This window comes from Vipera ursinii, assembly GCF_947247035.1.
Source record: "Vipera ursinii genome assembly, chromosome: 4".
NCBI lineage: Eukaryota > Metazoa > Chordata > Lepidosauria > Squamata > Viperidae > Vipera > Vipera ursinii.
This window is the reverse complement of record NC_139514.1, coordinates 88,651,909-88,760,791: the sequence shown is the minus strand read 5'-3', so window position 1 is coordinate 88,760,791 and position 108,883 is coordinate 88,651,909. Positions and strand designations below refer to the sequence as shown.

The following is a 108,883-nucleotide window of genomic DNA, read 5'->3' as shown; positions in this document are numbered from 1 at the left end:
GTTAATTATTTCTAATTATCAACTCAATTAAACATTAACCATAATTAGCCATTAATCATTGATGCCTGACTTGATTGCCTCCTGCCTAACACAGTGAATAAGGATAATATTTTAAAATAGAACATTCAGCAACAATCCCTAGTGTCAAAATAAAATTTCCCTGATGTGTGCATTGCAATTTAATTTTCCTGCAATTAATGGTCCTCATAATTCCTTAGGAAGCTTTGCTCTATGTTTAATACACCCAGAATGCCAATTTCAGCAAAGTGTTTGTCAAAGAAAAATTTCCAACCCACAGAAAGCGGTAGTTCTCCTATATTTGGCATTGGCTAAATCTAATCTCTGAAATTTTGTCCAATTCTGAGCATTACACTTTTTTACAAATATGCTGAAATACAGGAACAAGTTGCATATAAGACCAACATTAAGTAGTGCTTAAACTGATCTAATTATCCCTTTCCCACATATTGAATAATATCATCATACACGAACTTGTTTTACCCCATGTCAGCCTTCTAAGGTAAGCCAAACTTGAAAAAAGCCTCAAAGTAAAACTAGTTTTATTATAAAACTTTTGTCACAAGTCTGAATGTGCTTGCTTCTTCCCTCCCTTCTTCCCTCCCTTTATCTTCAAAAGAACTAGGGATGGTCAAGTCTGACGTGCTTTCTTAAATTGCATTTCTGGCCTGGACTCGGATTTCTTTTATCTGACCATTTTCTCACTTGTATCTCTTCATCCTGTTCCTCAAAGTTATTTCTTCTGCCTATTACACACAAGCATCTCAGTAGGGGCTGTCCCAAACTGGATCTTTGACCTACAAACAAACAATTACAAATTTGTGCATAACTTCCAGGTATATCCTTTAAGTTTAAGAACCATTGTATTAGGGGACAAAAACTAAATATTACAAGGCTTAGAGAAGGAGAATCTTCAGAAAATCCAATGGGTAAATAATAACAGCTTCAAGAAATAACTTCTAGAAAGTCAAGGATTGTTTTCTTCAGACCCACAGTGCAGGACACAACACTAGGTTCTTGAGTTACAGGAAAAGAGATTCTACTTGAATGTTAGAAAAAAGATAACTGTATTGAAACTCTCAGGAGGGAGGGGCTGCTTTTCAGAGGGCAAAGAGACAGTGGATCTAAAAAGTTCAATTGGCAGGAAGGGAGTTACAGCTCCTCCCTAGCTTTTTCCAGAGTGTATCTGTGGTTATGCAAAAAGTTGCTTCAATCTGACAAGATTTCATCTATAGGTGAATAAAGGATACTACTTAAGTAATTCTACATGTCGTTCCTGGTTCTTGGGGCCTGATAATAACATAACAGTAGTTCAGAAGTGGAATAAATTATCTGGTAAGTACTTCACATGATAGTTCAAGCACCATGTGTGCAATTTGCACTTCTGTGAGAGCACATAATGGAACTTAGTGCCCTAATTTTTTTTCTCTTAAAAAAGTAGCACATGCATACTATTGGAGGCATATATACTAAAAATGTGAACAGGGACAGTAGGTGACAATATGCCTTTCAGGACATGGTGTAAATTCTTAATATGGAGAGGCATACTTGATTCAAAACAATATGCATAACACATTATGTGGCTCAACAAGCAAGAACTGAGGTTTCTAGTTTTCAAAAAGCTACTTAACAAGAAAATTGAATTTATTTTTAAAATAAATAAAGCTATATATGAGACTAGCCTGGCTTATAAGGATTTTGGTTTAAGAAACATCTTACGTACTCTTGCATTTGGAATCTGTAAACTATGTTTTAATCTTGCATTACTTGGTATGAATCAAAATCAACATTTGACTGTATATCCTAATTAGTAAACTTAAGATTACATCAAAGTTCTGGACACAGCTATGAAGAAGAAGAAACCATAGGTATAACTATGATTATATCTGGATAATCTATGTCGCTCAATGTCTGGAGATCACAAAGAAAATCTACATTTACTACTTATGTACCTCATTTAGTACCTGCAACATGACTGCTGGTATTATAAAGACTGCACTACAGTATTATCAAAAGCAATCAGCAATCTTTTGGGAATAATCCCTCTCATCCAAATTCCTGAAGTTCAGAAGAAGGGCTTACAACCCCTCCCAAGTCAAAAGCTGCCCAGAGACTTTGGATACAAAATGGTGGCAAATACATTTTATAAATAAATAAATTAAAGCCTTGCTCATCCTTTTGACATTGCATATCAGCACTTTCATAAACCATATGCTTGACCATTTGCCAGGGATCTACATTTGGTGGGTCTCAGGCAGTGGCCTTCTCTTCTGTGGCACCCGCCTTATGGAATATTGTCTCCCTGGACAGTAAGTTACCTACATCACTTTTGATGTTCAGAAAGTCCCTCAAGGCCTGATTATGCCATCAAGCCTGGTAATGTTCCATGGAACAGGAGACTTGTTTAGAAGGCTCCACTATTGAGATAGAAGTACTCACAAATTCTCTGCTTGGGTTTTTCATGTATTTTTTAATTTTAATTATGTCCATTTCTAACACTGATTTTTTTCTACTTTTAAATACCGGTATGTGTTTTTATATACATTATGTGTTGGTTCTTTAGTGACAGTGTATACTGCCCAGAGTCACTTCTTTTGAGATGTGATATAAATGTGATCAATCAATCAATAAAGCCAGGTTCTTCAGGATATCCATTACTCCCTAACATATCATGTCTTTATCATGTCTTGGTAATGCTATATCTTTTCTTGTGATTGTTATATAAGTAGTGAGGTTTACTGAGTTTCCGTATGTTGGTATGCTCTGTTTTGGCTGAGAGGGCAGTACAATGATTTAAACATTAAAAAAGAGTGAAAAGTCTCTAGGTAGCCTTTCTTTCACACCTGAGATTGGGCAATGGCTCTGAAGCAGTCAGCCTGACAGGTATAACTTCTTCCAGCTAAATCTTCAGTGGAAGAGATTTGGATATTTGGTGTTTCATTCTACTACATCATAACTAAGAGTTACTAGCTAAGGAATATATAGAAAAGCTAAAAATGTTCAAAAGAGAGAAATCATTTAACCAGAACAAGATTTTAGTTAGCAAAAATAATAAGATAATAATCCTGCTTAGTTGCAGGATTTATTTATTTTTTGCACTGCACTTTAGTTCATATGATGAAAACATTAATGCAAACCCTGATGCTAGTTTGAGGGTTCAGAATTGATGGGTCCAAGGGAAAACTAGAATCTGGATCTCACCAGTCATAGTCTAGCACCATGGTGGCGAACCTATGGCATGCGTGCCACAGGTGGCACGCAGAGCCCTCTCTGTGGGCACACATGCCATGGCCCCAGTCCTAGTCCGTCAGCTGGGTTTTATAAAACCTTTTCACTTTAGGCCTCTGCCACCATGTGCCAAAAAAAAAAGGTTCAGTCAATCAATTTCAACTTCTTCAGGAAAAAAAAAAGATCTCGCAAAGTTGGAATTGATTGATTGATTGAACTTTTTAGTCCCACCCAGTCTACCGTTACCACCACAGCCACACCCACCCAATGGGCCACGCCCACCAATTGGCCACACCCACCCGGCACCTGACGATGCATAAGTGGGTTTTGGGTTGCAGTTTGGGCACTTGGTCTCTAAAAGGTTCACCATGTAGCACCTTAACTACTACACCATGCTGTTTCTTTATCTTGAAAACTAAAAGTACCTTGACACGTGCATGCAGTTTTAACTGATGACTATGGAAGATAGGGAAGCAAAGCCAGGCTCTGAATCAACATGAGACAAAGAACGGATCGTTTAGAGAGATCAATAGACAAGATATGCCAAATGCACCACTTTGGACCATCCCATAATGTCACAAGTGGAATCAGAAAAAAACCAAAAGTTACAGAAGGGACAATCACCAAAAGTCTCTCAACTTCTACTTTTTACATTAGTTGAATGTAAATGCCTACAAATTATTTTTACATACAATTTGTTCTACAGGGTTGGTTTGTTTTTGTTTTTTGTTTTTTTGCACTGCACTTTAGTTCACATGTGGGAGTTATAAATAATTTGATTTGATATTTAGAAAAAACTAATAGGATTACAAAATATCTAATAGGATATTTTGTACTGTTTTATTTATGGTTTTAGTTTATAGATTTCTTAGTTTTTATGATTGTAAGCCCACCAGAGTTACCTTGAGGTAAGATGGGTAGCCTATACAATGAATGAATGAATGAATGAATGAATGAATGAATGAATGAACGAACCTGACAGGTACCATTCTTTATTCCCAAAAGGATCCCAGAAATATTCTGAAAAATCATGATGTAACAAACAGCATTTTGTGTGGATGGTTACAGCAGAAATAATCAAATCACTTTCAGACTAAGAATACCAAGAACAATGCCTATTCTGCTCTTCAAACATGCTCAGCAGGAAACATTTTGATAAATATGTTGCTATAAATTGTAGCATGACAATAAATTAAAAGAGAAAGAGAACAACTTATTTTTCCCACAAGTGCTATGAAAGCACTCTCAAAGATAATCCAAATTTTGAAACTGTATCTTTCACCAAATTAACACTCAATGCTAACATGCTTCTTTAAATTAAATGAGTTTTTAAATATATTTTTATAAGCCTGGGCTATTATCTTTAACTGGACCAATGTCCTTTCTTAAAGACGTCCCTGCAAAGGAAAAGCTTCTCTCTTTTTTTCTGATGCCATTCCTGCACAGTCTTAAAAGAGAAGCTTGGAAATATTATTTATTTATGCAGTTTGTTCCCAGACTCTTATATAATCAAACTTTAGGCATTGTAGAGAAGTTACAATAAAACTAAAATGGTAATATTAAAATATTAGAGTAATACAGTACACTCAAGCTAATTTGATGATGCCTCTTCCAAAAGAGTCAGATCTTTATCAAATTTCCAGAAGGCTGTGAAAGTGGGGCAATTCTTGACCTGGAAGATGTGCTGTTTCATAGGATAGGAACTTATATTTAGTAGAAAAACTTCTCAGTTAACGTGCAAGCCAATTGAAAAATATTTCAGGACTATGATTTTGTATAATAATATCATGAATCCTAGCAGCACAATAAGTTAAATGGCTGCCCAGCTCCTGAGTAATTTTAACTAAACAACAGGTAAACCTCCTTTCTGATGCTTCCTGTAGTACAGTAGTCTTTGACTTACAACCGTGATTGAGCCCAAAATTCCTGTTGTTAAATGAGACATTTGTTAAGTGAGTTTTGCCTCATTTTACAACCTTTCTCGTTAAGTGAATCACTGCAGGTGATAAGTTAGTAACCTGGTTGTTAAGTGAAACTGGCTTTGCTTGTCAGAAAGTTGCAAAAGGACATGACTTTGGAACACAGAAACGCAGTGGTGGGATTCAGCCAGTTCTCACCACTTTGGCAGAACCAGTAGCTATTTTTTTGTTGCCAAGGCCCAGAATGGATTTCTGGAAGTGGCATCCACACAGAGAACTGGTTGTTCACATATTTGAATCCCACTGCAGCAACGGTCATAAATATGAACCACTTGCCAAGCATCTGAATTTTGATCAGATGACCATGGGGATGCTACAGAGGTCGGAACTGTAAAAAATGATCATAAATCACTTTTCCAGTGCCACTGTAACTGAATGGTCATTAAATGAATTGTTGTAAGTTAAGAACTACCTGTATTCTGAAAAACATATGTAACATATTTTACAAAGTCCACAATGAAATTCACAGAAGACTGAACTGATTCTATGTGTTAACAGCTACAGTCAAAGTGTCTTTAAAAGAACTGCAATCTTGTCTAAAGAATTGTATGACATCTTAATGACCATTCACTATGTTATAGTGTAAGCTTTCATCTATTTGAAGCTATTTCATTAGATGTGTGAATTGTAATTGGCATAAGAACATTTACACTTGGTTGTTAGCATAGACTGAAATCAGAAGGCAAATAAAATACAAAAAAAATAGACCCTGACAATGTAAACAGAAATGAATCTGAGTTTTCAAATAAATTATTAAGGTATAAGATCATTTGAATAAAGACCACTTCATACATGGAGTCTATAAAAGCCTTTGTTGTAGGAGATTTATTACTTCTTAAATTGCTGCAAATCTCTTGCTTTCTGTTCTAACACAAGTTTGGAAAATATTAAAATAAAAGCAAAGTATTGTTGAATATGAGATTTTATTTACTACTGGTGAGCCAAAAATGAACCAGACTATTTCCATATTCTGGGATTCAAACCCTAGATGCTGGTCTTCAGCTTCAGAATTGCCCAGCCAGAAAGCTGATGGAGGAATTCTGATAGTTGAAGTCAACTCTTCTTAAAATGGCTGAGGTGGGAAAACACGGATCTCATGAATTAAGGCAAATATATCTGTCCCAGGATAATGTTGCAGGATCCAGTCTGGGTCGGGCACTGGGACTAGAGGTTTAGTGTTCCAAGCTTTCAGACTTGTGCTGGAGCCCATCCTCAGGGAAATTCTCTCTCCCCAGAATGTTGTGGCTCCAGCATTAATCCAAAAGCATGGAAGAATAAACCTCTGGTCCTGGTGATCGACTCAAACTGGATCCTGAAACAGCTGATCTAACTAGCCCAACTCAAAGGGAACTTTACATTTTTAAACACCAGGTGGCAGTGTGGGATCTGTCATCAAGTTTTCCTTCCCATTTATAAAGGTGTTTTTGGAAAGGTGAGTACCAATAATTTATTAGTAAAATATTGCCTTTTAGAAATATTCACAGATTCTAATAGTGGATTCGGATTCAATTATTTTTGGAAATATTTCAGTGTTGCACATTACATTATGTTATAGGAAATTAAATCTATTTCATATTTATCTAAGTGAAATATTATGATCAGAGAACATAAGCCTGGAAAGTGAGACAACTTCATTATTATGTTATCTAAACACTTAAATCAGGGGGTCCCTAATCCCCTGGGCGGTGGCCCACTACCAGCAGTGGCCTATTCAGAACTGGGCCGCATGAATGGCTAGCCAGAGAGCATATCCATAACTCAATTTCCACTGGCCAGCAGGCACTTGCGCACATGGGGTGGAATTCTACATTTTGAACTGGCCCCTTTTTGAAAATTAACAATTTTGAGTCCCCAGGAAGTAGGTACATGTGGAAGGGAGGTGAACAGTTTGAGCCCAAACACAAAAACACAGTGGGATGAGATTCAGGTTCAAAATTTACATTTAGAAGTGGTCTTGGATTTCCTAATGCTGGACCACAAAAAGAAATAAAACATGGATACATATTACTGCATTAGCAGTATGCCATGTTGAAAAGAAAAGAAGTACAATTACCTGGACAATTACATTGTTTGTTTGAAAGTCCTTTTTCATGGCCCATTGTCACAACAAAATTTTAAAAAATCCACTAACTTACAATTTTTTCAAATAAGCATATATTGACAATCAGTTGCTGCAAATAAGATTCAGTTAGTCTTCCAATGTTGTTCAGTTCTTTTCATCTCTTCAAACAGTATCCTAAACTTATCACACAGCTTCTTTTTCCATAGTGCAATTTTTCTGAATGTTGACAACTTTAAGATATGTGGACTTTAACTCCCAGAATTATGCCAGTTGGCTAGGCATCTTAAAATTGCCAAGGTTGAGAAACACTGCTACAGGGATGATTGTATTCATAGGTTAGTTTCTCTTCCTTCTCAAGTCAGTGGATCTTGTCAGAATAAGAGGATTCTTGGTTGATCACTCTGCCTGTTGTCTTCTTCAACAGATGCTCTGGCAAACAGTGCCCAAATTCATGAAAGAATGAACTGATATACAGTATTTAGAGTTTTTTAAGAGCAGTACTTGGACCAAATCATTTCCATGTTGTACACTTTCTGTTTGGGGGTGTCTTGTGGAAAACCACAGTTATAGGGCTTGAATAAAGGGGTGCCTTTATGAACTCATCTATAGAAACCTCCTCGTTGTCACTTTGGTCGGGCTTTTAGAGCTGAAATTAGGAAACCCTCTTAAACTGTTTTAAGGAGACTCTAATCAGGGTGGTGGACTATTGCTATTCTGTTTTAGTTTGTTTTGAGTTGCTTATTTTATTTGGATTTTCAAGGCTGGATTGGGATATATTTCATAGGAATGTTTTAGCTTGGAAGTTTTATACCTAACTGTAACTTCTCTCTCTCTCTCTCTCTCTCTCTCTCTCTCTCTCTCTCTCTCTCTCTCTCTCTCTCTCTCTCTCTCTCTCTCTCTCCCTCCCTCTCTCCCTCTCTCCCTCTCTCCCTCTCTCCCTCTCTCCCTCCCTCTTTCATACTGTATATCATTGTGATAGATTGTGATAGGGCCTAGATAGCTCCCAAAGCTCATGTTTACTGTATGTAGTCATCTAAAGTGCAACTGTTCACTTCCTGATGGAAAGTTCAAACACCATAGAATAAGGTTAGGTATGCCTGATGATTTCCCAAAAGGATTATATACTGCCTCCTGGTGATCAACGTGGCTAAAAAATACCACATAAGATACACCCTGCATACATGGGGGCGCTTAGTTAAACATCTGTAGGGGAAGGTGGACTGCATATACCATTCTAATAGATTTTAGTAAATGGATAGCAGGTCACCTAAAAGAGCATTTGGATGTAAAAGCAATGTAGAAATACTTACATAAGCAAATATGAACATAAGCTATTTCTTTTTATTTATTAATGAAATAATATGTATTTGGTTATGTAGGCCAAATCAAGGAAGATTCACTTCCTCCCTTTCTAGTGACTTTACAAGTCTGTCCCTTTAACTGAAGTGTCTGGAATGTTCTTTACTTGAAGATGAAATTTCAAGTGCATTAAACAGATGGTATCTCTTCAGGGGACATATTTTATTTTCCTGGGCTCCAAGATCACTGCAGGTGGGGACTGTAGCCAAGAAATTAAAAGACGCTTGCTCCTGGGGAGGAAAGCCATGGCAAATCTAGACAGCACACTAAAAAGCAGAGACATCACCCTGTCAACAAAAGTGCGTATAGTCAAGGCTATGGTCTTCCCAGTTGCAATGTATGGCAGTGAAAGCTGGACCATAAGAAAGGCTGAGCGCCAAAGAATTGAGGCCTTTGAACTATGGTGCTGGAGAAGACTCCTGCGAGTCCCTTGTACTGCAAGGCGATCAAATCAGTCAGTCCTAGAGGAGATCAACCCTGACTGCTCTTTAGAAGGCCAGATCCTGAAGCTAAAACTCAAATACTTTGGCCACCTAATGAGAAGGAAGGACTCACTGGAGAAGAGCCTAATGCTGGGAAAGATTGAGGGCAATAGAAGAAGGGGACGACAGAGAATGAGGTGGCTGGATGGAGTCACTGAAGCAGTAGGCGTGAGCTTAAATGGACTCCAGCAGATGGTAGAGGACAGGAAGGCCTGGAGGAACGTTGTCCATAGGGTCGCGATGGGTTGGACACGACTTCGCAGCTAACAACAACAAAATCTCTTCAGGGACAAACTAATGTTTACAGACATGTAACAAATTCCCTTAGGTGTAGTAAATACTGAGAACATATTAAAAGCAGAGATGCACTGACAAATATTTTGGAGGACATTCAAAATACATATTATAATATGCTCACAGGTTCAAAAATCTTTATTGAAATTCTAAGGGCATTGGATTTTATTCTCCTCCAGCTTTTTTAAGGAAATGTGGTCCACTACTCAGCACAACTCCACAATTCTTTTTTCTTTGCTATACCATCAAGAGAGTAAGAGAATGGAAATGGAAATGGGCCAGTCATGCAGCAAGAAGAACTGATGGCAGTTGGTCCCAAGTGGTGGAAATTCTGCCTCTCTTCCAGCTCCTGTTGAGATTAAGTTTCAGTGGTACCATAACAGCATTTCACCTAATTAACTCAATGGTGTCAGGGTGCCTTTGCAGTTTTTTTAGAAATAGACTTGCTGAATCAGGGCAAATCCTATATGAGTCCCACATCTTGTAACTTATAATAGTCAACCAGATCCTTTTGAAAGGTTCACAAGCAGGATATTGAAATCTATCTCTATTCCACCATGGTTGCCCTATAAGTGGTATTTGGAGAAAACTTGAGTTTTTCCTCTTCTCCAAATCCAGAGTTGGGGAGTTCTGTGCTGTGCTAACAAAGAAATACACAGGTTCACAGCAAACAAATCAGGTGCAGCAGGTGCCTGACTCCTCAGAGAAAAGAAATTGCAATACATAAGCATTATTAAAGGTACCAAGCAAATTGACACATAAGCCTTAGCTTATCAAAGGGATGGCTACCCTGTAAACTATCTCTTCATGTTATTATAACTGTGACTTTTCTTGTTCTATAAACATGGGGAAGCATAATGAATTTCTTATCTTTATCCTTGTGTAAATCAGCAAAACGAAGATATCAAAGTCTCCTTTAGACACAGGATAGATATTACATAGTAAAGAACATGGATCTTGTCAATGTCATGAAGATGTGCTACTTGTAATTTGACCTTGCTTACTTTTAGAGGCAAGAAGAATGCTGCATTGCAAAAAAGCAGTTTTATACATGGTTGCCAATTACCACAGCTGTTCTAGATTGCTTAAAAAGTTCACAGATATCTTCTAACATTACTTCAGGAGTCGTGTTCCCCAAACCTTTAAGATCAATAACAAAAAGTGCAGATTTCCCGGGAAGAAATGGTGAACTTTTAGCAGAGCATATGACCCCAGCAGAATGAAAAGGCAATAAGTAGACCAGCTCTTTGTAATTTCTCTCCAGAGAAGGAGAGGACTTCAGATCATCCACATGTGCTTGAGACAGTTGCTCCTTAAGGTGTCACTTAATCGAGTAATTCAAGTCATAGAAGACACGTCAGCATTGTCCAGTAGACTAAAGTTCTGGGAGATGAAGGAATAGCCATCTTGTTCAAACAATGGTTGGCTTCTTCAAAAGGGCACTTGGTTCCCATAATTCCTTTTCCAATCACTTTTGGAAATTGCTTCTTAACTGCTTTTCAGCTATTAGGAAGCTTTGGATTGAGAAATCTGAAAACACCAAGCGAGTTTCCTTCATCCCTTGGTGGAAAGGTTTTAAATGCAATTTTAAAACATTTTTAATCAATAGCAAAGGGGTGATTAGAACATTGATTCTGAAAAGTTACAAATAGAGAAAGGAGCTAGATGGATTAGAAGTATGATTTTGGAATTAATTATAAAAATCCTTCCTGCGGGAACATGCTTTTGTTTTGAATTATTTTTTAAAGAAAACATGATCAGATGGTGTGTGTTTGAGTATCTGGAGAACTGCTCTAATAAATTTAGATTACCGTATTTTCCAGCGTATAAGACGACTGGGCGTATAAGACGACCCCCCATCTTTTGAGATGATTTTCATGGGTTAAAAAGTCGTCTTATATGCCGGAAAATACGGTATACCCTTTCCAGAAAGGTGAAACATGAAGCTAAGGGGTGAACTAGAGTCCCATAAAAAAACTGGGCTAGCAGCTTAGCCTGTAAAAGTCTTTATATCTTTCTTTTTCTTAAAAGCCACTACTTATTTATATTGTCTTTAAGGGTGAGAAGATGTTCAAGAATCATTGTGTTATTGTCCCCTAACTCAGATTTATAAAAGTGATAGGCTGTGGTAAAGGCTTTCTTAGCCTCAACACCCTTATCAAACCATGGCTTTGATGAAATTAGGTGCCGCTTAATTGAGTAATTCAAGTCACAAACCAATAAAGATTGTAGTTTTGGCACTGGAGTTTTGTATATGACCAAAGGATCTTATGTGAGGTTGGACGACATGAGAGCCAATCAATACTTTTATAGATTGTTCTTTGCCAATGCCCTCTTCACCTTTTGACTAATCGTTATTACAAGGAAGTTAAAACCTATTTGTCATTTTTGCAAGATAGAGTCCAGTATAATTTGATATTTTATTTTAGTAGAGATGCAAGCTAAATTAAATTCCTGATTTGGTGGGTAGTAGTAGAACTTAGTACACAGTGTATAATAATCAGGGCCCAAGCATTAAAGCCCACCCCCGTATTACTGTTCTAGCTCAGTCCATTCAACACAGATTTCAGCTTTTCTTTGTAATGAAGGGATTAATAATTAACAATTAACAATAACCTAGTACCCAAACTAAGTAGTAAGGCCATTTCTTTAAAGGAGGGATGGATGTAAGTGCTACTCTCCAAGACTTAGAGAGGAGGATGCCCAAACCATCTAATAGCCATTCTGGCCCTCTGTCTGAAATTGCTTCCATTTTATATGAGTGATTCTCATTAAGCAGATCATTAACTATCCATGCTTCTTGCCTGAGAATTATATCCTTGCCACACAGAGGACCAAAAAAATTGAAGCTTCTGTTACAGTACTAGCCAGCAAGTTTCCATGTTAGTATTTTTAAAGTACTTGCCTTCTACTCGTCTACATGCTGTCATGCCTTCTGCAGTATGTATCCTATATATCAATGCCCACTTTATGGTCCTGCTGAGTCCTATCAATAAGCATAGCTTCTGAAGAGTCAGAATTCTGAGGATTAGAAGTATCAGGAGGCTGCTCAACCTGAACAGCTGTAAAAAATAATTTTGATTTTGAGGATTTCAGAGGATTGTTAGATCATAGATTAGAAACAGAGACGTCCTTCATATCAACTTCTGTGTTGGAGTTTTGTGAATCTGAATTGTTCAAGACACCTGTGACAGTGCAGACAATGCTCCTCCTCAGTAGCATAATCACATTGTTTCCCAAGATTAAATTTATTATCCTTGGTAGTTAATAATGCTAAATTTATTTTGCAGATTCAAGGTGCTGGTGATGACCTATAAAGCCCTAAATGGCTTGGGTCTGGACTATCTAAGGGAACACCTGCTGCCGGCATCAACTTCCCATCGTCCTGTGCGCTCCCACAGGGAGGGCCTTCTCAGGCTACCGCCAGTTAAGGAATGCCGGCGGGTTATTCCCAGGGGGAGGGCATTCTCTGTGGCTGCGCCAGCCCTATGGAACCAACTACCCACGGAACTTAAGATTGCCCCCAACCTTCGTTCATTTCGCTGGGACCTGAAAACCTGGCTCTTTGAGCTGTCCGGCCCAGACTGAGGGGTTTTTAATTTTTAATTTTTAATTGGATTTTAGATTTTAATTTTTAGGGCTTAAATTTAATTAATTGTTTTAATTGATTTTAATTTTTGTATTTTATGTTTTAATTGCCTTGTAAACCTCCCTGAGTCCTACGGGAATAGGGTGGTATATAAACTCAATAAATAAATAAATTAGTGGCTTGGTTATTTTATAGGTTGTCATTAAATATTTTCTCAGATCATGCAGCCTTTTAATGAAGTCAGCCTGGTGTATATCTGACAAGGTACTAAAAGAGTTAATCAAACTTTCTTCTAGTGGTTCATTACAGAGCTGTGTTGCTGTGAGTTGGACAAGTTGTTTATTTAGATCTTTCCCTTGCAGAGGCTCCATTGATAAGATGTCATTGAAATTGTCTGAGTCGAGAATTTTACTTTTGTTTGGAAAAAATGCCAACATCCTCATGACTGCACTGAGTTAAAAGTGAAATGAGTTGCTCAGAATGGAAAACACAGAGTTTGGAAATTTGGAAAAGTCCTCAAAAAAGGTTTCATTTTAAAGAGTATGTTACAGCCTGCTCAAATGCCAACAGGACTTCCCACCCCCTGCCTCGGTTTACTCTGTTGTTTAGAATTATTTTAGTTTGTAAGAAACTAAATGTAGGGGTAAGGTCTTCTTTTGCAGGACACAGCTTAGACACAAACCATTGGCTTTAGCAGGGTGAGTGATTTTGATTGTCTCTCAATAAATTTTCCAAAGGATTCTTACACAGAATCTACTTTATTTTTAACTGCAGTCAGCAAGTCAAAGTTTGAAAGAACAGTCTGTAGATTCTGTCTAGTTACAAAATGTAATGTACAGTATTTTGTTTTTTCAGGGATTTAAAATTAGAGCCATCATCTCTTTCCTGTATGAGCTGTTCAGTAGCTGAGCAAACAATAGCCTCTGGAGAGGGAGCATTCACTATCAGCGAGGAGAAAAGCTCTAAAAGTTGTTGGCTCTCAATATAAGCCTGTAGATCCCTCTCTAAGGGGTTATATCTATCCCACAGATGAAGTGAGGTGGCATTATTTACTGGAGAAGCTTGCTTGCTTCTGATAAATCTGTCAATTTTCTGTTGCTTCAGAGGCTTAAATAAGGTCTGTGTTGCAGAAGGTACCCAGTGTCAATTCTTCCTTTTCCCCAAGTCTATAGTACAAATGTGCTTTCTGTAAAAAAAGGCTGATCCAATAATATTTTTTTTAAAGTAACTTTATAAAAATGATTGTTAAGTCAACTAATCTAAAAATAAGCAATGAATTAACAGCTTTTAGGAGAAGCTCATTATAAGGATTGTAGCCAAGTTGCCATGTTAGTGTTTCTCCCCAGCAATTCCCTATCATAATAAATTGTTCCCAAAGATTTTATTTAGAAGTAAATTTTTGGTAAGTTTTATTTACCAAAATGTTTATGTAAATTACTAGTATCTGGTACAAAAATACCCCAAATCACTCATAGCAATAGCACTTAGACTTATATACTGCTTCACAGTGCTTTACGACCATCTCTAAGTGGTTTACAGAATCAGTATATTGCCCAAAACAATCTGGGTCCTCATTTTACCAACCTCAGAAAGATGGAAGGCTGAGTCAACCGTGAGCCAGTCAGAATCAAACTCCTGGAGTGAACAGCGAGTTAGCTTGCAATACTGCATTCTAACCATTGTGCCATCAAGGTTTTGTCCTCATGCTCATTTAAAGCATAGATTTCAGTGAATCTGAATCTTAATCCCACATGCAATGTGGGGATCATACACGGTCTTATTTTTGTTTTGCCTCCAAAAGAGGCACCAGGTCTTATTTTCGTGGGGTGTCTTTTCGACTCAGCTTGTGCTGGCAGCATCAACAGCTCTGTAAAAGCAGCTTCATTCTGCAGCTGAGAATGGAGCTCAGTCCTGCATTTCAGTCAGAGGCATTTCCTCCTGCGCAAGCAGTGGCATCAGTACAATTGGTGCAATGTGCCATGTGGCCTCCTGCCGTAAGTGGCGGCAGCAGCACGATCAGCACAATGAGCCACATGGCCTCATGCTGCAAACGGTGGCAGCAGCACAATGCATCACATGGCACGTGGACACAAGCGGCCGCAGAAGAATTCAGGGAGCAGCGCAACAGGAAGTGGGAGGCCTGGCTGCGGCAGTCCTAAAGTAAGATATCCCCCCAAAATATGACCTGGTGCCTCTTTTGGAGGCAAAAAAAAGACCAGGTCTTATTTTTGGGGAAGCATGATATATGTCTTCTTCTCTAAACTTGTTTAATTTCATGAAAGAAAAATGAGATGAGAATAATGCTTTTGTAACAAGACAGGGGCCCTCTTCAACATGCTTGATGTTGCCAAGCTATCTAGTCTAATCTAATGAGTTATATTGACAGCACAAAATTGGATTAATATACCTGTTCAGCTGTATAGCAATCTCACTGCTTTCTGCATGAACAACTTGGGCTGCTGTGAATTCTTGACCAGAAGAGTATTGGTATTCATCGCTAGCCCCTTCTCTCTTGACCAGGCAAAGAACAGCAGTCATGACTTGGTGACTGTAGTCTACCAGTTTGTTCTGTGCCACTTGCCCCACTGACATAGGTTTGCTATGTCCATGTTACCAAGCCTTTAAACAGATGGCAACACCCCTTCACTCATAAAAGACTTAACTACTTTCTGAGCCAAGCCACACATGCCCTTACCAGCTGTGCCAATCAGGAGGAGTTATGTTAATTTTGACTACTGATTTTTATTTTTAAAACTATGGTTCTAGTGTGGGATATAAATCTGAACAGAACTGTTCCTTTCATTCTGGAGAATAACAGTCCATTTTGTTTAATGGACCTGAATAAGAAAACTGAAATATCAAGGAGATGTAAAATGGGTCTGCTCTTCTGGTTAGATGAATTTTGACCAAATCCAAAGTTTGTGAATTTATATTAAAAAGTTGACATACATTAGGTTTTCACTCTGTCGGCCTTTACAGAGGCATTAAAAACTTGGTTCTCCCTCATCCCCACCACCGGTATTGGGGCCAGGATGATTGGATTTATTACCTAAAGAGTAGTAGGGTATATTTTGGTTTCCAATTGCCTATTAACTATAGTTCTTGTGATTTAAATGATACAGTATTTGTATTTTTGTTTTTTACTAATGTAATGATGCCCAGTATTGTTTTTGGTATGGGAAATTATACCAAACTCTTAGGTATCTTAGAGCCAGATATTGTTAAAGATTTCCAATGGTTTCAGTTATATGCTAGTAAGATCTTTAAAACAGTGTGTTTCATCTGTTTCTTCTTTAATCTATAATACTTGCCAGGGATTTTATTTCTGATACTAATTTTAGATTAAATACAACACCATTAAAAAGAAAAAAGAACGTCTGCTAACAATAAATAAAGGACACAGTGAAGTATCCAGTCCATTGTAGGTACTGTAGGTCCACTAAAGAAAGAAGATGGCAAGGAAGTAACAAGCAATAGGGAAAAAGCAGAGCTGCTTAACTCATTCTTTACATCAGTCTTCACACAAAAAGAAATTATAGCACAACATACCAAAAAAAACTACTGTGAAAGACAAACTAGAAACAAAAATTAAAATAAGCAAGAAAATGGTAAGAGTACACCTATCCGACCTTGACGAATATAAATCATCAGGTCCCGACAGACTACATCCCAGAGTTCTGAAGGAGCTGGCAGATGTTATCTCAGAACCATTGCACCATATCTTTCAAAAATCCTGGAGCACCGGGGTAGTACTTGAGATTGGAAAAGGGCTGATGTGGTTCCCATCTTCAAGAAAGGGGGGAAAAACAGACCCAGGAAACTACAGACCAATTAGTCTAATATCAATACATGGAAGGATACTGGAAAAGATAATCAAAAATACATCTGCAAACAACTAGAAGCAAAAAAAGTTATAACTGGTAGCCAGCACAGGTTTGTTAAAAACAGATCATGCCAAACCAATCTTATTTCATTCTTTGATAAAGTGACCAAATTAGTAGACCAGCGAAATGCTGTGGACATAGTATACTTAGATTTCAGTAAGGCATTCGACAAAGTAGTAAGCTAGATAAAGGTGAAATAGACAACATCACCACCAGATGGATTTGTAGCTGGCTGACAAACCATATTCAACAAGTAGTCTTCAATGATACTACATCCACATTGAGAGAAGTAAGCAGTGGGGTACCACAAGGCTCCATCTTAGGCCCAGTATTCTTCAATATATTCATTAATGACTTAGATGAGGGAATAGAAGGGGAACTCATTAAATTTGCAGATGACACTAAACTGGCCGGAATAGCCAACACCCCAGAAGACAAGCTCAGGATCCAAAAATATCTTGACAAACTTGAACAATGGGCCCTATCCAACAAAATGAGTTTTAATGTGGAGAAAAGCAAAGTTTTACATTTAGGCAGAAAAAAAAGATATAAGTACAGATTAGGTGAGACCTGCCTCAAAAACAGTAACTGTGAGAGGGACCTTGGAATCCTAGTGGACAATCACTTGACTATGAGTCAGCAGTGTGCAGCAGCAGCCAAAAAAGCTAATACAATCTTGGGTTGTATAAACAGAGGCAGAGAATCAATATAATGTGAAATATTAGTACCACTTTATAAAACCCTAGTGAGACCACACCTGGAATATTGCAACCGATTTTGGTCACCATACTACAAAAAAGATGTTGAGACTTTGGAAAAAGTTCAGAGAAGAGCAACTAAGATTATCAAAGGCCTGGAGACTAAAACATATGAAGAATGGCTGTAGGACTTGGGTTTGGCTAGTCTAAAGAAAAGAAGAAATAGGGGTGACATGATAGTAGTATTCCAGTATCTGAGGGGCTGCCACAAAGAAGAGGGGTTCAAATTATTCTCCAAAGCACCAGAGGGCAGGACAAGAAACATTGGTTGGAAACTGATCAAAGAGAGAAGCAACCTGGAATTAAGGAGAAACTTCCTAACAGTGAGGACAATTAACCAGTGGAACAGCTTGCCTTGAGAAATCGTGGGTGCTCCATCACTGGAGGTTTTAAAGAAGAGACTGGACAGTCACTTTTCTGATATGGTATATGTTATGTATTGGGCTCAGTTGTAACACCATGTGGTAAGCTGGAGCAGCTAACGGCTCTCCAGCAACCCAGACTCCAGGTCTCCAGTGCTGCTATTGGCTGTCCCTAGGCGGCAATGGGTTGCTTTAAACCTATTGGCTGCCGCCTAGGGGCCAGGCTATAAATTGCTGCAAGCTGCAGCCCAATTCTCAGTTCAGATCCTGCAAGCAATAAACAATGAGCTTTGTTGAACTCAATTGCTTCGTCTCCTTTCCTGCACGAAGAACTCACTACACAACAGTATGGATTCTCCTGCTTGAGCAGGGGGCTGGACTAGAAGACCTCCAAGATCCCTTTCTATTCTGTTCTGTTCTGTTCTATTCATTATTAGATAAAGTATTCCTATGTCAATGTTTCATATTCTCCAAAATTTCATGACCGTTAAAAGTAGATAGCTTAATAATGAGAAGAATGGTTATGTAGAATGTTCTCTTGTTTTTTATTAAGGTGAAGTTGTCAAAAAGAATATATAAGGTTAAACAAAACAGTATAAGCAAACAAATCAAGGTTTCCTGATTATTTTTACTTATTTATTTGTATTTATTTATTTGCATCCCACCATTATTATTTTTACAAATAACTCAAGGCAGTAAAATGTATTCAACACAACTTTCTCCTGATGAGCTTCCTAGCATTAGTGATTAAAAGGCAGTGAATGGGGAAAAGGCTGTAACTAGCAGGTGTCTCTGCTTCCTGAATGGGAAAGTACAAATGCATGTGATGACTTTTATTTATCAATTTATATGTTGATTAAATCATACAGATTCTCACTAGGTTATAATATAAAACAACATAATAAAAATTTAAAATATAGAAACTTACAATAATTCCATGTGTTAGTAATAGTTCAACAATTTACTAAGATCCTTAACTATAACATTTTTTATCACTGCATCCATGTTTTCTTACAGATTCAATGTATGGTAATGGATTTATTTATTTTTCTTTAGCCACCTTTCTCAATCAATGACACTGTTTAAATATTAAATTAAAACAATAAAACATTTAAATAATAACAATTAAAACATCCAAGATAAATATACCGGTACATATCAGGCAAGATGCTTGGCCAGTTATTCAAATTGTATTTCTTTTTGTTCTCTTTCTTTTTTATGTCACTTTAGGCATCTGACTCCAAGTGACATAAAGCATCTGACTCCAAGTGACATAAAGCAAAATAAACAATACACATAGTGCAATGCAATAATTCAAAAGATACCAACATTGTCAAATTCATCAAAGAACAGTCATAACAAGAATTATCAAGCCAAGAAAATTATAATATTGGCATAAAAACTGTGACATTTTATATACACCAAACCGTTGGATTATGAATAAAAATCATGAAGATGACTGAAGATTCTTGCCTTTGTAGCCTCGGGCATAGGGAATCATCAGACTGAAAGTATTTTCAGTGTAGCCCATAATTTTCAGTGCAAAATGCCTCTTGAAAGTTGTTCTGGGGAAAATGCCCCATACAAATCACTATGCTCCCTGAAGACTGAAATCACAGACAGTTTTGATAGTAGTTTTAAATCAATGCCATGAAATATTCATGAAGATCTGTGATATACATGTTCCTTGAGTGTCAACTCTGAGTTAATCTGCTCAATGATCTATTGGTCTGTTTTCTTGGCTGTCCATGGTATTGTATTCTCAGAAATCTCCAACACCAAAGTTCAGAAATGTCACACATATACATGTGTGTCTGTCTGTATGTGTGTGGGAGAGAGAGGGAGGGAGGAGGGGTTAGCTCCTAACAACTGCCTGCACAAGTCCGAAAAATTTTTGGGTAAGATTTCTGAAGTGGTTTGTCACTACCTCCTTCCTAGGGCTGAGAGGAAGCGACTGGCCCGAGGTAACCCAGTTGGCTTTGTGCCTAAAGCAGGAATAGTTTCTAACTTGGTGCCAAATGTGGTGCCAGTACACCAAATTGGCTCTCACGTAACCTATACAAATGTGTGCATATACATCTACACATACATATACTTGGTGCTCTGAGAATGTCAAAAACTGCACAGCCGTATCTAATAATTTAATCAATGGGAAGAAATTGTGTGTTCTGACAGCTGTTTCTGCTCCATCCTAAGTAAAAACTGATGAAAGAAAGCGGGCACTTTGATTCTTCACACACTGACATCAACAACCGCGAGGCGCCTGAAACGTTTCTGTGATGCGGGGGGGGGGAGGTGGCGGGGGTGAAATCTTCTGCGCAAGCGCAGTAGGAAAAGTGACTTCATATTCCGCCACCTCAACATCGGGTTCTCTCCTTCCGCCGCCCGGGTCCCGTTGCTTTGCCGAAGCAGGGGCTGAAGCGGAGGGAGGGCGGGGAGAAAAGTGGAGGACCCATCTGCGCATGCGTGGTGTCGCTGCCAGGAACTGGACTGGCTACTGTTCCTGCTGCCGCTGGTGTCGCGGCGTACTGAGGAGGTCTGCGGCGAGCAAGGCGACGGCGGCGGCGGCGGCTCAGGGATCCCGAGGGTGAAGCTGATGCCTTGCGGTGCCGAGCGCTGCTGCTCGTGGCTGAGTCTTCCCCACCTGGCTGGGGATGCTGAGTAAAGGGTCGCTGCAGCGCGTGCTATCTGCCATCAATAGGAGACGGAGGATGAAGCTGTTGATGGGGCTCGCTCTGGTCGCCTATGTCGTCTGTAAGTGGAGCAGCGGGAGAGGGGCACTTCATTCATCCGGCTCCCTCGGGCAGGCCGGGAAATTGGCATGCTTTTTCTGCCCCCGGGAAGGCAGTGCGGGCTGCTTTCCTTGAGCGCGCCCCTTTGCCCAGCCGAAGGCAACATCGAAGGTGTTGCATGCACCGCTGGGAAAGCACAACAACAACAACAACGCAAGGGAGACGGCTGGGAGACGTGCTGTAGCAATCCAGAGGTTGCCATAGGTTTGTGGGTCACTTGAGATTGCCAGGCTCCTACCTTGGGGGGGGGTGTCTTATTTTTAAAGGGGAAAGGATCCTGGAGTTCTCCATCACGGGTTCTGTTCCAGGTGCTTCCTTTGAAACTTTACAGAAGTCCAAAAACAAAATTTTCTTTCACCAACTGTCACTGGTTTAGGCCCTGATTATACAGCTGACCACAATGTCTCTTTGCTTTGAAATGTGTTATGATTGTGATTTTGAATATATTTTCTCTAATTTAGATAGAAATTGGTGACAGTTAAGGAACTAACTTTTTCACATCCTCAGCTGATAAAAAAGGAGCACGCTGGTCTTTGAAGACACAACACAGCAAATATAAATGGGAATCCTGTTTGCTGACTTTAGTTCCTCTTGATGTTTTGGACTCCAGTTCCAACTGGAGATTACAAAGCTTTTAGTCCAAGATATCTAGAGAGGATATCAAGGGTTAATTAACAGGCTATGATATCTGACTTGCTGGCCACCAGTAGAGTAATTGAGTAAAGCTCTGGAGTTCTTAGTAGCTGTCCAGGGTTTCAAGGTAACATCCTCAGGGTTTGAACAATGCATCCAAAGCATCTGTGCCAGTGACTGGAAACCTTTTGGGATTGGCCTTTCAGAAATTTGGAACATGTCTAACTTGACTTTGCTGGCATGTTTGCTCCTTCCCCAAACCAAAGAGAAACAATTCTCCCCTGCATCCAGGCCATCCTAAACGGGGTCACAGTGGCACTCAATGGCAGCACTGCCTCAACTTCAGCCCTAGCGCCACTACGCCATCAAAAAGGCCACCTCGCAGCACCACATGCTAGTATCTTTTGGGCAGTGTTCTCTTCCTTTGGACAGGCCCCTTTGGCCCACTGAGGCTGCTACAGGTTGCACAAGGCCTTCGTTCTTTTGAGGAAATACTTTCCCACAGTTTCTGAAGCTGTCCCAAACCACTTGAGAGCACGACCCATTCTCACATGATTTTCAGACACTCCAGATACCATGCAAGAGCACAGTTCACTTCTGTGACTTCTGGAGGATCTAGAGCAGGGGTCAGCAACCTGAAACAGTGAAAGAGCCACTCGGAACCGGTTCCCTCACAAAAGGAAAAACTGGGAGCCGCAAAAAAAATGTGCGCACATGCGCGTATATGCGCGCATGCGCAGAACAGGGTTTGAAGAGTGGAGCCAAGGCGAGATATGCACCTACCCTGCATATTTGAATTGATTGGTTGAACTTTTTTAGTCCCACTTTTTTTGGGGGGGCTGCACATGGCAGAGGACTGGGAGCCACAGGAGATGGCTGAAAGAGCCGCATGTGGCTCTGGAGCCGCGGGTTGCAGACCTGTGATCTAGAGGCTGCCTGAGAGCACACCCATTCTCACACAGTCCCTGCAACCTCTGAAAATCACATGGAAATAGTTTATGCTTTTAAGAATAGTTGTCAGGTGTTGGTGAATGCTGATGTGACACCCAAAACATCATGATGCATCACTTTTGACATGGGTGTTGTATGTTCACTGTCACTGTACTATGCCCATGTGCATTCCAGAGCATGCAAACTGTAGCCATGTTATACTTGCATTGTGACTTTTCATACAAACATAAGAAGGAGAGAACTTGCAGTGTAATATTAAGATAGATGTTTCATCATTTTGAAGACGCCACGAGTTGCTGCAAACACCCATAGCTCTTCACTGTATTGTCACCTAAATCACAATTTACACAGGTCTATACCAATCTTCAGCCTGGTCCTGTCTAGATATTTTTGGAATTAAATACTTATAATTCCTGTGTGGTGTCTTATGAAAGGAGTCCATATGTATTCTTATCTCATATTTACAAAGAGAAGTTTCTGACGTGTAATAAGTATCCTAAGGAAGTGCAACAACTGGTGGAAGGCCAGCATTTCATCCTGAATTGCCAAGAATATCTTACTTGGGTTGGGAAGTATTGGGCCATCACAATACCTAACTGCCTAGTTGAGGATTCATGTACCTTTTTCTAAACCTTCGTTTACAGTCTGGAAGTTTAAGATCAGATTGGATAATTTCAGTTGAATCAACATGAGAAATACTTGAATGTTATTATAATGTGGTACTTGATAGAAAACAAAATTGATAGACTTGTTTGCATGCAGGACATTTGTTTTATATGAGATGTATCAGTGGAACATTCTGTATTATCAGAAAAGCTTAGAATTGCCTTTCCTATCTGATATTTTCCATTTGTGTAGTTGCTACAAGACTTAACTGGTTCTGCTGAGCAAGAATTATAATCGAGTTTGGAGAGCTTCAGTTAAAGAAAGTCGGCTTTAAAGAAAGTTTTTTGCTTTTTTGTGGTTTTATTGTGTGTTATCTCTGATAGTCAGGCTTAAGGTATTGGTGTCCAACCTGTGTTATTTATTATTCTACCATTATCTTTTGTTGATCACGTGCTTTTGATATAAGCTGTTTTTTTTCTTTCCATTCAGTTGTGTCCAATTCTCAGAGACCACTGGACAGCTTGCTGCAGTTTTCTTGGCAAAGTTTTTTGGAAGTGGTTTCTTTCCCATTGCTTCCTTCTCAGGGCTGAAAGAAGGTAACTGGCCCAAGGTCACCAGCTGCTGCTTTTGTGCCTAACATGGGCCTGAAATTCTCAGTTTGCTAGTTTCTAGTCTGATGCTTTAATCACTACACCAAACTGGCTATGTATAACAAGACAATGACTGAGAATAATAAATGAGTTTTCCAGCATTATAATTGATTCTGCTTTCCATTGATTTTAGAAATTTTGTAACAATGGGTAAGGCATTTAGTACATACAACACCTATGATGGTTCAGTTTTGCATGTTTGAGGAAACTAATGACGTTTGCTAAATATTTGTGTTGCCTTTTGCAGGATATTAAGGTCTCCATTAGCTATGTATTTGTGATGCAAATGGATGTCTCTCAAATTATCCACATAGGTAGTTTGTCTTTGAAATAACATTATTGCAGAGTTCTCAAAAAGTGTGACATAATCTCCAGGGGTTTTCAAACAACTTGGAGAAGGGACTTTTAAAAAAAAATGCTTTAGACATACCAGTTGTACTTTTTAATATTATGTAAGCTTGCAGTTTGTTTTCCACTTGACTCCTTTTTGTGTAAAGTAACTGTATTTATTTATTGGATTTTTATTCTGCTCTTATAATTTTATAAGTAATTCAAGGTGGCAAACATACCTAACACTTTTTCCTCCTCCAATTTACCACAACAACAACCCTGTGAGGTGAAGCTGACAAGAGAGGGACTGGCCCAAGGTCACCCAGCCAGCTTTCAGGCCTAAGGTGGGATAAGAACTCACAATCTCCTGGTTTCTAAACTAGCATATATATATATATATATTTGTGTAAATTACTAACAAAGAATTAAAGGGAAACTGAGATGCATCAGCCCTGGTTCGAATCTCAGATGGGTATAGCTGGCTGATGACGACTAACAAGTCAGAAATGCATCTCAGTTTCCCTTTAATTCTTTGTTAGTAATTTACACAAATATATGAATTGTCCGGTGTGACTACTGCCTGTTCGATAGCCTTCAAGATAGGCTGAAAACAGGAAATAAAGATTTGCCCCATGTTTGGGGCCTAGCAAGGTAATCTAAATAGTTAACATTTGAAATATATATATATATATATATATATATATATATATATATATATATATATATATATATATATATATATATATATATATATATATATAAAATTTTATTTTCCCATTTCTTCCACAGACAAGTCAACAAATATATCGCCATACATAAACACATACACGTAAGTTTGGTTGCTGCTCGTCCATTTCCCCTTTCACTGTATCCACCCTCCTTCTCTCTCTTCCCTCTTCTCTACTTTCTTTCTCCCTTTCTCCTTTCTTTCCTACTTCCCTCTTCTTCCTCTCCTCTCCTCTTTCCCTCACCACTCCCCTCCCGTTTCTCCCAGTTTCTCCTCCTCTTTCCCTCCAACCTTCCTACTTCCTTCCCCCTCCTCTACTCTCTTCCCTCTCTCCTCTCCTTTCTTCCCTCCCGTTCCTCTTCCGATACAATTCAGGGGTGACGTCCGAGCAGCTCCTCTCCTTGGATTTTCAATGTCTATATTAGGTATGATAATATCCTTATCTCCTCATTTTTCTTCCATCTAAATTAGTGTCAGCTGTCTTTTAAGCATATTCTTTTTCACCCACTCATAAAATTTTCCCCAAATTTCATAATACTCTGACTTTGTCTTATCTTTAATTATCATTGTTAATCTATTCAGTTCCGCACATTCCATTATTTTCCTGATCACCTCTTCTTCTGGAGGAGCTTTCAGTGCCTTCCAGTTTTGTGCAAACACAATCCTAGCTGCAGTGGTTATATGAATAATCAAATATGTGTTCTCTTTGCTATATTTCTCTGGTAAAATACCCAACAGGAATATTTCTGGTCTTAATTCTATACGTTGTTGTATCATCTTTTCCATCCATGATTTGATTATGTTCCAATAGGTTTTAGCTTCTGCACACGTCCACCACATATGATAGAAAGAGCCTGGTATTTGATGGCATTTCCAACATTTCATAGATCTGTCCTTAAACATTTTAGCTAGTCTTTCTGGAGACATATGCCATCTGTAGAACATCTTGTACATATTTTTTTTATATGCTGTCGCCATTGTCAGTTTATAGTTTCTTTCCCACAATTGCTGCCATCTATCTAATTCAATCGTATATCCAAAATTTCTTGACCATTTTATCATTGACTCCTTAACTTGCTCCTCCTCTAATTCCCTATATAATAAGTAGCTATACATTTTTTAAATCCATTTTTCTTCAGGTCCTGTATTTCATCTAACACTGCTCTCCCCAAATTAAAACCATCTATTTTAGCATCTTTTTCATATCTAGATTGTATTTGCGTTCTCATGTACCAATCCATCTTTATTCCTTGTTCCTCTAATTGTTGTTTGGTTTTCAGCTTCCCCGTATCTGTTAGTAGGTCTTTATATCTTATAATGTTTCCCATGTTAAACATATTGGGGTGTATTAACGCTTCCATCATTGAGAGCCAATCTGGAATCCTCAAGTAATGCTTCCTCTTTATTTTCTCCCAAACCATCAAGAAAGAATTCCTGATATAAAGAGCCTTGGTGGAGCAGTGGGCTAATGCCTCCTTAAGTAACACCAGCTGCCTGCAATTAGTGCAGGTTCGCATCCCACCAGGCTCAAGGTTGACTCAGCCTTCCATCCTTCCGAGGTAGGTAAAATGAGGACCCAGATTGTTGGGGGCAATTAAGCTGACTTTGTAATAATGCCGCTTGGGGGTGTGTGTGAAAGCCCTAATAAGCAGGCATATACATAGAATGAAGGCTACTGCTATGTTTGTAAGCCGCCCTGAGTCTTCGGAGAAGGGCGGGATATAAATGGAATTAAAATAAAATAAAAATAAAAAATAATGTCTCTGGAAATAGCTGTGTATTCTATTTTTCCCATACCATATGAACGCATGCCATCCCAACTGTAAATCATGTCCCTCTAATGTCAATAATCTAGTATTCCTCAGTAAAATCCATTCTCTCATCTGTGACATTACTGCAGCCTGGTAATATAATTTCCAATTAGGTAAGCTAAACCCACCTCTGATTCTTGCATCCTGTAACATTTTTAAATTAATCCTTGCCTTTTTTCCCTGCCAAATATATTTCAAAATTATTTTATTTAGCCCCTCAAAATATTTCTTTTCCAATCTTATTGGTATTGTTGAAAACAAAAACAACAATCGTGGTAATATATTCATTTTGATTATTGCAATCCTGTCCATTAATGATAGTTGTAACTTTTTCCATTTATCCAAATCTACTTCGATTTGTCTTTTCAATTTGTAATAGTTATCTTTAATTGTTGTACATCTTGCTGTCAGGTGAAACCCCAGATATTTTACCTTCTTTACAATCTGTATCTCTAACTTTCCCATCAATTCTTTTTTTTTGTTTTTCAGTAATATTTTTCACTAACATTTTTGTTTTATCTTTATTAATCTTCAAACCTGCTACCTCACCATATTTATCTATTTGTTCTATTAATACAGGTCCTGTCTCTAGTGGCTCCTCCAAGATAAATACTAAATCATCTGCGAAAGCTTGTAGCTTATATTCTTCTCTCTTAACGTTCATACCTTTTATATACTTCTTCTGTCTTATAGTTCTATTTAGTATCTCTGGTGTCAATACAAACAATAATGGGGATAAAGGGCATCCCTGTCTTGTTCCCTTCATAATGTTAATCTTTTCAGTCATATCTCCATTAATCATTATTTTGGCTATTTGCTTATTGTAAATTGCTTTAATTACATTTATAAATTTCTCCCCAATAACCATAATCGGTAGTTGTCTTATCATGAATTGCCAATTCACATTGTCGAATGCTTTCTGCGCATCCAAAAACATCAATGCCATCTGTTTTTCGAGATGTGTTTCATAATATTCTAATGTGTTTAATATAATTTGCATATTGTCTCTAATCTGTCTTTTCGGCAGGAACCCATTTTGATCCATATGTATAAATTCATTTAGGAACTTTTTAAGCCTTTCGGCCATGATTAATGCGAATATTTTATAGTCCACATTCAGCAAGGAAATCCGTCTATAGTTCTTTATTTTCTGTATTTCCATTTCTTCCTTTGGTATCAGGGTAATAAGTGCTTCTGACCACAAATTTGGTATCTTAGCTTCAGAGAGGAGTTCATTATAGAGTTCCAGCATTACATTGCCTAACAGTTCCTGCAATGTTCTATATAGTTCCACTGGTAGCCCATCTGGTCCTGGTGTTTTGCCATTCTTTTGTTTTTTAATTGCTTCTGTTAATTCCATCATTGTTATTTTCTCTAGTAGCTTTTTAAATTTCTCTGGTACTTTAGGTATCTCTGTTTTTTCTAACAATTGTTTTATCCTATCATCTGAAACTACTTGTTGCTTATATAAATTCTCATAATATTCCCAAGCTATTTTTTTCTTTTCTTCATTCCGGTGTTGTAAAGTCCCCTCAGCATCTTCCAGTTGTTTAATCCATCTCTTCTCTTTCTCCTTTTTAATTTTATATGTCAACCATCTCCCTGGTTTATTTGCATGTTCAAAAAAGGTTTGTTTAGCTGCCTTTATTTTCCTTGCCACCTCTTCATTTTCTTTTAAGTTCATTTTATGCTTGTTCAACTCCATTAAATTTGTAATCTTTTTGTTTTGTGTATCTTTCTATAATTCTTTCTCAAGAGTCTTATATTCTTCCTCCAGTTTTTCCCTAATTTGTCTTTTCTGTTTATTCTTTTTCCCCATATAAGATATAGCAAGTCCTCTCATGTACGCTTTCGCCGTATCCCAGACATTTTGAAGTGAGGTATCTTGTTTTCCTTAAAGAAGAAAGTCATTTCTTTTTCCATATATTGCTGGAAGTCTTTTTCATTCAATACAGTTTGATTTAATGTCCATCTTGTTCTTTTTTTTTGTCCTTTCCATGTAATTGTGACTGGGTTGTGGTCCGCCCATGTGCTTGTTTCTATATTTATATTTTGTGTACTTGTAAATAAGTCTATTGATGTCCATATCATATCTATTCTCGACCAGGACAGGTGTCGGTTAGAATAGAATGTATATTGCTTCTTTTCCGGATATTTTTCTCTCCAAACATCTAGTATATTTAATTCGTCCACCATATTATGGAACGATTTTGGAAGTGTTCTCCTTAGGGTCTTATTTTTTTTGTCGTATTATAATCCAGCCCGGCCTTTACAATAGCACTGAAATCTCCAATCATACATATGCTTTCGAATTCCAATTCTATTATTTTCTGGTGTAATTTTGAATAGAAATTTTCTTGGTTTTCATTTGGGGCGTAAATTGCTACCAATAAAGTTTTTTACAATTCATAATTACTTCCACCATTAAAATTAACCCTTGTTCATCTGAATATAACAGTGTAGTTTGTATTGCTTTTTGTATATTTAATACCACACCTCTTTTACTCTGATCTGCAAGTGAGGTATATAATTCTCCCAATTTTGGATATTCTAGTAGATTTTTATGTTGTTTCTTAATATGATTTTCTTGTAAACAAATTATATCCATTTTTAATTTCCCCAATTTATGTAGTGTTCTTTTTCTTTTTATAGCCAAATTCAGTCCATTTACGTTTATCGAAATTGCTTTTATTTCTTCTTCCATGATTATTTATTTGAAATTTTAGTTGCTCTCGTTATTCTCATCTCTCTTTGCTCTTTTGCCTCTTTTGCTCTTGTCCCTTCTCTCAACACCCTTTCCTCCTGTTCTATGCTATACTTACTGCATTGCTTCTCTGTCTCATCTCCTTGCTGTCTGATTACTCTTTCCCCTCTCAGCCTTTCTTCTTCTTGCTGCCAAAAGTATTGATCATAGAAAAGTTCTGCTTTCTCTATTGTGTCCAGTCTATATCTCTGTTCTTGCCAATTTATCATTTTTCCTTCTGGTATTAACCATCTAAAATTTATCCCTTTTTTAATTAAGCATTTTGTCAGAAATTGATACTCCTTTCTCAGGTCTCTCACTCTTCTTGGGATCTGTTTTAACATCACTATCTCTCTTCCTTTATATTTTGTTTTAACATTTCTCAGCTTCTGTAGTATATCTACCCTTAATGCTTTTTTAGTAAATCTTATATGCACCTCTCTGGGGAGAGTATTTCTCGTTGCATATCTAGTGTATATTCTAAATATCTTATCTATATCATTAATTATCTTTTCCTTGCTTTCCTCCAATGCTTCTACTAATATTCCCGCCATTACATCTGCTAGGTTCTGTCCCTTTTCTTCTTCAACATTTTGGAATCTTAAATAATAATCAGCTCTATCCATCTCTAAAGCAATGATCATTTTCTCCTGGTTCCTGTCTGTTAATGTAAGTTATCAATCTCCTCTAGTCTCTTATCTGTTAATTCAATTCTTTCTTCCGCTTGTTGCAATCTTTGTTCATTTTTCTACATCAGTTCTTTGACCTCTTTTAGGTCCTCTTCTAGTTTGCCAATCCCTTCTTTGAAGTCTGTGTGTAGAGCCAGATACGTATCATATTTTTCAATTCCTTGTTGGATCTATCTTGCTGCATTGTGTTGCCCAGTGATTTCTGTGCCACCGGACTCTGTGATATTAGGGTAGCTGTTGCTGGGTGTGTTGTGGTTTTCTTCATTTTCTCCAGTAATCCAAATGTTGATGGGGTATTATAATCCAAATGTACTCCAAAAACAAAAAAGAGTACGAAAAATTTTCATTGACAAGTAAAGGTGAATACAAAGGGAAAAGGAAAGAAAAAGAGAAGGAAAAAGCCAAATATCCTTATATCTTTAAAAAAAATAAAAAAAGAAATTAATCCATACAGGTTACACTCTTTGTTCGTTTCAGAGTCTCTGTGCCTTAGTCCAAAAGAAAAAAAAAATCAAAGTAAAAAACAATCCACCATTCCGCAAACTAAAAAAAACCAGACTCTGTAAACTTCTTATCAGTGAGTCCAGCAGCTGTCATTCAAGGTCACTTAGTCTCCCTTTTTTTCTTAAGCTTCAAGGGTATTCTCAGCCGAGATACTTGATTCATTGCCTTCTTTTGCCTTCTATTGTTATCCGCTGCTACAGTTCCAGGAGAGGGGCAGTTTAAAAATCTGCTCCCCTCCCCCACTTCTCCACAGCTTCAAATTCTTCTTATCCCCCCCCCCCCAGTTTCCAGCATTTAAGGATTCTCAATGTTCTCACCCAGGCAATCCTCCAAACTTACTTTCAAGATCTTCCAAGTGGCCGCCCTGGCTTGTGACGGCTCACAATGGCCGTCTGACAGCTGCTGGTCCGAGAAGCTTCCGTTGGCTCTCCAGGAGGTTGCGATCTCTCCTGTCCTGCCAAAACTGTGCCTCCCTTTTTCACCGTCCCTACAGGACAGCTCTGATCTGTCTGAAACTCAGACAGACCCCCCCAAACAGCTGAAAAGCGACAATCCTTTGGGAGCTTCCAAAGGATGTCATCCTGCCACGGTGCTCTAAACTAGCATCTTAACCACTACACTTTAGCAATATTTTTAAACAAAAATGGTATGAATTTTAAAGCCATATGTGTCTCAAAATGTTGAATTTTCTCCACAAAATTGCAGTAAATTAACTTTTGGGTAATTTATTTTGATTACAAGACTGGCCTAGTTCATGTGCTAGAGTTTATAATACAGTTGAAACTGACATTTCTCTACTAAATGGAGCCAATACTTGGGTTTAGCTTCTCTCAGAGTCTACCATATCGACCCATCTGGTGTGTAGTAGGATATCTATAATCTTTGGACTATCTGTAGAAGTGTATGTGTTAGTAAAGTTCAGTATTTTTACTTCTGTTATATAATTGGAAGTTATGTCATTATTCTATTTGATATATAAATAAAATGTAATTATTTTAAGTAGGTGGCATTCTGAAAGCCAATGAAAGCATTAGTTTTATTCAGAGGAGGCAAAGTGCAAATTCATTTATCAATTTATGAAGTTACAGATGAGAATATTTGTTTTCAGAATGCTGTATGAAAGTTTCACAATGTGCATTGTGCTTCTGTCTTTCACCGTTAATTGTTACTGGCACTATATATATATTTAAAATGACCTTGGATAATGGCCAAGAAGTCTGTTTGGTCTTAACCCTGCTGATTTTAGGAAGGCACTTCTTCTGCAGGCTCTAAGTTAGAATGGTGTATGGCCTGTCTAATTATTGTATAAGGTATAGTTTATATTATTCTGTTCTGCTGCTAGCACAGTGGTATTTGAATTTTTCCTCTCTTTTTGTTGGATTGGATTAAAAAGTAAATAGAAGCCTGTTACAATACTGTGCTTAATAATTTGCAGAAAAAAAATTGAGTTTGCTTAATAATTCATAATAATTCTTCACTTCTCTTGAACATAATAGCCTGAATGCTGATACAGAAAAATCAGAATTGTAGATCAACTCTAGGTCAAAATGTTCTGAGCATGACTTCCAATTTGCCATCGCAGCATTGGCGGATGCATGGAGGTGAGCTCTGTCTTCAGTGTCCGATTTTCTCCTGCTGGGGGACCCTGGAAAGGTTCGGAAGTCACCCTCTAGGGGCGACGAACAAGAAGAGTACCCCCAATTGATCACGGAAGGGCGGCAACCCTTCAACTTGATCTGGGGCAGCTCTTCAAACTGACGGGAAAAAGATCGGCCATAGCAATATGGCCCGTCACTCAGTTGCTGACAGCCAAAGTCAAACTTACTACCAAGCACACTGAAAGCAACGCGGATGAAGCTGGTTGAGATTTTATCTTCTCTCTACCCTAAGTACTTTCCTGTAACAGCTCTTTGAAGTACTATCCCCCTGTGAGGAGAGAGGAAAGGGAATTTCTACCCCACCCTCTAAGAATAGTGGTGTCTGACTACCCAGGGGAATTAAGCATCAAAAAGAACAATTTTAATCATTAATCGAACTGGATTTATATGCCTTTGAAACTTGCGGACCCTAAAGTGTCCTATTCTTACTGGAAATTCTTATTATTATCTGAAAAAAAGAAATAAAATTGGAAAAGAACCCAGAAAAATTTGAGATTTAAAAAACCTTAAATGGTACCAGTGACATCTTGTGGTGAAGCTTGGTATGGCAATTTGTTATTTCCTAAAAAGAGACTTGGCTCACAGCCAAGACTTAGATAAGACTGTCTTGACCTTGGCACTATCCAACTGTAAGAGAACAGCTGGGCAGTGAAACTGGCCGACCTAAACTGTGAATGCAAACCCTTACTGATTTTTGTTTAACAAACAACTTCTACTAGAAAGACTGTTTACAAATACACGAGAGATGAACGAAGACCAGTAAAAAATCCTCTCTATGCTAAAAGCAGCACATGAAACCATCCTTGCAGCTTGTGACAAAATGAGACCTAAAAGACTGCCAGCTGAGATGCACAAAGCCAAATTTTGATTGCAACTAAAGAATCAACAATGCAGAAGACAGCAGAAGAAGTTGAACAGCTAAATATTAAGACAGAGGACTCAATTGACTAACAAGTACAGCTGATGGATAATCCAGACAAAGAAGTGACATTATTGAAAATGGAAATGACTTTCTATACAAACCAGAAGAAATTTCAGAAAGAAGAACAGATTGAATTGAAGACAAATATACTAGAGCAAATATGGGGGACTGGAATCACAGGGCAACAATTTAATGAATACAAATGGGCAAGTCCTTCCAGAAAACTGGCAATTAAATGGTCTCCTTTGATTCAAATAACACATATAAAAATGGAGGGAGATTTATTTGATGATCTAAAAGCATTGATATGGAAGCCTAGCTGGCAAAGGAAGAAAGCTAGAATAAGGTTGAAAATTGGGGTTTTGAGTTATTAGAGGGTACTTTATATTGTCAATTAGAGGGTTAAAAGGAGATGTTAGGATAAGGGGAATTTGGGTTATTAGATTCAAAATACTTGGAAATTAGTGGAAAATAAGGATTTGATTTGTTTAATATTGAAAAATTAGATTTAAATGGGAAATGAAAATTAACTATCAGGAATGTGTTAGATTTATTGACTAACCCAGGCAATATATATAATGGTTTTGATCTATTAAAAGGGAATACTTTATTTATTTATCTATCTATCTATCTATCTATCTATCTATCTATCTATCTATCATCTATCTATTTATTTATTTATTTGGATTTATATACCGCCCCTCTCCCAAGGGACTCGGGGCGGTGTACAGGGAAATTAAAACACTATGAACAACACATAATATACAAAAATTAAAATGAAATTAAACCAAATAGCCCTAAACAATAAAGCACATTCTAAAATTTAAAATTTTTAAAATTTGAGATCCAAAATCCCAGTCCCTCAGTCCAGGCCGGCAACTTCAAATAGCCAAGTCTTCAGGTCGGGGCGAAAAGAGCGAAGGTCGGGAGCCATTAAGTAGAAGATTTAATATGGTGGGAAATAGAAAATTTTTAGGAAATAGAACAAGATTACATTTAAAAAGGTAAAATGTGTATTCTGGATATTACAGTTTCTTATGAAGTGAGATAAGGGAAACCTTGGTTACCCAAAGTTTGAAAATTATGGATATTAAAGGTTGATTGGAATATTAATGAGAAATTAAAAATTAAGTAAAAATTAACAACAGGACATGGATTTTTTACAAAGATTAATTAAAATATGTATAAGCTAAAATGTATTGATAAATGTAATAATGATGTTTTCATTAAATTGATATAATTAGAAATGTATTAGCTTGAATATGAGATAATAAATGTTAAGGGAAAAATTAAAGAAATATTTGATGATGTAACCTGAGATTTGTACTAAAGATTTTATTATTGAATTATTGTTTAACCCTGCCACCATGTTGCTTTTCAAATACTTAAATGTAAAACTGGGAAACCAATAAAATATTATTAAAAAATATTCTGAACTTTAAGTAACTATTTGAGTAGTTCATGCCCCAAACAAAGCCCACTTTTGTGACTGTTGTTTGGATAGTGAAAGAAAATGTTGTTGTTTCCAGTGGAATTGTTTCAAGCGTTCCATGTTGCTTTAGAAATATACTGCTCAAAAAATAAAGGGAACACAAGATAAGACATCCTACTATTAAATACAGTACATTGTGTTGTTTAAGTGTTCCCTTTATTTTTTTGAGCAGTATATTTTCACTATATTGTTATCTTTTGAGTTTTAATTTCTGGCCTAACACAGTAAAATCAATCATTCCCCTGTTGCATTGGCTTAGGCCAGGGGTAGGCAACTTTGGCTATTTTATGACTCATGGACCTCAACTTCCAGAATTACTGAGCCAGCATGGCTGGCTCAGGAATTCTGGGAGTTGAAGTCCACGAGACACAAAAGAGCCAAGGTTGCCTACCCCTGGATTAGGCCATGTAGAGAGGACCTCAAGGTGATTTTTGCAATGGCATTTTAAGGGAGGGTTATATGGCACAGTGAAAGTGCTATTCTCAGTCTGACTATTTCTTTTCCCCCATTGATCCAGTACCTAAATACCCAGAAGATAGGGTGTGTGTGTGTGTGTGTGTGTGTGTGTGTGTGTGTGTGTGTGTGAATATAAACATTTAAAAAGTCCTATAGAAAAAATGGGACATCATGTACAGCTGGAAAGCAGGTAGAATGGGAATGGGAACTCATCAAATTTGCAGACAACACAAAGTTGGGGGGAATAGCCAACACTTTAAAAGATAGGTTCAAGATCCAGAAGGATTTTGAGAGTTTTAAACAATGGGCCATATGCAACAAAATGCAATTAAGTAGTGAGAAAAGTAAGGTTTCACACAGGCAAGAAAACCCAAATGCATATGTATAAAATAAATGGTACCTGGCTCAAAAGCAGTAACAGTGAGAGGAATCCAGGCATCCAAATGGACAATCACTTAAATATGAGCCAGCAGTGTGCTGCAGCTGCCAAAAAAAACCAGTGCAGTCGTAGGCTGCATTAACGTAGGGATAGTATCAATTAATCAGAATAGAGCTAGAAGGGAAGGTATCAAGGTCATGTGAAGTGTTAGTACCACTTTATACTGCTTTGGTAAGACCATATTTGGAATACTGCATTTAGTTTTGGTCACCACAAAGAAAGAAAGAAGAGCATCAATGATGATTAGGGGGCTGCAGGCTAAAATATATGATAAATGGTTGCAGGAACCGGGTATATCTAGGATTTTGTTGTTGTTAGTTGAGAAGTCATGTTCAATCCATTGCAACCCCATAGACAATGTTCCTCCAGGCCTTCCTGTCCTCTACCATCTTCTGGAGTCCATTTAGGCTCACGCCTACTGCTGCAGTGACTCCATCCAGCCACCTCATTCTCTGTCATCCCATTCTTCTCTTGCCCTCAACCTTTCCCAGCATTAGGCTCTTCTCCAGTGAGTCCTTCCTTCTCATTAGGTATATCTAGGATAACCAGGTATATCTAGGATAACATGATAACAGTCTTCCAATAATGGGAGGGGCTGTCATAGAGAAGAGGGGCTCAACATATTCTCCAAAGCACCTGAGGGCAGGAGAAGTAATGGATGGAAGCTTATCAAGAATAGATCCAACTTAGAATTAAGGAGAAATTTCCTGACAGAACAATTAAACAGTGGCTTGCCTCCAAAGTTGTGGATGTTCCATCACTGTAAATTGTTAAGAAGAGATTGGACAGCCATTTGTTCTGAATGGTATAGCCAAGATCCCTTTCAACTCTGGTATTCTGTATTCAGAAGTACAATATTGGTTTGAATGGTCTGCATATACTCTGGTTTTATTGTTGTTGCAATATAGTTCAATGTCTTTAAGGCACTCTGAAAGCATTACAATCATCAGGACCAAAAATAAAGTGCTGTGTGCATACACACGGACGACTATCTTAACAAACCAGCAAGGTAGTATTCCCAAAAAAAGTTTGTTATGCTGATGGATTTGGTGGTTTGTTGTTTGGACAAAGGAATTGTGCTCAAGGGGATTTGAAAAAACAAAAAGATTAACTGGCTTCCTGGGCATTTTGATATTCATTGTTGCACTGAATTTTGTCCTTTTGTTTGTGGAGACTACAGAATGCAATTGAAAATACAAAAAGGTTCTGCTAGTTGGCCTGCAAAGTTTGAGGTGTGTGCACACTCTTCACATTCCTGTGTGGTGCAAAAGGATGTTTTCACTTGTTGGTTTGACCTGTGTGCTGTCACGTATCATTCCATTAGCATTTCAGGTATAAGAAAAATGTTTTGCTGAATAAGGTTGAACAATGCATGACTTATGATTTCTGTGTGCTATTGAGGATGTAAATATAACTTATATTTAGGATGTACAAGGCAAGGAGAGGTTTTAGTTTTCCACAATAAAGCTTCTATCCTGGGCATTGGTTCATCTTTCTTTTTCTTCACTAATGTTCTCGATCTGTTAGGTCTAAGCTATATTCTACTCTACTCTGCCCTGCCCTGCCCTACCCAGCCAGTGCCAGGCTGACAAGAAAAAGAAAGTTGGGAGCTGGCCGTGGGAAGTATGAAGATAAACCTGCAAGTATTGGGGTAGACAGAGGCAATCCATGTTCCTGATTGTTTGCAAGGTTAGGTTTTGGCATGCAAGAGGTTTCCTTTTAAAACATTATGTAAACAAACCATATTTGTGAACTGACTGGAATCCATTTTGTGCCAGGATGTCTTCCTGTCCTGGAGGAGGTAATTGATTTGAAATGGGTATGTGACAGATTAAGTTCTCTATGTCCTTTAAAAAGCAAATGCAAAGAGCCACCTAGCAATTTCTCTTTTTATGTTTCTTTCTTTAGTTTTCCTCAGGCAAGGAAAGATAGATTTAAAAAAAAAAGAACTTAAGAAAGGCAGAATAGAAGGTCAGTGAAGCCACAATGGGATTATTCCTTTATTTTATTTCCTCTGCCAATCCTTCTGCAAGCTGACTTGCTGGTAGCACTCAGCATGAACTTCTTTCCTCTCTGTTTCTATTCCAGGGATGAAGAATTATAAAGCAAAAGCCTTTTTCTGTGTTCCCATTGTTTTCTACCGCTGAAATACTTGAAACACTGTTTTATTTCATGAAACATGAAATGCTTAAACAGCTTTGAGATGTTACCCTGAAATGCAGACATTTCAAAACGGTTTTTACAGAATATTCTGCATGAGATACTTTGTTTTGACCCCAATATAAAATATATTTTGTGTTTCATGAACATGGATAGAAGAAATTATCACTAAGACATAGCTGTGGAATAATTAAAAAATACAGTTCCTGAAAAATATAATTTGTCTGAGATTTCCTATTCTAGGCATTGTACTGTATCAAGAAGGTGAATAGAATGGCAGTTTGGTCTAATGGTTAAGGCATCAGGCTAGAAACCAGGAGCATGAAAGCCACCTGTCACTTTGAGCCAGTCATTCTTTCTCAGCCTCACACAACAGGCTCAGGCAACAGGCCAATCCATCATTTCCTGTTGCAAACCACTTGGCTGATCCGAAAAAAAGTGGACCTGCACTTGCAGGAAAATGCTAAGAAGAAGAAAAAAAAACCTCAAGGGTGAATCCTAAGATTCTGAGCATAGTATATTGGTCAAAATTAACTAGCTCTCCATTATGTTTTTCATAGGGGGAATGATAAGTGCTGAAAAATACATCCATGAATATGTGCATCTTTTTATGACTATTAAGTGTTACTGTTCTAAGGTTGTGTTGCTATTGATTAATACTGAAAATTATTCTGCAGTAAATATAACCGGATATTTATTTCTTCTTGTAAGTAAAGTTTAAAGAATGGTTATCTCCATTCTATATTGGTGTTCCTAAAATGTCAGATATTTGGTCAAGAAAAGACAGTGTTGAATCCCTATGTTTATTGGAGCTCAGCAGAGTAGTAAGTTTCTTGGGAGTGTTGCATCTCAGTACTTCACAAAATAAATGTACATGTGTTCCTCCCACCAGCATTTCAGAACCCAATATAAGATAAGCGTTTTTGTTGTTGACTGCTAGTTACAAGGTGTTCATGTGTGAGAGAGTGATGTGATTGCTATCTGTGCTTGGGAAAAGAAGCTGCAGCCAGGCAGAAATACTTCCTAGCCCCATTTCTCTCATGCCTTCATACATTCACTTCACTCACAAGGATCCAAGAAAGTGTTGCAGCTGCCTGTGATAATTGAGACACACCCTGATGTTTTCAAAGACCTGCCGACCTCACCCCACTTAGCCCCTTAGTTTACAAAAACAGATGCTAAGATAGAGTAGGGAGGGGTGTAGGAGGAAAGGAGACTACAAATAACATTTTGTACAGACTAGAGACAGGAAAGCGAAGGCAACATTTGGAGATTGGCAACTATTTCAAGTAGGCAAGTCCATTTCCAGGACCACAAGCTATGGTGAGCTTCATAGCAACTGCACTGAAACAGCACTACAACCCCAATTAGTGCAAGAACCTTTGGGAAAAGGTTATGGAATGTAGGACTGAGGATTAAAGACATGGTTATTTGCAACATCACCTTGCAAAACCTACTAGGGTGGAGTTCACCCAAAACAATTGCCTATTGCTGGGGAAGTTGTGTGTTGCAATAAAGCATTTCCTATGCTATGGTGTGTCCCCTCCTTTGAAAGAAAAGAGCCTTCACAGCATGTGCCACTCTCCTTCTGGAAAATACTAATTCTTGACCAGTCAAAAACCATATAATTTATATATGTGTCACCACAAGTCATCACCTGTGGATCCCTAATTTAAATGTAAACTGTAAAACACTGCATTCGTTTGACTGAAGAGACTGTAAAACAGGGGTCTTCAAACTTGGCCCTTTTATGACTTCTGGACTTCAACTCCCAGAATTCCTCAGTCAGGCACACTGGCTGAGGAATTTTGAGAGTTGAAGTCCACAAGTCATAAAAGTGCCAAGTTTCAAGACCCCTGCTGTAACAATTGCCTGTTGCTAATGAGTATAGGAAAAATGAATGCTCTGTTGATCCATGCAGCATCACTGAAGGAACCAAAGATTAGAGCAAAGACATAGAAAGCTAAGCTTCAGTATTGCCTATACAGAACATAGACAGGCTGAAGTATAGAAGCTGAAAGAATAGTTACTTCCCTTCTCCAGCTATGACAGAACAGTATAGATCAGTTGTATATGTCCTTAAAAGGGACGGGGTGGCTCAGTGGGTTAGGACGCTGAGCTTGTCGATCAGAAGGTCGGCAGTTTGGTGGGTCGAATCCCGAGTGCCGCGTAACAGAGTGAGCGCCTGTTACTCGTCCCAGCTTCTGCCAACCTAGCAGTTCGAAAGCATGTAAAAATGCAAGTAGAAAAATAGGGACCACTATGGTGGGAAGGTAACAGCGTTCCGTGAGCCTTTGGTGTCTAGTCATGCCGGCCACATGACCATGGAGACATCCTCGGACAAGCGCTGGCTCTTCAGCTTTGAAACGGAGATGAGCACCGGCCCCTAGAGTCGGAAACGACTAGCACGCATGTGCGGGGGAACCTTTACCTTTACCTTTATATGTCCTTAAAGTTCTCTCTCTTTCTCTGGATAAGGTTACTTGGAACCTTAGATTACCTTCCCATGCAATCATATTGTATGGGATTTTCTGTTTTTTATTGTTGTGTTTCTGCAGAATTTTGAATCATTAGTCAGCTTACTAAGATAACATTCTCAAACTTTTTTTTAGCTTGTTTTTATAATGTGACCTCCTTTTGGAAAGTTATTCTTCTAGCTATTACTGATTTCTGTATAAGGGTAATAGCTTTTGAGAGCTTAAGAATATTGATTTTGCTTCCACCAGATGGATGTGATTACGATGCCTGCTGTTGCTTTCTTATAAAATGTTTTAAGTGTTTCATAGTTTCCATGTTTATTTCCGTGAAGTTGCTATTAGTAAAAGAGTCTCTTGCTGTTTCATGTTTTGAATAAAATAACACCACAATCTCAGCATAATGTGTAGAGTACCTTAGATGTAGTTTTTAATAAGAAAGTACGTTAGAGTTGAATAAACCACATTTCATTTTAAATATTATATATATATTAAAAAATGCTAGGACAAAAGCATTCCAGCAGTGGTACCAGTATATGGCTTTTAATGACAAAAAATAAGGAAAATTGGAGTTTAGGTCCTTGTTGTGCTAGATGTGTATTAGTGAGAAAAGTCAGTCTTGATCATGAAATTCATGTAGCTTTTTAAAATGAAATGCTGTAGCTTTTTAAAGAATTTACATGCTTCTTAAAGTGACGTAGGATGTTTATGCTTTTATGCGGTGGCTCAGTGGGTTAGGACGCTGAGCTTGTCGATCAGAAGGTCGGCAGTTTGGCGGGTCGAATCCCGAGTGCCGCATAACAGAGTGAGCGCCTGTTACTCGTCCCAGCTTCTGCCAACCTAGCAGTTCGAAAGCACGTAAAAATGCAAGTAGAAAAATAGGGACCACTACGGTGGGAAGGTAACAGCGTTCCGTGCGCCTTTGGTGTCTAGTCATGCCGGCCACATGACCACAGAGACGTCCTCGGACAAGCGCTGGCTCTTCGGCTTTGAAACGGAGATGAGTACCGGCCCCTAGAGTCGGAAACGACTAGCACGCATGTGCGGGGGAACCTTTACCTTTTACCTAAGTTACCCAGAACTACTTTGGATAGTGAGATGGCATGTAAATTTGATAAATAAACAAATGTGCTTGTCAATATTAAATTATAAGATTGGAAGTGAAAGCAGGACTTGGAGATCATCTTGTTCAATCCTCCACAGAAATCAGTTCTTAGCAATCATCTTAGATTTTCTGCATGAATACCTGCCCTTAATCCGGTCTTTTAGTTCTTCCAATGATGCACTGATCATGACTGCAACTGAATCTATCCACCTTGCTGCTAGTCAGCCTCTTCTGTTTCTTTTCATCTTTCCCAGCATTATTAATTTCTCCAGAGAACTAGGTTTCTATGCAGGGTGTCCAAAGTAAGAAAATGAGAATTCTGGGTTGATTTGTTCAAGAATCTTTTTGTTTGTTTGTTTGTTTGTTTCTGTTTGGATATCTGTGATGTGCTTAGGAGTCTTCTTCAGCACTGTTTAAACTGTCGAAACTGATTCTAACTTACTTCTTCAAAGCCCATCTTTCACTTCCATAGTGTCTCACAAGAAAAACCATTACTTTGTTTATTTCTTTAGAAAAGTTATATTTGTCTAGAGGAGTCACTGATACCACAATAGTTGGCAATAGTTTTTGTTAGAAGTTTCGTGTTATTTTGTTATATAGTTCTGGACTCTGAGCATATTCTTTCCATAAAGTAAGAAGCACTGCTGAGGAGAAAGGACTATTTCTGTCCATAGTCGGAAACCTGACTTGTAATTGTTGTAGTTATTTCCATCAGCAATGGAAATTAATTAATTTATCCTTTTTAATCGGGGTGAAAATGGACTGGTCTTCAAGTTGTGTAAGCATCAGTTCGATGTAAAGCTAAGAGGAAAAAAGCATGAAAGCCATTTTTGTTAAAAGCCTATTTAAAAAGTATTTTTAGATATATTTTTTTCTGCCTTCTAAAATCTGGATACCCTTAAGACGGTTTTGAGTTCCAGAACTTATAGCAAGCATTTTCAAAAGGGCAAGGGAATGCATCTAAAGACCACTGAGTAAGAAAGAAAGGATGGCTGGGGAAATTCTGATGAGAATAACCAATGCCTAACTCTTTCAAATTGAGCATAACCTCAGGATTAAACAAGTGAGCGAGGAACAGTTCTGATTCAACTTCCCTAACATTGGATTCTGATATGTGTGGACTGTAGTTTGACTCCATTTCTGGATTGATGCATAACTGAAATCCTTCCAGAGAATTAAGGGAAAACTTAGTGACATCATTAAGGTATAATTAAATACGTCCATCTATTGATGCCAGGATGTGAGATGGTTTGAGTGGTATGCCTGCCTGTTTACTTTATCCATGAAACTTAATGCAGCTTCCTGAAAACTCTTCTTCAAGATCATCTAAAGATTTTTTTAAATTACTTTTATGGCACCCCTCCACAAAATTGACCTTGGCTTTTGTAGAACTTGTACTGTTTTTGATCTGGCCTATCCTAAGGTTAGGTGCACTGTGTTTTCCACCATCAGGTGGATAGTAAGATATCAGATTAATTTTGATACAGTAAGCAGACTAAGAACAATTGCCTTATTGTCCACTGTAGTTAATGATAAAATGTAGCTAATGGGCTTATAAGTAGACCTCTAGATAGCCTGTTAAAAGTGAGTGGGTGGTTTTGAAGTATTTTGGCTGTAATAATAAAATTGCCTTTTGTTTATGGAACCTTGAAGGATTTGTACTAAATATCAGCTTGATCAAAGTAACATTGCCACTGCATTTATTTAAACTGTACCCATGTATTCTATCAAACAATGCATAAACTTTTTGCCAAAACAGATATGCTGGGAGGAGAACAAATTTGTTTAAAATAGAACACTCTATTTTAAACACTATATGCAACATTCTCACCAGATCCCATTAAATCAATTAACATATTTTGGATATTTTTATACCGTGTCTGTTACTTCTTGTGATACATTCTCTGCTTATTGATCTTCTTTTCTTTCCAAACAAGTAAATGACAACATAACTTGGTCTTAAAATAAATTGTGTGAGTTTAATCAGCTATTCTTAATCTTAGTATTTTTAAAAAACTTTCATATACAGCTTCTTACCTGGAGTAAGATCATTCTCTATTAGTGTGCATCTAAGAGATGCATACATGAACTGGTCAAAGATTAACAAGTTGATTTCTTGAATTATGCTGGGAAATTATTTTCATTATCAGAAGCATAGAATCACAAATATGACAAACCAAAAACAGGAATCCGTTATTTCAGATTTAGCCCATCACTGTAAATTGCAGTCCTCTGGGCTGAATTTTTTTTAAAAATGATCTTCTATGTTTACTTAAATAGGAGTACAAATATGCCCTATAGATTCTGGTTTATCTAGGTCTTAATCAGAGTTCTGAAATTTGGAAGAAAAAAAAGGACAATATTTTATTCTCAATCCCTTTATCTTTCTTTTTTCTTCCCCCCCCCTCCAACCTGAAAATAAAAAGAATTAGAAAATGTTCCCTATTGTTTATTTTTAAACTTATACATAAATTGATAAGATGTAAAAGAAATCGAAATTAGAAATGGTCATACCAAATCAAGAAATGAACAAACATGTAAAAGCTATTATCAATGCAGGCAAAGTTTTTCAGGAGTTTGTATAAAAGAAGAATGAGCATTAAAAGGAATTGATGATTGTGACAGTTTAGATCCAGAAACTGAGACCTTAATCAACATCACATTAGGCAAAATGCATATTCTGAAAATTCATTGCCCTATCTCTTTTTATCAGCTTTTGTTGGAAAGTTAAAATTTTCTGTTTGTTACATACAGGGAAAGACAAATGTGAATACTTTTTGTTTTATTCTTGAGTCTGTAGGTTATTCGATTTTCAGAATTAACTTTTTATCTGCCTGTTTTTTTAACCAAGAAAAAAAAAAAGAAATATTGTATTCCTTAGAATTCAGCCATTTGTTGCTCCTTTTGAAGCAAGAATAAAAAGTAAATTCAGTATATTCTATATATATCCATTCCTCCTCCCTTCTTTTATTTCATTAGTTCAAGTTTTCTGGATTATTTTATTTCTTTCCTGGATTATTTTATTTCTTTCCTGGATCATGTAAAGCATTCTGTTTAATATATATTCAAGAGAATAGCTGACTTCCGGTTTGCCACTGCAGTGCCTGCGAATGCAGGAAGGCGAACTCCGTCTTCCGCACCCGAATTCATCCCACTGGGGGACCCTGGAAAGGGTCGAAAGTCCCCTGTAGGGGTGATGAGCAAGGAGGGGGACCCCTGCTTCATCACGGGAGGCAGCTCTTCTGTTTGATCCGGGGCAGCTCTTCTGTTTGATCCGGGCAGCTCTCCAAACCAGCAGGGGAAAGACTGGCCATAGAAATATGGCTCGTCACTAAGCTGCTGACAGCCGAAGTCAAAATTACTACCAAGCACCTTTAAAGCAACACAGATGAAACATGATGAGATCTGATCTTCTCTTTAAGACTTTAAACATCTCTTCCTGTAAAAGCTGCCCAAAGTACTTTTCCCCCTGTGAGGAGATAGGGAAGGGAATGTCTGTCCCACCCTCTAAGAACAGCAGCGACTAATTACCCAGGGGAAACAACAACTATAAGAACAATTCTAACATAATTGGATGCATACGCTTTTGAAATTTGGGGGCTAAAAGTTTTCCTATTCTTACTGGAGATGTTTGTGATAATCTAAAAAAAGAAAAAAGAAATAAACCTTGAAAAACTATCATTAAATCTTTGGATTTAAAAAGCTTTAAATGGCATTGGTGACATCTTGTGGCGAAGTATGGTATTATAACTTGTTATTGCCTAAAAGAAACTTGGCTTGAAGCCCAGACTCTAGAAAAAATTCTCTTGACCTTGACAGATACTACAGTGAAAAACTCATCTGTAAAGAAGGAACTTTTGGGCAGCATATCTGACCTCTTTGAACTATGAATGTAAACCTTTGCTGATTTTCAGAGTTATATAAGGGGAATTGCTTTCCTATTTCTTTAAATGAGAAGCATCTGTTACTACATGAGATAAATTCTTACTTGGTAAACAATCTCCACTATAAAGACTACCTATAACACATGAAATAAATGTCCCTTACCAAGTTATAAAAAATGAAAAACTATTTTTAGTTTGATTTTAAAGTCTTTAACTTAACACATTATCAAGAGAATATGGATGAAGATCAGGAAAAAAATCCTTTCCATGTTGAATTCAATACACGAAACCATCCTTTCAGCTTGTGACAAGATAAGACCCAACATAAAGGAACAAGATGCGAGCTTAGATATACAAACCCAGACCTTGACTACAACTAAAGAACTAACAATGCAGAAAATAACAGGAAAAGTGGAATAACCAAACACTAAGACAACAATTCACCAACAAATGCAGGCAACGGAAAAATCAGAAAATAGAGTGACAACATTGAGAATGGAAAAGTCTTTTTATATAACTCAGAAGAAATTTGAAAAAAAGGAAGAACAGATTGAATGGAAGATAAACCTATCAGGACAATTGTGGGAAATTGGAGTAATAGTAGGCGATCTAATGAATACAACTGGGCTAGTTCTTCCAAAAAAAACTAATCGAATGATCTTTCTTATTTCAAGTAATACATATAATAATAGAGGGAGAACTGTTTGATGATTCAAAAGTACCGACATGGAAGGTCAGTTGGCAAAGGAAGAAAGACAGAGTAAAGCTGAAGGAAACTAGGGTTTTGAATTATTAGACGGGATTTCGTATTACTGATTAGAAGGTTGAATATGGTGAGAAATAATTTTTAGAAAAAAAGTAACATAATTGAATAGATAAGATGTGTAATAAGACTAATAGACCTTTTGTTTAATATGGTGGAAAATAGATAACTTTTAGAAAACAGAACAAGATTATATGCAAATAGATAAGTATGTTATTGAATTACTAACCCAGTCACCATGTTGCTTTTTAAATGTTTAATTGTAAAATTAGAAAACTAATAAAATATTATAAAAAAGAGAATAGCTGGAAAACCTTGATAGTTTGACTAGGTTTGGATGAGGATCTCAAATTACAGATGGAGATACAATAATATTGGCATTACAGTTCCATCAGGAGTCAGCCCCTTGTTCTAGTTGAACACCTGGATAAAGCTTATTTCCAAACAAGATAAAAAAAATTATTTAAACGAATCAAGCTGTAATTACTAATAAATCAAAAGATTTTGTGATTCTCTATTCTCTAGCAATTAAGATCAAGGAGTTTATAGTGGATTACAGGAGGAATAGATCAGACATTCAGCCCCTGATCATCAAAGGAGACTGTGTGGAGCAGGTGGTCAGCTTTAGGTTTCTGGGTGTTATAGCATTGGTTAAGAAGGCCCAGCAGAGAGTATATTTCTTGAGACTTCTCAGGAAATAACAACTGAATGAAAAACTGCTGGTGACCTTCTACCACTGTTCCATAGAGAGCATTCTAATTTATTGCATTTGTGTGTGGTTTGCTTGCTGCACAGTAGCAGATAAGAAAGCGCTCCAGAGGGTCATTACCATTGCCCAGGGGATTATTGGTTGCCCTCTCCTCCCCCCGCCCCCCCCGGATGAACTGTACACTTCCCGTTGTCTTAGGAAATCTCAAAATATTCTTAAAGTCTCATCTCATCCTGGCCGTTCCTTTTTTGAACCTTCTGGCAGACGGTACAGGATAATAAAAACAAAGACAAATAGGCTGAAAAATAGTTTTTATCCCAGAGCTGTAACCATATTAAATACCACAGTATAGTGCAACATTGAAGTGCAATATTAGGGGCAGTGCAATGGTGAATAGAATGTGAAGGATGTGTGCATATAATGTATGTTCTTATTTGTGGTTTTTACTTGTTTAGTGTGCACTGTGGACAGCACTTAATTTTGTTGTGAATTACACAATGAAAATAAAGATATTCTATTCTATTCTATTCTATTCTAAAGATGGCAACAATCTCTAGTGCAGAAATTTATATGCATATACAGTATTCCTTATATGATGCTATAAGTATGACAAGTAAAGTAGCATGCTATACATTTTGAATAAAACCTTATACCATTTTTGCCAATTTAAATGTTTTTTTCAGATTGAAAAAGGAATGTGTAATGTGTTTTCCCTACCTCTCCTCTCCTCTCCCCTCCCCTCCCCTCCCCTCCTCACCTAAGAATGGATAGTTTGTTCCCTTAAATCTGCTAGAAATAGCTGATGGGTCTCCAAGAAGCTGTGGGACCCCTTTAGGATAAAGTGATGCAGGGTTCTGTTTCAAAAGCATTCTAGATGCTTTTGAAATTGTTTTCTCAGTGGCATTAAAAATCTATGTGCAGGAACTTCTTGAGCTGTCCGAAATTCTAAATAGAGAATACTATCAACAATGTACCTGTTTCAGAAGATATGCTTGGTCCTGGGGGATCTTTATTCATTTGGTTGCATTGTTCTGAATAGTAAGTAATCTATTTAAACTGGGTCTTATGTATATGGTAAACAGTTCAAAGCAGTGAATTTGCATTATATTTATAGATATCCTAAAGCAGCATATGAGCATTGAATTGTCTTTGCATAAACATTTAGGTGAAGAAAAGTGAGAGGGAGATGTTTAATGTATTAAAGGCACACTTCCTAGTATTGTGGATTGTAGATGTGATACATTTCAACATCAGTCAGGAAATTACAGGAGTTGAAGCCTGTTATATCTGCAGGCCATTGATTTGGAGAAGGCTGCTTTAAACTGTTTATAGCTTTCCAAGTAATTTAGGATACTTTTAATTTTTTTTTTAAAAAACCATGTAATCTTCTGAAAGCTGCTTTTGGCTCTTTTTCTACTTTTTTAAACTAAACCAGTAATGCTTTTAATTGTAGCCCTCATAATTTCCAGAGTCATATTCATAATTTCATCAATAGCCATCACCTTGAAATAATGGCTATTTCATTATTTACTAGATTTTGAAAAGGGACGCGGTGGCTCAGTGGGTTAGGACGCTGAGCTTGTCGATCAGAAGGTCGGCAGTTTGGCGGGTCAAATCCCAGGTGCCGCATAGCAGAGTGAGCGCCTGTTACTCGTCCCAGCTTCTGCCAACCTAGCAGTTCGAAAGCACGTAAAAATGCAAGTAGAAAAATAAGGACCACTACGGTGGGAAGGTAACAGTGTTCCGTGCACCTTTGGTATCTAGTCATGCCGGCCACATGACCATGGAGACATCCTCGGACAAGCGCTGGCTCTTCGGCTTTGAAATGGAGATGAGCACCGACCCCTAGAGTTGGAAACAACTAGCACGCATGTGCGGGGGAACCTTTACCTTTATTTTAGATTTTGAAGGGCCGCTAATTGTCATGCACATCCATTGTCTAAAGCTACTTAATTTGCCATTTTATTGAGGCTTGATGAAAGCAACCATATATATTTATCTGGAGATAAATCAATGGAGCTTAACTTTTCAATAAACATATATGTTGGGATGAAACATTAGTTAGAATGTTCTAGATCAAAGCTTTCCTCCTTTGCCATGACATGTGATGAAACATAGTCTAGATTCACAAGGTGGAGTGCATTCCAGAAGAATTAAGAGGCTACTCCATTCAGATAGTTTGTGTGAGAGAAAGAGGATGAAGACACTCCCTCCCTGATAGTTCTCAGAGTATATGCTTGATGTAGATAGTAAAATGTTTCAGTTTAGCAAGGTTCTGTCTGTAAGAACAATAAGGAAAGCTGCTTGGAAGAATCGCTACATGTATTTCTTGATTTGGGGGCCTGAAGTAAGCTATAGCATCCAGTGTGCACCCAGAGCAAATATTACATTTGGAAAAATAGCACAATGACAGGCAAGAAGAGTGACACATGCAGTCAAAATTAAGGGCTACTTGTTATTATATTTTGCTATATAAGTACTTCTGTGCTGTAAACAGCATGCTAACCTATCAAAACATAATTGTGCCTTTGATTCTCAAGTAAATATTCGTAGTTGAGAGACATATGCCCTTATCTTTCTGTTCTCCCCTTGCAGGGTCAAGGTGAATTAAAATATACATAGTAAATCACTTTTCAGAAAACCATTCCATTCCTGAAATAATAAACTGCATTACAAACACATAGACAAAATTATTAGTGTCTTAAAACAAATGTATTAGAAAATTATGCCAATTATTGTTAAGCAATATTAATTAAAGTTACTGTTTTTTTTACAGCTGTATGGGGAAATGTGCTCAACATGAGGTAATATTATATACTTCTCTTATACATATGTATAGTTGTAATAATTTTTCTTTCAAACTAAAAGGAATATCTCTTTGTTGCTTATTGCTAGAAAGGAAGGTGGGGAAATGGTAGCTAGTGTGATTGATTTCTATGATGGGAGAGGTCACCTTTGATCAAAGGGGCTGAACATTTCCATCAAGCACAAGATGTGATGTTTCACATTTAAAGCAGGGAAAATGTTCCATCTAGAATTCCACATTTGAAGCAGGGAAAATATTCCATCCATAATGATTCTGCTGGTCACATACCCATATCCCATCAGCTCCCTCTGTTCCTGGAGGAAACTAATTATCTGGACCCGTACCAATCGGGCTTCAGGCCCGGACACAGCACGGAGACGGCATTGGTCGCGCTGGTGAATGATCTCTGGAGGGCTAGGGACAGGGGTTGCTCCTCTGTCCTGGTCCTATTAGATCTCTCAGCGGCTTTCGATACCATCGACCATGGTATCCTGCTGCGGCGTCTCAGGGGGTTGGGAGTGGGAGGCACCATTCTACGGTGGTTCTCCTCCTACCTCCAGGGCCGCTCGCAGTCGGTGTTGACAGGAGGGCAGAGATCCGCCCCGAGGTCTCTCATTTGTGGAGTTCCTCAGGGGTCGGTTCTCTCGCCTCTCCTGTTCAACATCTATATGAAGCCGCTGGGCGAGATCATTCGTGGTTTCGGGGTGGGGTATCACCAGTACGCTGATGATACCCAACTTTTTCTTTCCACCCCGAACCAACCCAGCGATGCCCTCTCCGTGATGTCCCGGTGCCTGGAGGCGGTTCAGGTCTGGATGGGGAGAAACAGGCTTCGTCTCAATCCCGCCAAGACTGAGTGGCTGTGCATATCGGCATCTCGGGTTAACCAACTTATTCCACCTCTAACGATGGGGGGTGAGGTGTTACCCCCCGTTGATAGGGCTCGCAACCTGGGCGTCCTCCTGGACTCACGGCTCAATTTTGAAGACCACATAGGAGCCGTGACCAGGGGGGCTTTTGCACAGGTTCGCCTGGTGCGCCAGTTGCGTCCCTATCTGGACTGAGACGCCCTACGCACAGTTACTCATGCGCTTGTGACCTCCCGTTTGGACTACTGTAACGCTCTCTACATGGGGCTGCCCTTGAAGACCACTCGGAGGCTTCAACTGGTGCAGAATGCGGCCGCGCGAGTTGTAATGGGGGTCTCCCGATACTCCCATGTAACACCTCTACTCCGTGAGCTGCATTGGCTTCCGGTTGCCCTCCGGGTGAAATTCAAGGTGCTGGTTATTACCTATAAAGCCCTACATGGCCTGGGTCCGGGCTATTTGAGGGAACACCTGCTGCCGGCATCAAACGCCCTTCGCCCAGTGCGCTCCCACAGGGAGGGTCTGCTCAGGGTGCCGCCGGTGAGAGATTGCCGGCGGGTGACACCCAGGGATAGGGCCTTCTCAGTGGGAGCGCCTGCCCTCTGGAACCAGCTGCCGGTGGAGCTGAGGACTGCCCCCGACCTCCGATCATTCTGCCGGGGCCTGAAGACCTGGCTCTTTGAGCTCTCAGGCCCAGGCTGAGGAGAAATTTTTAATTGGGGTTTTAAGTATACAGGGTCAATTTAATATTTTTTAATTGGTTTTTTAACTTTTGTATGGTGGATTTTTTTAATTCCCTGTAAACCGCCCTGAGCCCTCAGGGAATAGGGCGGTATATAAATGTAACTAAATAAATAAATAAATAAATACCACATTTGCTTAATCTGAGAGAAGTTGGTCTTTCAGAAAAAGAACAGTGAAGAATAAAAATGGAACAGGAAAACTTACATTAATTAGTTCCAACAAAATTAATATTCATGCTTTTTCATTCCACATTCTTTTCCAATTTTCCAGATATTAATTTCTCATATTTTTACAAACCTTATCTCTTTCATTGCCCAAAACCATTATTGTATTCTCCCTTCTGCTGAAAAGGTGGCTAGGAAGAAAATACAAATGGTATACCATAATACACATTCCTTTTCTTAATAGTAAAGTTGTAGCATTTCAAGAAATTTTGATTCTATAGTTAATGTTGGGAATTTGCTGTTTGCTGTCATGAGACTAGAATATTTTAAGCATATTTTGTAAATGATAATATGTTGAAGCAGTAAATATATATATATTGTATGAATTACCCTTACTGTCCACTTGTTTATTTTTGTTCTTAAAAAACATGTAGCACTTCTGATTGTAACATACAAACTATTGTATATATGAGGACATTCGTTAAACACCTCTACAAATCCTTAAAACAGCAGATCTTTTTCAGGGTTTTATAGCTGCTTCTACAATACATTCTAAGGGAGAAAAAAAGCATTTGCTTTGGAATTTAAAGCATGGCACAACCCTGTGGGAGATAATACAACTCCAATATTAAGCCTGGGATACAAATTTATTTTAGGGAACAGGTCCTAGTTTGTGGATTTCTATAGCTTCTAGAGCAACACGGTCCCCTTCCATATCCTTTCCATATAGCTTGTACAGTACTCTAGCACTATCCTATTGGTTAGCTCCATTCCAAAATATTTCTTTAGTACTTGTTGTATCTATCTTCTTGTACCCTGTTGAGAGGATTTTGTCTACAAATCTTCAAATTACGCCATTTAACTGACTCAACCCTCACTGTGAGATACATTTCAGAGAAAATGCTTTGTAAGAAAATCTTTTAAGCATTCCACACAAAACCTATAAGAAAAGGCCATTAAAGGGAAAGAATAAATCAATTCATCTTGTTTTCTTCCAGACCGTAATGTTTCTCAGTGTGCATATTCTGGAATTCTCCTTAAGTAAATTGGAAAAAGTAGGTTCAGATGAAAAGACGTAACAAACCAAAAGCACTTACTAAACGTTGTGACATTGTGTACTGTATGTCTGAAGTCTACTTTGAACCCTGGAATTAGCCTTTTTATGTGGCAGGGTCCATCTCATGAGCTATGTCAGTTACCCTCAAATGTGGGGTCTTGTGGGGGAGGTAAATAAAATAAAAAATTAAATGAAATGAAATTAAAAATAAATAAAAATGACTCATGAACAAGATTAATCATTTTTTATTTCTATACTTTCCATTTTAAAACTGTATAGCTATTTCATAGACAGTCTTCTACACCAATGTATACCTCTGATTTTTTTTGCCTGCAGACAAATTGTGTAACTGACTCTTAATAAATTAATAAGTACCACTCACGCTATTGCTTCTTAATTAAACTTTGTTCTTTCTCTAGTTACTTCAGGGAATGATAAATATTCTTAATTTATCCTCACAACTCTCCTATGAAAAAGTCTAGGTTATGGGAGAACCCTTCTCTCTTCCCTCACTTGAGGTTCATGCTGCCTGAACCATGGTCTCTCCTCTTGGTGCAATGATTTATCTGCTAGTCCCATCAGCTCTCAGACTGAGCTAATGACTGAAAATGTAAAGAAAGAAGTATTATCTTACTCCTGAAACTGCCAGTCTCTCTGAATCTTCCACGCTCTTTTAACATTATAGTATTTAAGTAGACTATGTTTTATTCTTTCTGCTTTCTGTAAATTACTTTGAGCACCTATTCATATAGACCAGTGGTGGGATTCAGCCAGTTCGTACCACTTTGGCAGAACCGCTGGCTATTTTTTTTTGTTGCCCAAGCCCAGAATGGACTTCCAGAGAATCAGTTGTTCACATATTTGAATTCCACCACTGATACAGACTCTATTCTCACTAAAGCACAGTTGACTTTGTTATATTCATAGGATCTTACTTGCAACCTGGATATATAAAACAAACAAAAATAGATACTCCTAACATTCCTAGGTGATGCCTGTTGCCCCTTCATATTTAAATAAATAAAATTGCAAAGCTTCAAACATTAACATGTTCCCTGGCTTTTGATTTACCTGACATTTCAAGCTTTTAAAACTTTTTATACCCAACACATTATGTAAAATTGAGCAGAGAATCCAGTAAGTGACAAAGGTTTGAGCCTTTGATTCAAAATCACATCCCTGTTCTTCTCATTTATTTTTGTGGGGCAGATTAGGTGTTGAGTCAGCATTGACTAGTTTCTGCAGTTTTCTTCGCAACATTTTGGAACTGCCATGGAAATAGCCTTGAGTTCCAGAAGGAAAGGCACCAAAAAATAAATAATATTTGCTGACCTCTGAAGTTTATCAGCATTCATGTACAATGTTAAAATCTTACTTTAGCACTTCTGATTCATCTATTTATTCTCTTCCCACCCATCCACCTGGAAGGAGAAAATTAGAAATTATGATGGCTTTTCATTTATGTCTGAACACAGACAAACTGTGGTCATTGTTAATAGTTGGTGTGGTGACAAGTGGCTTCTTTTTCAAAGAACTTTAGAACAAAAACATTAACACAAATTCATGAGTATAATGTTTGATAGCATGACTGTGTGGCTTGGCATGTTTAAAATGTTACTTTCTTTCTTTGGTCTCCTATCCAGCAGGTTTATCCAGGATAATGGAGATCAAAAAGTAGAAAATAAAATTGAAGAGGTTAGTAAATTCTGTTGTCTTTTTTTCTTTGCCTGCTCCCTTGTAATATTTTGCTTTGCATTAATAAGTCAATTGTCCACTTTATTCTCTTAATACTTCCTCTTGAATAGAAGAAATTTCATTTATTTTGCTTGCAAAAGTATCCGTAGGAGTTGGTTTAAAAAGATCAAGATGACTACAACGGTTCAAGGTGACACACATAAAAACCAGGTGGAGTTATATTGGAAGCCATCTTGATTTTTTAAAAAACTGCATCCTTCCACTTGAAAATTTACAGAAATTCCCAGCTCCACCCCTGTAGCCTGCTTTGTCAAGCTTCTCATGTTGGTTGGGGTTGAAGGAGAATAGTTGTGTGTTTGTTCTAATAATGTCCTCATGGCTACTAACATGTACATCAATTCTTAAAAATGTAATGCATACTTATATGCCACATAAATAACCATATCCTGATCTTCAAACCAATTTCTGTGTGCAATCTGCATCAGAATAGGTCATTTTGATTTTATATTAATAGTTTGTCCTGGCATTTTTAATTTTAAAGAGTATTTGCTGTTGCTAAAATGCAAGTGGATTAGATCAGGGGTGTTAAATTGCCGGCCTGCAGGCCGGATGCATCATAGCGAAACCACGCCCACCCCATTGCCACAATGGCAAAAAAGTTGCCGCACATCGCAACACGTCATGTGACCTTACGAGTTTGACACCCCTGCATTCAACTGTGATGAAATCAGTGAGGTTTATCTTCATCATAAGTAACTTAAGTCTCAATTATTTCATTTGACCTGTTCAAAATATAGCTACAGTAAGTTCAAAGCCATCCCAATATTTTCAAAGGTTTGCTTGTTTGTGTGCAAAACATAATAACAACACCACATGGTTGTGAACTATGGAACATATTTGAATATTATAAGTAGGTAATTACTGTTTATAATATAAAATATCATTAGTATAACTGGCAAAACCCACTCTGAATGTGTGATTGAAACATAAATGAATAAATTCTAGCCATTTTCTCTAGAATTACATTCATGACCACTGAATATAATTCTGAATAAAATATATTCAGAGTATACATAGTATAATAATTAAAATGGGGTCCTTGGACACTCCCAGTGAATTCCAGGGTTCTCTTTACATGGTTGAAGGACTCTTTGGAGGACATTTGGGCTATAAAGGGCAAAAAAAACCCAAAAGACACCAAGGGGGAGTCCACTTAAGATAATGTTGACTATATCTGGAATGTATTGAGGGAGCTCAATTTTGGGATATTTGGGTTTTTTAAAACATGGTTTGTTAGAACTTAACACTGCATCTATGGAAGGTAGCAAAAAAATGTGGCAGAAGGGAGTGTTAAAGAAGGTGTCCACAGTGACCATGAAGGACAGGAATGAAGGCAGGTGTCATAAGTGTTGCAGTTTGCCATGATGACTGGGAGACTATTTAAGGAAAGCAGGCAGGCTAACCAATTGTCAGTTTATTTTTGTTTACTTATTTATTAAATTTATATGCCACTAAGCTCTCTAATCAAAGCAACTGTGGGACACTATAAATCACTTGAATCTTTGTGCAATAACTTGATTAGTTCCAAATGAAGCTCAGGAAAGTAGCAATTGGATGTTTTCTATGCTGATCTATGACCATAATAAAGATTTGATTTGATGCTTTTAGGGTTTGGACTATGTCCTTTATTGCCGCCACCACTTCTGCCCTTAGTAACTTGAGAGATTCTTATTAAGAGATTGCAACACTCTGTCCATGATATCCCTGAAATATTTAAAATGGCTTATAATGCCTGTATTCTCTACAAATTGTCATTTTAAATGGAAAAGATATTTACACAAAATTAAAAATAACGTTTAATTTTCTTTTAGGTTATTGCACCTCTGAGGGAAAAGATTCGAGAATTAGAGAAAAGGTATGCCAATTTCTGCTTTCAGTAGATCATCTTTTGTTTTATTTTAAGTTAAGGCAATATTTGATTAGAGTGCCATCTTGCTGTACTGAAAGAAAGTCTGTTTGCAATAAATGCTACTGTCTCTAATGGTAGTATTAAGTATAGATAGTCCTCAGTTAACGGCTGCCTCATTCAACAACCATTCTAACTTAGTGCTGAAAAAGTAGATATATGACCAGTATTTAAACTTACAGTAGTCACAGCATCACAATTCAGGTGCTTGGCAACCAGCATGCATTTACAGCCATCATAGTGCCCCATGGTCATGTGATTGCAATTTTTGTATTTCACAGTTGGCTTGCAATAAACAAAGTCAATGGGAAAGCTGGCAGGAAGTTGCAAGTCACAATCACATGCCCTCACACAACAGTGGTGGTGATTCACTTAACCGCAGCAAAACTGATATAAAGTAGGACACGGTTATGTGACTTTCTGTGGTGTTCTAGATAGGAATATATCTTAGCAGCAGAAAGTAGTAGCAACCTATCATTGGTGGTTTATCAAACCAATCACATAATCCTGTAGAACTGTATTCTGAAGGTCTGCTGTGTTCAGTGGGATTTATTCCTCAGGTAAGTGTAAATAGATTTGCAGCCTAAAATACACAATTCTCTTCTGTAGAACAAGAATTTAAAGTTAAATATGACAGCATAACAATGCTAAAAGGAAGAAGGTAGAACTAAATTGATTCTCCCTTTAATTCTCTTCTGCATATGTCAGCACATCATGTTTTATAAATATATTAATATTTGGAGTTCATTTTGAAAGTAAATGCAAGGATTTTGCATATAGTAAATTTCAGCAATAAACACTGATTGACTGTATCTGGCATCTTGCCTCAAATCTCTGTAAAATTTTGACAGCCTGTAATAATAAGCAGTATATTTTATTTAAATTCTACTAATAGTTTCTTGTAAGGTATCTACCGTATTTCAAATTGAATGCTGAATTATAAATGGAGGCTTTGATATTAGATTCTAAATATTTTTAAAAAATCTTGTTTTCTTTAGACATATTTTGGCTGCATGACCAGTTATTTTAATTCTGAACTTAAATTAATGTGGAAATCACAATTTAAGTATTACTGTAAATTAAATACTAAAAACTATTAACATTTTTTGGTAACTGCATGTTTGTATTTATGATAACATGTAGAAATATGTATTATTGTAAACTGCTGGTGCATTTTTATACCAAACCAGCATTTCTTTCTTTTCATCCACTAAGAAAGATAGAAACTGCAAATGAAAAATGCATTGTAAACAAATATTATCTAAAATTTCAAGCAATGATTATCAAGTGTATTATATAAGATAGCTGTTGCAGAATTTTAAAAATTGTCCCCTATTTTGAAAAACCAAATTGGTATCTCAGTAAGTATTTAGTAGGCAGAGTTGCAGAGGGATATTTCAGATCTGAAAATGAAGTACGATCTTTTGCTATCTGTTCTCTCCCTCCATTTCAAAGTTAATGCATGACACTGTGCTGGTAATTTTTACTCATGCTGGAATCAATAGTGTCTATTAGTATAAATGGATAGAAAATCTCCCTGCTCCAGTCTTAGAATAATTCAGACATAATATTCTCAACACCTTCTTGGAGAGATGCCTTCTAAATGGTACCTAATTTATATTACTTGAATTGCTTCTTTCTAAAAATGCAATTTCTAAATAGTCCCTAATGATGTTCCGGTCTGTCAGAATATTATTCAGAACATCACGTCTGTTTTCTTTCCAAACATAACTCTTGAGCTGCAGAGCTAATAAGAAGCTTTAAATATTTTCCCCAGTATATTGATAAATGACTTTCCATATGTGTTGTAAATGTATTATCTTATTATTCTATACTCTACAACAAAGCAAGGATATATTAAATGTTTGGATGGCAGAAGTACAGGAGGTCCTCAACTTACAACAGTTTGTTCAGTGACCATTTGAAGGTACAACTGCACTGAAAAAAGTGACCTGTGACCATTTTTCACGCTTACGACTGTTGCAGTTTCCCCATAGTCACATTATCAAAATTTGGATGCTTGGCAGCTGGTTCATATTTATAATGATTGCAGTGCCCGTGGTCATGTGATCCCATTTTATGGTCTTCTGACAAGCAAAGTCAATGGGGAAGTCAGATTCACTTGACAACCATGTTACTAATTTAACAACTGCAGTGATTCATTTAACAGCTGTGGCAAGAAAGTTAGCAAAATGAGGCAAAATTCACTTAACAAATCGCTTAGCCGTAGAAATGTTAGGCTCAATTGTGGTCGTAAGTTGAAGACTACCTGTATGAGTGGAAGGCTAGAACCAGGTTTCTTTTCCCTGTCCACAATGGAACAAGTCAAAGAATTAATGAACAGTTCATACCTTTCTGTAGTAAGAACAGAACAGAGGGATCCATCGCAAAGAAATCCTATTTAATTATAAGAAACTGTCGTATTAAAATAGATCTTCGGATATAGAAGAATATTAGATTGGAGTGGCCTAGAAATCTCTTAAAACAAAATAAGTAAACACTAGCAGGGTGTGGGAAGAGAACCAGTGACTCTGTCAAACAATGAAGGAAGTATTAACTTTTTCTCTCTTGTGAAATTCCACAGTTACTTGGAGGCAGATTTCTTTTGTTGTGGCGAGTATTTGTAACAGTCTTCCTGTACATATTTTCACTGATATTTTGAACCATTAGACATCAGAAACAATTTTTGGGACAATTAACTATAATTCCTCCTATTAAATACTTCATTAACCATTCTGAAATAAAAGATTTCATAATCCAGATTTTTTAAAAAAAAAATCCATGAAGGGCAGGAATCAAGGAGTTGAGAAAAACTAATATTTAATGAACCTAACAATGCTTACAACCTTTACTGATGTGTTGCTTCAATGTTTCTATTTTGAAATGCTTCATAGTTTTACTCAAAAGTACCCACCAGTGAAGTTCTTATCCGAAAAGGATCGTAAAAGAATTTTGGTAAGTTCAACATTTGTTTGAGGCTAATCGGTTAGTCTCAGTTTTTGCATAAAATTAATAAAAACAAAGCTGGAAGGGGGTCCAAACTGAAAAGGAAATACCTTACTTTGTGAAAAATTGTGCGGGGATCCAAGTCAATCTTTTGTTGGGACTATGCAGGCTTGCATGTCTAAGGCAGTTTGGTGGTGGAATCAGCAACTGTTTATTTCTATTTGGTTCCTTGGTTGAGCATCCCACAGGCTGCCCCACTGAGCCCCAGCGCTGTTACCAATCAAATGCAAGTTAACTAACTGCTTCCACAATTTCTAGGGTTTGCCTAGTACAGAGGAGAAAAATGTATAGAGATTATTCTCTGATTAATAATGTCAAAAAGGGGGAATGATTGAGCAATGCTTCGGTTCATATTCCAGGAGGGTTAAGAACCCCTTAGAAGCTACTCTTTGTAATCTTAAAAGAGAAAGTGATCATAAATAAAAATCCCATAAAGGATTAGTCATAAGACATGCGAATTTCTGTATTAAAATGCAAAAACAAAGATAACAGGCTTGAACTTGGTATTTGGAGAAGTGATACTTTTAATCTCATTGAGTCTCTCAATGAATAATGCAGTGTGATTATATCCATTGGAGCAATGTCTCGTGTGATGCATCTAATGAGATCCTTCTATATTCTGGAGCAGTAGCTTTTCAAATTACTGGTGAACCATGTAAGTGAGGAACTTCACATGCATTCCAGCATATTTTTAAAGTGGCCACTAACACAATTGTTTAAAAAAATCAGACAATATTATTTATGTTAGCTTAAAAGTAAATTATACAGAAGTAATACATGATTACTATCAATGATGCAAGATTAAGACTTTCTGGAACCATTTCTAGTATTTTCTTTTTCGATGGAAAATATTAACCTCATTTCTGTGACTATGCCAGTTGCTTTAGATCACTCATGGTAATTTGCATAAAATAATTTCCCTCCAAAATTTGACAAAGGCTCTAGCTAAGCACTCTTTAAACCTATGTTACAATGGAATGTGGCCCTTAATCAAAAGAGCCTTTACTTTGTTTCATCCCTCGCTGCTTAGAAACGCCTCTCAGCATCTTTCCACAGTGCTGGCTGAAATGCTTTCAGGCCTTCAGGATACCCTGTGGGCAGTCCTCAGCATGTTCCAAAGCTACCCAATCAGGTACCTTTTCAGTACCACTTCAGTGCCAACTGAATTAGTGACCTGTTCCAGAAGCCTTCATCTTGTCCGTGGGGAGAAGGGCTGACCCAAAGTAGTTCCTGTTGATGGGAACAGCTTTGTTGTGGTGAATCAAATTGCAGTATGACACAAATCTTTTTAATGTTTCATACACACCTAATATCAGTTTTCAAAGTTCAGTGAAATAATTATGCAGAAATAAAAGTGCAGAGTTTCCTATTGTTTTGTATTTTCAGGCTCTACTCGCAAAAAATAATTACTTTCATAATTTAAATCCTAAAGGAAGTTGTGTAAATGCTTTCCTTCATTGATCATATTGTGTTAATGCAGACATTTGTGGTGGTGTTCAAATATATGCTTAGATATAAGATATACATCAGATGACAAACACATGTATGATTCTCATACTATCTGATACAAAGGAAGTAGCAGGTAAAATGGAATAGGTTTCAAATTGTGCAAGTCAATGCTTCTATATTTATACAGAATCTCCTAAAGAATATTTCCTAATCCCATTTTGTATATGCTTACACAGTCCTGTATTTAAAAAGAACAGTAGAGTGCTAAAATAGTTCATCTTGTAGACCAAAGAATGTGTTAAATGAGGAGATTTTGCTTAGTCAAGAGACCCAAACTCTTGTTCAATTTTAAAAGTGAGCAATAGGATTGTTCTAGAAACTCTAAAAAGAAATATCAGTTCTAAATAATACATGAAAGCTGTAGAAAGAAAATGGAATTTCCACCCTAAGTCATTGTGGCGGTTCAGCAGGTCAACACATGTCTCCCTCAATTTTATGACCGTTTTTATGATGAGTCACTGCTGTCATTAACTGAACAACGTGGTCATTTCCCCAAATGAGTGGTTTTTTGCAAAAATCACTGAAATCCAGCAAAAAATGTCACAAATTGCAGTTATGTGACTGTAGGACCACAGTCCTAAATGTGAGCCAGTTGCCAAATGCCACAAATGTGATCACAAGACTCCAGGGCAGAGTACAGCATTCATAACTTTGAAGACGGGTCATAAATACCTTTTGGAGAGTGTCTGTTATAACTTTAAATAATCATTAAGCAACTTGTTAAGGAACACTTATACAGATAAATTTAGTTAATAGTTTATGGTTCATCTTATGGTTATTGAAATATTGGGCAAAAATGTGTTGATGTCAGTCTCTCTGGCACCAAGGTAGGCTGATGTATCATTTTGAGAAGCATTTTATTTTCTCTAAGGACAATCTACCTGTCCTACCAAATCAGATAGAGTGGACAAACTCTTAGTCCCTTTAATAATTTTATGTTGCATGTTCTTCCCCCACAAATCTACTAGAAATTTAGTAGCTCTTTGAGGTATGATTATATTAAAAATGCTGTTCTCAGTTTTATGAACACTTCTAATATGGCATCTATTTGTTCAGGATGTAGCCCTGCTTTAAACCACATTAAAGATTGAACTGTCTTCTAGTGGCTCAGGTGCTACAGCAACTTTCATAGTAAAGGTCAAAAAAGGTGGAACTTTTTATCCAGAAGTTACTTTGAAGAACATTTTTCCTACTGTCAAATTTTTCAACATTGTGGGTCAGTGATTAATGACTTGGATCCTATGAGTAGCAAATAGAATTTCACTTGCACAGTAGAGTATTGCTAACTGGAACAATTTGTGGCATATGCTACAATGCTTTTTGGAAGCCTGCAAACCCTTGAGGTTGTCATGATGCTGAGAATTCTCATTCTATTTGGAGGGCACCAGGTTGGAGATATTTACTGAAGTAAGTAATTGTTGCACTGCACTAGGAGCATGTATTTAGTTGTAAACATTGCTATTAATTGCTTGTATTGTGTAGACACACTGAACTTTAAACATAATAAAACAGATTTTTATAATCCTTAATAGATTGTTATGGGTTTTTTCCTTTGTTTACTTTGACGGAGAATATTTGTAATATTTGTATTTCTTTTGTTCACTTTATCAGCTATTTTAGCTAAATAATATTAAATAATGGAGAATTATAATTTTTAAATGGGCTGACCTATCAAATTCAAGTAGAAAAATATTCTTCTTTTACTCCACATGTAATTTTCTATCCCCTTTCAATGCATTTTATAATTGTAAAGACAGTAATTAACGAATGAATAGCCAAGTTAGCATATATTCAAGATTTTTTACTCTTCCCATTATGAGAAGTCATCCACTATTAGTTATTTGGAATATCTGCAGTCACTTTAGTTTCACAGTTGCTCTGTAGCTTGTCTTGGTTGAATACTAAAAATTGGCTCTTATACAGTTGACCCTTAGGAAATTGTCATATTAAACTGAAGCCCATTTGTTTTCTTCACAGTTCAACAGTGCACAGTTATTTTCTATGGTCTTTGGAATGTTGTGGGTAATTAGGACTTCTACATGGCACAGCTAAAGATCTTTGTATTTCTATGAAAAACTAGATGACCTATAGTTTTTCTCCATTATCTGTGCAAAATTGATGAAAAGGCTTAAGGAAAACCATGAGAAAATGGGCTTTTGCTCAAAATGTAGTTCTGCTTAATTCCTTTATTTAATAGTGAAATAATAACTATGGGAAGAGGCCTCTTAATGAAGATGGTAATGCAACAGCATTACACCTCCTGTCTGTATTATAATTCTACTCTGAACGATCTGTGTCTGCATTCCTCTTCTGTTCTGTTAGCCTTCACGTCCTCATGAAAGCTTGCATGTTAAGGTGGCAAAATCCTCTGTTGGATTAAAAAGAATGTTCTCAACATGTACAAAATATATCCTACACAACGTGCGAATATATTAATTTGGGCCCTAAATTCCTACTTCTTTCCCTATAACTTACTTCACTTCTTTGCTAAACTAAAGGGATATTTCTTTGGTGAGATAAGATTGTAAACATTAATACCTTTGGTTTGTTTGATTGATCTGAATGAAAATCTTGTATGTGCCTTCTCAGCCAAGATGCTAAAAGAATTCTGAGTGCTGTTGTTCTTTTATGTAATGTTTGTGGACTTTTTTCTCTGGTATTTTCATTTAAAATAGAAGAAACATTTATATACAAACTGTCCTAATGCAGATAACTGGAGGAGCAGGGTTTGTGGGTTCTCATCTTACTGACAAACTAATGATGGATGGCCATGAAGTTACAGTTGTGGACAACTTCTTTACGGGCAGGAAAAGAAATGTGGAACACTGGATTGGCCATGAGAACTTTGAACTGATTAATCATGATGTCGTAGAGCCCCTGTACATTGAAGGTGAGTATCCTGAGACATACATGTTGGTTACGGCACTAAAGAACCATTCTTGTCTTTGAAGTGCTTTCCCTGTGTGGTTGGAATGTCTCTGCAATAGCTTCTTCTACCTGATATCCTCAAGGTCTGTTAAATCTCATTTTCCATAATTCTTACACAGTATGGTGTACCCTGAGTGATTGTTGTGGTATTTGACTTAAAATTAGAGGCTTGATTCTCTTCTTTCAAAACTAAAACAGGTTGTTTTGATCTTATTGTAGGTGTGTGATCCTGTTCTGAACATTACATACATTTTCATAGCTTGAAATATTTTAAATCTGATATGTTTTACATACTGTTGAGTTCACCCATGCATGGAGAGCTGTACAGTATATACTGGCTTGAACGGGCAATTGTCACTGGAAGTGATGAAATTCCTAGAGAACTGATATGGTGGATTGCATTTTCTCCTATTTATACCAGCATATGTTTAATATAACTAGAGAACTTGCCAAATTAGGATGCCTTGGTTTTAAACTGCACAAATTTCCAAGTTTTCTAAATTTTATCCAAATTGGAGTCAATATGATATTGATCATAGCAAGTAGGGAATTTGCCCTCCACTATGGATGCATCTGAAGAATAAGGAGATACAATGCTCCCTTTCTTCAGTGTGATTTAAAATCACATGGAGATGCTATCCTGGAATGCCTGGTTCTGGTTTTTAGTATCGAGGAAAGCTTTAAGTATCCTAAAAAAGGGAAGAAAGAGCATCATTACACTTTTAATGAGGAAGAATGGGAACAAGGCTTTTCAGTGAGAATGTTACTCCTCGGCTTAATATATTTTCCATCTGATTCGATCCCCTTTACCTGAGATCATCTGCAGGTTTATTCTATGATATTTTGCTTACAGAATCAGCTATTTCATAGTGCAAAGTGCAATATCTTCATAGTACAAAGTATCTTCTCCATTGATCTATAATAAAATGAAAATATAGGTGTAGAAGTCACCACTGATTGTAAAAGATTAATTCTTGAATTGGCATACCAAAATGTAGGCAAAAAATATATTCATCCAAGTGACTTTTGGAAAGAAATTCATAAGGAACCTGTTAGCATAGTGAATGTTTTATAAAAATTTTGAATCATTCATTGGGAAATAATGACACAGGACTTGAAGAATTACTTTGCTTTTTTTAGCTGGGTAGTGTGCAAAGGGCATTTTCCTAGCTTTAATCACCAGCTATTTAATTTACTGTATTCATAGTTTGCATTTCATAATTATTATATTCTTTTTTCTATTTCTGGTTCTTGTCTGTAGCATATATAATTGCTTTCTAAAGCTCCTGGTGCTTCTTCTGAGTGGTGGAGGCCTTCCTTTGGCTTGCTAAAGTGCATACTTCAGCTATGCATGCCTATTTTCTGATTTTTCAGGAAGGTCCCCAGTTCCAAGCAGTCTGTGACTGCATGAGGACTTAAAGAACTGACTACCTGGCAGAGCTGGTTGTCTTATTATAGCTGCTGTGGAAATGACCTCTTCATGTTCTCAAGTGCTTTTTCTGGCTACCTATTTCAATCTGCTTTCTCAAGATGTATCTTGCCTACATGTTCATGTAACCTAATATAGAAGATCTTGCAGTTGAAAAATAGCTCTCACCTGTGCAAATTAATCATCTGATAATAGACTGGATGGGGGCTTGAATTTTCCATAGTATCTTTGATGTTCTGCTCTTCAGCAAAATAAGTTCCCTTGTTTCAGACTTGGTTACCCAATACTACCGTATAGAGCAGAAGCTGTGAATTAACCCATAATTCTGAGATATGTAACTTGCACTCTTAATTCTTATTCTTTTAGGATATTGATTACAAGAACATCTTGTAATAATAAATGGGCTTTGACATGCATGTATCTAATACAAGCTAAAAAGTAATATAGTTTTGTTGAACCTCAGAATTTTTTTATTCATTTAATGTAAAATAAATATTCTCTCTCTCCCTCCCTCCCTCCCTCCCTCCCTCCCTCTCTCTCTCTCTCTCCCTCCCCTTTTTTCATAGTGGACCAGATTTATCACTTAGCCTCTCCAGCTTCTCCTCCAAATTATATGTATAATCCCATAAAGACATTAAAGACAAACACAATTGGAACATTAAATATGTTAGGTGAGTATAAAATTTAAGTGCAACATTATTTTCATGTTTACCTAGGAAGGATAAAACCCAGCATTCTCATTCAATTTTTCCATTAGCGTATCTCTCTGTAATTGATGTATTGTTGCAGATTGATCTCCTGAAATGCTAACAAGAAGTTCTGAGCTGAACTTAGCAGTTCACACAATATACTAAGGCAAAATATGGTTTTGCAACAGACAAGCAGCATGCTGATATCTGCCACATTGCATGTATTTGTTCAGAAATTCAACTTGCAGGTAGAGTTGACAATCCATTTATGGAAGGGAATGCAGCTTGCCTAATAAGCGAGAATTTTACTTTAATTATTTGTATAAAAAACTGAGCATGTGGCTCATTCAGCAGTAAATTCTTGGTTGCCAAAGTCCCCATTTACAATTTTGAATAAAGCTGAAGGCCCTATAGTGTACAAAGACACATTATCCATATAGACAGGGTGAGAGTTTAAAGCAGTTTCTTTTATGTATTACAGAGGATTTGGCATGAATTGTGTTGTCAGTTTTCAACAATCATGATTAACATGGACTCCAGAGTTGGCACAAAAGGGGCCTTCAGCTGTCAATTGCCCAACGTGTCTTAGCAGTGTGAATGGTGTGTATGCATGTGTGTATGCAGACCCAACAGAAAAGGGCATGTTGAGCTTATATGTGCCAGCATGGTGATTGAAGTAGCCCTTTTACAGTGGCTGAATTGCCAAGAGATTATTCTTAATAGAGAATGTAAAAATATATTCATGACTAATACAATTTCAAATTATTTCCATTCCATTGAGAAATTTAGTTTTGAAGTTGTTACCAAAGAATGTACTATAATACCAAGGCAATTCAGCCCATGCTAATCATTGAAAGTTCCTGCAGAGTGCAGTGGGAAAAGGGATTCGCAAATCTGGTGAATAACAGATTCTGCACCATTGCTTTGGCTCAGATAGCAAAGAATATTTAATAGTGAACAGTAACAGGACAGTTTTATGATAAAATGTTCAAGGCAAATCACTAAGTATTGGCCTCAGAAATAGAAAATAACATTCAGAATAGAATAGAATAGAATAGAATATTCACCAATAATATTCCTAGATGTAAGACATAAATCTGAATCTTTAAGAAATAAATCTGAATCTTTTTATTTAGAATAAAATTGTGCAATGCAATTGAAACAGATGTAGCCGGGGTCACATTTGGAGTTCTATCAGTAGTTGCAATAGGAGCCTTGCCTAGGTAGAAAAATGATGCAGTTGAGGACATGGCCACTCATAAAAGGTCATTTGCCAGATTGGCCCCCAGATTCCTCTCAGCCATCCCAGTGGGACCATTGTACTGCTGAAGAATCACTCTTGCAAATCAGTAGGATGGCTACTTTTATTTATTTATTTTATTTATTTATTCAGTTTCTGTAGTTTCTGTAGCCGCCCATGTCAGTTAACGATTCTGGGCAGCTTACAATTCAATGCAATATAAATATTTATATATACACACACACACTAAAATTAAAACAAAACATTTTAAAACAAAAACAAAAACTAAATGTTTTTGTTTGCAGCAATATAGGGGTTTTAATTCAAATAATAATTAAAAAAACAGATGGTATAGGGAGCCTAGAGGATTTTTGTAGACATGCCTGGGAATGTTTTGGTATTCCCAGACTCCAAGTTGATATTCTCTGTCTTAAAATGTTGTTTACTCTGTTAAGTATTAAGTCAGTGTTTCTCAACCTTAATCACTTGAAGATGGGTGGATTTCAACTCCCAGAATTCCCTAGCTAGCTTTGTTTTGCTGCTAGGGAATTCTGTGAGTTGAAGACCCCCATCTTCAAGTGACCAAGATTGAGAAACACTATTAAGTAATTATAGCTGGATTATTCACGTGTATACACAAATATGGTTAAAGCCATCATAATAGATTCTTATATCCTTTGTTTTGTAGCCTTCAGCCTTGATGTTTTTGATTTTTTAATGGCAGGATAAGAATAAACTTTTCATCTTCACCCCAGATCATTCATTCACTCACTCATTCACTCATTCACTCACTCACTCATTCATTTTATTACATTTTGATTTGCAGTCCTTTCACAGAGGCTAGAACCAAAGGGGTAGAAGGATGTGTGGCACCTGCCACAAATACAATAAATTCCAGATTATAAATCATGTTAATCCCCTGTGCTAATAATATAATAATATTATAATAATATAATATAATATAATATACAGTAATATAAAGAAGTAATGAACAATATTACCTGGCTACATGCTGTTGTACTCTTAAAACTGGTACAGATTTTCTTGGCATAGTTAAATACTTCTCGAATCACAAGTCTGCATTTGTTCTGGAGCTCTGTCCTGAAAGAAGTGCTGATGTGTATTATTTTACCTCAGGGTTGGTTGGAGTGAAAGAAAGACATGTCTCCTCTTTTTAAAAAATATATCCTCTTTTTGTTAAGGTTTAGCAAAACGTGTTGGAGCCCGTCTTCTCCTTGCATCCACTTCTGAAGTGTATGGAGGTAAGAAGTGACTGATCTGGGAAGTCCCACTTCATAAAGGCTTTATTGAGTAAATTGTTTTCCCCCACCTCACTTGTCTTCTATTTAAAGTTTTAACAATTTGTTTGTCCTGCCATCAAACATATCCAAAACCCATTCTTCCTCCTATTTTCCCCACAATCCTATGAGGTGGGTTGGCTTGAAGGGATGTGACTGGCCCAAGGTTACCTAGCCGGCTTTCATGACTAAGGTGGAACTTGATTTCGAGCCTGGTGCCTTAACCACTAGATCATACTATCTTTCCATAGATAATTGGCTGTATGGTTATGAAGATCCATAGATAATTGGCTATATGGTGATGACTGACAAATCATATTTTCTGTTACACTGTTGTTGTTAGTTGCAAAGGCGTGTCCGACCAGCGCGACCCCATGGGCAACGTTCCTCCAGGCCTTCCTGTCCTCTACCATCTTCTGGAGTCCATTTAGGCTCACACCTACTGCTTCAGTGACTCCATCCAGCCACCTCATTCTCTGTCGTCCCCTTCTTCTCTTGCCCTCAACCTTTCCCAGCATTAGGCTCTTCTCCAGTGAGTCCTTCCTTCTCATTAGGTGGCCAAAGTATTTGAGTTTTAGCTTCAGGATCTGGCCTTCTAAAGAGCAGTCAGGGTTGATCTCTAGGACTGACCGGTTTGATCGCCTTGCAGTCCAAGGGACTCGCAGGAGTCTTCTCCAGCACCATAGTTCAAAGGCCTCAATTCTTTGGTGCTCAGCCTTTTTTATGGTCCAACTTTCACAGCCATACATTGCAACTGGGAAGACCATAGCCTTGACTATGCGCACTTTTGTTGACAGGGTGATGTCTCTGCTTTTTAGTGTACTGTCTAGATTTGCCATGGCTTTCCTCCCCAGGAGCAAGCGTCTTTTAATTTCTTGGCTGCAGTCCCTGTCTGCGGTGGTCTTGGAGCCCAGGAAAATAAAATCTGTCACTACCTCCATTTCTTCCCCATCTATTTGCCAGGAATTGAGAGGGCCAGATGTCATGATCTTGGTTTTCTTAATGTTTAGTTTCAACCCAACTTTTGCACTCTCCTTCTTCACCTGCAACACGAGGCTCTTTAGTTCTTCTTCACTTTCTGCCATTTGAGTGGTATCATCTGCATATCTTAGGTTGTTGATATTTTTCCCAGCAATTTTAATTCCAACTTTTGATTCATCTAGCCCTGCCTTTCTCATGATGTGCTCTGCAAATAGGTTAAACAGGCAGGGTGACAGTATACAGTCTTGCTGGACTCCTTTCCCAATTTTGAACCAATCAGTGGTTCCGTGTCCAGTTCTCACTGTTGCTTCTTGACCCACATATAGGTTTCTCAAGAGACTAATAAAATGGTCTGGTACTCCCATCTCTTTAAGAACTTGATGCACACAATCAAATGCTTCGGCATAGTCAATGAAACAGAAGTAGATGTTTTTCTGGAACTCCCTAGCTTTCTCCATGATCCAGCATATGTTGGCAATTTGATCTCTAGTTCCTCTGTCTCTTCGAAATCCTTCCTGTACTTCTGGTAGTTCTCGATCCACATACTGCTGGAGTCTACCTTGTAGGATTTTAAGCATAACCTTACTAGCATGTGAAATGAGTGCAATGGTGCGATAGTTTGAACATTCTTTGGCACTGGCTTTCTTTTGAATTAGAATATAAACTGACCTTTTCCAATCCTGTGGCCACTGTTGAGTTTTCCAATTTGCTGGCAAATTCAGTGTAGCACTTTTACTGCATCATCTTTTAAGATTTTGAATAGTTCAGCTGGAATACTATCACCTCCACTAGCTTTGTTGTTGCTCAGATTTCCTCACTTCACATTCTAGGATGTCTGGCTCGAGGTCAGTGACCACCTCATCGTGGTTATGAGGGATGTTAAGCTCGTTCTTGTATAGTTCTTCTGTGTAATTTTCCCACCTCTTCTTAATCTCTTCTGCCTCTGTTAGGTCCCTCCCATTTTGGTCCTTTATCATGCCCATTTTTGCATGAAACGTTCCCTTCATCTCTCCAATTTTCTTGAAGAGATCTCTAGTCCTCCCTATTCTATTGTTTTCTTCTATTTCTTTGCACTGTTCATTTAAGAAGGCATTCTTATCACTTCTAGCTATTCTCTAGAATTCTGCATTCAGTTGGGTGTATCTTTCTTTTTCTCCCTTGCCTTTCACTTTCCTCCTGTCGTCAGCTATTTGCAAAGCTTCCTCAGACACCCATTTTGCTTTCTTGCATTTCTTTTTCTTTGGGATGGTTTTAGTTGCTACCTCTTGTACAATGTTGCGAAACTCTACAGGCACTCTATCAGATCTAATTCCTTAAATCTATTTGTCACCTCTACTGTATATTCGTCAGGAATATGATTTAGTTCATACCTGAACTAGTGCTTTTCCCTACTTTCTTCAGTTTAAGCCTAAATTTTGCAATGAGAAGCTCATGGTCTGAGCCACAATCAGCTCCTGGTCTTGTTTTTACTGACTTTATAGAGCTTCTCCATCTTTGGCTGCAGAGCCCATAGTCAATCTGATTTCTGTGTTGACCGTCTGGTGATGTCCATGTGTAGATCCGTCTCTTGGGTTGTTGGAAAAGAGTGTTTGCTATGACCATCGTATTCTCTTGACAAAATTCTATCAGCCTATGCCCTGCTTCATTTTGTATTCCAAGGCCAAACTTGCCTGTTATTACGGTTATCTTTTGGCTTCCTACTTTCCCCCATGATGATAAGGACATCATTTTTTTGGTGTTAGTTCTATAAGGTGCTGTAGGGCTTCATAGAACCGGTCAATTTCATCCTCTTCAGCACCGGTGGTTGGGGCATAGACCTGGACTACTGTGATATTGAATGGTTTGCCTTGGATTCGAACTGAGATCATTCTGTCATTTTGGGGATTGTATCCCAGTATTGCTTTTCTTACTCTTTTATTGACTGTGAAGGATACTCCAATTCTTATGAGGGATTCTTGTCCATAATAGTATACCTGATGGGCATCTAAATTAAATTCACCCATTCCTGTCCATTTTAATTTGCTGATTCCTCAGATGTCGATGTTCAGTCTTGTCATCTCTTGTTTGACCACGTCCAGCTTTCCTTGATTCATGGATCTTACATTCCAGGTTCCTATGGAGAAAAAATCTTTACAGCATTGGACTTTTCTTTCACCACCAGATACATCCACAGCTGAGCATCCTTTCGGCTTTGGCCCAGTCGCTTCATTCTTTCTGGCGCTACTAGTACTAGCCCTCTGCTCTTCCCCAGTAGCATATTGGACGCCTTCCAACTTGAGGGGCTCATCTTCCAGCGTCATATCTTTTTTTCCTTTTGGTACTGTCCATGGGGTTTTCATGGTAAAGATACTGGAGTGGGTTGCCATTTCCTTCTCCAGTGTATCACATTTTGTCAGAACTCACTGCTATGACCTGTCCGTCTTGGGTGGCCCTGCACGGCATAGCTCATAGCTTCACTGAATTACACAAGCTCCTTTGCCACGACAAGGCAGTAATCCATGAAGAGGTCTGTTACACTAAAAGGTAAAGGTTCCCCCGCACATGCGTGCTAGTCGTTTCCGACTCTAGGGGCCGGTGCTCATCTCCATTTCAAAGCCGAAGAGCCAGCGCTTGTACGAGGACGTCTCCGTGGTCATGTGGCCAGCATGACTAGACGCCAAAGGCGCACGGAACGCTGTTACCTTCCCACCGTAGTGGTCCCTATTTTTCTACTTTCATAGCTCATAGCTTCCTTGAATTACACAATCCCCTTCACCACGACAATGCAGTAATCCATGAAGGGGTCTGTTACACTACTTTACTATTTAATTATTTGTTACTGTAATTTAACTTGGCATATTGTTTTGTTCTGAGTTTGGAATCCTAGTGCCATCAAGATGTTCAGATTACAGTTCCTATATTCCTTGACCAATGGCCATCTCAATGGAGGCCTATAAGAATTGTAATCCAATTATATCTGAAAAGCTTCATTTGCTAAGCCATGTTGTAGATATGTACTACAGTCAAATCTTCATTCTTACTAACAGGTTGATTTCTTTGGAAATTTGTTTAATGGAAACTGAAGTGATTTCAGATATTCAGCAATTTAAAATGTACAGTTTAAGCTATATCTGTGATGTGACTATTAAACAATTTGTAAACAGAATATGTGGGCTATAGCTCCCATCTCAAATATTTAATGGTGGGCTCAGAAACCATTAAAAACAATATAGAAACACCAATAAAATAAAAAACTGCAATATAAGAAAAGTAAAAATATAAAAAACATACATTATCACCATGGTATGTATGAACAATTTGTTCTTGTAACACTGCAGATAATTAAAAGACCTTTTGTATTGATTGATGTTTGTTTAGTCTTTCTCAATTGACTAACTGCAATAAAGCATTTTAGCAGAACTTTTAATTAGCAAATCATTTTTTTAACAAACTCAGTTGCAAATAAATTAATTTCTTATCAAATGATGGTGTGGCTCAGAAGAAAGAATTCTACTTGGTTTTAGTAGTTTTATTTATTTTTATTTATTTTAATTCCATTTATATCCCGCCCTTCTCTGAAGACTCAGGGCGGCTTACAAGCTTAGCAGTAGCCTTCATTCTATGTATATGTATATTAGGGCTTTCACACACACCCCCAAGCGGCATTATTACAAAGTCAGCTTAATTGCCCCCAACAATCTGGGTCCTCATTTTACCTACCTGGGAAGGATGGAAGGCTGAGTCAACCTTGAGCCTGGTGGAATGCGAACCTGCACTAATTGCAGGCAGCTGGTGTTACTTAAGGAGGCATTAGCCCACTGCTCCACCAAGGCTCTTAAGTTCCCAGCAAAAGTAAATCAAAGTAGAAATGGAAAGAAATATTGACTGTTTTAGGCATACAGTAGCTCTTTTTCCATTTTATATAAATTAAGGCAATTCTTTCTCCTTTTTTAAAAATCAAAATCTCAATGCTGTGAACTGCTTTGTAGAAAATTCTGGTGCACAATAGCAATTTTTATGCTTGAGCTATATGATCAGCATATTGCCCTTTTTCTAAATGGGTTTTATTTGTTCCTTTTTAAACTTTTTAATGGCCCATATACTGTGGAGCACAAACACACACACCTCAGTTGACTGGGATCACTTACAAGGAAATTAAGTCTCCAGAAGTGCACTAAAACTACAGGTTATCTCAAGGAAATTGAACAAATGGTTCTAGAAAGATAAGTAAAATAATTTTTCAAGAAAGAAAACACATTCACAAAATATTTTGCTGAGCTCTGCTTTCCATGATTCCATAGAAGAGCTTTCTTTCTCCTCTGGCTATGTAGCAGTTCGTCAATTCGTTCATATAATGGCTAAAACCTGTGCCCAATAGTAAGCCTGAGACACTAAATATTTCCTAAATATGTTCTATCAAAAGTAATTAATATTAATACTGTTAGTTGTTATTGGATATTGAAAACTTTTTTGTCTTTCAAGATCCTGAAGTTCACCCACAAAATGAAGATTACTGGGGTCATGTGAATCCTATAGGACCTAGAGCATGTTACGATGAAGGAAAAAGAGTTGCTGAAACCATGTGCTATGCCTATATGAAGCAGGTATTGAGGGCAAGATTTGCACAGTATTAACATTTGTGTGCGAGAGAGTGTGCCTTCAAGTCATTGTTGACTTCTGGTGGCAGACAGGACTAGCACTGCAGTTTTCTTGGCAATGTTTTTTTTCTGAAATGGTTGCCATTGCCTTCTTCCTTGGACTGAAGCAGAGGGACTGTCCCAAGGTCACCCAATTGTCTTTGTCAGGGCTTTTTTTCTCATAGAACGCTCAGAACGGAGTTCCGGCACCTTTTTTGGATGGAACCTTGTAGGGTAGGCAAGGTGGGTTGTTTGACACTTGTGAGTTCCGGCAGCTTTTTGTTTTACAAAAAAAGCACTGGTCTTTGTGTCTCTGTAGGACTAAAATTCACAGTCTCCCAGCTTCTAGCCTGCTGCCCTAACCACTATGCAAACTGGCTCTTAGTCATAACATTATACAGGTAGTCCTCAACTTATGACCACAATTGAGCCCAAAATTTATGTTGCTAAGTGAAAAATTTAAGTGAGTTTTGCTCCATTTTACAACTTTTCTTGCCACGTTTGTTAAGTGAACCACTGCAGTTGTTAAGTTAGTAGCACTAACTTAAGTGTTGTTAAGTGAATCTTGTTTCTCCATTGACTTTGCTTGTCAGAAGGTTGCAAAAAGGAGCACTGGGATTACACTTGAACTGGAATTCAAATACAGGTAATCCTCAATTTATGACCACAATTGGGCCCAAAATTTCTGTTGCTAAGGAAGAGAGTTAAGTGATTCTTGTGCCATTTATGATCTCTATTGACCTAGCTATTAAATGAATCACTTCAATTGTTAAGTTAGTAACATGGTTGTTAAGTGAATCTGGCTTCTCTGTTGACTTTGCTTGTCAGAAGGTTGCAAAAAGGATCACATGATCCTACGACACTGTAACCGTCATAAATATGAACCGGTTGTCAAGCATCTGCATGTAAATCACATGACCATGGGGATGCTGCAAGGGTCATTAGTGTGAAAAATGGTCATAAGTCACTTTTTTCAGTGCCATTGTAACTTTGAAAGATCACCAAATGAACAGTTATAAGTTGAGGAATACCTGTAGTCCAGAATTTGGGAAATTAGTGTAATACTAAGGCATTTGCAGAGAAATGCAAAATCTCTCAGGTGTGAGATAAGTAATTATCTTTGGGGGCTGAAGGCAGCCATCAGTCTTTCTGTTTATCGCATCTTTTCTTTTATATATATTAATACAAAAATCTTGTTTTTCATCTCTGGTTTTCTGGGGTTTTTTTGTTTCTTGTTTGTTTATTAAGTCACACTCAACTGTTTGTGGACTGAAGCATGCTATTCTCTCAGTAATTGCTTCTTGAGTTGTTGTAAATCTGTGTTTGTTGTTTTTGCTTTTGTTTTTATCCCTCCTTTATTATTTTTATAAATAATTCAAAACAGTGAAAGTACCTCATACTTCTTCCTCCTTCTATTTGTCCCATAACAACAGCCATGTGAGGTGGATTGTACTGAAAGCATGTGACTGGCCCAAGTCACCAAGATGGTTTTCATGCATAAGGTGGGACTAAAACTCACAGTCTCCTGGTTTCTAGGCTGGTACCTTAACCACTAGAGCAAACTGGCCAGCATCTACATTTTGTCTCCTCTGGGCTTCTTTTTCAGATTGCCTTTGATTTTCCTATACATCCAGGGCCTTCTCTAGCAACATAAGCTTTAGCTTTATTGTTAGCTTTATTAATGTTTTCAGTGTACAGTTAATTTTACTTCATCTAGCAGAGTTTTTCTTTGGATAGGAACATGGTTGTTGTGAAAGTAAGAATAAACTAGTTAAACAGTTGTTTATGTTTCATCCTATATGGTGAAATTCGTTTTCTAATCTACAGTTGCTAAGCTACTAAAAAGGCAGACTGACTATACAAACATTGTAAGAGGCAGTGTAAACTCTAATACTTTCTGGCATTTCTTCTAGAAATATTATAAAGAGAACAAATAATCGAGACATGTTTGGCAACATTTCCTGCTGTTGTCAAGATCTATAAACGTTCATGGCATCCTCAAGAGTATCTGTTTTGTTGACTAGTTTGAAGTGCTTCATGTCCCCAAAAGCCCAACAAAAATTGATTTAGTTTAATCAGAAATACTCTTGACAGATCATTATATCATCCCTCCAAAGTGGAATCTCTGATAAAGAGCTCTTTCAACAACTGTGCTACAAACCAGTCTTCCCCAGTTTGTACACTCCCATTATGCTGGACTCCAACACTCATAATTGCTAAGCCATTTTAGAGGCTGGCTGGGATGATGGGGCAGTTGTAGCAGATATTTGAAGGATACTGTGTTGATGAGCAGTAGATCTATAGCTGAACTGCACCATATGAAATCATTACAACTGTATGTATATCTTATTCTGGAAAATACAAAAAGAAATAGAACCCAGCATGAACATTTTCAATAGGATTTTTTACAAGATACTATTTTTCTTGTGCCTTCAGGAAGGTGTTGAAGTAAGAGTTGCCCGAATCTTCAATACGTTTGGCCCCCGGATGCATATGAATGATGGCAGAGTTGTTAGTAACTTTATCTTGCAAGCTCTTCAAGGAGAACCCTTAACTGTATGTATTCATCTTCTTGTCCGTTCAGTTTAATGACTGTGTGGCAAAGACACATCAAAGTCTGCCATTTTGTGAAATCTCACAGAATCAATATTTTAGTAAAGAATCTTAAAACTAGAAATTGAAACATTCTAACATATAGTATTTAATCACGTAAGCACATTGTGTTGTACTCAAAAATACCATTTAATATTAAGATTCCTAAGGTTATAGAAATTGTTTCTAATTTGTGGAAGATTCATCAAGGGAAGTCTTCAACCAAATAGAAGGGATGCGGTGGCTCAGTGGGTTAGGACACTGAGCTTGTCGATCAGAAGGTCGGCAGTTTGGCGGGTCAAATCCCGAGTGCCGCACAGCAGAGTGGGCACCTGTTACTCGTCCCAGCTTCTGCCAACCTAGCAGTTCGAAAGCACATAAAAATGCAAGTAGAAAAATAGGGACCACCACGGTGGGAAGGTAACAGCGTTCCCTGCGTCTTTGGCATCTAGTCATGCCGGCCACATGACCACGGAGACATCCTCGGACAAGCGCTGACTCTTCGGCTTTGAAATGGAGATGAGCACCGGCCCCTAGAGTTGGAAACGACTAGCACGCATGTGCGGGGGAACCTTTACCTTTACCTTTTACTCAACTAAATATGTGAAGTGTTTCTGCTGAAAATGGTTCCTGAATTGATATTTGCTAGCAGCACTTGTATCTCTTGTGGTTTACTTATAGCAGATATTCATGCATCTATTTATCACCTAGTGCTAGAGTTCAGAAATGAGAAATATATACATGTAAACTGCTTCTTAATTCCATTTGGTGCAATTCAAGCAATACAGTACATTGAAATGGTCCTTTTAAAATAACATTGAAAGCTACTGCTGAGTTTTAACAATTTAAATATTTACAATGAATGCTTTTATCTTAGAATAGCAAAGCAGTTTTACAATATAAAAGTAAACCTAAAAAGATTTTCAGACAAGGATGTATTGAAATCCTTTTGAAGAACAATGGAATCTCATAAGATTTAGCCATTTCAAAATTGAAATATTTTGTTTTCTGGCAAACAACCATGTACTAGCAGAATGCTTGTAATCTGCTTACTGACAAGATTGTTGCTAAGTCATTTAATAGGCAGTGTCTCAACTTGCACTAAAAAAAATTTATATTCTTTATAGAAGATTCAAATTCTTTATAAATTGTTAGAAAAGCCAGCATGGGTGACTTAGTTTTATTTTTTGCCAACTTAGCAACATTTTTTCTTTATCATTTGTAAGGCAAATTGATAATTATTTGGGGCATGATCTACTATGGAATCTTTTTTACAAAAACAAAACAAAAAATGTCATGTTGAAAATAATGGATTTTTTTAATTGGTAAGAATTGCTAGACCTGAACAAATGATCAACATGAAAATGAGCAAATAGATCAATATGAAATAGTCCTGTTGGATTATAAATTGGACAGGAAGCCTGTTGGTGGCACTCCATGAACCTAGTGAAAAATTAATCTGTACTTAAGAGGTATATAATAAGATTATGCTCCATCTAACTTCAGATAATCATTTGGTAAATCAGGACAAACAAATGAGGATACGTGAATGGTACTTGTACATCACTGCAAAGTGGTATCTTTGCTATGCATTTTTATGTCAATTTTAATTCTTCCAGGTATATGGGCCTGGCACTCAAACCAGAGCATTCCAGTATGTCAGGTATACATTTTTATGTTCTATTCAGCTCAGTCTTCTTATGGTCTTTAGCTAGCAATGTTAATTGTTTCAAGAAGAGTTTGTGGGAAAGCATTTTCCGCATGCCATAGTTTTGCCATATAACTTTTCAGCACTTCCTGAGTAATTTCATTCATGTGGCCCATTATTTGATAGCAAGATTTAAAAACTATTTGTAGGAATTTGTATGGAGCATTATAATTATATTTCTTCTAGCCAACTGCCTCAAAACTAAAAGAAAAATAAAACAGTAATAACTACAAATTCTGAATGTTAGTTGTGCTCACCTCAAAGGCAAGAATTCTTGCAGATTAGATCCATGTCTTCTAGAACTTCTCATTACAACTAGCAAGTTGAACCTCCATCTAGCTCTTAATGTCTACTCTTAGGTAAATATATCTTCGTGTAGTTTAGTCTTCAGATGTGAAGAACGATAATCATGACTCATCTAACAATGTTGTACAGCAAGTATGCCATTGCTGGCTTAACATCTTCCCTGTGCGAAACCCAAACTTATAAATCTAGAAAATTCAGCTTTTAAAAGCTCCTACCTTGAACTTAATGTCATTTTAATTTTTTTAAAAAGTCATAAAATTACAACATTTTCTACCCATTAAAACACTGACTAATTATTTCCGAGCACCTACACCCTCAGTTCAGTCCTGGCACAGCTATTTTAAGAGACAGTGATGAGTTATAAATGTTGAATCTACTTGTTGGGAATGAAGGGGGGAAGTTTCTTCTTGTGTTTTCTTTTTTAAAAAAAACATAACATTTACACTTTTTAAATACTTTTTGTTTCTTTTCCTTTTTGATTTATTTATGTATTAGATTTTTGTATTTGTTATATTTATTTAATATAATCTTTAATAATGTTAAAAAAGGACACCATTGAAAATAACTGTGTCATACTGTACATCCTGGCCTTATTCTTTCACTGCATCCCTACTGAGGTGCTGCTTTTAAGTGGAAGCTGATTACAATTTGCAAACAAATAACAATCGCTTTAGATTAAAAAAATAGACAGGAACAAATGATCTGTCCAAAGTATGTATAAACCTGCATCAGTTCCAATTATGTATATTTGCTGGTTGAACCTTGGCCCAAGCAGAGGCTTTGGTGGTGGGCCAGCCATTCAAATATCTATTTGGAGCAGAGTGTGGGAAATTTATCCCACCCAGGATAGAGTGGAATGTTTTTCTAGCAGCGCCTTGGCTACAATTAATTCAGCCCAGCCCAGCTCAGCTGGGATACAATGTCTACAATGTCCACACCCGCTATTTGTCTTAATTTTTACAGACTGGGAAATAGTCAATATAAATTGCTTAGTAATAATCATAAATACACACACACACACACACACACACACACACACACACCATGAACCTAATTAGCAAAGAAGTGTTAGAAGCCTCTAGGTTTCCCATTTTTTTCCTTAAACCATTACTGCCCTCTTCTGCTGAATATCTGATATGCAGTTTTCCTTGTAAGGAGAGCGTTTTTTTCAGTTTTAGCCAGCATAATGGTGGCCTAGCACTAACCTAGAATAAGCACAATATTTGTGCTAATTTTAAAAATACTGTGACTACTTTTGCTGTTCCAAATTCACTTATGCCTATGGTCTACATTTATTGAATTTTGTTGAGAAAAAATCACATAGCTTAATTATAAAAAGAGGAATTACCCTCCCCCATTTCTTAAAGGGCCTAAGGAATCTAAACCACTTTCCTATCCCATAGCTGTACTGGATGAATTTGCCTGCTAATGTTCATTATGCTCTTAATGCCAAAGTTAAGTAGGACTAGCAGAGAAGGAGGAGGTCAAAATAATCAAGAAGATGACAAAAATCATACAGTTAGTGCCCTTACCCCTGCTTGCATGCATCATGGCAGAACAGGCCTTGATTGCATACTTGTGGCCGCCATCTTGAATTCTTGATGCCCATGAACACCTGTGATGACTACAGTGAAAGATTCACACTACATTTTGTTTGGAAATTTTCTACTCAGGCAGTGAATAGTGGACTTACAATGAGAGATAACTGAATATGCATGTTTGTCCCTAGACTATCTATAAGCTAACCATTTACTTGAGTTACCTTTCCGCTCTCTTTAAAGCATAGTTACACATGCTGAATCTTGCCAAAAGTTGTTGGTAAATGTCATTGTTTAATTTACATTATTAAAGCCAAAAGAAACAATCCAATTAACTACTTTTAATCTATATAAGTCATCTGCCTCTTGAATTGGTTATATAGGTGATTAAAATGTGGACCACTCAAAACCAACTCTAGTTTTCGGTCTAATAAAGGTTCCCTGACTTTAAAGTTTTATGTTTTGCACCTAAATCTGACATCTTTATAATTCATCCATCCCATTGTCTCAATGGGTACATTGTGTCTTTTGTGAAAATTGTTTTGTCCATCCCTTTGTGTATATTCAGTGTAAGTTGCTGTGGTTCACTTGCTTTGGCTTCTGTTTATGGATATCTACAGAAGCTTCCTGTTTCATCCTAATGGTGAAAGTAGTATGGCACTGCACATATAAAAGGAATGGAACATTGTCAGCCTGGGTCACCTTGACCACTGCCGCCCCCCTCCCCCCATACCACTGCTTACAGAAAACTTCTCCCAAGAAAATATTTTTCCTCAGCATCAGCACTTAGCAAGGCCAAACCATAAATAAATCCAGGAAATAACTCTCATCTCATGCTGTGTTGTCTTTTTTTTTCAGTGACCTTGTGAATGGGCTTGTGGCCTTAATGAATAGCAACGTTAGCAGTCCTGTTAACCTGGTAAACAAAACACTCTTGTTGTTATCAACCTTAATGGGAAATTGAGTAAAGTAGTATGGAAACAAAATAGCACCCCCAGATTCAGAGTGCATAGAATCAATCAGTGCTGGGACATAGTGTTTGGTACTGTTCTGATCTGAAATTTGCAATAGGCCCACCACCATCACCACCAACTCCTCCTGTTTCTCATTGTTATTAAAAACACGAGCAACATATGAGGACAAATTAGTTTGGTGCTATTTTTCTACGTTAAATGCAGTGAGTTCTGTGTTGTATCTGCAAATAAAGTCTTTGCAGACCCAATTTTATAAATCCAATTTTTTTATACTGTAAATTTCTGCATCCAGTGTGCTGCTTTTGTAACTACAGTATATTCTTGTCTCATAATATTTCATCTCTTTGAGATTTGTTGCTAAATCAAATAGTAACTTAAACCATTGAGCTTCCTTATAGATAACATTTCTACTGAATGTATTATGATCTGAGATGTACAATGCATTTCCTTAGGTGTGCCCTCAAGAGTGATGTGAAAACAGTAGGAATTTCTGCTAGAACAAGGACAGGTTTCCAGTCTTTAGATCATTCTTTTCCTTTAGGAATTCCTGTGGTGGATTCCATTCAGGAATGGAGATTTCTGCAATTGGGAACATACTTTGCAATTTGCTGGTAGAGAGAATGAGCATTCAGGAAATAACTCTTTATGGAAGATCAAAGGCTAAATTTTCCTCCTACTTATTGTACTTAAATAATAGATTTGTACTATTGTACTATACAATACTGTTATACTATAACTATTACACAATTGTACCATAAACATTATTTTAATAATATTTGTTGTATCTCTAGGGGAATCCAGAGGAACATTCTATTCTAGAATTTGCCCAGTTAATTAAAAAGCTTGTGGGTAAGTACAAAATTGAAATTAATTTGTAAATAAAATATAGAGCTTGGTGGTATGTGTCTCCTATTGATTGCTACATGGAAGGTAATTTAATAAATAAGTAAATTCAAATGATTTAATTTGGAACTGCTACTAGAAAACCCAATGATGATGTAATAATAATTAACTAAAAAAGGAAAGAAAAATTATAGGCCTATAGATACTAAAACTTCTGTGGTCCATGTGTACCCTGAATAATGTATAATGCATTGTACAGAGAGTCCCCAAAAGGTATTTACAACCCAGTTTCAAAGTTTTAATGTCAGGCTCCTGTAAGAGATGACCAGGCTGAGCCTGAGGGAGCAGTCAAATGAGTCCCTGCATGCCCACAAAAGATCTAAGTCCAGTCCAACTTGAATGCCTTTCTTACCACCTCATTTTTTGACCATTATTAGTAGGTCAGATTCTTGTAGAGTGCTTAAGGTTGTAATAAACCTTTATACTCATTTGAACTGCCTGGATTTCCTGATTTCCCTGGCACTTGACATCTCCACAGTTACATGACCACATTTTGGGTGCTTGGCAACTGGACAGCATTTACAGCTATTTGCTGTACCCTGTGGTCAGTGACCATGATTTATGTTAGTTTTGGTGGAACTGGTCTTTACTTCTGGTTTTTGGCAAAACCGTCCCACAGCGAACAATGGGTTCACTTAACAACTGTGGTGCTTGTTTTACTACTGCCACAAAAACAGGTAGCAAAATTGGATCAGTCACATGATGAGCCATGTTATGACCATCATGATTAGAACTATAATTGCCAGGCTGGCTTAGAGATGCAAGTCGAGGGGTACCTGTATTATTATGGAACTTTTGGCATGGAATGCCTCCAGAAGGAAATTATCTCTTTTCAGAAACTGAAATTGTAACAGCTGTCACTCATTACTATGCCTAACTATAAAATGTGTTCACAGGCAGTGGAAGTGAAATCCAGTTTCTGTCAGAAGCTCAAGATGATCCTCAAAAAAGGAAGCCAGATATCAAGAAAGCCAAACTATTGCTTGGTTGGGAACCTGTGGTACGTTTTGTTCATCAGTGGTATTGTAGTTTCAAAATGTAATATTTATTTCAAACCATTTAAGGCAAAAATGTTGAAATTTATTCTGTTGTGTGCTTCCTTTTGGGACCAGGAGAAAGAAGCATTTTTAAAAAATGTCCTTTGATCCTTTATATAAAACAAGTTAATTAAACTCAGGAGAAACTCCAAAAGCCAGTCATTTTAACAAAAGTACTGAAACAAAATATGTAAATCTCTATTTCTCCCTTGTAAATGTCTAATTTTTTGCTACTTCCAATTTCATCAAATTGGAAAACAAACTTCCATGAATTTTTCCATTAATTGATGAGTATAGTTTTAGGAAGCAGGGTTTTAGTACTACAAATAAGTACCACATATTCTGTAAGGATGGATAATCTTGCTCTTGCTCTTGCTCTCCGGAACAGGTTCCATTGGAAGAAGGTTTAAATAAAGCAATTCATTATTTTCGGAAAGAACTGGAATATCAAGCAAATAACCAATATATTCCTAAACCAAAACCTGCTAAGATAAAAAAAGGAAGAAGCAGACATAACTAAAAATTCAGTTAGACAAGAAATGACATTTTTACCTTGAAATTGAGAAGATGTCGTATGTTTTTTTTTTTTGGAAAAGACTTCAGAACAGGTATTATGAAGAAAAAAACTGGAATTTCACTCTGAAGCTTGCTTTAAAGAAGTGGATGTGCCTCAACAAGAAAACTGCAGTTCTTGCCTTGCACTTTTTAAATCTGTCTTTTTATGTAAAATAGATGCATCCTTTTTTAGTATCTTCAGGTTTTATATCTTGCTGTGAGATCATTTGTTATAACTGTCCTTGACAGTTTTATTTACTGGTTTCTTTGTGAAGCTACGCATAAGATAAGGGCAGAATTGCCAATTTATTTATAAAATGGGTACTTTAAATGAGAGATACTATGCATAAAGGAAAAAAGTAGCAGTATTGTCAGATGACAAACACTGGCATTTAGAAAATATCTGTACAAGAGTTTTATGTATTCTTTAAATCCATTCCCCCCACCCAACATTTAGTTCTAGTTGCACACTTGAATTTGAACAATTTCCACTGATAAATGCTATTTTAAATCACTACTGTATGGTGCATACTCTGGGCAAAAGTTAATGTATTATTGGCTACCAGTGGTTGAATATGCTATTTTAATAAAACACTGAACCTTACAGATTTAAGTAAAAGAAAAGTCTGTGGTTGTGGACATATTATTTATACAGGTATAGCAGCCTGATGTTTATATCTGCCCCTGTGTAACTGATTCTTTTAAACAATATTATGTGAGTTTTTAGATAGTGTACCTTTTGATGAATACAATTCAATTACAAATAACTCTCTGAAATCAAATGAAAAATCAAGTAGGTACATGCAGGTAGTCCTCAACCTGTGATCCCAATTGAGATCAGAATTTCCATTGCCTAGCAAGATAGTTGTTAAGTGAGCCATGCCCAATTTTATGACCTTTTCTGCCACAGTTGTTAAACAAATTAATCCAGCTTCTACCATTGACTTTGCTTGTCAGAAGCCGGCTGGTAGGTCACACATGATGATCATATGTGCCCAGGACGCTGCAGTCATTGTACATACATGCCAGTGGCCAAGTGCCCAGATTTTAATCGTGGCTATGGGGATGCTGTGACTGTTGTAAGTGTGGAGACTGGTTGTAAATCAAATTTTTGAGTGTGTTGTAATTTCAGATGGTTGCTAAAGGAGTGGTTGTAAATTGAGGTCTACCTGTGTGGATAAAATTCAGTGGACGACTTCTGCTCCCGTCTCTGGAATGCAGAATCTTCTGTCTACTCTCAAGGCCTGGCTTGGGTTGTGGGGCTCTTAAAGAGCACAAATCACACTGGGAAGGAGAAAGACGAGAAAATATGGGTTGTTCCACTGGTTAATTGTTCTGTCAGGAAATTTCTCTTTAGTTCTAGGTTGCTTCTGTCTTTGGTTAGTTTCCATCCGTTGCTTCTTGTCCTGCCTTCAGGTGCTTTGGAGAATAGCTTGACTCCCTCTTCTTTCTGGCAACCCCTGAGTATTGAAACACTGCTATCATTATTTTTTTTAATTGTTTTTAACTTTTGTATTTTTCGTTTTAATCACCCTGTAAACCGCCCTGAGTCCTTCGGGAAAGGGTGGTATATAAATATATTAAAATAAATAAATAAATGTCACCCCTAATCCTTCTCTTCATTAAACTAGACATACCCAATTCCAGCGACCGTTCCTTATATGTTTTAGCCTCCAGTCCCCTGATCATCTTTGTTGCTGTTCTCTTTCTAGAGTCTCAACATCTTTTTTACATTGTAGTGACCAAAACTAAATACAGTACAGTAAGTGTGGCCTTACCAAGGCATTAACACTTCACATGATCTTGATTCTATCCCTCTGTTAATGCAGCCTAGCACAGTGTTGGCTTTTTGGGCAGCTGCAGCACACTACTGGCTCATATTTAAGTGATTGTCCACGAGGACTCTGAGATGCCTATCACAGTTACTACTACTGAACAAGGTACCACCTATAACTGTACTTGTGCATTTGGTTTTTCTTGCATAAATGTAGAGCCTTACTTTTTTCACCATTGAATTTCATTTTGTTAGATAGTGCCCAATGTTTATTGCTATTTCCAGTATTAGCCCACTTTTGACAAATAATGCAGAATCAGGGCCACTTCCACAAGAGTTTTAACTATGGTTAATATTGACGTAATTGAATTTCACATTCCTACAGAAACTATGGCATCCTGTTTTCTTTAAAAGGAAAATTTTGGAATGTCTTAATCCTATTACAGGTTTTTCATGTTTTAACAGTAGGAAAAATTTGAGATGTATAGGAGTGTAGATAGCCAGCCAACTTCTGTTGTCTTGAAGGAAAGCTCCAATAACAATGCACAGTCACTATCACAACAGTGCCAAGAGAGAAGTGCCTGTTATTTCTAAGCTTTTACAACAACCCTTAATGTAAAGCAAGGGAGAAGAATCTTTTGGTGATCTGAGAAAACAGTTCAGTGCAAAAGGTTACCTATTAGATCTGGCATTTGTCTTGGGGTGGTGGCAAGATAATCTGAGGAATGTTATCATCAGTTCTTTGCCATGGACAGACCATTCCTTCTTCACCCTGGAGTTCTCTATGAGCTGCTCCCACTGCAGGGAGGAGGGACCTATTAAATTGGGTGGCCTGATGGGTTGAGGTTATTCCTGAGACTGTGACTATGCAGATTCTCAGTCATCCAGGTCATGATTGTCTCAAGGTGCGGGGGGGGGGGGGGTTTGCTTGTTTTTTCAAAAGGAAACTGGACTATATTTTTTCCTTAAGGACAAAGATGAGGTTGGTGCATGGTTCAACCAGGGCCTTAGTTGCAGACTGAAATGCGCATTTAATAACATTGAATCACTGCTCTGTGATTGTGCAGTCTCTAGATCCTTATAGTTTGCCAAGGGACTTCAGGAGATGTAGTGGCATGAGAGCACTGCCGGAGGAATACAAGCCAACAGGCACAGGAAGGAGTCTTTATTAAGACATACTTTATTAGGACAAAATGAGCTCACTTCTTCACTGTTACTGTATCTGCATACAGACAACCAGCAGCTTTATTCTAGGTTACCAGACCTCTTCTAGGAAAGGAATGGTCATGTAGAGCCCTGTCAAAAGGTACTTGGCTTTGCTGAAGTAGACTTGGCTGGGCAGGTGCTATGGAAATGACTAGTTTTGTTAATTGGGAAGAGTTTGAGCCAGTTGATGCTGAGGAATGCTGTCATTTATCTGGGCTTTTCTCCCTCCAAAGTTGGTTAAGGCTTCTCAGGAGGTGGCAGTGTTTGGGGGAAGATTGTTGAGAAAGTGATGGGTGTAGCATTGGGAGCCCTGGATGAAGTGTATTATCTAGACCCTTTTCAGTCAGTTTTATAGTACTGACATGGCATCGATAATATTTGTTGATCTCTGGAAAGCTTAAGATAGGGTGGGGTGTTGAATCCATCCTGGCTCTTCTGGATCACTCGGCAACTTTTAGTACCATCAACCAGGGTATCCTCCTGGATTGGATTTGGATGTTGGAAATGGGAGTCAATGTTTTGCAGTGTATCTCCTTCCTGTCACTATAAGGGTTGAGGAAGTCTATATCTGCCTATCTTATGTAGGTGCCTCAAGGCTTGGTTTCTCATCACTCCTATTTAACATCTAATAAAGCCTGTGAGTGAAGTCAGTTGGCAGTACAGTGTCATCAATATGCAAATGATAATTATATGCCTCCACCCGCGACTGGACAGGTAATGGTGTTCAGGTGCTGACCCAATGCTTGGAGACTCTGGATGGGGAAGAACTGACTGCAACTCAATCCTAGCAAGATGGAATGGCTTTCCATTTTTGACCCTCTGGGATCTGGAGGGCAATTATCCTTTTAGCCTTGAACCTTCAGAGTTGATGCAGAGTTGATATGGTGGTATCATGGCCCTGTGATGGGTAATAAGATGTTATTGTACGACATTGTTGTTCATTTTTATGTTTTTATCATTGTAAGGTGTACATTATATATAAAATATTGGCTATATTGGTCTCAGTAAGGAAAGTGGCTCAGTGGGTTAGGACACTGAGCTTGTCGATCAGAAGGTCGGCAGTTTGGCGGGTCAAATCCCGAGTGCCGCGTAACAGAGTGAGCGCCTGTTACTTGTCCCTGCTTCTGCCAACCTAGCAGTTCGAAAGCACATAAAAAATGCAAGTAGAAAAATAGGGACCACTATGGTGGGAAGGTAACAGCGTTCCGTGCACCTTTGGCGTCTAGTCATGCCGGCCACATGACCACGGAGATGTCCTCAGACAAGCGCTGGCTCTTTGGCTTTGAAACGGAGATGAGCACCGGCTCCTAGAGTCGGAAACGACTAGCACGTATGTGCGGGGAAACCTTTACCTTTACCTTAAGGAAAGTTATTCTTAATAATGTAAGTATTCCACCAGAATACATAATTAAAATTCAATATTAAAAAGTTTTAATTTTACTGCAGATATGTTAAGGAATATATATGCAAGACCAGATTTTTTTGGTTTTTCCCCTCAACCCCCTCAATTAAGAATCAGATTAAAACCAATAAAAAAAACTTTCTAGTGTCCTCACGCAGAGGAGGAGAGTTAATATAGTCAATACAGAGAGGAAAGGATTAATATTAATAGTCAAGACAGAGAAGAATCTTAATAATAATCATCATAATTGACATTTGCTCCATGTCTGAAGGTGTCTGGATTTCGTGGGCCAATAGGGCCATCTTCATCATAATGGTGATGATAATAGCCACCATCGTATTCATGGCCACCATGGCCTATGTTTGACCAGTAGGAGACATAATCTTCAAATTTCTGCAGAGAAGGAGAAAAAGTGACCATTGATTTCTGAAGCCATATATTCATAAAAATGCTATGCTTTACTAGAAGCTTGAAGTATATATACATTTCAATATTGATCAGATATTTTCATCCAAAATGGTATGTGTTCTATATACCATCTTCTATAATGCACTGTGGAACATTATCTTCTAATTTAAAAAGCTAATTGATGATTTTGAATTGATGAATTCTAGGAATTGAAGTCATAAAGGGGCAATAGTTCCCCACCTCTGCTATAAAGTAAAAGGAACAGAGCCAGTGAATCCCACTAATATAACATCTACTCTTCTATGAAGAATACAATACAGTTTATTTCAATCAAGAATAGACAGAAATTTCCAATAAGGTTGCAAAATTTTGCTTAATATTTAACACAAATTGCTTAAAATGCTTTAAAAATATTAGTAGTCCATTTCTTTGTGTGTGCTTTTATAATTCATTTCAGATGTAGAATACAAGTAGTCCTTGAGTCATGACCATAATGGAGCCTGCCATCACTGTCATAACTTAAGATGTAGTATTGTGACTGGGGGGGGATAACCATTGAAACTTTGAATCTGGGTTGTAAGTACCCCTCCAGATAGGTAGATTGGAACATCAAACAGTCACTAAGTGCTGGCCATAAATCGAGGACTACCTATAAAAGAGTTGCTGAAAGTGTGAATCAAATTTCACCTCGGACTTTGAAACTTGGTACCATTCTATTTAATGAAGTAGCAATAGCAATAGGACTTAGATTTATATATGGTTTACAGAGTCAGCATATTGTCCCCCAACAATCTGGGTCTTCAGTTTACCAACCTCGGAAGGATGGAAGCCTGAGTTAACCTTGAGACGGTCATAATCAAACTCCTGGAGTGAGCAATGAGTTAGCCTGTAGTACTGCATTCTAACCAGTGCGCCACTGCTTCAAATTGTAAGCTATGTATCAGTGTTTAGCTATATTTTATGCATACATGACTGCTTATTATAACATTTCAGCACTTTACAGATGAATATTATGCACATTTTTAAATAAATTATGCTTTCTTTTCTTGAAGATGGTGTGTAAATTATTATGGTAACAGTCATTTGGATTTTAAAAAGTGGTTATTTTTTACTCTGCTATTCTTGAGTAGATTTATGTATTACCTGCCCAATTTTGTGAATATTTTTGATGCAAGCTTAAAATACAAGAGCATACTGGCTTGATTAATTGTTCACCAACATTTATCACATGAATCTATAATTAACTAGTTTGTTTCTCTGTGTGACAAAAGTAATAAAGTGATCTGTGATCATGGTTTATTTATATATTGCTTATAAAGTGCTGCTGGAAATTTGACATATATGAAGGCCTCATCTCATTTTATAACCACAGCAGCCCTTACAGTAGTAAATTTGGCTAAGTAGAAATAGCAAAGACATGAAAATGAGCCACTAATGTATACAGGTAGTCCTGAACCATTCATTTAGTTACCATTCAAAGTTACAACCGCACTCAAAAAAATGACTTATGACTATTGTAGCATCCACATAGTCACGCAATCATAATTCAGATGCTTAGTTACTGGCATACAATTATGACGGTTGCAGTGTCACATGGTCATGTGATCACCTTTTGCGACCTTCTGGCAAGCAAAGTTAATGGGGAAGCCAGATTCACTTAACAACCATGTTACTAACTTAACAATTGAAGTGATTCATTTAATAGCTAGGTCAATAGAGATCATAAATGGGACAAGAATCGCTTAACTCTCTTCCTTAGCAACAGAAATTTTGGGCCCAATTGTGGTCATAAGTTGAGGACAACCTGTATTTGAATCCCAGTGCAAAGCATTAAGGATGGTTTTAATATTTTCCCCTCTTCCCCGTTTCGCTCTTTAAGGACCTACAGTGAGTAGGTTGGGGGCGAAGACATCTAATGATCTCTGGGGCCAATGGACATTTAAACCTGTCTTTCCTCTATTAAAACTCAGCACTTTAATTACTATGACAAGCATCTATCTGGGCAACACATGACTTCATTTTAATAACTACCAGTAATTCTATGTCAAAACCCTATCAAATGAAATTTCTTTCCATAGAAATATTTAGAAGAAAAAAAGGCATTCCTGCAATGGGAAAAATGTCATAAAGAGTGAGTCAAGGAAAAAAAGGCCTTGAATAATTGAAAGATTATATCATTCATTTCTTTTGCATTAAGTACTTATTGTATTGTTTTAAAAAACATGCTGGAAAATGGATTTATATCCAGGATTCAGCTTCTATCAGTTTTCCAGTGTTCTTTATAAGTAACTTTTACTGTCATTTATTAGTATACCCTAGTATAGAAAAACAAAAATTGAAGAACTCAAATATGTTTTTTCAAATTCTGAAGTACTGAAACAGCCTAATGCACATTCAAGTAAACATTTTTGCAGTGTCTTCAGTAATAAAAAATCCATCCAATTTATAAGATTTCACTGTATCTTTCCTTATTACTTTCTATTCTCAGTGTAGCATTTGACTTCCTAACATATTGCCACCAAAGCTACAGTATATTCTCATTCAGTATTTTTTAAATGGCTCCTCTGACTTTTCCATCCAAAAACAACTACAACTTAGAATCAAATAACACATGCACACAAACTACAGGTAATCCCCAAGTGTTCCCTTAGTGTTCAAAGTTACGCAATAAGAGCCCCCTAGTGTTTACGAAAAAGTCCTGAAATTATGAATGTTGCTGCACCACGGCAGTCATTCACTCTTATGAATGACCGCAGTAGCACTGCAACATTCACTCTGACTATTCCGTCCCTTGTCCTTCGGGTCTCCCTAGGTACTAGGCCTGTGAATACTCACCTTGCGAAGATTGAGAGATCCTTCACTTTCTTGGCTGCTCTAGGCCTTTGGTGCATTCACAGAGAATGGAGACCTAAAGTAATGCAAGATCATGCAAGATCAGTGACGTGAGATCGCACGCTACTGATCTCGCATGATCTCATGGTAGTTTAGGCTTCTGTTCTCTGCAACAGAGAATGGAATAGAAGCTGGGGGAGGCCTTCGCAGGCTTCCGGAGGCACGATCCAGTCATTAGAGCAGTGGTGCAGCACTCAGAGCCCTCTCTGTGGGCACACATGCCATGCCCCGGAGATGGCAATCATCCCTCTTCAACCAGCCGCCTGAGGTCCCACGTGGCTAGATGCATCCCGGCACAGCTGGTTTCCCTCCCCCCCCCTTCCCTCCTGGCCTCCCATGCTCTCCTTTTCCTGGGCATTGCCTCCTCAGCTGTCAGCCTCACCTTGCCCCGTGGCAATGGCGCCCCCATCCTGCTTCGCCTCACCCCACAGAACGAGCCTCCTGCCCACCACCCCACCTACCGGAGTCCCCATGGATCTCCCCCAACCCTGTACGGCCCCCATAGGCATCCCTCCCCATGAACAACATCAAGGTGACCATGCCCACTTTGGCCACACCCACCCAGTCTGCCATGACCACCACAGCCACCCAGTGGGCCATGTCCCACGTGGCACCTGGTGATAAATAAGTGGGTTTTGGGTTGCAGTTTGGGCACTCGGTCTCTAAAAGGTTTGCCATCACTGCATTAGAGGCTTTTCTGGGCCACTGCTGCATGGAAAGGAGGCCGAGGGACACTTCAGTGGGGCTCTGAAGGCCCAATCTGGGTGTCAGAGGCCTTTTCCAGGCTGCTGCCGCCCCAAAAGGCTGGGGGCAGCTTCCAGGGCCTCTGGAGGCCTGATCCAGGCATTAGAGGCCTTTTCCTGGCCTCTGCCACCCAGAAAAGAGTCTGGGAGACTCTTCTGTGGGCCTCCGGAGGCCTGTCTTGGGCCTCAGAGACCTCTCCAGACCTCCAAGGCCCGGAATGGAGGCTGTGGGCAGTGGCCGCATGCTTCCGGAGGTCCATTGTGGGCCTGAGAGGCCTCCCTCTACTCTTGCTGGGAGGAGAGAAAAATATAGGCTGAAGATTTTCACAAATTAAGTGACCTGGCGTGGCAGGATTGGTCGGGGGAGCAATTGTGGAGACCCCGGGGGAGAGAGCATGAGGTATCTCAGTGGGAGAGGGGTGGTCTGAAGCAGGTGGCCTGTTTCATCAGTAGGCCCCCCATGGCCTTCCCCATCCTAAGATACCTTATCTTCACTTAACAAGCTGCCCATTTGCCCATGCATTAAATTAGCAAATGCGTGGGCAAAAGCTGAGAATGAATCACATTCAAAATACAAGATCCACTCTTATAAATCCTCGAGTTACGAATGGAATGGGCAGGCTCTATTCCATTCGTAACTTGAGGACTACCTGTACTGTATATCCTGAAATTAAAGTGGTTTAATTTGACGGGTAAAATGCCTACATGAAAAATTGATTCATTTTTTGCATGTCCCATTTATGCTTCAGTAAAACCATAAGGTAGGAATGTTCTCTGTGCATTCATGTCATTAAATAACTGCTTTTTTCCAGAAAAACTTTGCCAGAATTAAGTTCAATTGGTTTGAACAGATTCCTGAAACAGTTATCAAGCTTGACCTGCTGTGACCATTATCAAGTATTCACCTTCTCAAATTCACTTATAATAAGTGGGATGATTTTGCTGATAAAGAAGGCAGGTTTCCCATACCTACTGTAATAAATATAAGATTCAAACTAAATTGAATTCCTTTCTATATCTATAACTACATAAAACAAAAATATGAAGCTTATTTCAAAGAAAATAAAACATTAAGCAGTTATCTTGAATCCAACAAAATTTCCACAGTGCTAATTCAGATCATTGAATTACATTTTGGAAGATACAGTACAACTATGCCACTTACAGCTTCATCAAAACCCAAATAGAGGAAGTGCTGGTACCACTGCTGTACATCAGGCTGGCTTCTGTCCCAAAGCTGGCGCTTCTGACGTTTCAGATTGTTTAAGAATTCCTTGGCCTTATCTTCTTTAACAGACATCTCTTCCTTCATCAGAACAGGGGCTGAAGCAAAAAATCAAAAACACCGACTCTATTTACGGCAACAGCGCTGTAGCTATTTCTAGCAGGTTCATCAGTCATATGTTGTCTACATCGAATACTCAGTGCATGAGGTGAAGAAAATGCCACTGTTAAAAAGTAGTACCCTATGTTATCAGCAGAACACAGTCCCTGAATAAAAACTAAATTCTTAATGTACTCTTTTTTTTCTCACCTGAGGTCTGTGATGATGGTCTAGAACAGACATGTCAAACTCGCGATGTTACATGACATCGCGCAACGTATCAGGACAGTTTTGCCATTGCTGGCAATGGGGTGGGTGTGGCTTCCGCATGATGCATCCGGCCCACGGGCCGGCAGTTCGACACCCCTGATCTAGAATCATAGAGCTGGAAGGGACCTTAGAGATCTTGTAGCCCAACCCCTTGCCCAAGCCTGGAATCCTTATACAATCCCAGACAAATCGTTGTCCAATCTTTTTTGAAAATCTCCAATGATGCATTTGGGAGGCAAGCTGTTGTATTAACAAACTATTCTCACTGTCAGGAAATTTCTCCTTAGTTCCAGATTGAATCTCTCTTTGATGAGCTTCCACCCATTGCTTTTCATCTTTCCCTTAGATGCTATGGAGAATAATTTTACTCCCCCTCTTCCCCGTGACAGCCCTTCAAGTATTGGAAGATAGCTATCATGTCTCCTCTAAGCCTTCTCTTTGTTAGGCTACATGTATCTAGTTCCTAAGAAAACCAAGACCATGGCATCCAGCCCTCTCAATTCCTGGCAAATAGATGGGGAAGAAGTGGAGGTAGTGACAGATTTTATTTTCCTGGGCTTCAAGATCACCGCAGATGGGGACTGTAGCCAAGAAATTAAAATACGCTTGCCCCTCGAGAGGAAAGCCATGGCAAATCTAGACAGCACACTAAAAAGCAGAGACATCACCCTGCCAACAAAAGTGCGAACAGTCAAGACTATGGTCTTCCCAGTTGCAATGTATGGCAGTGAAAGTTGGACCATAAAAAAGGCTGAGCACCAAAGAATTGAGGCCTTTGAACTATGGTGCTGGAGAAGACTCCTGCGAGTCCCTTGGACTGCAAGGCGATCAAATCGGTCAGTCCTAGAGGAGATCGACCCTGACTGCTCTTTAGAAGGCCAGATCCTGAAGCTGAAACTCAAATACTTTGGCCACCTAATGAGAAGGAAGGACTCACTGGAGAAGAGCCTAATGGTGGGAAAGGTTGAGGGCAAGAGAAGAAGGGGACGACAGAGAATGAGGTGGCTGGATGAAGTCACTGAATCAGTAGGTGTGATCTTAGTTGGACTCCAGAAGATGGAAGAGGACAGGAAGGCCTGGAGGAACGTTGTCCATGGGGTCACGATGGGTCGGACACGACTTCGCAACTAACAACAACAACCTAATTGCCTCAATTGTTTATCATACATTTAGCCTCCAAACTCCTTATTATCTATGTTACTCTTCTCTGCACACTTTTTAGGGCATCAGCAGTTTGGGTTTTTTGTTTGGTTGGTTTTTTGTATCATGGTGATTAGAACTGGCTGCAGAAGATTTTCAAGCAAAGGATAAAGTTTTGTCCGCAATTGTTTTTATTGGGCATAATTACAGATGCTACTGTTGTGGACATTAAGTTGATGTTGAATTTAATTACAGCAGCAAGACTCTTAATAGGTCAATATTGGAAAAAGGAGGAACTGCCGACTATAGAAGAATGGACTCTAAAAGTTTCTGACCTGGCGGAAATGGCAAAGATTTCGGCTTATTTGAAAGATCATTCGCAACAACGTTATATTATGGAGTGGAAAAAGTGGATTGATTATATCCAGAACAAATATGGGACTAAAAAGTTTCACCTAGCATTTGAATAAGTTTTCTTTTCTTTCTTTTTCCCCCCCTTTTTATGTAATATTAGTATTGCTTGTAGTCATTTCATATGAGCTAGAGTGCGATAGACTTAATAGATTATTGTTGTTAGCATATGGATGTTTATGATTGTTCTCTGTTTTTATACCTTGTACTTGGGAAGTCGGGGGGGGGAGGGGGGAATGGGGGGGAGGGATAGGGAGGGTTAGGTAGGGGTGGGGGGAGGGAGGGGGGGATTGTTAAAGATAAAATGCATTGTAAAACATTTCAATAAAAAAAAAAGAACTGGCTGCAGTTTTCCAAGTGTAGCCTCAACCATGCAGTATAGAGCAGTACTATCTCTTCTTGTGATCTTGATGCTATCCCTCTGTTGATGCAGCCTAGAACTGCATTGACTTTTTTGACAACTGTAGGACACTGCTTACTCATACATAAGGTCACCTACATCCTTCTCACAGACACTACTTACGGCCTGGTTCCAAAGTTTCAACAGCTGTCCATCCCCATACATTTACAGCATCCCATAATTAAGTGACTGCATTTTATGACTTTTTGCTAAATACCAGCAAAAAAATTTGCTTTATAATTGCAAAGTTCATTTTACAACCACAACAAAAAAGGTCATAAAACCAGATCAGTCACATGGGTGACCCACTTTAAGACCATCAAAACTTATAATAGGCAAATTCCATTATTATCATAAATCAACAACTACCTATAAACCAAAAAAAATTAAGGTGAGTTATTATGAGTTTCTTTTTGCACTTTCTATTTGGGCAGGACTGAATTGCTGTTTCTCCCAGTTTGAAGTTCACTGCTCTCTTTAGCCCTTGGTTCATGAAGCTTGGGTTTCTTTTTGCAAATGTTTTATTATCAGACTAGGTAACATTGCCAGGGTTTGATCCAAGGAAGTGATATATGTTGGCTTTTTATGCATGGCAGATTGTCTATATGTCTTCCACAGGGTTGCTATAGTTTGCGAGCTTGTTTCTGACTGACCTACTGTGCTGGATTATTTCATCTTAGATTGTTCCTGACTATTGTCTTGGCTCTTTCTTATCTATATCTTGATTTGCTAGATGCAGCATTGATGATGTTACCTTGTTTGGCCATAAAACATTTGCAAGAAAAAAAACACAAGTACAGTGAACACTAACATTCTAAATCCCAGCCCGGAGCCACAAATATTTTCCATAATTGTTCATTATTCTCTTCTCAAGAACAGAACTACAGCTTCTATGGAAACTAACTGTTGAAAGTGTTCTAAATCCACACTCCCCACTGCAAAGTTAAGGCTGTTATAGTCTTTTGTTAGCTCAGTCATTGATGGGTAGCTTTGCATTTGTCCTGAAAGGCTAAATGATGACTTGAAATGACTGCGGTTTTTTTGTTTTTTTTTTTTTACAGAAAGCAGATTTAGATGTAGAGTTTAGAGGACGGACATTACTGATTTCCCAAGTATCTGTCTGTCTGTCTCCCTCCCTCCCTCCCCCTTGAGTCAAGTAAAATAATGGGAAGAGTTGTGCAGGAAACATGCCAGGATTTATTTTTTTTACCTAAGTCACTTTCTCTTAAATTACAGGGAAGAATTTGGACAGGCTGAATATGTAGTTATCTATTTTTAATTATTTTTACAACTAACATGTAAGAGAAGTTGCATCATTTTAAACAGGCTTACCTTCTCTTCTCTGAAGCATCAACCTAAGTTTATTTCCCTTTGAAACACCTGAATTAAGAAAAGCAAAATTAAGTAAAATGTATAAATAATGCAATTTTCCTATACAATATTACTTTTTAAAGGTAAAGGTTCCCCCGCACATGCGTGCTAATTATTTCCAACTCTAGGGGCCAGTGCTCATCTCCGTTTCAAAGCTGAAGAGCCAGCGCTTGTCCGAGGACGTCTCCATGGTCATGTGGCCGGCATGACTAGATGCCAAAGGCACACGGAACGCTGTTACCTTCCCACCGGAGTGGTCCCTATTTTTCTACTTGCATTTTTACATGCTTTTGAACTGCTCGGTTGGCAGAAGCTGGGACGAGTAACAGGAGTTCACTCTGTTACGCGGCACTTGGGATTCGACCCGCCAAACTGCCGACCTTCTGATTGACAAGCTCAGCGTCCTAACCCACTAAGCCACCGCATCCCTACTACTTTTTAGGCACATGCAATTATGTGACTGATGAACACAAATAATTTTCCTTCTCTGTGCTTCAGTACTTAAAAGAAACTATGGTATAGTATGTGCATTTCCAACAAACATGAATGAATAAGATTACATAACTAATCTTTAAAGAAGCTTATCTATTCCAGGAATAGATATATTTGAGAATGCCAAGTTTATATTCATGCTATATGCTTTATTATTAAGGAATCGGTTTCTAGATCTGTACATGCATAAAAATGTTGGCATTAACTTGATAAAAGAAAGAAAGAAAGGAAGGAAAAAGTAAAGAACCATCCACCAATCTTGCCAGAAGCCATCTTTAGAAACAAGCAATTCTCATTGGATCATTAGGGTAGAGCAGGGTCGGTCACAATGGCAACTTTACGACCTATGGACTTCAACTCCCAGGTCATAAAGCTGTCATTGTGGCCCAGCTGAAAACAAATATTTAAAAAGGCAAAAACAAGTGGTGATGGATCCAGGCAAAATATTTTTTACTACTCAATTCATAAATCTCAGGCCTTCAAGAGATATGGAATTGTAATTTATTTTATTTATTTATTTTAATCCCATTTACATCCCGCCCTTCTCAGAAGACTCAGGGCGGCTTACAATTTAAGCACAAACCAATGTGCTTAGCAGTAGCCTTCATTCTATGTATATGCATGCTTATTATGGCTTTCGAGCCCCCCCCCCCGCAAGCGGCATTATTACAAAGTCAGCTTATTGCCCCCAACAATCTGGGTCCTATGCATGCTCTACCCATCCATCCAGCAGGAGAGAGCTGAGAGCATCCAAAATAGTGTTTTCAAAACTTGGCCAATTTAAGATGTACAGAGTTCAGCTCCCAGAATTCTCTAGCCAGCATGGGGAATTCTGGGAGTTGAAGTCTACATATCTTAAAATGACCAAGTTTGAGAAACACTGATCAGTGGGGAAGACAAGCATTATTCTCTTTCACTTATCTCTAGTCTGTCAAAGGTGATGGTCCAAATGCACCCTTGATATGCAACACTGCCAGCAAAGGTACACACCACCATTTCTTTTTTCTGTCCCAACTGGCCAAAACCCAATGCAAAACCCAAAACCATAGTGCTCATTGCAGTATTTTTCTTTTTGCCCCCACTGCTGCCAGTCATTCTCCTTGAAGCACCCTGAAGGTCAGGTCTTTCTCATTACCATTAGATCTTCAAGAGCTGAGGAGAAGCAGCACATAACAGCTGGAGCAAAAGGAATTTACCTTCCAGCAATTACAAATGTGTGGCGGGAGGACGCTCCAGCAGGTGGGGCATCTCTGGAATTACCTCCAAATTATTCTCTTTATTAGCATGAGAGCAAGCCAGGTGCGTTCCTGCTCCCTTCCTGTCATTAAGGGAGCAATCACGCCCCCTGCTCGGCTGACTCACCCGGGCTCAGGCAGAGGAGGAGGAGGAGCCCCACCAGCGCAGCCGAAGGCGGAGCTGCCCGTTCGGGCCAAGCACGGCGCGGCATCAGCATCCTGGTGGGTCCTCGGAGTTGCTCGTCCCACGCTGCGCGGTCCTTAGGCGACCTGCGGGGGAAAGAACGCGTGCAAGGCGGCTGAGTGAGTGGGAAGGAAGTGGCGGGAGAAACGGGAGAGTCTGGCGGGCGATTTCCTTTCGTAGCCGACCCCACGGAGCCTCTCATTGACCGCTGCTCCCTCGCAGACTGGCGGGACGGAAAGCGAGTATGGAGCGGAGTGGTAATCGCCTTGGAACGGGAGTAACGTGGCTTGCCAGGTTTCCAAACGTATTCGGTGCCAGAAAAACCTCCTGACTACAATTCCAACTATTCCGCCAGCATATCCGAGATGGCGGTTCCAGCCTCAATTACTGTACATCGGTAAAACATCCGCCGGGTGGGGACTGTAACACTACACAGCAGTTGCCAAATGTACAAAGCAGTGAAAACTGGTTCCCTCTTTCGGGGGTTTCTCTCTCCATCTTTCCAGCTCATCACTATTGCTGCCAAACTGCATTCACAAAATGCATGGGTGCACATCAGTGGTGGGATTCAGCCAGTTGGCACCACTTTGGCAGAACCTGTAGCTTATTTTTTGTTGCCCAGGCCCAGAATGGACTTCCGGAAGTGGCATCCACACAGAGAACCAGTTGTTCACATATTTGAATCCCACCACTGGTGCACATACATACAAGAATCTACAGTATTCAGTGTCTATAGAATGTATTAGTATCCCCTAACCCAGTTCTCTCATCCTGAACCCCCATTTATTTATTTTATTTTTATTTTTATTCCATTTATATCCCGCCCTTCTCCGAAGACTCAGGGCGGCTTACAAGCTTAGCAGTAGCCTTCATTCTATGTATATGCCTGCTTATTAGGGCTTTCACACACACACCCAAGCGGCATTTTTTTATTGAAAAGTTTTATCATACATTTTATCTTTAACAATCCCCCCTAGCCCTCCCCTATCCCTCCCTCCCTACCCCTCCCCCCTCCCCCCCCACTTCCCAGAGCTAAGTACAAGGTATAAAGAACAAAAAAAAACCAATCGTAAACATTCATATGCTAACAACCATAAACTCTGAAATCCATCTCTCTCTAGCTCATATAGGGTAATTACAAACACTATTAATATAAGATATATAAAAAAGGAAAAGAGAAAAAAAGAGGAGAAAAAAAAGGAAGACTTATTCAAATGCTACATGAAACTTCTTAGTCCCATATTTGTTATGGATATACTCAATCCATTTTCTCCACTCCATAACATAACGTTCTTGCGAGTGATCTTTCAAATAAACCGAGATCTTTGCCATCTCTGCCAGGTCAGAAACCTTTAAAGTCCATTCTTCTACAGTCGGCAGTTCCTCCTTCTTCCAATATTGGCCTATTAAGAGTCTTGCTGCCGTAATTAAATTCAACATCAGCTTAGTGTCCACAACCGTAGCATCTGTAATTATACCCAACAAAAAAAGTTGCGGACAAAACTTTATCCTTTGCTTGAAAATCTTCTGCATGTTCCACCAAATTTTTATCCAAAAGGCCTTAACCTTTTTACAAGTCCACCATATATGAAAATATGTTGCATCTTCTTCACCACACCTCCAGCATTTAGGCTGATAGTTCGGATACATACTTGCCAGCTTTTTAGGATCTAAATGCCATCTGTAAAACATTTTATAAAAATTTTCTCTTAAATTTTGAGCTTGTGTGAATTTTACGTTCCTCACCCAAATCCTTTCCCATGTGTCCATTGTAATAACTTCTTGGATATTTTGGGCCCATTTAATCATACAATCCTTAACGAGTTCTGTTTCTGAGTCAATTTCTATCAAGGCAAGATATATCCGTTTAATATGTGCTGGACCCTGATTTCTGATTTGCTTTATCAGATTTTCATCAGTCATTGTAAAACCATTTTTCTGATCTTCTTTCCACCTGGCCCGTAGCTGAGTATATTGAAACCAAGTCTGAACAATCTTCTCATCTCGCAAGAGACTATATGGTTTCAAACACCAGACATTTCTTCCCAAGCTTAGAATCTCCTTGTACGTAGTCACATCATGTTTGAAACCAGCATGTATATTTTCTATTGCGTGTTTTGGGATTGCCCACAATGGTATCTTAAAATCTAATTTATGTCTGTACTTCTTCCAAACCCTCAACAATGCCTGTCTTAAAATATGCACTCTAAAAACATTATCTGCCTTCTTATCATACAACAAATATGCATGCCAGCCAAACAACAAGTCATGGCCCTCAAGATTTAATAATCTCTCTTGTGTCAAATTGATCCAATCACTTATTCCTGCTAAAGCAGCAGCTTCATAATATAATTTAAAATTAGGCATTTTAAGACCACCTCTTTCACGAGTATCCTGTATTATCTTTAGTTTAACTCGTGGCCTTTTCCCTGCCCATACAAATTTATTGATACCTCGCTGCCATTCCTCCAAATTAGAATCTTTCTTAAGAACCGGTATCATTTGAAATAAAAATAAGAATTTAGGCAGGACATTCATTTTCACTGCTGCGATTCGCCCCAACAAAGACAATTGCAATTTTTCCCAACTCTCCATTTCTTTTTGAATTTTCCCCCATAATTTTTCATAGTTATTTTTATATAACTTTGTATTAGAGGGCGACAAAAGCACCCCCAAATATTTAACCCTTTTAACAATCTCAAATCCAGTTAATCCTTCTAAGAGAGCCTTTTGCGAAGCTGTCATATTTTTGGCCAGAATTTTAGTTTTTTGTGTATTAACTTTGTGTATTAAATTGCGTGCCCAACCTTAAGTTCAATAAATACTTTTGGTCCATAGCCCTAATATGCGTTTCTTGCAAACATATAACATCTATCTTGAATTGTTTTAAATATTGAAAAACTTTCTTCCTCTTCTGTGGTGAATTTAGTCCATTAACGTTCCAAGTTAAGAATTTAGTCGCCATGCATGTCATCCCAAAGCTGTTGGAGCACATCTTTAATAGGCTCTCCTTTAGGCCGTGCTCCTCCCACTGCTTGGCTGTAAGTACTTTTTGGAAGTTCCATAGACTTCTGCTGATCTTGTTCTTTTATTTTTTTTTGCTCGTTTTAAAGCAGCACGCATCACCCTCTGCTCTCCAGGATCAGCCAAAGAAGTTGTAGCTTAATCTCCTCCAGCACCATTCTCCTCTGTCTGTCCAGCTTCAGCCTCTTGAAGTTTTCCTTCTCCAGATCCCTTTGCAGCTTCCAGAAGTGATAGTGGGGTTGTTTTTAAAACATTGTTATAAAAATCCCGCGCCTGTGTCACAGTGACCAGACGGTACCTTTTGCCTTCATGCATCACCACCAATCCAACTGGAATCTCCCATCTGAACCTTATATCACGTTGTTTGAGCTCCTGCACAAGAAATGCATAATCTTTTCTTCTCCTTAAGATCTTTGGAGGAATTTCTTTTAAAACCAAAACTTCTTGGTCAGCAATCACAACTTTAGTATCATAGGCAGCTTGAATAACTTCATCTCTAATTTCCCTCTTTGCAAAATATACCACCACATCTCTAGGTAACTTTTTCTGTCTAGCAATCCATGAATTAACACGGAACACTTTATCCATGCCTCCCTTTATTTCAGATGCTGGCTGACCCAATACTGCTTCCAGAGCTTCAGAAATCAGCTGCTTTAGATCTTCCTTAACATTTTCTTTTAAACCTCTGATTCTAACAGCATATTGCATCTGGTAATATTGAACTAGACACAGTTCTCTGTCCATTTTGTCTCTTAAATCTTCATTCTCCAATACCTTTGCTTCTAATATGGCATTCTTTTGAGTCAGGTCCTCCACTTTTTCATCCAGATCTTGCACACACTCAGCCACACTACGCACTGTAGACAAAATGTCTACCCTCATCGCACTGAACTTCTCCTCCATCCTCTCCTCCAATTTCTCCTCCATCTTTGCCAATTTATCACCCATTGATTCCAAAATTACCTGGGCATGTTTTTCAAGAGCATCTTGTAAGTCCTTCGATGTCAGTGCAGCAGGAGGAAGCAAAGCTTGCAATGATGTCTGTTGCACCGGAGAAGTTCCAGCACTCCGAAGAGTTTTTGGGGGAGGTTTAGCCACCACTTGTGACGCACTTTCACTTTAAGTTTATAAAGTCCATTAAGCTAGAGAGCAAGAATAAAAGTCCTCTTCACCTTATCCTCCTGTACCGCTCTGCCTGCTCTTTTTATTCCATGGTCTTTCCTTCTGGCAGGGGTGGTCGCAAACGCCTGGCTCCGCTCCAGAAATCACGGAGCAGAGACGCTGAACAGCTGGGAGCAACCCAGGCTACGGGGGAGTTCAATCCTTCAGCCGCCCAAGCTTTAAGCTCAGGCGGCCCCGGAGAACTCAACCCCTACCTGGGGCCTCTCCCCCTCCTCTTCTCCCGAGGAGGGGGCTTCAAATTCACCCAAACAGCTGATCGGCGCTGTTTCGGGTGAAAACAACACAGCTGAGCCGCGGGCAGCCCGAAAAGGCTGTCTCCGGCGCCGCGCCGCCACCGGAAGTCCAAGCGGCATTATTACAAAGTCAGCTTAATTGCCCCCAACAATCTGGGGGAAATTAAACCCTGCCCACATGCTGTGTGTATCCAGGGGGCAATTAAAAGTTATCAAAATGGTAGGCAGGCCAGATATTGAAGTTCCACTCCTTTTTACATGTGTGAGATGTATGTGTGTGAGGAACGTTAAATAGAAAAAAGTCAGAGGAGCTGATGGTTCTTCAGTCCATGGACAATACTTCACTTCTAGGCCATTCAGTGCCCCAAGTACAAAATGAATTTATTCATTAATACCTAAGCTGGGCACTCCACCCTACGAAATAGTTGGGCTCTTGGTACTCTTTGAACTTAGTTGCTTTCTTGTAGGTGTTTTATTATATAGCTAGATAAAGGAAAAGTGGATTGTAGATGTTGACTAACCCAAGAACTCAACAGTTCAACTCAGACATAAATATATTTCCTCCTATTGAACGAAGAAATAGTTCTGCCATTAAATAGTAGTAGGATTATCAAGAATCTCTTTCAGCAGTGGATTCACTAATACTAGTAAAGTTATATTCTAATTATCTTATAGTGCAACACCCCCCCAAAAATCTAACAGCTAATATATTAAAACCATATTAGTAGATACTTGATCCATACAATAGGAAAAAGATCTCGTTAGGAAATTGGATAGTTTAGATTTGGAGCAAGTAAAGTTTTTAGGGTTTTTATAATTTTCTGTCCCAAATATGTCAGAAACAAATCAGTCCTTGAACACCAAAACAAACACATTTAATCCATTTTCTAACTGCAAAGAGATTGTGGCAGCCTTTTTCTGGGTAATTTCATCAGACAAATGTTATTGAGGAGCCCAGTTTCTGGATCTGAAGCCCCATGCTCCTTTTTGATGGGTGTGTATATGCAAATCTTTTGGTTTAATGCTTTCTGTGCCCTCACTGGGGAGAAAGGAACTCATATATGGCACCATGTAATTAACCCTGCTTTAATATTCTTTCATTCTGCAAGGGACAGTAAATACCTCATATTCCCCTTAGGATGCATTGTCTCCTTCTAAAATGGAAGTTTTACTTAATAAAGCATTTGTGAAGCTGCATTAAGCTTTAAGCCTAACACACAAAGCAAGCGAAGCCTGAGCTAGGTAATTGTCTGGAAAATGATAGCTTTCTACAAAACAGCACTTCCAATCTCAGTGTTCTCCTGACTAGGTCCTAATGCAGATGCAGAAATGAATGCCAGGCGAATGCCAGCTTATAACTAGGCATTTTATTTCAATAGTTAAAGAATCAGCATCAAGAATGGTACCACAATGATATGAATAGAAGCACCAAAGGAAGATTAATTCTGTGGTTGAATTGGGCCAGACTCTTTTCCTAAGCCATAAATATTTCTGTAAAAGAATTTGCTGCTGCTGATTAGCACATATGTTCATGTCAAGGGTGTGATAATGTGCAATGTGCAATTATATTTGGTGTGAATAATTGCTATAAATTAGAAGCACTAGAATGGGAGGCTCAAGAGCCTTTTTTTTCTTTTTGGAGTAAAGAACGAAGTCAAAGTGTTCATCTTCTTGTGAGCATCCCTTTAATAGGGTTACAGTCTGAGCTGAATTTATACAAACGGAGTTTAGGACAGGCAGAGATCAGAGTTCAAAATAAATTGTTTAAAAAATAAGAATAAAAACGCAATGCAGTATAAGAATATTCCAATTGGTGACGAATTCATCTGTGGGCAGCATGTGATTAACTTTACCAGCAGTATAAGAGAATTTGATTACAAGCAAGGAAAATAAATCATTACTGAAAATAATAAAAAAGGAAAACCTTTAAAATATTCCCATTAACTTTGATTCAGGAAATTGATGGGAGAATTTGTAAAAAAAAATTTATGATAGGTACCATATTTTGTCCAGCTTTAATTAACTATATAGTGGGTAAGAGTGATTCTGAAATAAGTAAACAACATTCCTAAAGGACCAATATGGGTTTTTTTGTAAGTCATTCAGTGGTTTCATTTTCATTTTATTTATTTTTTTGGCCCTATCTGGAATGTTCCCTAGCAAACTCGGTTGTGATTCTAAATGTGTGATGCTCCTTTCCTTTTCTGATCCACTCCGGACTTCTGGAACTGCCCTTAATACAAAAAATATTTGCTCATTAGCAATTGCATTTCCTTGCCTTAGGACTTGAGTGGCCCCAGCCATCAGCAGACAGGAAAACATTGTGGCAAATGGGACATTAATGTGAAGAATAGACATGAATAGATGTGAGAATAATATGAGAATAACCAGTATTCTCTGTTGGCTGCGTTAGGGGGGTGCTTTTCTGGTAGAGTAAATGACAATGGAGACAAATGGGAAACCAACGTAATCACTATGCCTACATACCAAAACACACAAAAAGCTGTCCTTCACATAATTCTATGCAATATAAAATGAAGTGGAACATAAGAGACCTCCTTCTCAAGTCAGAATAATTGACACCAGATCAGATTTAAAATGCACAATTGCACTTAACATGGCTCCTTTTTCTTTTTTAAATTGGCTGCTGGCTTGGTTTTAACCTCTTGTATTGCAACTGAGCCTGGAGAAGAATTTCATCCAGGGCACTTCTAGGGATAGACACCACCATTGGTGTCAATAGGGAAAGGGAGAATCACATTTGCTTTTAGTATTTCATATACAAATGTCCCGAGGGATATTTCTGTTGCAGGAGATGCTTGTGTGCAGTGGTGGGATTCAAATATGTGAACAACCGGTTCCTGCTTTCTCTCCAGTGGGGGTAAAAGTTTATTGACTTCTCCCACAGAGATAAAAGTGATTTTGATGTAGACAGACACATAAATACACATTAACACCCAATTTATATGGCTGTCCATCTCAAATGCATGACTTTACATAGCTAGCAAAAATTAAAACATACACATAAAATGAATATAAAAACATTTTAAAAATGCAATCAGCGGTACGAAACTCACCAACAATCAACATAACCCTGCATGGACTCCTGCCCGTTTCCAAAATTCAAGCCTGCTGTCAGAACCAGGTTTTTAAGGCTTCATTAAAGGCCAGGTGGGCCAGGCCCAGTCTAACATCAGGGGAGATGATGCTCCAAGGAGCGGGCACCATGACAGAAAAGGTGCTCTACTGGATGACATTCCATTACAGGCAGGATACGGAACATGAACTACATATATAATAAAATACTTTCTACCAAGCGCTAAAAAATGAAATTTTGAATCAGTTGTATGTCTGTGACAAAAATTAACAAACTTTGCAAGGCCCTTAGAGCTTCCATGCAAAAGAAAGCAGCTTTTAATTATTATTAATAATAATTTCATGGAGGATGCATCTCTTCATGGCCTCCAAACATTTATTTTGGGGATTCTTGTGACAGATAGATACTTTTCTCCCGAATACATCATTGAATACATCATTTTTCCTTTATTTTTCCTTTTTGTTTTTAGATAGCTCCACCCTCCTTCCATTCTTAGAATAGATAAGGAAAAAAATACATTATTATTAGCCAAGTAGCAAGTCGTAACACTATACAACAAATTATGAATAACTATTTTCATTCCTTCGTAGTAAGGGGACATGGCCTACATACATGGATAGGCTTCTAAGGACAATTGAATGAGCAGAGGCATGCCCATCCTTCTTCATAATATTTCATTTATTTATTAAAGAGAGAAAGAGAAGGACTCTACTTTCCTCTCCAGTCTAAAAAGCCACTGATAAGAGAAGCTCTTTTTTGATAGAGATGAACATGAGACACAATTGTCCTTTAGAAGGACAAGGAAGATTGAGGAAACTGAATGTGCGAGTGACATTTTTTCTTAGGATTGCCTTAATCTAAATATCAATCTATCTTACCTATTGTCCATCCTTATGGTAGGTCAATTTGGATGAATATGACCCTAGATTTCAGATGACATGAGAAGAAATTTAAGTACAAAGCTTCTTCACGCATCATTATTTCTCACACATGGCCCTTGTCTCCCGTTTGCTGTTTCAGATGGCAGTTCTGATGAATGATTTCATTCCATTTTATGCCCATCCATTTTTATAGGTTTAGGTTTAGGTTTATTCGATTTCTATACCGCCCTTCTCCCTTCTCATTGTCTGTGTGTGTGTGTGTGTCTGTGTGTGTGTGTCTGTGTGTGTATTAGTCTTATTTATATACAATATAAAATAGACTAGAGACCTGATCTCAGAAGGACTCAGAAATCTGTTGGATTTTCAAGTCTTCTGTCTCTTGAGTGAAAGTTATTCTTTGGAGATTCTTCACTGTTAAATGTAACAAAATAGAATATCAGATTTATATTATATTATATTATATTTATATTTATTATATTATATTTATATTATTTATATTTAAGTGTTTCGGGTGAATTCATGGATTGCCAGACAGAGAAAGTTGCCTAGAGATGTGGTGGTCTATTTTGCAAAAAGAGAAATTAGAGATCAAGTTATACAAGCTGCCTATGATGCTAAAGTGGTGATTGCTGAACAAGAAGTCTTGGTTTTAAAAGAAATTCCTCCAAGGATTTTAAGGGGAAGGAAGGACTATACATTTCTCGTGCATGAGCTTAAGCAAAGAGATATAAAGTTCAGATGGGAGATTCCAGATGGGCTGATGGTGATGCATGAAGGTAAAAGGTATCGGCTGATTACTGTGAAGCAAGCGCGTGATTTCTACAATAATGTTTTAAAAGCAACCCCATTAACACTTCTGGAAGCTGGAAAGGGATCTGGAGAAGGAGAACATCAAGAGGATGAAACAGAGGAAAGTGGTGCTGGAGGAGATCAAGCTACAATTTCTTTGGATGATCCTAGAGAGCAAAGAGTAACACGTGCTGCTTTAAAACGAGCAAAGAAAATAAAAGAACAAGATCAGCAAAAGTCTTCAGATTCTTCACAACGTACATATAGTCAAGCTGTGGGAGGAGCACGGCCTAAAGAAGTTAGTCCTATCAAAGCTGTGGTCCAAGAGCTTTTGGAGGATATGCATGGCAACTAAATTTCTAACCTGGAATGTTAATGGACTAAATTCACCGCAGAAGAGGAAGAAAGTTTTTCAATATTTAAAACAATTTAAGATAGATGTTATATGTTTGCAAGAAACGCATATTAGAGTTTTGGATCAAAAGCATTTACTGAACTCGAGACTGGGTACGCAATTTGTTGCCTCTGCAGAGAATAAGAAAAATGGAGTGGTTGTTTATGTTAAAAGTGCCTTAACAGCAGACTTAATTGAAGCAGATAAGCATGGAAGATATGTTATGATTGAGCTGTTGTTAGAAGGTAAAAAGACACTTCTAGTTTGATTATATGCACCTAACCAACAACAAGCTGATTTTTTTAGCTTACTCCACACAAAGCTTACCCAGTTGGATTATAAATCTTTTATTTTTATGGGAGACTGGAATGGTGTTTTGGATGTACAGTTGGATAAGGCTGGAGCTTTTAAGTGCATTCCAAGTCATGCTAGACTGCCTAAATCTTTTTTTGAAATGAAGGATGACTTGGAATTGTGAGATATTTGGCGTGAGAGACACTTGCAGGAGAAGGATTATACTTTTTATTCTGACAGACACCAATCTTTTTCGAGGATTGATTTTATTTTGTTGACTAATGATTTTTTTTAAGAACTAAAAAGGTGAAGATTTGTGCAAGAACTATCTCTGACCACAGTCCAGTTTGGTTGGAGATTGATAAGGAGAAAAGAGACAGGCGCTCGTGGCGCGTAAATGAGAATTTGTTTAGAAATCAGAGAAATGTGGAAGAATGCAAACAGCGGATGAAGGATTTTTTTGAGATTAATATGAATAAGGGTACCTCTATGGACATGGTTTGGGATGCTAGCAAGGCCTATATGAGAGGGGTGTTGATATATATGAATAATAGACATAGACGTGCAGTGGAAACTAGAAGGAAAGAACTGGAGAATGAAATAAAGGAAAAAGA

The 108,883-nt window shown here is 38.1% G+C and overlaps 2 protein-coding genes across 6 annotated transcripts; one reads left to right on the top strand and one right to left on the bottom strand.

The window, feature by feature from the left end:
• The first annotated feature begins 20,506 nt into the window (after positions 1 to 20,506).
• Positions 20,507 to 84,722, top strand: UXS1 (UDP-glucuronate decarboxylase 1). 5 transcript variants are annotated; one of them, XM_083363007.1, is made up of 16 exons: positions 20,507 to 20,769; positions 47,435 to 47,551; positions 49,290 to 49,317; positions 53,797 to 53,848; positions 55,720 to 55,763; positions 58,709 to 58,769; positions 63,039 to 63,219; positions 65,253 to 65,357; positions 67,818 to 67,877; positions 73,356 to 73,477; positions 75,947 to 76,066; positions 77,722 to 77,765; positions 80,513 to 80,573; positions 81,420 to 81,477; positions 82,428 to 82,531; positions 82,957 to 84,722. In XM_083363007.1, exons 2-16 carry the CDS (start codon positions 47,482 to 47,484, stop codon positions 83,086 to 83,088), a joined length of 1,242 nt encoding a protein of 413 aa, XP_083219133.1. In that variant the 5' UTR covers positions 20,507 to 20,769; positions 47,435 to 47,481; the 3' UTR covers positions 83,089 to 84,722. The 5 variants fall into 5 exon arrangements, with proteins under 5 accessions (XP_083219133.1, XP_083219131.1, XP_083219132.1 ...); XM_083363005.1 differs by lacking the exon at positions 47,435 to 47,551 and having other exon boundaries at positions 53,800 to 53,848; XM_083363006.1 differs by lacking the exon at positions 47,435 to 47,551 and having other exon boundaries at positions 65,274 to 65,357.
• A 162-nt stretch (positions 84,723 to 84,884) lies between these two features.
• Positions 84,885 to 98,741, bottom strand: ECRG4 (ECRG4 augurin precursor). The gene is made up of 4 exons (XM_083363028.1): positions 98,319 to 98,741; positions 96,426 to 96,473; positions 92,714 to 92,871; positions 84,885 to 87,898 (listed from the first exon to the last, which is right to left on the bottom strand). The coding sequence occupies exons 1-4, from the start codon at positions 98,575 to 98,577 to the stop codon at positions 87,734 to 87,736; spliced, it is 630 nt and encodes a 209-aa protein (XP_083219154.1). The 5' UTR covers positions 98,578 to 98,741; the 3' UTR covers positions 84,885 to 87,733.
• Between the last annotated feature and the right edge of the window lie 10,142 nt (positions 98,742 to 108,883).

Excerpts from the sequence above, each read along its gene's own strand:
- ECRG4 (XM_083363028.1), bottom strand. The coding sequence starts at position 98,577 with ATGAGAGGCTCCGTGGGGTCGGCTACGAAAGGAAATCGCCCGCCAGAC. Across the intron at positions 92,872-96,425 it reads GATGCTTCAGAGAAGAGAAG|CCCCTGTTCTGATGAAGGAA; the intron begins GTAAGCCTGTTT and ends TTTTTGCTTCAG. Across the intron at positions 87,899-92,713 it reads ATTTGGGTTTTGATGAAGCT|AAATTTGAAGATTATGTCTC; the intron begins GTAAGTGGCATA and ends CCTTCTCTGCAG.
- UXS1 (XM_083363004.1), top strand. The coding sequence starts at position 20,670 with ATGCTGAGTAAAGGGTCGCTGCAGCGCGTGCTATCTGCCATCAATAGG. Across the intron at positions 73,478-75,946 it reads GCTATGCCTATATGAAGCAG|GAAGGTGTTGAAGTAAGAGT; the intron begins GTATTGAGGGCA and ends TTGTGCCTTCAG. Across the intron at positions 82,532-82,956 it reads TGCTTGGTTGGGAACCTGTG|GTTCCATTGGAAGAAGGTTT; the intron begins GTACGTTTTGTT and ends TCTCCGGAACAG.